Source organism: Ptychodera flava, chromosome 10, assembly GCF_041260155.1.
Source record: "Ptychodera flava strain L36383 chromosome 10, AS_Pfla_20210202, whole genome shotgun sequence".
NCBI lineage: Eukaryota > Metazoa > Hemichordata > Enteropneusta > Ptychoderidae > Ptychodera > Ptychodera flava.
The window spans coordinates 29842159-29986337 of record NC_091937.1 but is presented as its reverse complement, the minus strand read 5'-3'; the positions used below and the strand labels follow the sequence as shown (position 1 = coordinate 29986337).

Here is a 144179-nt window from a genome sequence, read left to right as displayed (position 1 = left end):
CTAGTTCAACGATGTTTCTCAATATTTGATTTCATGCTCTCCTCTGCTGTCTTGTAGTTAAACAAATATCTTACCTCTTATAGCCACTCTTGGTAATACAGTATCATAAAAATACTTGAAATCGATTACTTTGTAAATGGTAATATAGCTTAAATTCAGCCACAACGAGAATCAGAAGATTTATATGAAGTAAAAGAAACATACTCCACACACTTGCGGTAAAATACAATAAACTGACACCAGTGTTTGTAGTGTAGCATTAGCACTAAGACATGATACTATGACCATCATATTTTATAGGTGATAAAATGTATTAAAAATTAAAGATTTAAGATAACATTTAGAGACAAAACTTGTTTAGGTTGATTTTGTCGCTAACGATTTTCCTTCACAGTTATGTATCCATTAGAGATTTCACGCATCCTGTAGTCAGTTTGACTAAAATTTGAGGCCATTTGGGCTTCTGAAGGTGAAGTGGGAGTCCCCGTCACGATTGAATGAAAGTGGACTTGGTAAAGTGGCCGACCTGTCCTTTATTACTTAGATTACACAAATAGCGTAATGTTTGCATAGTTGTTTTATATCTCCTACAACACGTTTTGACTTTCATAATTAAAACGCAATCGTTGATAAAATATTGTCAAGACATAAAACACAGCTTGATCTCTTAAAGCTAGGCCGAGCCAAATTATCATGTTAAAAATAACAAGGATGTTTTCGTTTTAATGTATCTCTAGTCCTCCGCGGGTTTATGGTTATATTCAAATTTATTCAACCTGAGTGTATCTGGAATCATGTATTTTATGGATTTGAATGAGTTTTCTGTGACATTGCATAGACTTTTAGGTATGATGCAAGGGTCAAACTTTTTATTGAGATACTGGGCGTACATTTGCATACTTTATGAATTGCACCTAACTCCGAAGTGTGTTGTTAATAAACTACATACATCTAGAGCAGTACAAGTTACTTGTCATTAATTGTCACAAACTCACATCAAGTTAGCACGTATGACATCATAAAGTCGAACATGTATTAACTTGTTCACAGCAAGAAGTCATCAATAAAGGTTACGTTTGCTTTTCTGTTAATGCTGAAGATGCTGTCACTGTTGTCTCTTTAGTCACTGACGATAGTGTATGCTGTCACTGTCAGAGTGTGGTACTGAACCGCTGTTCATGTGTTGTGTTATGATCACCAGAGTGTCAAGCTAGTGTCTGGTCACAAAATTGCACAAATGGTACATCAGATAATTATCGCATTCTGAATATCGTTCTAATATTCTGCATTAGGTCGGATTTAGATCGTTTCATCTCGTTGAAAACATGTACAAGGGCTACAACGCAAGTTACCATGATTATCGCGCTCTATATATCGTTCTATATTTCTAAATTGGCTAGAGTTTAGATCGTTTCCTTGCAGGTCAAACCTTTAACATAGGTCATGTCAGATATTTATGACAAGAATAAATTTTAAAACCTGCTGAAGTTGAGATCGAATTACCTATGGGAAAAATTGCAATTTCGGATTAAACGATATTTTCGAGTCTCGGAATTCGGAGACACGTCAAAAGTTGGCATCCGTATAAAAGGGAATTTATTATTTTGGTTGGAGTAAGGGTTTCGAAACAAAACGTTTCTACCTTACAAATCTAAAGTTAAACGGAGGAATTAATTTTTGCAAAATAACGGTAGGTGGGTCTTTTTGGTTGATATTGAGAGGGCAGGAATTTTTGTTCAAACGCACTTGCGACTGCCATGACCAAGGTTTCGCATCAAAACGTGAACTGTTGACCTTTCTTGCAAGTAGAACTGAGATTATGTTTTGTTACACTGGTGACATTCATATGTGCAGCCGAGTGATTTTGACCACTGGCATCTTTGTCGGGTCAGTAGGGGCTTAGGATGCATTTGTGTGTGACCCTTTCATTTCTATTTTCCACTTTCGGCCGCCGCAGAAGTTTGAGGGCGGTAACAGCAATTTCGCCGGTTGGAATCAAGGGGAAATATTATGATTATTGGACATCACTCCTTTGCATATTATTAACGGACATCAAGTGGTAAACGTACACAGTTATATTTTGGCTAGACAAACACGGTAAAAACCTTTTCTGAGTCGTCAATAACATCGGTGTATGCGAGATCGGCGTACTCCGGCCGTATCAGATACATGCAGTATATCATTAATTGTATGCCTGTCATTAGAGCCGAATACATGAAAGGACACAGGTAATTAAAATCTTCTCTTTGCCCGGACTGAAAATTCAGCTCATTTCAGGTTGCCATGACGTCAACTTATCGGCAGCATATAATTTAGATTAAAATCAAAAGACTCTATTCAAGTTTTCCATCTGAGATAGTACATGCGAGACTACCCTAGGTCTGTTGCGACTGTACATGTGTAGTAGCCATATTTGCATATGGAAGCATCGGTTTAATTAGGTCAACGCTGGGTAGCCACATTCCTTCAATTTGAGTAGCCTAAGTAAGTAACCACACAGGATCCCCGACTTTTGAATTATTGGTCAAATAGATGGGAAAGTGTGGCAACGAACGTGACGACCAAGAGAGCGCACTCGACTCTCCAGCCCTCCTCCATCCATATGTCGAAACGAGATACTGAGAGAACGGAGTCATCACCAATGTGGCGAAACTCCCGTCGCATGAAGTAAAAGAATGGTACATTTTCACTGGACGCCGCTAAAAAAACGTACGAAAAAAGTCAAGCATATTTGATAAATCGAATACGTTTGTGTATAAGTTACATGCGTCTGTTCCCGTAGTGTGTACATATAAGTGTAAAATGACTGTGATGTCAACAATCATGCCGAGTAGACCCTTTCCTCAATCTCACCGGAAGTTTCCGTGCGCATGCGTAATTATATGCACGTCGCCGGTTTGACCTAGTTCCACTGCAGTCAAAGTCAACTCTCTGGAACGTTCGTCGACTCTCTACGTAGATTTCGAGTATGCAAAGTCTGCTCCTGTATTTCCGGGCTATTTTTGCCATTTCATGGAAAAAACCTCTGCGTGAAAATCATCACACTAATTTTGTAATTTTGCTGTGGTATTAGCTTGCAAAAATGTTTCTAATTTCTGACAAAGTCGAAGAGGTCGATCGTGTGACAGTTCGATAACCATATGACAGCCCTGATTTTGTGGAGGGACCGTGCCTGATGTTATACTTTGACGAGACCAAACGCTTTAAATTATGACAAAAACTCAGATATTACATTTACATATCACAAGTTTCAATTTGCTTGAAATTTTGTAATAAGTTAGGCTATCAAAAAGCGCGCAACAACAACCATTGGTCTGGCTGGAGCTGGCCCCTTGCCGGTAACACAATGACTCATTTACAGTTCCCAATGATATTTGACAGCTATTTTCTTTCCTTGTCATCAGTTAGTCTTTAATAAAAAATGTCCAACGTACAGAAGTTTTGGCTTAACTTTAACGGTCTGAACATGGTTCCTTTCTCAAGGATGTGCAGATCATGTTTTGAGTCTCAAGCCCCCGTAGCCAAAATATTTACTAACAGCCGGCCCGTCAGTGACTCGTTTAATAAGGGCTATAATATATGCCTTCTATCGCGTCATTTTCAAATATCGTGATGAAGAAGCCCTCTTTCTATTGACAATTATTTCGTTTTCCGATCCAAGGGTATTTATTAAAGGTCATAGTTGGTGTGTGATTTTCCGTACAGACTATTGTAGAGTTTGAATTCAGATGGCAAATCCATACCCACAAATATGCGAGGATGTAAAGGTCACACATGGCTCATGGAAGCGCATTAAATTACAAACTATTGCACAATGTATTCAATGTTAAAACGGGGTTCATACGCAACTTGCTTAACTGACAAGTACCCTGTCTTCCAGTTTTTAACACACAGAAACAAAAGTGAACAAATAGGGGGTACTTTGAAAACACAACAATTGCTCAACACTGGGACTGACATCGCTGAAATAAATATGAGGAAACAACTTTCAAGATTGCAAAAAAAAACCCGAAAATATCCCAATATGGAAAAAAGACCCCCTTTTCTCCTCACCTATCACAATCATCGCAAGTCATCAATTTACTTAACTGTGTAACTTTTGTCTAGTTTTTCAGTAAAATAGTGAATCTACTGTAATTTCTTGTTCTACTCCCTGAAGCGTGATGAAAAGTTTTAGCTTATAAACACAGCCATATGTGTAAAGTCAGCATTTTTATTGTTTAAAATTGAATTCAAGTCCGGACTAGAATTCATTTGTCATCAATAACAATGATTACAGTCTTTACACGTGTACAAAGTATTTTGCCAAACAGGCTATTCGTTATTCTTGCATGTTGTTGGGAGTAGAGCAAGAAACAACAACAGATTCACAAAACAATGTTGATACACAAAACAAACCGTAATGAAAAATTACCGAACAGGTACAATTAATGTCCCTTCCATACAATTATGTTTACAAACTTATAATGTGATCGCTGTTTTTCTGTTCCGAAATTGAAGCTTTCCTACAAAAGAAAATATTTCAAAACAGCGCCCTCCTTCCCTGGAAGACTAACACACACTTATTTGGGGGCGCATACATTAATTCACATATACATGTATACATGTATACATACATACATGACATACATACATACATACATACATACATACATACATACATACATACATACATACATACATACATACATACATACATACATACATACATACACAGACACACACACACACATACATACAGACGCCACCAACTTCAGCTTATACTATAACCTCACACTGGTATACCAAATGTGAGCTAATAAAACGACTATTTGCTGAAGCTTGAACCGTGATCCCGACGTACTCAACCAGCAAACGTAAAACTTCTGTGGCCAAGATGGCGGTCGGCAGTCTGAAAAGCCCAGATTATCGTGTATTACATTATTTGCCAATATGGTGTTGCGAGACTTCGTTTGGATTGGAACCAAAAAAGTAGAAAAATCAGATGCATTTCCAAACCTCGGATAGAAAATCTCGTAAATTTCTCAGACGTAGAAGCAGATCAGTACTCCATAGCGTCGTTATATCGTCATAATATCGATGGCACTTGCACACATGGGTACATCGTACCCTCTATTTTAGTGATTATAGAAGAAAGCAGCCAATCAGAACATACTTTTGCACACGAACAAAGCCTTAAGCCAATGACATACAATATTTTACTCATTATGTTTGCCGAATCTGTATATTAATATTAATACTTAATATCATCTGAATATTAATTCTGCCACGTTGGCAAAAACAACTGTCAGAAGAAGTGATAAATTTCTACACACTCTAAGACACAATCTGATTAAAATCAGATGTAGTATAGAGTACGACGACCGCTTTACTTACACGGTATTCTCTTGCTGTCGCCTTTCACAAGCTACCGGAATGCAGACAGGCATGTTATCGGATATGTCTACTGACCTCTTAAGGTAGAATGCGCCTCGGGGACAGATATTTGGACTCTCAAACTTTTTCAATTCTTTTCTGATCTACCACTTGTTGGGGTTCATTTTAAAGGTCTTGGTGTGAGAAAACTCTTTACCGCTTTGATTTTTATTTCTCCATAGAGATTACACAGGGATGGAGGCCATTTTGAATTTCAAATATCGGTAAATCTTGGGTTATTTGTTTCTCTAGTACTAAAATTTGCACGGTGACCCCCGATTTTTATTCTTGATTTTGAAAGAGAATGGTTGAAAGATTTCTTGAGGAAAGTATGAGCAAAAGTTTAAGTCGTTCACTTCCAAGGCGCGAACTACCTTAAGTGCATGTACCAAGGACGAGGACAGTACGCTACTCGCTACTATAATTATAACGTAAACACAACAATTAACAGACACTTAACTAATTTAGAAACCATAACAAAGACGATTACTCATCCAGAATCGTCACAATTGTATAATGTATATATAAAGGTCAGGTCTTGATTTGGTCACGTGAGGGACGCTTCGAGATAAAATATTTAAAAGGGAAGGCGTTAGAACAGCAATAAAAGCAGAAGTGGTTGCCATCCGTGAGTACGGCAGCTCTACATACTACACTCGACTTCATACAGCACGTCCGTTTTTTCCTTTAAGCAGATAAAGGTACGTACTTCTTTGAATGTGAAGATATCTGATTTACTTTAGTCGTAGTCAATGGAATCAAGGAACATAGTCGTGTGACTTCTATACCGTAATCATTGTAATCTTTGCTGTTCCATCGTTCAGAAGCTCTTACGCCATTCGTCAACTGCTTATCTTGCAGTGAAAACAGAGAGCCTATACCAAACTAGATGAACAGATTCTAATTTACTTTTGCCAGTTCTAATTTGGAAACTTTGAGTCACACAATAAGAGTGAGGTTTATTGTCAAATATTGGCACCTTCATTCCATACATCGCGATTCTATCGAATGTGTGTGATTAGTTGTCTGTGATCCGGAGTGTTTTATTTGCAATTGAGCGGCTATCACTAGTTCCGTGAAGTGGTTTTCTCGAGAAAAGAGAAGTGGAAATTTAGTGTCCCAACTCAACGGCGCACTGTGAAGCCTACACCAACACGAATGAAGCCTTTGTCGAGAAACAAGCGACGTTGGTGGGCTAAACGGGCCAGCGGATATCTGTGTAGCGTTCAGCGCCTGAATTTCTTTGGAATACACGCGCCTTTGGACGTCATGGATCTCATCCATAATCTTTCATCGGCGTTGATTTCTTGTGCGGTCAAGGGGTTCAAGTTTACGGTCTTTGTTCTTGACCTGCTTCAGATCATTCATAAACCGTACGTAGAACACAAGCACTTACGCGTAACAGTCGGGTCAAAGAGCTATAGTCGGTAGAATCTATGATCTCGGAGATACCGACATGAGTCGCTACAGGTCGATCACGCGTACTTTTATTAGCTTCTGGTGTGTTAATTTTATCAGCGACGTGTAACACCTGACTATCAAAGACTTCGCAAACTGACCAATCTCTCAAGTTTAGCCATTGTGTTCCATGCCAAATTTTAGAGGCGAGATCCCATCAAACTCCCATGAGTTCTGCGCGTGGGATTGTCAGTGGTGTGCCTGGAGTCACTCTACTCTTCGTAAGTAGCGGCGCAGTTTCACGCGTCCTGCAGATGAAGTATATAAACAGCTGCGCAGTAGCCTTCATGCTGCGTCAGAAAAAGTATGTAAACATGTGTAAGGCCAAAATATTGTTTCTGGTCCTTGACATTAAGCAAAAGTGATGCGGCGACGCGGTTTCTTTTCTTTTTTTCCTTCTTTTTTTCCTTCTTTTTTTCTTTTTTATTCCTAACAATGCTGGTTGGTACGGAAGCATATTCGTGCCATTTTTGTCGGGAAAAAACCTAAAAAATCTCGTATTACCAGTAAATCTCTTACTAACGTCTTTCAAAGACTATCAAAGACTTCGCAAACTGACCAATCTCTCAGTTTAGCCATTGTGTTCCCGCAATTACGAGTTTTTGATTCTCGTAAAATTACGAGTTTTGATTTTTTTTAACTACGGGTCTTGATTGTTTCAATTACGAGATTTCATCTTTAATAGTTACTATATTATTGTAGATCTTTATTGTTATTTATATATTATTCGTTCAACGGATCATACGTGCTTGCATGAATCTTAATTTGATGTGGTGTATTAATCAAATGCAGTATACTCGTATATGAATAATTGAATAAATGATCTTATGAATGTTACATGGCTACATTTGTACAGATATTTAAACATTTGTCATACCAAGCTTCACTTTGCTTTGAAAGATACATTTTGGTATGCCATTACTCAAATATGAATACCTTTAAATTTATTACTGTGTTTTCCGACAGGCTGTCAAGCCTATGAGATAATCTTTATATTACAGATACATAGAAATGTGATGTTAGATTTCACATTCAGCGTAGATTGGCAGTTTTCTCATAAGGGTTTTATTCAGAAGTTGTGAGATGAGCATTTAATATCTCTTGAAATACTTAAACTGTCTGTGTTTATTATTTCTATGTGCTTCTCCGACAGCCTCCTCCTGTATGAAAATCGTAGCTCACACAGATTCCCAACCTTCCCCAATTTTCCTACATTGCTTACAAGATAAACACTATAAAAGCTTGCATTGTATCGCGGCAGATTAAAGGTATACTGTCACCTGTTTTGCCACAGTTACCATGAGAAGAGAAAATCTACCCAATCACCGATTTTAAGCGGGTGGCCGCTTTTTAAAACAGCGCCCTCACAATGGCATTTTGAATACCAAAGTACGCCCCTTTGATCATATATGGGCATATTTAGATTACAGAGGACCGTATACCTTTAAGAGCACAATGTTCTCAAATAAATGTCCTTACAATGTTTAATTAATACCACTATACAATTGAACAATACGATGGAATTGAGCATGATCTTTTTGAATAATCTAATTGAGTACAGCCCCGTTCAAGAATTTCGGACAAGAATAAAATGGCAATACAAGGGAAATATTATGATTATAGTTATTTTTTGATAATTATTTATATCTTAGATATGATAAGCTAATAATAAAGGGGAAATCTCTAAGAGACAATTGGATGGAATGACAGGAATACGATTACATTTTTACATGACTATTTAAATATTGGCATTGATAGATCGTCATGTTGCACACGATCTGACTTTTATAAACAAAGTTCAGATTTAGAAATTAACGATAAGGTGACCCAAGTTTTTTGAATTATAAGTAGTCAAAAGCAAAAACAATGACATTTATTTCGAGTTTTAGATTCTCGTAATTACGAGTTTTTAAATCTCGTAATTTCGAGTTTTTGATTCTCGTAATTACAAGTTTGTATTCCTCGTAATCGCGACTTTTTTGATCCTCGTAATTACGAGTTTTATTTCTCTCCATCATCAGCCTGTCTTTCTGCAGCGACGTTCACAGCGACCGAAGGAAAATGGCGATGGTTACACAAATTATTGTTATGATTCTTGCTGCGTCCGTGTTTTGTTTAGTGATTGGACAAGTTGAATTCACGTGCAAGCCCAAGGTATGGAGCTATTATTCAGTATCCCCTCATTCTACTAGCCCGGCAGAGTTTCCAAATTTCCATGTCATAGTTCGTGACTGCCTTGTCAAGCCCATGTACCGATTGACAAGATATAACATTGTATATTGTTTATTGCTTGAGTCTCTCTCTCTCTCTCTCTCTCTCTCTCTCTCTCTCTCTCTCTCTCTCTCTCTCTCTCTCTCCTCTCTCTCTCTCTCTCTCTCTCTCTCTCTCTCTCTCTCTCTCCAAAAGAATAAGTACCTGAGGGTTAGGATGAAATGGGTAACTGCAATGATTAGTTACAAAATGAGTTTGTTAGTGTGTCAAATTTAGAACATATTTTTTCAAATGCTGGCTCACACATTTACTTCAAATATTTGTTTCTTCTTATTCAGGAGCGGACGTCAAGTGAACAATCTGAAAGTCAAGGTAACGTTGTACTGGAAAATAACATTGACGCAAAATATGTTTTACTATAAATCTCCCGTAGGGTTTTGCGAAACGTTTAAAGTAATACTTCATCGAAATGCATGCTTATGTGTGAATGAAACACCTTGAGAATTCATTGAACAGCGGTAAACTTAAATACAGGTAATATGAAGATAATATGAGGTCAACCAAAGTGGCAGAGGATGATCACGTGGATAATTATGGTTGTTCGCGCCTCAAATTTAAAAGACTTACAATTTTGCTCAAATTATCCTCGAGCAGACTCTAAACCATTCTCTTGCAAAATCAAATATATCGGGGCTCACCGTGCAACTTTTGGTACTAGAGAGACACGTGCCCCGATGTAACACGATATTTGAAATTCAAAATGGCCGCCATTCAAAGTGGCCGCCATTCAAATGGCCGCTATCCCTATGATATCTCTTTTGGGGAAAATATTGGGGAAAAAAATTTCACATAACTAAGCCGATGAAAATTTTATTAAGCTTGAAAATGAGCCCCCCCCCCCCCCCCTCAAGTGGTTAGCCAAAGTGATATCGTAAAAGTTCGAGAGTCCGAATATCTGTCCCCTAGGCGCAAGCTACCTTAGGGGTGAAGGAAACGTTTATGTGTAATCATGGCATTATTTGTCGCAGTTTACGTATGGCACTGTCATTGATAAGCGGCCACGCTTACTCTGAGGTATAAGCCCTGATATATTTCAGAATCAGCCAAAGACGAGTGGAAAGTGGTTTTCAAGGCCGTGAGTGGCATTGGTGGAAATTTGTATTCAATTTATACATCGAACAAACCAATGAACCAAGATAGATCCGAGGCGAGAGAGTTAAATGACAAGTTCAAGGGTCATTACAAGAGTTACCTGATGGACCACTGGGAAGCACTTGGTGTTTCAGAGGTATGGAAGAGCTTGATTTACACCCGTGTACCTTTTGTTATCACGAATACTTACTTTTTATCAGACTTGAGCTCGTGGCGAGGTCACCTGCATTCATAAATGGACGAAAACAATTTTTCATTTTCTATTCGTCTCATTTTTACACCTTACAAACAACAAAATATGTTATTTGCCAACACAAAATGATTTTCGAAATCTTGGAAAGTGAGAAAACAATTTCTTTATCAAGTTTGCCATATCCCTAGTGTATACGTTATTCTCGTTGCAGAGAGGGGGAGGGGGTTCTTTTAACTAGTTGCGAGAATCATTCTGGGCACATACGGCTTCCCCTAATTATCATTATCATAAACTTTTATTTTACTTTATTGATTGTACTTTTTTGATTTTATCTGCAGCATACTAATAATACGACTTTCCTATTGGTCGGCAATGTGCCTGTCTCCATACTGAAAAAGGCATACACCTGTCTAACGTCTATTTCTGAAATCCCATATAGGTGAAAATAGCAATGTTTAGCGAAGGGGTAGAGAAGGTGAGTATGGTCTTTAATGGCATAGGCTCCACAAAGATGGACTGGTTCACCAGAGAGCGACTGAAATCTTCTCCATGGCAAGATTTGATGGACTCTTTTCCGCAACAAGGCACCAATTACTTCTCCATATCGGGGTAGGCGCATTCAACCAATCATACCATTACTATTTAGTTGCTCTGATGTTTATTACTATTACTTACTGTCTCTTATATACTTTATCGATAATTTGTTTTTGCTCTCTGACTCACTCATTCACCGTTTATATATTTACCTAATTATCTGCTTACCAATTCTTGGTAACACAACTCCTACCTTCCTTAATTACTTACCCACTCACCCACTCACCCACTACTTACTTACTTACTTACTTACTTTACTTACTTACTTACTTACTTACTTACTTACTTACTTACTTACTTACTTACTTACTTACTTACTTACTACCTACCTAGACTACCTACCTACCTACCTACCTACCTACCTACCTACCTACCTAACTACCTACCTACCTACCTACTTACTTACTTACTTACTTACTTACTTACTTACTTGTTCACTCGCTGATCCCTTTACTCGCTAATGAACTCACTGAATTATTTTTTTTCGTTAGCATTAAATAATCCATATATAATTGGTAATTAATTGCGAACGATCTGTTTTCGATCACAAAAACAAATGGGTTAGACTTTTCTTGAGCATGGCATATGAAAAGTTGCTAACCATCATTTTCATATTTCAAAGATGCAAAATCCGATAACACGTTTATAGCATTTTTCCCTTTCAGCAGTTTTTTTACTTGTGACAATGCTATGCTAACTAAGTAAATTTGCAAAGACTTATGAACTGTATAGATTTTTCATACGGAATGTGACGTACTCGACAGCTTAAAAATTATTTTCATTTGTTTTTATTTCAAGCCATGCCAACCTCAATCGACGTTTTTTTGTCAACAATCATTATGGTGGTTGTCCCAAAGACTTTGGTTGGATGGTTGTTGTCGATGATGGTAACACTGCGTGCCCATGGAGTACTGTGTCTGAGAAGCCGTTTTTCTTGTACAGTCCTCATTCAAATAGGGTTAACTGGGATGAAGGTATGCTACTAAGTGTGTTATTGACATACCACACTTTCACATCCGGGACACTTGGGTAATCCACGAATATGAATACAGCGTTTGCCATGAGAAATTATCAGGAGGAAGGAAAATTACTTTATTTAGTAAACTGTGCACTTGATAACTGTTACGTGTATGTACCAGTTGTTTGTGCTTACCACTAAACATTCAGGTGAACACATTAGCAGGGGATAATGGAAGCGGCATTGTCTAAAGTCAGATAAACTCAGAAATGCATTTAAAGTTGCCGACTCATTTAATTAAGGGTTAGAAAAACAAGAAAGTCTTTCGGGCCTTGGGAAAGACGTATTACTAATATCACTAATTTCACTAATTTGTAAGAAAAACATACCATGGGGTTGTTGTCTTGGCAGTGACGGATCATTACGTGCCCGAACACAGGGTCCCAGTTTATGACCTCTTAAAGAGAAAAGCAATTGACTGCTGACACAGACAACATTGACCACTCACGCGCAAAACTAAAACCAATAATTAAAAGGGACGAAGTCGGCCATTTTTCATGAATTTTGTTTCATACGAAATATTACTTATAATGTTTGACTAGTTGAAAGATTCTGAATGAATGGATAACCGTGCATATGTTCGAACCCGGTTTTAGACACGATATATGAAACCATCGCAAAAATGAATTAATGATCATGACCATTAATTCAATTTTGCGATGATTTCATATATCGTGTCTAAAACCGGGGTCGAATATATGCTGATACAGAATGAGGCTTGGTTGGATTTTCGCAATTCTGAACTTTCGTTTATAGGGGGAGGCCAACGCAAATAGCCGCGTTTTAACCCCGTTCGTATGCTTTAATTATCCACGGCCCCTTTATAGTGGAGCGACTTTGCGAACCATGAAACAATCAAGGTCCACCGTTATACGCAAATGTCGAGGTGGGAAACGATGCACCAGAGAAACGTCTATATGGCGTAACTACCAAGCATCTAATGGTTAAAGCTCAAGAAGAGCGATTTTATAGATTTGTTGAAAGTGTAGATTTACAGAAATTCCAAATTTATGATCAGTGCACAATGATGTAGTCCTTCTCTTGCAGGAAAGATAGCGGATGTTATGGCTATCTTCGTCAAGCATAAATTTGGTGAGTTCGTTGGTTTCTTTTGTTTTTCTTGGTCATTCAAGTTTTAGTTCATGGATAATCCCTGAGATACCACTTTAAATCGACTGCAGTTTGTTCTGCTTCGTTTCACGCTCTAATTGATTGATGTCACCGTCAATTGTAAGTCATATGACTCTTTGGTCTGTATTGCTATTGCCTCAGTGGAAGCAAAACTGATAAGACAGATGCTGCTGTTTCTTTGATTTCAAGATCAATTAATTCTAAAGTTTTTTTCAAACAGCGAGCATAAACTGTCTTATGCATCGCCTGACAATGACAAAATTCCTCAAAATATTTATTGAAGGCAACAGTTTGCTAAAACTGTTTCAATATCATAAGATAAGCGTAGTGCCAGAATTTTTCTCTTCTTTCGTGTAGAGTACATCGAGCCTCAACCTATTGCAGAACTGGGTAAGTTTTAGTATAGCCTAGCTGTGGAAACGCCGCTATCTGTTGCGGGGTAGCGTGCGTCGCCATGCGGGTCTTCAAAGGTCAACCCTGCCGTGCGTCGCTATGCGCTCACGGGTCATCAAAGGTTAACCCCGCCCTGGCGGGGCTGACCTTTTGATGACGCGCATAGCGACGCACGCTACCCAGCCAACAGATAGCTGCGTTTCCACAGCTAAGTATAGCCCGACCATCCATTTTTCATGACTCACTCACATGCAATTGTTGCGGCACATGAAATTCTATGGACAATTTAAATGTTCACAAATATGTGAATATTTCTATTTCTCTTCGAGACATCCATGAAGTCGCTGTTTGTAGCCTACTGAGGTCTGTTGTTAAATTTAAGCAAATTATACAGTCGGGGACCACGAAGCCAAAGGCAAAGCCATAATGCTCACATACAGGACGACATTGAAAGTTGTGATTATGCGATGAGAGAAGAGAGAGCGAGAGAGAGAGAGAGAGAGAGGAGAGAGAGAGAGAGAGAGAGAGAGAGAGAGAGAGAGAGAGAGAGTCAGTCAGTCCGTCCGTCAGTCAGTTAGTCAGTCAGTCAAAAAAGACAGAGGCGGGCGGACAGACAGACAGAGAGTCAGTCGAAAAGACAGAGGCAGACAGACAGCGAGACAGAGAACCAGAGAGAGAGTGGAGTGATGACAGCTTCTATGTAATAACAAGCTGTTGTTAGAACAGCAGTAGACGTGTGTGGTTCGGCTTTCTTACAACGTCACTCAGAAATAAGTGATGGCAAAAACATTGTCAATAGACTATATATTCAGAGTCTGCATGGTCTAAGGTATTTGTCTGCGAGAAATATTTACGACAGTGTTTTAATGTTGTGAAAAAAAATGGAAAAGTATTGAACGAGAACATGTAATTACAGGCCAGTAAGATGAATACATTAATCAACATGATATTTTTACGACCTCAGGGTGGGAACTGGTCTTTAAAGCTGTGCCCGGCGTTGGTGGCAGTGTGTTTGATCTTTGGAACAACGATGGTGGGCGAAACCAAGACGATATCACAGTCGCTCGAGAGTTATTCAGCTCTGGGACTAGTCGCCCCATAGACGAGTATACAGAAGCGAGGTATTTCTCGCTTCTGTATACTCGTCTATGGGGCGACTAGTCCCAGAGCTGAATAACTCTCGAGCGACTGTGACGATATCCAAGCTAGACAATTGAATGCAAATTATAGAGATCACTACAAGAGCCCGAAAGTTGATTCATGGAGTACTCTTGGCGTCAGAGAGGTATGGGCTGGTGTATGAAGCCAATCATTATGCTTGCTGCTTAGAAAATTAGTCTGTTTACAGCTGTGGAGTGAAGTTTTCGAAAGCTTGTTCCGTTAGATATTCTGAAGAATTACGGCTAGATCAGAGCATTGAGTAAATTTCTGAAATTTCATTGAGGTCAAGCCATCGCAAAATGAAACGGGCTCTGTCAAAGCCACAGTTATGTTATTGGAGATATCTCGTCAAAAAGATTTGGATCGAAAGAGAAACTGCATAAGCGTCTAGCCGCGCCATTGTGTTAGGAGATCGTTTTCGTATCCAATTGCATAGTGTGACTCCTTATCCACAAATCACAGTTTTCAAGGAAATATTAACAAAGGATCCGGAGAAAAGTGCATATTACATCTCAGTTGCATTTCTTTGGCCTTTGTACCTCAATTTCAAAGTCTAAATCTGAAATAAAATCACACACGATAGTATAGTGTTCGTACTGCCCTCCCTATCTTTCCAGGTGAAATTGTCCGTTTACGAAGGAGGAGAAGAGAGTATGTACCTGATATTTGACGGTCGTGGTAGTAATAAAACTAACTGGCTGAGCAACGAGCGATTGATTTCGACACCCTATCATGACTACTGGATACTGATGTAGCAAAGAATTTCTTCTCTCTTAGAGGGTAAGTCTACATCCGTAACGTTATTTCACATTTTCGCGAGCCAGAGCATAATTTCCGCTCCGCTGACCTACACAAAAATCAAGTTAACGGTAGCGCTGAGCTGAAGACTATTTTATTTCAAGGAGATGAGTGCATTGACAAAATGACGAGTACTTACCTTAGATACTTTTACTTCATCGGCAGCATTATATATCTATTAGCCTTATATATATATATATATATATATATATATATATATATATATATATATATATATATATATATATATATATATTTGTAAAACATCCCATGATGAAGCAAGAAGTGCTTTTAAGCTGTGGGTTAGTTTTTCAAAACCAAGACAAGGCCACATTTTTCGTAAAATGCAAACTACTAGAGCTCATTTTAAGTATGCTTTGCGCTGGTGTAAAAATAATGAACGTACAGCTCAGGCAGACGCCCTTGCTGCTGACCTGATTAATAAGAATGATATTCAGTTTTGGAAGCATGTTGAACAACAGTCTTCTAGTCGTGTCTCACTTGCTAACACAGTAGGGGGAGCCACTGGTCATAAAGACATAGCGTACATGTGGCATGACCACTTTAAAGATTTGTCTCTTTCAGTCAGGACAGAGTGCAATAAAACATTTGTAGAAGACGCTTTATTGAATGTTAAGCCATCTAATTGTATGTTTACAGTTATGGATATCAAATGTGCTATTGAAAAGCTGGACAATGGTAAGGCATTTGGACTTGATGGTATCTCATCTGAGCATCTTGTATATGCTGGTGATAGACTTGCTGTACTTTTAACGATTATTTTCAATGCTTGTATGACACATGGGTACCTGCCTCCAAGTATGATTTCTACTGTCTTGGTGCCTATTATTAAAGATAAAGCTGGTGATGTGGCTGACAAGAGTAACTATAGACCTATCGCTCTATCCTCTGTTTTCTCAAAGGTTTTAGAACATGTTCTGTTAAAACATATTGAGTCTTACTTGTACACGTCAGATAATCAGTTTGGCTTTAAAGCTAAACATTCCACAGACCAGTGTATTTATCTTCTGAAGGAAGTAATCCAGTTTTATAAGTCTCATAAGAGTCCTATGTTTTTGTGTTTCATGGATGCTTCTAAAGCTTTTGATCGTGTTAACCATTGGACACTTTTTAAGAAACTTATTTTAAGAGGAATTCCACTTATCATTGTAAGGCTAATTGCCTTTTGGTACAGATATCAGCAAATTTGTATTAAATGGGGATCTGTTGTATCCCCTGTTTTTAATGTTTTAAACGGTGTTCGGCAAGGAGGCATTCTCTCGCCACTTTTGTTTAATGTATATATTGATGAGCTGAGCTCTCGTTTGTCGACTTGTATAATTGGTTGTTTATTTAGCGGTAGAATTTTAAATCATATTTGCTATGCTGATGATTTAATCATTTTTAGTCCCTCAAGCAAAGGCTTGCAGAAACTTATCTATGTCTGTGAGATCTATGCTAGTGAACACGATATTTTGTATAATCAGAAAAAACTGTCTGTATGATGATTATTCCGAGTGGGTTTAAACTTCTGAATGTGCCCGTTGTTCATCTTAATGGGTTGAATCTCACTTTTGTAAATTCATACAAGTATCTTGGTGTTTTTATTCTAAGTAGTTTTATGGATGACGATGACATAAGCAGACAAGTTCGTTTACTTTATATCCGTGGCAACTTTCTTTTCAGAAAATTTGCATATTGCTCTAGTCAAGTTAAAGTTAAGTTATTCAAGTCTTTCTGTTCAAATCTATATTGTTGTCATCTTTGGTCAAATTTTAAATTAAGTTCATACAACAAAATTCGTGTTGCATATAACAACTGTTTCAGACGGCTTTTTAATCTCTCTAGGCGATGTAGTGCTAGTACTATGTTTGTTACGTTCTCTGTGTTATCATTTGGCGAGTTAATGCGTAAGTGTGTTCATAATTTTATCAGTAGAATACAACAATGCACAAATTTTTACGTCAAGAATATTTATAATTGTACATATATAGATTCATATCAGTGCAGGCATTGGAGAAATATTTTATACTAGCTAGTATTTTTGTCGGTTTTGAATGTGAACAATTGTACTTTCTGTTACCATTTTTTTCCTTTTTTTATGTAACGTCTATGGGCCTTGAGCCTGATTTAATAAATAAATAAAAAAAATATATATATATATATATATAATATATATATATATATATATGATATAGAGTGAAGTAGTAACCATTAAAGGCATTAATAGTTCAGTAGGTACATATTTTTCAATATCGTCCGGTTTTAAGATTAATATATTCTTTAAAAAAATATAGATTTATAGTCAAATTCAGATAATATAATAAACTATCTTGTTCTATAAACAGGTTATATGGTTGTAGACCACTCTTGCCGTGCAGTAATGGTTCAGTCTATTGCCTTATATAATGATATCGCCAACTTTTATTGTATAGGGTGACATAGATGATAGGATTGGCACATACTTTCATCAGGTTTTCTGTTTGCTTTTCTTCTCTTTTTCTTCGATTGTGGTTCAAAATATGAGTAACATGAAGGTCGGTGATCTAGATGACATATCCCCGATAACCAAGCTTACAACGTGAATAATAGATCATTGTTCGCAACAAGTAAGTGACGAATGAGTAAATTTCGTAAATTCTCGATAGGATTCGCACTCACAATGTACGGCACCCGGTCACCTAGCGGAGACATCACAGTCAAAACCGCTCGGCTAAATCCCCTTCAGTTCATCTAACATTCACGATTTCCTTTTTCTAATTAATATTCCAGAGATGGACAGTATTCACGGCGCTTCTTCATCAATAGTGTATATGGCGGATGTCCAAATGATGTCGGTTGGTTTGTGGTCGTAGACGCAGGTCCCGTGGCTTGCAGTTGGAGTTCCACTGCAGCAAGACCATACTTCCTGTACAGTAAGACAGAACAAAGGACAAACTATAACTCAGGTAAAATTTTCTCTTTGTCTTTCATATCGTTATAGGGACATTGTATAATGTGACACTAGGAAGGAATTATTATCCCACCGCATTTTTGTGGTCAGGTATTATCTGGCAGACTATCACATTCACGCTTTGGTAAATCTGTTTTTTAGCTACTATAGACTAATATAGTCTATAGAAGCTATTGGGATGGGTATCCGTCCGGCGTCCGTCGTCAGTCTGTATGTATGTATGTATGTATGTATGTATGTATGTATGTATGTATGTATGTATGTATGTTATCTAATACAATAGATGACTACTTTATTACTAAGCTAATGATAGACAGTGAAGCATGGCACTTGAATGAGAGACCGTACATAGAGTCCAGTGACGTGAAGTGTCTCTGTTGAGGGTAGAAATGTCTCTGATGTTGGAAGGTGAGGTTTCCCAAAGATAAAGCACTTTTGGCGGGAAAAGTGTCTATGAGTCACGAGAAAGGAATGCTATCTGAGTATCTATGGTAAGACACTGTACCAATAATGACGTAATACAAGAATATATTTCCTAACATTCTCCGCGGCGGGAAATTTAGAAGTGTAGCGAATGATTGCATTTTTTAATCTCTTTCAAACGTAAAATACTAAGTAGTAAATTTGGTAGTGAAACGTGCAATAAGTGAGAGAAAGAATTTCGATTATATTCTGTGGAATAATATTGAGTAAATAAGTCCTGTATATGAGAGTATATAGTTCGATATAATCGAGTTCAGCAACAAGAGTTCTCAGGTCGTTTAAGTCTTGAATTCTGCAACGGGCGATGGAGGCTGCAGTCCTAGTTGGTGGCCTCTCATGCTGGTAGCCTGGTTACTTGTGTTTTCGTGATAGTTGGTTCTCTGTACCTTGTTGCGTTGTGTTGGCCTTGGTTTCCAGTGGGTAGATTTGTATGTCCATTAGCAAGCAGTCCTGATTCCTGCAGAACTGTAATAAATTTTATGTGTCATATAATCAGGTGCAGCCAACGACGCTATTCAACGAAAAAGCTATTTCGGGAGCAAATTTTGGAGGGCAGAGGAAATTTTAATTTTGCTTGGGCAGGGAACATATTTTCAGCTGGCAGGGAGCATATTTTATTTTCTTGTCGGGAAGGGCAGATATCAGTTGATTGGTCTGAGGACCGGGATTGGGAAAAAACGAGTAGAGGGGAAGTTACTTGCTTTTTCACAGGGCTTGGGAAAATCGACAGGTTTTTTATCACAAGGCAGGGGAGCTTCATGTCTGCAGGGAATGATGAAATTTTAAAGGGAACTTTTTTCCAAGGCAGGGGAAATCAACAAGTTTTTTCGCCACAGGGCAGGGGAGCTTCAACAATTCACAATGGGGGGGAACGGGCAAAAATATGTAGGGAGTGGGTAAAAATGAAGTTTGAGTGCGGGAGGGTAAGTCGAAAAGTGTTCAGTTGGAGGGAAAATTATTAGCAGCTTAAAATTAGTCAGTTCACATTACTTGTCTCGCACAATATATCTTATCATAATAAGGACCCCTTTAAAAGTGCACTGTTCGTTGGCTGCACCTGTATCATGTGCCAGCGCCCTCAACAACAATGACGCTCGTACATGTGTAAGTATGGGAAGTTGTTTCTACCATCGTCTTCGTGCTTATAAACACGAATCAAGTTTTTCGTCAGCTTCCTAACGATGTGCTCTAATGTTGTTTGCATAATCTAATATTCCAGATTCCGTTGCTCGTGCAGACTTCATGGCGATACACATCAAGACATACTAGCAAGATCAAGATCTCCTTGACCAGATAATACACGGTCGCGTTGACGCCCTTTTAAAATCAACTATGTTTTGACATTATAGGACCTCTATTGCTGGAAGAGGGAAATTTTAGTATTCATATATGCAAAGTGTATTAATGCGTCTATTTGTGCATGCATATTGTAATGATAATGACCCATAGTCAAAGTACATAATAATTCATTCAACTCTTATCTTACACTATAAATTGAAGGATATGATTAGCATTCATTTAATCAATACAGCATGACGGTAGAAACTTTTTACAAACATTTTAATGATTGTCTTGAATCTAAACGCCAGACGTAAGACATTCGAGACAATATTTGTACACTCGTCTACACTCCTGATGGTTTATAAACTTTCAAAAGCCAGAGATTTATTGTTATATTATCCTAATCAGAGAACTACAGAAATAAAAAGTATTATACCCTTGAAATTTCAATTTTAAGTGTAATAGAGTATGTCATCTAATTTTTTGTGCTTGCCGTGGTCTCTCTCTCTCTCTCTCTCTCTCTCTCTCTCTCTCTCTCTCTCTCTCTCTCTCTCTCTCTCTCTCTCTCTCTCTCTCTCTCTCCAAAATAAATACCCTACAATAATTATTTTACTACGACAGTATTGACCTAAGGCAAGGAAGAATAATTCATTTGTTCCTCGGAATTACCACTGATTTGCTAATTTGCAAAATTGTCTTGTGAAATTGCGGCAAATGTATACTTTTACATTGCAAGTTTTAGGGCATGTTTCATGTCTGTTTTGGAGAATATGGAAATGCTCAGAATTCACATCCCCTATCTTATATTTAATGCTTCTATTATTGCGGACAGTTTGTAAAATCTAGACTCCAAGTCATTAGGACCAATGTAACTAGTCGGAGATTTTGCTAGTTCGCAAAAACAGTAAAGCAAAAATCGCACGCTGTATGTGTGGCATTGCAAAAAACAAGTCCAAGGAATAATATTTTTCCTTTTGGCCTGACCAATATCTATCTTCATCGTACCTTTGCATGGTAAAGGAACCACAGATGAGATTGTCAAACATTATTTCAACTCCTAATCTCGCAAGGAAGGTTTACCGGTATTTCGATTGAGTTCGTGAACTTCGGTGGGTAGAACATTGAATCTTACTATGGAATTGACTTTTTTGTAACATCTTTTACCCATGTTTAATAACGCTGCTCTGTCTTTGACCTTGCACTTGACAGCGAATCTCGCGAAATCGATAAAAACTAATGACGTGCTCGGAGAAGATTGCATTTCGATAGTTTACTGAAATTTAGTTCCGAAGATCGAACGTTCGTCGTTAGACACGGTTCAAGTCTGTGATTTGTAAACGTGTGAGTTGGGCGAACGAGATGATTTGTGTTCTGTTTCCATGTGAAACGCGTGAGCTGAGTGACCGCGATTAGTGGGATGAACGCGAAAAGGGGCGTTTCACTTGGAATCACAGAAAGTAATTCACTTATGCGCAGACTCAAAGGTAAAGCGTCCGATCGCCAAGAAGACCTGACCTAGGTTGCCAAATTTCAAATAGGTTAGGGGATATTTTATTTTTGAAAAATCCACCGATTTGAATCAAGTCTAATCCGTCGTTCGCACTGTTGCAATCTGAGCAGGGGAGTACTGACGCGTTGTGAACATACTGGGCGTTAGGCATTTGTCGATGACGGTCTTTACACGTGTAGGCCTACAAAGTATCCGGGAGATGCGTCGGCGCCCCCGCCACGCTACGTTGCCCTGGCCGCTGGCGTTGGGGAGAGGCATGTCCAAACAGATCATTCGTTATTCTTGCATGCTGTTTTGAGTAGAAAAAGAAACTGCTGTAGATTCACAAAACAAAGTTGATACACAAAACAAAACGTAATGAGAAAATGGCTAACAGGTACATTAATGTCCCTTCCATACAATTAATTATGTTTACAAACCTTTTATGTGATCGCTGTTTTTTCTGTTTTAGAAGATGAAGTTTTCCCGTAAAGGAAAATAAGTCGAAACAGCGCCCTCCTTCCCTAGAAAGGGTAACACACACTTATTTCGGGGGGGGGGGGGCATTTGCACGAGTTTTCAGTTTGTTAGGGGAGGCATTTGAAAAAATCAGAGAACGGCATTGTGGTGAATCATTAATGTCTCTACAAAACCAACCGGTTTTACGCTATCACATTCCATACCGCCAAAAGTACAATCTAAATTTACATCCCCAAGTACCACCATGAGTCGTGTAAGGGTTGCAAATGGATACCACTCCCGGGATACCACTAAACCCCGCCATTGTGTGATGTACATTTCATTCTTCTCTCACCATATTAAAGTACTTCCTTTGAACCGATAGTACTCAGACACAGCAACAAGAGAAAGAAGGTATACGCAGGATTAACTAAGGCTGCGTTCACAAATAACGATTAGGGGGGCTGGAGGAATCTCGATTGAAATCTTATTTTTTTTCAGATCCCCCCCCCCTAAGTACCCTAAAAAATTTTCAAATGCCCCCCCCCTCTATATGGTCAAAATTTTTCAAGTCCCCCCCCCCAACTATCACAGGCCCGCATATTTGTAAAGGATGTGAGCGCAGAAAAAATAAACATGTATTGCGCCGTTCTGCTCACAGGTGTTCAACACTACCTGTATTAGCACTTTGTATAGTCATATTCCCAAGGCAAGTTCTTTAAATGCATCAGTGAATTTTTAGATTTATTGGTCTAAAAGCCAACTTGAGTTAATCCAACTCTGGCCAGGTCAATTGCTCCTGTTGAAGAGCACACAAAATGCAATCATGAGAGAGTAGGAAAATTGTGAATCATCTGGCTAATTGCGGTATTGCACAGTGACCTACCAAAAAATCGTTTCAAAACTACAAGACCTATATGAATTAGATGCTACTCAAAATTGACAATACTGGAAGGTTAAAATATTCCATCAAATAAATGTCTTAATCTCTGAAATTTTGGGTGTGATAATTGCAAATTTGGTTAAAAAATAAATAATTCCATTTGGTCACATATTTTTTCTTTTAGTCTTTAAGCTTACTATTCAAAGTTTTACTTCTGTATCATTTTATAATAAGAGTGTGAAAATTTAGAAAATCAAGCACAGTGACCCTATCTTTTTTCTTTAATATTTGATTATTCTCATATGCCAGAATTCAAACATTTCTATGTTTTCTTCCATGTGTTGCTCTCTGGCCTGATCTTGTGTACAAGTGAGTTTCACTGTCATGAGTGTCATTTGACCAAAACTCTTCTTCAACTACCATGTACATCAGAGTCAGAGCTGTCTCTGTCACTGTTCAGGTATGCAGTGACAGTGAGACTGTAGTAGCAGGGTAGTATCTGATAGTGACAATACCCGTAGGCAGTAGCTGTATTAGCTTTGATAATTTTGGCAATATTTTTGTTCAGTTTTACAACTGCGTTCTTGTTCTACTCCCTACAGCATGTTGAATTGTCTAGTATTCAGCTTGCTATCACAGCCTATGTACCAGTATGTGTACCATGCATTTGTATCACTGGCAACTGACTGTCAGTCTGGACTCCAATTAAATTATCACCAAATACATATTTATATTTATATATACAGGCTTTGTCAACACACTAAATATTGTGTGTTTGAGCATGCTGTAGGGAGATAGCAATAAACTGTAGTTGGTATATTGCATAGAAATATTGCAGAAATCATTAACAGTTGCAGCTTCTGTCCTGTTACGAGGCTCAAGTTTGTTTTTTACGACAAATCACACGTTTAGATTTTTTCGAGATAAAAGTCATGAAATGTGACAAAATGGTTCTAGATTTTGTTTAATTCTTACTAACATTACAACATTTTGATGACATAAAAAATGGTATTCATTTTTCATTGAATTACCTACAAAAACTTGGAATTGGAAAATGTAAAACTCAAAAGGGACCAAAAAATTTTCAAGTCCCCCCCTACAGGTAGAGCAAAACTTTCAAGTCCCCCCCTCCACTACCCCCAAAATTTTCGAATCCCCCTGAATTCCTCCAGCCCCCCCCCCACCGTTTTTTGTGAACGCAGCCTAATCAGAATATGTTAATTAGCCTTATCAGCATATGCTTATTAGCTATCTCAAAGTGTAGCCCACTCCCCCTAATAAAATTTGTTCAGTCATGACAAAAAAGTAATGAACACCTCAGATCACTCGGGTTCATCGAGCCTCTCAACCAACCAACCACCCACCCCCACACCCCTAATAACAGCCTCAGTTTATACATGAAATTTAGCGGTCTGCCAGTGTGACGTTGTTAGGATGTCCTTATTCTAGGCACTGGCTGGGTTCGAGATGTGTTACAAAGCGTTCTGTAGTATGGAGTTGAATTGAATAATCGTACATACATTAAGCTGTACTTGAATTTATATAGTGAATGCGCAAAGATTTCTGAAGACAGTACAGCCAAATCGATATTATCACCGTCGTTCTGTCATCGGCAATGGGAGACATCGGCAATGGGAGTCATCGGATATGGGAGACATCGACAATGGGAGACTTTAGGTTTCATGTAAAAAATTAAAAACTTATCGGCTCGTTCAATTCTTTCGTATATCTTTTAATTTTGGTTGCTTTGTGTATGGAGTTGATGTGGCAAGTAGGGACGAAGTGCGTGTTACATTCCTTGTGTATCCGGGGAGAGAGGGGGAGGAAAGGAGAGAGACAGATAAAGATACATGACAGAGAGAGACAGCGAGAGACAGACAGAGACAGACAGACAGAGACAGAGACATAGATACATAACAGAGAGACAGATAGAGACCGAGGCAGATAGACGGACAGACAGACAGACAGACGACAGCCAACTGACTGACTCTGACTAACTGAGTGATTGAGAGAGAGGCATCCAGATGGGGAAAGACAGACCGACCGACAGACAGGCAGAAAGAGAGACAGACCGACAGACCGACCAACAGACACTGAGACGGACGGGGCAGAAAGAGATCGAGATTGACAAATAGACTTTTCTGAGAGAGTATGATCTACAGAAGTGATATCTTCCTTTAGTTTTAAATTTTATAAAAGATCTATGCTGCAATGAATTAATAGAGAGACATAAAACAATCATTGTACACGAAGACCACTAAGCGATCGGTAATTGTGTTAACATGTTATATGCTTTAAACTCGTTGCAGTCATATAACGTGGGAGTTTAGTTCAAATATCGTCTGTGAGATTGGCCTATCTGCAAATTTCAAAGATCATTGTAAAGGGTATTACCATGACAACTATTAAGTGCGACAAACTCCACAGATGATCGCCTTTGTAGATGTTTGAGTTAATGGTATTAAGAGATAACATAAACCTACACACTCATAGTGTCGTTGTCATTTGCACGTAGAGAGCTCAAAAACCATGCGCCTATTGACGCTACGCTCATACCTTCAAGTTCAACGAGAAAACCCCGAGAGTACAAAGATTTACAACGGCGCATCAATTAAATGTATGTGTGCGGTATTTTCCGCACGAAACTTACGTACACTGCATATACTTATATGGATACACACACACCACAGACGCAGGCACATACATACATACATACATACATACATACATACATACATACATACATACATACATACATACATACATACATACATACATACATACATACGATATGGCCGCCATTCTATCAATATATCAAAGTTACGAGTGGTATATCTTGAGAGGGCCGCCCTCGACTCTACACGCCGTGTAGTAATTTGAATAATCGGTGACGTCACTACTTTTCAAGCGCGCAAATATATTTTATAGCGGATTAACTCCACGAAAGTTGACAAAGATCTTTTTACCCTTGTAGCCGACATACGAATCAAAAATCAACAGAAAACGAAAAAAAAAAACCATTTTTTTTTGAAATGTAAGAGCGACAAAGTAACGCTCAGTCACACGCATGGGTCCAAGAGAATGATAGAGATTCGGGTAATTTCAAAGGGAAACTCAAATTCCGTCCAGCCGTCCAATATTTTTCCTCTTTTGGTGTCCTACCCATTTCGTTTGATGCGTAATGAGAACTGGGAAGGGGAAATGATCCAATATTTAATGATTTATTTTTGATTAATTTGTCCCATTAAGTCTGCATTTCTATGAATTCAGGTGACCCTGGTGGACTTTTTTCCCCCACCAGGAAAGAAGAATGACACAGGTAATTGTAGACATTCAGTTTGCCATGTTGAAAAATAAGAAAACCCCAAACAAACGAAACAAACAACAGGAACGATACAAACAATTCAATGTGTGAAAGGCGCAATGATAAACATTACATGGCTGTGAGGTATATTCTAAATGGCAATAATATTAATCAGTGTAAAAATCAGAAACAGTATTCCTTCTTATTATTCTGTAAGAAAGCGGTTAAGGTGCAAAAGTTGATATCAAAATTGTAGGCGCGACTTACCGTTTCTTTCCTTTAAACAAAGGTAATCCGGTTCGTGTGAGCATCAAATATGAGTCGTTATTTTCCATGCTCTCTCAAATTTTCCCAAACGCTGCCTTATTTTAAGTTTTCGTTCTCGCTATCACAATTACAAAACTACCGTTCGGCACAAAGAGAAGTCTCGCGGCAAGGCCTAAAAGTCACCCGATGCGTGAAAAATGAAGGGGTATAGACGTCTTTTGTTTGAAAAGCAAACAGTCGCTGGATATAACGCCTATGTTTAACTTTTTTATGTTATTTATAGGCTTATTTGCCGCGTCTGCGACTGGTATAAAGCCAAGGTCTGGGCCCATCGCCGCGGGGCGCAGTATCCATGAAGCGTGGTGATGTTTGGTTGGGCTTGGATTAAGGGGAGAAACCTACCGTTTATATCAGACGGTTCATTGATATACCTTGACAATGGCAATTGTGGTTGTGAAAAGATACAAAGATGCGGCTCTACCACTTTTATACGGGGATGTATACTCATACTTAGCAGAAGATATAAATCACGTTGCACATCGTGATTCGCGTTGTTCTGGGGCGCCTCTGGTACAACTTTCCAAGCTGTTCAAATTGTCTCTTGTATCTACCGACCCAGGACCCTCCCTAAAATCTCCCCGGTGACGGTGATATCGCGACAACCTGGTTTTTGACAAAATTTCTGTTTTCGCATAAAAAAGAAAAAACACGGGAAACAAATTCACTTAAAACAATATCGTATTATATTTACCTATGACATACATTGTAATTCTGCGATATTAAAACAGTCTCAATTCTTTTAAAAAATCGCACGGACATAAAAATGAGAGATGACAATCAGGTAAATTACCATGTCTATGTAAAAGTGGTCTCAATAAACTGATTTGAAAGTTCATCGTCATTTCAGGTTTAAATGGTAAGTTCAACAATATTTAGGAGTAGATTTGGTCATATATATATATATATATATATATATATATATATATATATATATATATATATATATATATATATAATTGTATGTATGCCAATTATTAAACAAATATTGATATTTCAGTTTGATAAACGGCGCTCGACTATTGAAAGGGTATACAACTTAGCGGTAATTCTTTCAACTGTTGGCAGTGTACAATTATAATAGCACCAGAACGTTTGTCTTTCAAATATATCAGTTGATTTGCCAGTATGGAAGACAATCCATAGTGAGTAAGGTTAGATGAAGTTCAGATTATGGATACATCACATCTTTCCTGATAGTTACTTTTGGATGACATACTCTTAAATATGATTACATAGAGGCATGTGAAATGTGAAAAGAGTAATCTTCAAGGTTCTGATGTAAAATGCACCTTGAAGTCTATAACATTTAAGGCTAAAGGGCCTTCGTTTTTGACTAATTTCACAGGAATAGTTCAAGGTTTTCAACAACCATTGGCAGTTAAAAAAATAAAACGACATGTCATAGTAAAACTACCTGAGCATCAAGGTACAGTTTTGTTTTCGTAAAATACCAACTTCTGAAATATACATATAAATGCAATCATTTGTCAAAAAAGTTATATAGCGTTCTCGTATTTACACTTATGTGGAAAAGTTCATTTTCAGTTCAAATTTTATGGGGGGAAATCTCTCCCCTACTTTCCGTACCTCGCCATGTTTGTGTAGGGCACACGCATCGTTTCCGCTGCGCACTGTGTGCACGTGCACGGCACGGGCCATCGATTATAAGCGTGAACGTCGTGTGTGTGCGGGGATGATACATCCTTGAGCGGGTTGCTTACGGCGTTAACTGCCGCGGCGGTGGCGATTACTTCCCGGTGTACGGCAGTCGACATGACAGGCACTCGAGTTCTGTTGGCACCGAAGCCCGGGTGGTGCAGACCAGCCCCGGCGCTTCCTCCTTGGTAAATGTCACTGACAAGTCTCTTCATCTCTTCCAGACTGCTCGAGAGCATCAGGATGTAGTTTTTAGCCAGGAGCAGCGTCGCGATCTTTGAGAGTTTGCGTACGGAGGGTCCGTGTGCATAAGGCATCACCTCTCGCAGGCCGTCCAAAGCTGAGTTCAGATCATGCATTCGTTTCCTCTCTCGGCTGTTAATTTTTAATCGTAGGTCCTGTTGCTCCACTTCCGACAGTGTCTTTAAACCTTTCGTCGGCTTTCGCTTCATCTTTCCGGCCCGGCCCCGCGTGTCTTCGCAGAACTCTGTAGAACTTGTCGACCTGGCCTCGCCATGGTCGCTCACGTCCGAACTGCACTCGCTCGCTGTGTCGTTCATGGCGGCATCGGAATTATTAGCCAGGGACATCTCGCTTCCGCTCGGTGAGATCGCCTCGGGAAAGTTTGTCGCCATCGTCAGTCAGAGCTGGTGGGAAAAGAAAAACGCAGACAGGGATGGTTACGTCGTCGGTCGATCGTAAGATACTTATCTTCGGAGCGAAAGTTCAGTAATGCGAACAGTTGTCCGAGTGGGCAGCCTTAAAAAAGCGGCCCGTGAATGGAAAACAATAGCGACGTTGAAAGTGACAATAGTGAGCTCTCAACTGTGAGAGTCCAATCACTGAATGATTGGCTGAAAGCCATGCTGCCGACGTGTACCCAATCAAAAGCGGCCCCTTTCACGCAAACGACCGGCTATTGCGGTATTGTTGTACTCCAGCGGTACACATATGGCGCAGAAATCCACAAAATATGTAGACACTGTCATCTCATATGTAGGCCCGTTTGTCATGATTGATAGGCACGCGTATCTCGCGTGTCTTACAAGTGGCCGTTGCCAAGACACTGAAAAAGCTGTGTGGCGAAGAATGTGCCAGTGCAGTCCGCTTGAGTTTCTTGCTCCTTTCTGTCTCTCCGGTCATCAACTGAGACGCGCGAAGGTGCAAGACGGCATTTTTGTGTCACAAGAAAAGAGTTGTCACCCTCCGTAACTTCACTATTGTACCAAGGTAGTGTGACATCATGGTCGTATAAGTTCTCCAAAGCAAAATTGCGCCAGGAAAAGCGAAAAAGAGTGACAATAAAAAGATGGGCACGTTAAGGGGAGAAAACACGAAGTGAACAACTACATTCTGCCTCAATCCGGAAATGTCATTATTGCTATTTTGCTGTTAAAACCCTATTGTCGTTCATTCATTGATTGCAATTTTTGCGTTGAATCTTCAAGACTCGGTCTCCCTACCGATTTGAACCCACGCGCCTAACATTTGCGTAGTGAACACCTACTACTTCATAATTACTTGTTTGAAAGTGTCGAAAATTTTCGCCACATGACCCAAGAAATATCTCCCAAACATTTCAATGAATTTAAAGGAGGAAACGATAACAGCGGGCACTGATTCGATGGATCCCATAATCGAGAAAGTTCCAACTTTCCGCCCCAGTCTCTCCGAGTGTCCGTCCTGTAACGTTTTTTTTTTTTCCCCCTGGTAACTGCTGTTCTGCACAATATTCTGCAATGTTACCTATACCATGAGTTTTAACCCGTGAATATGGTTTATTGTCCTCTTAGGGAGACTATGATGAGAAAGAAAAGTGTGTCTAATTATTTTATTGATCATTGGACGTTGTTGGCACACTTTTTCCCCGTCAATTCTCGTTGTATGCCGGCTAAGCTCTCACACACAGTTTGCACCAACTGTCTCACTTTGCGTAATGCGGGAGTTCTTCTCATTACGCATGCGCAACTTTCTTTTTTGTCCAGTCACCGTAGTAAACATAAATCCCATTGGTTGAAATAGAACTGAGTTAACTGCACGTTAAACAGAATAACTCCGTGAGTTTGCGAAAATAAAGAAGCGCTCCCAAGTATTTGATTGATATTTACTATTAAAATTTTCGTGGCCTTCATTCGTATCAATGAATCTCAACCCTATGCTCACTTTGATATCATTCTGGTGGCTGTTAAATCGACCAATCAGATCCTCCCTTACATTTGCTTGAGGCACTGACTAATCTGGCGAAGAAGACAACATGCCCGTTAGGTGTGCGATATGCGGAGGGAAAGCCATCCTGAAAAGGCCGAAAACGGTAATTACGTTTATACAGTTTTGTTGTTTTAAGCTTTACGTGGTCCAGAAGATTCTAAAGAGAGAGAATTTTAACATTCGCCCAAATTTCTCGCCGTACTAGCGTGTCGTGCGCTCCCTACACCGCGCAGACTACAATATTACAAATCCACAGACTACAGTACACAGACTACAGTGTAGAAGTACATACTTGTGCAGTATATCCTGTAGCAGTGTTAACCTTCACAGTTGCCGGTCATGGATAATATATTACCTGAAAACTGTGTCGGCACAACGGGTAACACACAGCATCTACTAGATTCGGTCGACGCCAGTTTGGAAGCACCGAATAGAGACTGGCACTGTGCACTTCCGGTATATTTGTTTATATTTTGTAGGTCGCCAACACGTGCTCAGTCCGTATACATGTATAGTCGACGCTCTTCTTCTATATCTATGCCAAGTCGTACCTGCCAGAATACACACAGGCGCATGTGTTTTAATATTTGTGTGCCACTCACAAACGCAACGACAAACTCATTGCTTAAAATTAGATGGTATTGAGGGTTTTCTCTCGACGGCGCGATTGCGCAAATTGCGCATTTCGAGCCATTTTCTGCCCTATGAAAGTTACTGACAGCGCGAAAATCGCGCACAAAACACAGCAAACAAATACGTCCTTATGATGGTGACCCAAGCGCACAGTGTAGTGACCTGTGAATTTGCTGTTCCCCCGGAAAAGACAAAATATCGCCTGTCATTCAATTTTGGTGACGTGCATAATGTGGAGTGGACGCATCGAAAAGAAAACACAGTAAAGGACATACATGTAGTTGTGCTTCAGTCTCCCTAGATACCAGTGTCATTTTATGTTCATGTTTTGATAGGATATGTTGTTTAATGTCATTGGTAAGCATTAAAAAATACTGCCCACTCAAATGTCAAGTTTGCCCCCTAATTTTGATGAATTGGGCAGAAATTGCCCACTTCAGTGAAAATGCAGAGAAAACACTGGGTATTACATGTACGGGCTGATGTGAAAAAAAATGTGACAGCTGAGCTATATCGTTATACCTACCAACACCTACTATATCTATCTGTCTATCTATCTATCTATCTATCCACACATAAATACACATACACACATCTACACATAGGTTTTATTACTAACGGGGCTGTTCATAATTGGCGTCATTCTCTCATTAATGTGCAAAATTAAACATTTGTCCGCATTTTTAGATCATGCTTTTGAAATGTTATGCATGCAAGAATGATGAAAATACATCTTGGTAGGCGACTGCTAGTGTAACAATGAATACTAAACGACATATTTACGACTCAGAGTACAAGCTACAACAACAGCCACACATGCAAGATTGATAAAATTTGTCTGCATTTCAAGCAGCAGTGTCCGATGCCGCACACATGCAGCTGTGTTTAGTAATAGCTCTGTAACCGTGAACAGTGCTATTACATCACGCTGTGATCATTTATGCACAAACCAATACTTGTCAGAAGTTGTGGACCAGGCATCAGTGAAACCACAAGTTCCAGGAGTACAGGGTGAAATTGGTACTCGGTTGCACCAATGTTGATTCAAACAGTTGAAATCACAGATGATGGTGTCAGACAGAGAGGAACAGGATTTTAACAGGAATATGACTGTCATTTACGATTTAGAAGTAAAACTTCGGATTACAGTCAGTGCTATTGGAAAGTTTCACACTTACATATGCTGTTTGTCACTGTTCATTGGTGATAATGAAGCACGACAATTTGATGTAAAAATACAGTTCCATCAAATAATCTCTGATGAACTGGAGAGACTAACCAAATCTCAGTAGCCAAAATACAGCAGAAGATGGAAACATTTCTCTCCAATTAATTGATCAATCGATTGATTGATTGATTGATTGATTCATCGTGTCATGTTTTTTACGAATTTCCATTGTTCTTAATATAATATTTTTGTCTCTGTATCAACTATATAACTCTTGATTCAGGTGAATAAATAAACTTACAATATATAAAATGTAAGAAAAATTGTGATAGGTATACATGGTCATGCAAGAGATGGTAAAAAAGTATGTTTGGCTTAAAGTAAAAAAACACGTAATTATGCAAATAATACCGTGTTGAGTGGGAGAATGATTTCACACGATAGAATTTCACATCAATGAGATAAGGGAAAAAAATGGTAAGTGAGATATGAAGCAGGGAGCTAGAATTACTTATTCTTGTAAGGCAAACCTGCTGCTGGCCACACTTTGGATTGCCTACAGAGCATCACAGTAAGAGAGGGATAGAGAGAAAGTGTGTGTATTGTGTTCCATGTACAGGTATCAACATAAATTTTAAGGTCCAGTTGTCAATTTTTAATGTCCAGAACACAATTTATTAATAATGCAATTATTTTTCACTCGTCCGCTGGACCAGTAAAGTGTCATTGGTCAGGGCAAAATGTGTGTAGACCTGGGCAGCCATCAATGCTCACTGCTGTATATATGTGGTGTATTGTACCTTTTTAGCTATTTAGTCTCTGTTATGTCTGCAAATGTTACAGAAGAGACTCAATAGACCATCAGTGCAATTATTCAAGATGCACCTGCAATTAATGTTCAAGATCATATGCAACATCAAGAATTTATATCAGAGAACCTATCCTTTATGCTGACTTTGCTCTTGAAAATATACTTGAAACCCAAGCCACGTATTGTTTATGATCAAACATCAGTCCAAAGTAGAAAACATCTTTTGTACAGTTATAGATGTTCAGAGGAAAGAGAATGCTTTGAATCTTTCCATGTTTTGATATACTTCAGCCTTTTTAAACACTTTAAAGACCAATAAGAAACCAGTACGTACTTTCCATAGTTTATTACCCACAGCTTTTGACCATTTTGCATAATGGCTCGTATTTTGGTTTTTGAATAGAATAATTTGAAAAGTTCACCCCTTAAAAGTGTTAGTGGAAGTAACAGATTTCTGTATTCCGAGGTGTGTCTGTGGACAAACGGGTGTTGAATTTCATTCACTTTGGTGTGTTGTTGTTCACAATGGTCAGACCCTGCCACGGCGTGCATACTGAAACATAACAGCTTGAGCGTTATTGGAAAAGTAAACGCAAATTAAGTATTTGCTGATAATTGAATTAAATTGTGATAATTTCCTGTGTTGGCTGTCAAACATTGGGAATGGCACACTGGAGAAAATCGCTCCTCGTGCAAGTAACTTGATTTTCATGCTAATTATTTCTCTATTGGTTAATTAAATTTGGTTTAATTAAGGCACAACTAAAGAGAGTTGGTAGCAGGTGATATGTACATAGACACAGTAATTGGTACATTGTAAATTCAACCAATTCAATGGTGGTTTTGTAGTCTCTTTTCTTACAGTAATCAGCCAGCACTTTCTTTCTCTCTAGCCACGTGGAAGCAATCTTTAAGTTGCAACAGAGACAAAAAAACAAGTCAACGTACAGGTGCTTGATGCCAGGAATTTATACCAAGTACCGGTTAACTTTGTTCCTTGAATGTCATTTGCATGTGTCCAAGTTCAGAAAAGCTTTTAATCTGTTGATCAAGAAACTCTCATTTCTGGAGTCAAGACAAAATCTTAATAGTTGTGCAATTAAAGTGTAAATAAATTTTGTGAAGTTTTGCATGTAAACTGTGTAAGTTCTATATGAAATTTTCATCTTTTGAGCATTCTCAGAACTTTGCATTTCCAAGTTTGTGTATCCCTTTACATCATTACATTCTGGTTTGATCCTTTGTTTCCTACAGTTTTATCAGACCTTTGTACTACACATTGGGTATTTCAGGGTTAAAACGATTCTAGTGCTGAACACATATTGACGATTTCATCTTGATAATTTGTACGCCCCTTTAGCAGTCTGACAGACTCCACAGCCAGAAGATAATCACGTGAAAAATTAGCTATATAAGGCAAGTTAGCATAAGGCAAGTAAAAAATTTCAAGCAGGTGCACTGTTGGGTACCATGCTATGATGTATTCTTGCGTTGAAGTTTGTTTGAGTGAACACCAGTGTCTGCTTGTTTAACAGCATTGACAGTCTGTTCACAGATTAAGAGGTATTGTTGACATTACTGTCAGTACATTGAGAGTGTACCCCCTAATCAGGAAGACACTTCATTTTTTACTGGAGAAGCAACTTGAAATATGTGATATACTTTTAAGGTAGAGCGCGCCCAGGGGACAGATATTCAGGCTTTCAAATTTTATCAGGTCTATTCTGATCTACCACTTGTGGGTGCTCACTTTAAAGCTCTTGGTGTAAGAAAACTTTTCACCGTCTTAGTTTTCCGAAAACAGAAATATTATTTTTCTCCGAAGAGTTAAAATAGGGATGGTGGCCATTTTCAATTTCAAATATCACAAATTTGGGTGACTTGTTTCCCCAATTACAAACTTTCCATAGTGACCCCTGATTTTAATGTTGATTTTATAAGAGAACGGTTGAAAGTTTTATTTAGGAAAGTTTAAGCAAAAGTTTAAGTCTTTCACCTTCGAGACACATACTACCTAACAGACGAAAATCCCTTTATGACTCTTTGGAGAAGAATTTACATAGCTTTAGTGCTAATTTATGCTTATGCTCATCAAGCTAATTGACTTATCAGTTTTTTTAAAAACTATACAATCAACACACGTGCCTGTTCCTTGCCATGAAGAAGTCCTAGGTTTGGCTCTGAACCCCTGCTAGGTTGTACTACTTGTCATCTCGTTGACACTTGTATTCTTCTGACAGTCTGTCGCTTTGATAGGCCAGATTTTAACCAGTCTGAAGTGAAAGTTTCTGTGTTGATTTTGACAGTTTTCCATGTCCTTTGTTGTACTTACTTGTTTGCAAGCGTTGTTTAGAAAACTGAAGTATTTCATCATTCTCATGGTAACTTGGCCAAACTGGTCAAGCTATTATCACACAGAAAGTAGGGCTATGAAACTATGCAAGAATAATGTGTACAAAAGTTCCAAATGCTGTCCTGCTCCTCACTTAGTGTTGTGTTTGGGTTGTTTTATAAGTCTGTAAAGATGACTTGAGAGTAATGAAAATGATGGTGTGGTAGACTTTTGTGGAAACAAAAATGGACCAAAAGTTTTGAAATCTTTTTGAAGAGCAGCAGTTCTTCCAGACAGCTAGATCTTTGTTACGGCAGTGATGTATCCAATGTATTGTTGTGTGGACTTCCAGTTGTGAAAATTCCTCTCGCATAATAGCGGCAGCTTTTTAAAGTAATGACATCAGTAGCACCCAGCAGGAGCAAATCATGCAGTCGGAGATTTTCTGGGCGACAATATTAAGCTGCTTTCAGAAGGTGCCCTACTGTGGCCTATTGACGGGACAAGTGCCCCAGGCTATGTATACCCTCATTACCCTACACTGACACACCCACTAAGTCTTATTGTCACAATCTGTCAACATGTAGAAAAAAACAAAAGCAAAAGAGAAAACCCTCCACTGTATTTCCTGTTGCATGTGCCACAAAAGAGAGACTCATTAACTGCCATAGTTTCTTCCATTTTGCTCTTGTTTCTACCCAGTGCGTTGGAAAAATATTCAGCCTCTTGATACGCACAAGTATTTCTGTGAAGATGTTAAGCATTGTGAGCACGTTCAGCCAGTTTTGAACCAGACAGTTGCAGTGACTGGTGACCTAGAGGCTAAGCTTATGATTGTTTATACCTGTCTGTGTTGATCAAATGTGTTGATGTAGCCTGCGCAAGTGCGTGGTAGCATCAAAAAGTTACTCAGACATTGTGAAATTACACAACAAAAATTGTTAGTAGCAAAGGGGTATGTGAAAGTACACATGACAAAAACTACATGTAACATGCCAAAAATATTGCGACATTTTTCCTTCACCAAATAAACAAAGAGGCAAAGTAAAAGGATTAAACCGTGGGACCTCCATGGCTGCTTTTCTTCTTCAGCTCACGTAATTAGCCCAAGAGTGAAAAAATTGATCTATATAGTTAGAGATGGTATTATCATCTCATAATCCATTAACAAACTGTACTTTTTTGATGAAAAGAAGTTTCGTCCTGATTTATGGACTAAAGTCAGAAAGAGACTGTTTGAAAACTAGCTCATAAACAAAAAAGATTTAGTAAGATTTTATTTAATGCAAGTTTCAAAGCCAAAGTGAAATTATTTCCAAATTACAGAAGATTTTTGGCGAAGAGCAACCAAAAGTGCATGGTTTTGTAACTCTTTTTGAGGATGTAAGCAGGATTGTGAACACATACATGTACAGGTTTCCAATTTTTCTGTTTCAAGTATGCAGTTATCTAGACCAGATGCTTATATCACAGTTTGCTCCCCTTGACAAAGAGCAATAGGTAGACCCCCTGCAAGACAGCTCCATTCTCAAAGAAGAAGCCTCCGTACCTGGATAAATACTCGTTAATTGCGATGTTTTCCAGAGACCACTTTTTTGTCATTGTCATACTTTAGATATAGCTCTGATAATAGAATAGTATCTTCCTAATTGGCTGACATTTTGGACTGCATGGTGGGACAGTTTCAGTGATACACGCATTGGCTGTTTCTGTTCAAGGTAGTGTTGTTTGTGAAAGTTTCGTAATTACGATATAGTAACGGTAACTTCTCTCATCTTGTTGGTACAATCTGCCTGTTTGTGAAAGTTCAGGTAACTTTATTACTGTGTAGTAAGGTCATGACAAATACTGTATGCTTGAAGATCATGAAAGTAGCTGTTGTTTCTGCTGCAGCTTGATTTTTGTGTAGGTTTGTGATCAGAAAAAAACAGTATGGCTTACAAGAATGCTTGTCCTTGTGTACATGATGATGAAGACCTGCCTTGACATTCTGTATCACTTTTACCTGTTTCCAAACCTGAAGACTTGTGAATTAAAACATGGTTGGACATACAATCTTAGTTAAGCTAGCTTAACGTATTTCAGTAAACCTAATGTACCATGTCAAGTGAATAATTCTTATAAAGCTTTGAAACTAGCCCTAAAGCTGCCTCGAGTCTTTGTTTACTGCAAACAGCAGTTTGAATTGATATAAAGGTAAACTTTAAGTTGCAATATTTACATGGTCCAGTCTGGTGTGGAACGTTAATTGTCTCTGTTGATTTTGATTATTCTTCTATGCTTCTGTCTTATCAGTGTAACAAAGACAATGTTCTACGAACTCATCTCCAATAGTCATCAAAATCTAACGTAAGAAATTTGTATATTTGTGCAAGGAGAAGCAGAAACTTTTATGCTGCATGAATATTGTTGAAGTTGTCAAATGAGAGTTTTCAGTAATTTCATTTATTTTAAAATTCAAGCACAGTTTTGATACATTTGCATGTAATCGTTAATTTAAGATACTGCTGCCTCACAAGAGTAGTAGTTTTTGTGTTGATTTAGATATCTGCTTTCATACACAATGGACTCACCCAAGCACATCTAACTTTTTATGTACAGGGTCAGTTTTCATCCAAATCTGGCTTTATGGTACCATTTTAGCCCACGTGGCAAGTGCATGGAAGCATGGCATGACTAAGCAAAGACAAAGCATGATAATTATTGAGTCTCCGAGGCGAAAAAAGGCCCCTTGATGGTTGACTTAGTGCTGGAGGGCTTCAGGCACGGTCAACAAAAGCCAGCTAAAATGGTATCCCTATTGAAACCATGTCAACAGGATCACACTTTGGACAGGATGCAATCATGCAAAAATGAATTCCAACTGCCTCTTTGCAGGATTTGTAAATTGATTTGCTGCCTTTTATGGCTCTGAGCAGAAGCTAGGATTAACTCTAACACTGGTAATGTGCTTTTAACTAGTGCAAGGTGAGAAAAATTCAAAAGTCACGTACAGGAGTTGGAGATTAAATTACCATGAGTCTTCAAAGTCTCAGCTGGCAAAGTTGGGTCTCCCTGTCATCTATTGCAGACAGTCCCTTTCTACTACTAACATGACTGATAAAGCTGCTCATTTATTTATCCTCATTCAACTCCTGTGATCGTAACTTCTCATATATGTATTCTTCAAATCCAAAAGAGGAAACACTTCATTAAAGAAGTAGAAAAAGATACTGCATCGTCATATCTCAATGTTAAGGTAGTGTGCGCCTCAAAAGTGAAAGACTTAAACTTTTTCTCAAACTTTCCGAAATGAAACTTTCAACCGTTCTCTTGCCAAATCAACAATAAAAATCAGGGCTCACGATGCAAAGTTTGGAACTAGCAAAACAAATGACCAAACATTTTGTGATATTTGAAATTCAATATGGCCGCCATTCATATGTTAACTCTATGGGGGAAAATTAAGGTTTAGATTTTCAAAAAACTAAGATGGTGAAAAGTTTAGATTCTTTCTCCAAGAGCTTTACAATGAGAATGATAGCTTGCCCCACTTCTTGGGCTCATTGTAAAGCTCTTGGAGAAACTTCTTTAAAAACAGTGATTTTAAGTCCAAAAAGTTAGATGTGCTTTGGTGAGTTCATAGCTTGCTCAGAAGTGGTACCAGTAGATCAGAAAAGAATTGTAGAAATTTGAGAGTGTGAATATCTGTCCCTGAGGCTTGGGATAAAAGCCGTAACCTTTGATAATATTTCATCTTTTCATCATTTTTCATCTTTTCATCATTTGTATTGGCGAATGGAGACTTCCCCAGGTTGAACCATCCATTGGTTATGCCAAAAAGGGCAGGCTACATTTACTGCAGAGGGACAAAGTTACATATAGTTGATTATTGTTTCAATTCAATATCATTTGATAGGCTGGCTGTATTGGTCAGAAGCTTAAAACATGATGAAAGAGTATAACAGATACAGATTGAGGAAACAAGGAAGCGAAGACATTATGGTATCAATGAGATTTTATTTGGCAAACATCAGAAAAATTAATGTTATTGTTCTGGCACAATATAAAGTACGAACTGCAAAATGGCAAGACTGTTCCTTAATTCTAGAAGTTAATTTTAATACAAAAAAGAAATGAGAATATAAAGCTGTTTTAAGCACAGTGCAACTTTGATAAATAGTTGGTAAGTTTACATAGTTTGTACACTAGTAGTAGCAAAGTGTAGTCAAAGTCGTTTTCCTTTAGCCAAAATTTACATAGTTAGTGCACAAGTAGTTGCAAAGTGTAGTCAAAGTTTACATAGTTTGTGCACAACTAGTTGCAAAGTGTAATCAGTATTTATGTAGTTTGTGCACAAGTAGTTGCAAACTGTTGTCAAAGTTTATGTAGTTTGTGTGCAAATAGTTGCAAACTGTAGTCAAAGTTTATGTACATTGTGCATGAGTAGTTACAAACTGTTGTCAGTCTGTGAAGAAATTGCAGCTTACTTCAAGCTATATTTGTTCATATGGTTACAAACTTTTGAACATTCTATTGCAAGGAGTAATAATCTTATAGTACATATAAATTTGTATACAAAATGCATCACTACTAACTCATTTGTGTTCAAATAGCTGCAGTTATACTGTATGAATTGTTCTGATGTTTTCTTTGTGTGTTCAGTTCTATTATTGGAGGCCTGAAAGTACAACTGAGATGAATGTATCACAAAACATGCATGCCTACACAGAAAAAGATTATGCAGTTTTGTTGCAAATAGTATAATCCTAGAGCTTTTGGAATTAAGATTACTCAAACACTGTGAAACTTCTCAACACTGTGCATTGCTAAAGCATGCTGTGTCTTTCGGGATGTGCTTTTGAGTCAGTGTCCATAGATGACTGTCATAACTGTTTTGTCATCATGACAATCCTAATTAATGGCTAGTCTGAAAAGGGCACTGTTTGGCTCCAGTTTATGTGCTGAAGCTGGCGAAAACTGCAGAATAACATACCAATTACACTGTGAGACGGGAAATTTACCCAATAATGCTCTAATTGTGAAAGTCGACAGGTGATCAGGTGCAGTACGCTATAAACTTACCAACAAATGGACGGAGATAAAAACCAAACAAGCCTCATGCTGGCAGGAAGAAAAGATATGAGAATAGGCATTTTACCTTTCATGGAAAAAAAATCACAGTTGGCCTTGGGTTGTAATTTAAAGATACAGGCCAATTGAGAGTAGCATGCACAGTGATGGCATGATTAGCTTAGTAACCTGAATTGCTTACAAGAAGTATATAGAAAATAACAAAGACTTGATAAAGTAGTTGTTTGTGAATGAATGGCCCACTGAATCAGCAAACTAATTATGTCAAACTTAATTACATTTCTATTGTCTTAATTAATCAGTGTGTATTGATGATACTGGCTCATGGTGTGAATTGATGGGTATTGTAGTATAAAGTGTTGACTCTTTTGTGTTTGTTCAGCAAGGCACTTCCTTTGTGAAAGTTAATTCCTCTGGGATGTAAGCCTTGTCAAAATGTTTCTCTTTTTTGAAAGAATTCCTCTCATGTCAAGTAGCTGCACGGTTGTTTCAGTGAAGTACCCTCCTTTGTCAACCATTGAACCTAAAAAGTAACAGTTTCCCCAATTGAAGCTTCTGTGTTCTGTAACTGTTGTCTCAGTATTTGCGGAGATGTTTCACATTCTGTTGACTTTTCTGTTGAAACAATTTAACAGTGTTGAATGACACCATTGCACGCTTTGCTTTTTACCAGGTGTTTACATTAATTGTGACAAAGAAAGATACAATTGTTTTTAAAGAGTAGTGATACCAAGAGAGAAAACAAATATAAGTAGTCTAAGTACTGTGATATTGATTGGTGCAGTTTACATAGGTTTTAGTAGTGCATTTTGACTTGCTCCCAGTTACCTGACTTTTCTTGGCAACAGTTACTGGCTGGCCACCTAGTGCAGCAGTCTTCTGAAGTTCATTCCTTCAATTTGTTCTGTTTTGATATTAATATGCTTGCACTACTTGAAGCAAGTCTATAGTGCATTCATAATTTTCAATGTTTCAAGATGATATTACCAGCAAAAATTACAGGAATGTGATATCATGAATAACCAAGCAGTGTTTCTAGTTTGTTACAGTATTTAAAAAAGAAATCAAAAAAGGCAATATTCATAACTTTCATATGTCGTCAATTTGTTTTCAATTTGCATTAGATGTGTACAATTCATTTCCTAGATGTGACTCGTTTGCAAGACTTCTAGATGGTGAATTTTAAACTGAAGGTAAATAATTAGGGAACTATCTTTCAACATACATGTAATTTCCAAATTACATTGTATTTTGCAACACTTTGCAACAATGTACATTTTATACTGCTACAAAGTTGCAATAAGAATTCATATGATGAACCACAAAAGTAGAAATACATGCATTTGTACATGCTACAAATTTGCAAAAATATGCTAACTACAAAATTACAAAAACATTTCAATAATATTGCAACAAAATTACAAAATAGACATTATAGTCTACTACAAAATTGCAAAAATCCATACATTTTATACTTGATGTTGCAATAGAAAGCAAATGCAGGCATTTCATGGAAATTTCAAAAATACACTCTGTATATTGCAATGCATTTAGAACACTTCAAAGTCTTACCACATTGGCATACGCTAGACTCTCTTTTCACAATATCCTCATTTATTATCCAAAACACATGCAAAATAGCTTTTTCTCAAGTTGTAACCAGACTGTATAATTGTGAAGGGATCACCTGACAGACGCAACGATTGAAAATTAAATACCTGTTAATGAGGTGTTAACGTTGAGTGGTGCACCAACCCTGGGTAGGAAATTTGGATGCTAATAACTCCAACACACAATCGGTACAATGCTCTGCGGAAAGTGACATTTGTTCTTTTCTCTTCCGGTAATTCCATTCTGTTGTTACCCCCAAACTGACACTTCCCCAGGAGACTCAGTGATGTATTCCCAACCAAATGGGATATTTCCTAACGGAAGGTATAGTGGGTTGAAGGAAAACTTGATAGGGTGAATATCAATACATGTTTGCGACTTTATCAGTAGTAAATACTGAACAAAGTTTAAATTTGAAGCTTTCACCAGTACTGATAATGCTTAAAGTGAATTGTTCTGTTGTACACAATGATAACTTGATTGCGACTTCAGTGTCAAAGTATTCGTATGACCTGAATATGAAGAGACTGCTCTCTCTTAATAAAAAAGTGTCATTTACAGCTCCTGATCAATTTTCTCGTATATTCTTAATGTTCCATGCCTATTTTCCTGCATATATGTCCATTCAAACTCTGGAGAACAAATTGGATCTCACCAAAGTTAGGTGGTGAAACGGTGAAAGGACTAATAGGTTTTGAAAGTTGTCTTATACTGAGATTTTTTGCTCAGAACGTTAATATATTAATTTTCACGTCACTTTTTTAGAACTTTAAAATTTTCTATTAGCTAAGGGGAAAAGTGACCTTTGCACCCATGTGTAGTATTTTCACCATTTTTCAATGTGTAATCACCCTGGTTTATTGCTGTTACTTCAAAAAGTGACTTAGGATTGTATGCATTTCAAACCTGAAACTTTTTATCAAAATGTCCTAAATGAAATTTTCAACCATACACTTACCAAATAAAGAACAAAATCGGGTCACTGTGCAAAATTTGGTTCTAGGAGGCAAATTACCTAACATTTACCAATTCAAAATGACCACCATCCCTCTGTTAACTTCACAAAACTAAGACAGGGAAAGCTCTACTTATTCCAAGAGCTTCAAAATGAGCCCTCACAAGAGATGGAACAGAAAAATGTGTTTTTAAAATTTTTGAGTTTGAATATCTGTCCCCTAGGCACATTCTACCTGATGAAGTTTAAAATGTGAGCCGCTATTCATGCAACTGACTTCACAAAAGAGCCTGTACTGAACATTTGATTGTGCAATTCAAACTCCTTTGTCAATTCTCTTTTGCAGTCTTTTTTGTCATTTATCAGTAATGTGATCTGCTTAAGTTCATGTCCACTATTGATTGAATAATTTTCAAATGTTACAGTACACCCTTATGTAAAGTTTACATTCTCATCAGAGCTTTGAAAATTTCAACTTTTCTTATGAGAGAATGAGTGAATATTTGGTGTCTGTCACAATCTGCCAGTTATGACTAATAGTAGAAGAAAATACTGTTTTCTAAAACTTGCGTTTTCTAGAACCCAACTTTTAACTGAAGAGATACACTCCAGTCCCCGGTACATGCCCACTTGTGTCTAAAAATTGCAAGCAGGAAGCAAAAACGTCAACCCTCAACTGTCAAAGGCACACTTCCCAAAAAACCATGCTTTAGAAAGAGGATTTGAACAAGATGTATATTCCTCCTGTCTTTGAATGTCAATCTTTTTCCACTCTACTAATTCCCAAGGAGATATGTTTCATTGTTGGAGACAAGAAGATAAAAGAGACATTGAGTTGACTTCCTGTTTGATTCTGGTGCATTGAATTGGTAGAAGACTAAGACAATACAAATTAACAAGACTTATTCTTTCTCAAATAAATCATATAGCCCACGTAAAATCTTCCTCGCAGAAGAGCAAATTAATGAAGTCATTTATAAACTACATTTTAAAATGAAACTGCATTTCATCTGTCTCCTACAATAAAAAAGCCACAAATCACAATATCTGGCAGTTTGAAAATACAACATTAATTACAAAATTAATGTAGAAGGTATGATAGTATAACTATCACACAGAAATATTTGATGTTTAAATTTTGTAGCTCCGCTTGTCAACGAGCGGAGCTATCAAATAGTTTTGATTTCCGTCGTCGTCCGTCGTCGTCCGTCGTCCGTCAACAATTGCCTTCTCCTCTGAAACCGCAAGTCCGATTGCTTTGAAATATTATATGCAGTTCACTTGGGTGACCTCACTTACGTTTGTTCAAATCGTGGTGAAATTTGCATATTTGTATTTTTGGGGCATTTTTTGGTGTTTTTGGTAAAAAAATCTTCTTCTCTCAAACCGCTTGTCCGATTGCTTTGAAATTTGATATGCAGTTTACTTAGGATGACTTCAGTCAGATTTGTTCAAATCATGGTGAAATTTGCATATTTGTATTTTTAAGGCAATTTTTGTCATTTTTGGTAAAAAAATTTTAAAAATCTTCTTCTTCAAAAGTACCAGTCAGATAGCTTTGATATTTGGTACATATGTCCCTAGGGATGATCTATTTCAGATTTGTTCAAATTGTGCAGAAATATGCAAATTTGCATTTTTAAGGCAATTTTTGCCATTTTTGGTCAAAAAATGTTTTTTTCAAAAAGTACTACTCTGATAGTTTTGAAATTTGGTATACAGGTTGCTATAGATGAACTTAGTAATATATATTGAATTTCTGATGAAATCTGTAATTTTGTATTTTTGGGGCAATTTTTGCCATTTTTGGTCAAAAAATGTGTATTTCCAAAACTACTCATCTGATAGCTTTGAATTTGGTATACAGGTTCCTACAGATGAACTAAATGATATTTATTGAAATTATGATGAAATCTGCAATTTTGTATTTTTGGGGCAATTTTTTCCATTTTTGGTCAAAAAATGTGTATTTCCAAAACTACCCATCTGATAGCTTTGCAATTTGGTATACAGGTTCCTACAATCACCTTAATGATATTTATTGAAATTATGATGAAATCTGCAATTTTGTAATTTTGGGGCAATTTTGCCATTTTTGGTCAAAAAGTTGTTTTCTCAAAAAGTACTGGTCTGATAGCTTTGAAATTTGGTATACAGGTTTCTACAGATGAGCTAAGTAATATATATTGAATTTCTGATGAAATCTGTAATTTTGTATTTTTGGGGCAATTTTTGCCATTTTTGGTCAAAAAATGTTTTTTTCAAAAGTACTACTCTGATAGTTTTGAAATTTGGTATACAGGTTTCTATAGATGAAGTAAATGATATTTATTGAAATAATGATGAAATCTGCAATTTTGAATTTTTAGGGCAATTTTTCCCATTTTTGGTCAAAAAATGTGTTTTTCAAAAAGTACTGGTCTAACAGCTTTGAAATTTGGTATACAGGTTTCTATAGATGAACTAAATTTGATTGTTTGAAATTATGATGAAATCTGCAATTTTTATTTTTGGGGGCAATGTTGTCAATTGTGGTCAGAAAATTTCATTCTCAAACAACTACTCATCGGATAGCTTTTGTTTAAATGTTCTTAGGGATGATCCAATGTGATATATTCAAAGTATGATGAAATTGTGTATTTTTGCAGCTTATTTTAGCCACTTTTTTCTGGCCATTGCATTGAGCTATCAAAGATTTCCACCTTCTTCATCAACATGTGTCAAAAATAGTTATTCTCTACATAAACACAGCGGAGCTATATCGGCCGCTAGGTCGCTTGTTTATTGCAAGTTTTAACCCTCTGCAAAGTCGATTTTTGCCACCTTTAATATACACCTGTCAATTTTTTGCTGATTTTTGCAGAAATTTTGATAAAAATCTGTAGCCAATGAAATATGATAGCCATTTGGTCCAAAATAATGAACAAAATTACGGAAAATTTCATGAAATTGGTAAAATATTGCACTAAAATTTTGGCGGGAAAAATTACAGCGCTCGAAGAGTTGAATTGCTTTCCTGCAGATGAATTAACATCAAGACACAACAAGTTAATCACCACCTTTGTGTATGGAAGATATTACTGAACTTGTAAGTCAAGGAGGAATTTTTTCAAGTATGATAGTTTTTGATCCATATTTTTTAAATATGATGTTTTCGGCGAACACAAATCTGGTTTAAAAAGTTCACCTTAAATTTTTTCCAAAGAAAAGTTACAACACGCATGAATGGTTTTCTTTCCAATTGTGTCTTTCCATAACAGCTGATTGAAACTATTTCAGCATGATCGGGTTAGAGCCCTTGGACAACACACACAAAAAAAGTTCAAATGGAAACGAAATTTGCAAATTTGATCAGTTAGAGAAAGGCAGGCAGGGAGACAATGGGGTGGGTGTGTATGGTGGTTTTTTGTATTTCTTTACTCTGTGTCAACGATGCTGAGTAAAAATGGGAGGTTCAGGTCTTATGGGCACCTGCCTTGTAAATTCTGTGCCATCTGTCATCTTAGCTAAGGTGTGATGGCAATTTTCTGCCACCAGTTCTTGGCATCAGTCCAATGTGGGCAAAAGCTTTCCCTTAAAAAAAAAATTACACAGTAAGAAATTTTTGATTCCGGAAAATTTCATCAAAATTTCTGGATAAAAATTGTAAATACAGGAATTTGACTGAGTGCGAAATATTTGATATTTTGTGGCATAATTTGATTTGAGTGTTGGTGAGCACGGTTTGTATTGCTTGTTGTGTTAAACTAATATTTTCTGAGTCAATATTTTCCTTTTTACCCCCATTGAAAGATCTTTCAAGAGAGAAATGAACTGAGAATTATAAAGCGATGAAAATGCAATAATGGTAATTTGTGGTTGAGTCAGGCGTCAGAGTGAAATTTCTGGCAGTCATTTTACCGGTGGTCAGCCTGGCAAAGTTCTAGTCTACAAGGTAACCTGTGCACCCCAATTTTCTCTAAATAGGTCCAAAATTGCCATTGATAACCACAGGTTTGGGCCAGACCATTATGGTGAAAGGGTTAGATTGTAAAGAGTTGGCATGAATTTTCGAACTCCTAAATATTGCAGCCTATTTTACAGAATTCACATCAATTACATGATCTACTCCAGTCCTCTTGAAAAAATAGAGTAGTTTTCATTGAACCTGACATAAAGGGAATGAGCAGTTTTTGAGCTGAACAGGGCACTTTAGAGACAGCCCTCCCTTGGGTTTCTCACCATTTGTTTTCAGGTTTCCACAGAAAGTTTGATTTTTACAGCCTGTAGATGGCCTTTGTTGTCAAAAGAAATCGAGCAGAAAGGTCAGACCATGGGCTATTTGTTTCCAATTTTTTCTAATTTATATCCAATTTTTGGCCCACCAGTGTTCTCTGTAGTTGGTTGTAGCAGAGGGGGCTTTTAATATAGTTGTAAATCACCAAGGCCAGTTTTAAGTAGTGACTGCTCAGAAGAGCAATGTATAATCAATCTCACTACCCCCCCCCCCCTCCAATATTATTCATACCGGAAATTTCAAAAGCAATTCAGGAAATACAGTGTGATTACAATCACATACATGTAGTTTGGGAGGAAAAATGTCAGCATGTTTGAGTTGATTCATATCAGTGAAGAAACACTGAAAATTAAGTCCAAACACTGAAGAAATTACGTGAATTGACATTTTGATAAACTGGCAAAAATAATTGTGATGGTAGATGTTTCAAAAATCAGACAAAGATACCAGTAGTTTCGCCAGCCGATGTATTTTAATAAAAAAAATTCACTCTTTGCTCCGTCATTTGGTTCCATGAAAAGGCAGCTGTAACTATAGCAATGATATTAATCTAGTTGACTGTTGAAGTTACTGCTGTCGGAAATAATTGGTGGAGTAGATCTTGAAAATTAAAAGGAAAAGCGCATCCTCACCGTTTCATCCCATACGTTTGGTCTTATCTCTTTATTCAAAATGGCTGGTCCTCCAAGAGATAGAGCAGGATTTGTTCAGTAAAGCCAAAACAATTGTAGGTTTTCGTTTCTCATCCTAGTACACTCACAAGTTTGATGCAGTAATGTTTTCATTTTTGTCTCTTTTGTTTTGTTGTTTTGAGCATACAATAACCAACAACCTATTTATATTTCAAAATGAACGAATAAAGAATGTACATACCGGTGTGCAGTGGTAATTCTGATATATGTCAAGATGAGAACAATCAGTTCATTGTGCAGAACTGCACATATGATTCTTCAGATGTTAATGCTGCAGCTAGCACACTGCCATTCCTCATGTGTACATTTTGACTAACTAAAACAACGACTGACTCAGTCAGTTAAGATTGAAGCATGCACGGGCAACAAACAATCTTTTTCTCCGAGTATTTCAGCAAACTCTTTTCCACGCCAAACTTACATTTATGGGACAGACGACAAATGAAAGAATAGTGAACTCAGTGGCATATTACTCAGAGAAGAGTAGCTTGGCAGACCAAGCTAATATGAGAATTAGAGGGAAGACCCATCAGGAAACCAATTAGTATGTTAGCTTCAATGGGTCCACCTTTCAGCATATCTACCAAGCATGCCACTATGCTTAAGTCAGTGTACATAGTAAAGCTCTCCAAAGCTTCCTGTTTAACCCTTTGGGTGCTGTAATTTTCCCACCAAAATTCCATTGTGACATTTTACCAATTTTCATGAATTTTTCTGTAATTTTTTCATAGGTGTAGACCAAATAGATATAAGTTTTCATTGGCTACAGTTTTTGTCCAAAATGTTTTGTAAAATCTAAAAAAAATTGTCTATTTCTGAAAAATTTGTTGATATTATATTCTGTACAGGCAACAAAAATTGACTTTAATACTCAAAGGGTTAAACAGAATTACATTATTTCTGATATCTACATTTTCAATATATCGTTCAATTACTTTGGTAAGTCATAATAGCAGCTAAATTGGTAAGTGGTCGGGCCGGGAACAATCCACCAAGGCACAAGTCATAAAACTGGTGATATCAAATCCCATTGGCCTGCTGATGGCAAAGTTATCCTTATTTTAGAACATCTCAGTACATGTACCTTGCCTGAAAATGCTTTAAAAGTATACAGTCACCTGTAATCTAAATATGCCCATATATGGTAAGGGGGCGTTCCTTGTATTCAAAATGCCCATTTGAGGGCGCTGTTTTTAAAAAGCGGCCACCCGCTTAAAAGTCTGTGATTGGTTAGATTTTCTCTTTCCATGGTAACTGTGGCAAAATTGGAACAGGTGACAGAATACCTTTAAAATGAATACATACAGTAAAAAAATTTGATATCTATTGCATTGATGGTCTCATATGCAATTTGTCAAGGAACAAAACCAGAAAATCACATAATATCGTGTCAAAGTTAGTAGGAAAAAAAACATCATCTTGATCACTTTACTCTTGCCAAGGACCTGAAACAGATCTTTTTGCGGCATAAGATTTACATAAGTCATCCAACACTGATATCTGGTCATAATCAATCAATCAATCAATCAATTAATCAATTAATCAATCCATAAGGCAAGAAAGAAAGGTGAGAAATGGAAAGGAAAGGAGTGAGACAGATGAATTGCATGACCAACAATTGAGAGGCAAAATCATCTGTTTTACTCATTAAAACTTAGTGTTGATTTCATTGTTGTAGAAAAGTAAACTTTTTTCCGGGAGAGAGACTGTCCTGGAAACACATACATTTCAACTGTTTCAGTCACTGGGCACCAGCATACCGTACATCAACCTGTATATGTAAATTTTCAAACACTTCATTTTGCAAATATGCAATGAGTTTATTTATACCTGCAAAAAATTTTTTAAAAAGGACAAAAAAACCCCAAATTTTCATCACAAAACTCCTTTCTTATATTCAGCAAGATTAATAAACTTTTAAAGTCGTTATGTATGTTTGTCTTTTTTTCCTCCCAGTTGTCATGAAATCTCAAATGGGGAAATTTGTTCTGAGAGGTTCTGTGCCATTTTTATGCATCACAACCCTTAGTTTGAATGGCCTGACTTAAAACCCCGGAAAAGAGGATTATCCAGCATGAAGAGTGCCATTGCCTTTTCTGTTTGCCCATATTTCCAGTATGTGCATGTGCCTGAAGTGTGCCGGAACAGACAGAGTGTTTACCACCCTGACAGTTTAGTCTTTGTAAATATAATTTTCAAATTATTAAATGATTGATCTAATTAAGTCAGAGAGGGGGGAGCCAACAGAGTGTGGGGTTGTTGACTGTCCTAGCCGAGGGCATTCGGAGTCCCACTCAGATACACACTTGCTCAATAGGAGAGTCGGTTGGGCTCCATGGGTAGACAGATTGTATGGTAATTAGACTTAGTGTGACATATAAGTATTAGGCATAGTAAAAAAAAAGAAGAAAAAAAAGAGCTGGGCGGTTGTTTCACCCATTAAAATGCTATTAAGGCAAGATCAGTTTGTGATTGTATTATGCAGGCTGTAATGGGCATTTGCCTCTAAGTGAAGACTCCCCTTGCAAGCGTGCGCGCTGACTGCAGCGTTGATCAACAAGAGATAGGAAACTGGGAGCCAGAAGGTGTGCATGTGTACCTCGCAAAGTTGACATCTGCCTACTTGTCAAAAAAAAAAAGAAAGAAAAGACTGAAAGAAAGAGAGAGAGAGAGAGCCATAGACCATTTTAGCAGCAGAATGCCCCGAGGATAGGGGATAAAACCTAGGTGCAGAGTGTGTCTCTCCCCTTTTCTACGAAATAGAATTTCAGCGTTATGCATATCTGGGCTGCCACCTTAAGTAAAAGCAAGCCCAAAGCTTACATCTGGGCTTTGGAGATTTCTCTAACCTTCGCCTGGTAACGGAGCAATCTTTTTTTAAGTGTGCCTTGGAGTGCTAGTGTAAAAGCACATAATCAAATTTCCCAATACTCATCTTGCCTTTGTGTGGGGGATGCGTTTGATATCATCTGCGCGTGTTTAAGTACGGATACGTGTAAAGAAAGAAAAAGAGCGTCAGTTGCTTCCGAGTCTTTGTTAGTGTCATCTGCTGGTGGGATGCTGGTTTCCTAATGGCTTGATTCTGGTTGTGTTTGTATGGTTGACAGATATTTTCAAAAGGGAACTGTAAAAATGCTGACTGTCTCTCAAACAGAACATAAAACATTGATTAATATAAAAATTTCTAGCCCTCTGTGATAAAAGACCGTTTCCTTGCCTGCCCTATTGACTTACATGTATATCAGTGACTTTATTTCAGTAGATTGTTAGTCTTTTTATTGCGCTGAATATTCAGTATTAACAGTAAATCTTCATAAATTTCTCAAAGTAGAGTTACTAGTATTATACTTAGTATGTAAATGGAAAATGTATTTTTGATATTTCAATGTATAATACGGATACCAACCAATAAATTAACCCTTCTGCCACTGTTTCCCGGTGTACAGGTACAACTCTGCCATGGAAACAATAGAGTTGTACCAGATTTGGCAGTGATAGGGTGAATGCAGATTTGTTTATTTCAAATTACAGGTAAGCAGTGAACAAGTGCTTCAACGGAAAACTTTATGATGATTTCCATCACAGTGAACATAGCAGGCTGATTTAAAAAAGAACCCCTTTGTGGTAGGGCACTCCTGCTGATGAAATTTAGCAGCACTTTTTTACTAAGTTAGAACTTATTTTGGACTTTTTAAATTACAAAATATGGTGTGACATATGACAATACTGTTACACTAAGTTTTAATATTTTTCTTTTCGAATTACCAGAAGGAAATGAACTTTTTGTTTTAGTTTCAGTGTAGCTCACTTAAACCCCTCCCTCTACAGTTACACTTTGTTCTAGCCCCATTGTTTCTATAATAATTAGGTTGGACCTCCACATTGCAAAATTGGAGTTGTGATATCTGTATTTGCAAAACATATTCTCAATTCAGGTAGACTGTTATAACTTTGAATTGTTTGTTTGTACCATCTTTTCTATACATCACATATCAGAGTAAGACCTAGTATTATGAAAAGTGTGTAGAAGTAATTCAACCTTACCGGTATTGGTGATGTCAGAAACCCTCAAATGCTTCACTACTTTGCTCATGTTGCTATTATTGATTTTTGACAAATCAGATCAGCTTTTATACAGCCAAAATTTTCCATACATTTCATAAGCAGCATTTTATCATAGTGTGTTCTGACTGCTGTCCTGACTTTTTCTAATTTAACCCTTTGAGCACTGAAGTCTATTTTTGTCCCCTTTATAAAGTAAACCACAGTCAATTTTTCTCAGATTTCTGCCAAAATTTGAGAAAAAAACTGTAGCAAATGAAATGTGATGTCCATTTGGTCCAAATTTTTTTTAAAAAGTACAGAAAAACTCATAAAAATTGGTAAAATGTTGCACTAAAATTATGGCGGGAAAAAAATTACAGCACTCAAAGGGTTGATATTAGTGGTGGTCATGTATGAGAGTACGACAGGGTCACATCTACAATTGAAATCTCCCTGTGTAGTGGATGCCCTCTATTATTTGGATATTCTTAACAGTGCGAATGTTGTACAGGCTTTGCGTATGTACTTGATGTTGTGTACATAACGAAAACCACCCTCTCAAAGACCAACAGTTGTTACCGAGTAACATGTCACTGGTTAACTTGCATTTTCCATGCTAATAAAATATGAAAATAATTGGCTAACAGATGGAGTTCTCCTTGTGTATCAAAAATATATTGCTGTATTAACCCTTTGAGCGCTACAATTTTGCCCACCAAAATTATAGTGTGCAACATTTCACCAATTTTGTGAATTTTTCTGTAATTTTTTTGACAATTTTGGACCAAAAGAACATCACATTTTATTGGCTGCAGATTTTTAGCAAAATTTAGAAAAAAGTTGACTGGTGTATATTTTGATATAGGCAAAGACTTTGGCGCTCAAAGGGTTAAAACCTGTTCCAGACTCTTACTTTTTCCTGGAAATGTCAGATTACTGAATTAAACATACAATGGTATCTGAATAATACATGCAGTTATTCAAAATTCTCAATCACCTTTGAGCATGTAATGCATACCTTGCTCTATGGAATAAAAAACATTTTACAAAACTGTAAACCTTAGGCATTAGGTATTTACAATGTTGCTTATGTTTTTCACCAGTTGTCTCATTTTATGTCATGACCAGTAGATCAGGTATGTTTACGAGGAATCTTGCAACTAGTATGACTGTTTTCTACATCTGTTTTAATCCTTTAATTCTGACATTTTCTGTAAATAAAGAGAAAAAGAATGACAAATCTTTTGCTGTGAAAAGCTTTTCTTCTCAAGGAAATATGTTTTTCTTCTCGGTATTGCTGTGTACATGACAAATTTCCATTTTTTGTCTAAGTATGTACGTCAAGTAATGTCGGTTGCATTTCATCTTGTTATTCAAAGAAATAATGTATACAGTTGTACATGTACTTCCCTCCACTTAGTGTGATTCTGTCGTACCGTTTAGTTGGGGAAATCTGTGAAAAGATAAGAAAGTTCTTCTGGTCTGTCATCTTCACGGACACAAGGTCATAAACAAATTAAAGAAATTGTTGACAGTAAATACTGATTTCATGATGACGCTGGCTTAAGTTTGAATGTTAGTCGATCTCAATAATGCAGTTTAATTTATGTGAACATCCTATTTCTTTATACATGTAATTTCCAAGAACGGTAACTAATCCAAGCATTGCCATGTAATGAATGTACATGTACCGGTACAGCAACCTTGCGACAGATACTTGATGATATTTCATTGAACTCCCATTAACCCTTTGAGCGCCAAAGTCAATTTTTGTCAGGTTTTTGCCAAAATTTTGATAAAAAACTGTGGCTGTTGAAATATTGTGCTCATTTGGTCCAAAATTATCAGAAAAATAAAGGAAAAGTTCATAAAAATTGGTAAAATGTTGCACTAAAATTTTGGCGGGAAAAAATAAAGCACTCAAAGGGTTAAAGAAATTGTGATCAGATATGACTGTATTCCATCCTGTACAAAAATTGTACATTGTGAGAAGAAATTGTAAGAAATGGCCCAAAACTAGCATGAAGAGACTACATGTATATAAATATTTCCCTGTTTTTCCCATTATTTGAAATTTTTTTTATATGTTATAGTCATCCATTTACAGCTAGCTGTTTTTAAGCATTCTGATTTGAGATCTGTACACTTGCCCTACTTGTCAAGAAACGCTTGAAAAAAATACACTTTCTTATCATGATGCCAAGGATTTTGAGTTCAAAGTACGTACATTGATCATTGGTATACTCCAGCATATATATATACAACAATATGCTATCACTGTGTTACAGTAAGGAATAGAGTGCAAACCCACGTAAATGACTTTTTGTCTTCAACAAAAACAACAATATAATATCCTAGATATTGACTTAACAAAGCAGAGCCTTTCAACTTGCGCATTTGTCTACAGCCAAGTCTTCTTGTGTTCTCTTTTGATTTACATCACTTCTTTTTTTTGAGAGTTATTTATGAGCGTAGTGTCGTGAGATTGTGGATGAACAGAGCGCTATGCTAACTTGCTCACGAAATGCAGAAACTTCAGTCACAAATTTATCTGTCATTAAGGAGGTTGGTAACCACAAAGTAACAGCAGTATGTTGTACCATAGTGTTTTCTATGTTCGTCACTCAGCTGTAGATAACCTCTCAAAATGCAACAGAAATAAAACCAAAATAATGTGCCAAACAAGGGTCACTTTTCTCTCATCAACAGGCAGAATAGCTGATCAATATCACAAGTGTAAAGATTGAAATCTAATAACTAGCCACAATTGAAAACCCGGAAGGTACACAATGGAAAACCCGGAATGTAGACAATCGGAAACCGGGAAGGTGGACAAAAGAGGGCACACAATGTGAACAGTTGTTCACAGTTTTAAGGAAAAAACCCATCTGAACAACAAACAAAGGTCAGTGGAGGCGCTGTTGCCAGGGGAAACCAATTGACCAAATGAAAGCATTTTCTGGAGCTTGCCGGGGCTTTGATTGAAGAGGTGATGCTTGCCGATATGGGGTGCGCTACGTCTGGATACAGTGGCTGTGGTCTCTAATGTGCTCACATTCTATGGTTGAATCGGTTTGCAAATTGTCATGTGGCACCTACATATGCCGCTCATTGAGATCACCGTCCAGGATTTTCCACTCTGTTGTGCTTGTATACCCTCTCATGGAACTGCACTCCAAATTTGCATTTTTCCCCTATGCTTGCCTGGTGACAGCACTTACATAAATTTGCAATGCTCCATTGCCTTTTTCTATTGCCGTGAACTACAAGAATCATCACTGTAAATACTTCACACCTCACACAGCAAGTGAAGAAAATACTAGTTATGATAACTAGCAGCAACTACTATCTCTCCTGACCAAGATAGGGCTATTTAGTTCAATATTATCTGCAAAAATCTGTGATTATCAACTGATAGACAAAATACATCTAAGATAAACATTCTAGTATTACAATAAGTGATGTGTGTAAATAATTGAACCCATGGAGATGGGGCCAACTGTCTACAATTAGATTCTTATAAATTTTCAATATTTTAAAACTTTTTTGAAAAGTTAGAAATTCCTGGGACAAAGCTTTAGATGATTATCTTGGTAATTTAATTAATGATGCGTCTCGCCAGAGATTTGAAAGATGCAGTGAAATCAAATACTCTGCAGTTCCTATCTTTGTTCATCTGTTGATAGATTGTTTTACTTTTGTGTCTCCCTACCAAATGTTTGATTGGGTTAAGAGTTTCTTATAAGTGGGACTTGAAGTTTGATATACTCATGAACTTGACTTTGGTGAGTTTTAGTGATGAGGTGATGCATTTTGTGAAACAAATTTACCAGAAACTCATGCTTAAGAGAAAAGCAACACAACCCTGGGCTTGCTTTCCTAATTTTTTTCAGCAACATTGAAAAATTATGTCATTGTCATAAAAACAAGGTTTTATACTGGAAAGAACTGACAGTACTTGTATTTTCATGTATTTAATGAATTCCACTATCACATGATTTTGAAACTATCTCCTTTGACTTAGTTATGTGTTTTATTGGACACAGCAAATTTGTAGCCTTGGCATAGGGGCATTTCTTTCTATGCAGTCATGGCTGGTGCTGAGAATTTGAGCATATGCAGAAAAGCTGTAGGTGAGTTTGAACCATCACTTCTGAAAATAGCCCATGGACAGAGTTGAGATCTGCTGAATGGCCAAGGGCAACCATTTGGGCATACATACATGGAAAGATGATGGCAACTACTGAGACACACCGGGACAACACTGGGCTCCATCTTCCTTATGGTACAAATAATCGCTTGTCTGGGGGTGCCTTTAGTGGTGAACCAATACAACCATACCCCCTAAGATAATGTTAAATTGTACCACAGCTGAGCACATACATGTACTCAACCCAGTATTCTCCTGTTTTGCTGATTGAGTGTAGCAGAATCTGAGCTTGTGGTTGTATGTGCAACATTTGACAAGTTACAAGTTCTCAGAGCGTGTGCACATGTGCAGGATGACCAGTGGCAAGACCTGCAGAGATGAAGGAATGAATGATTGTTGGTGGCACAAATGTCTGAATATGGATCTCAAAAAGACCTTTTTCAACCCTTGGTTGCCAAGGTGCACGACTGGTACAGATCTAGAATGATTGGTGACAAATTTACCTGAAGTTGCTCAAAATGACATCCGTGGACAATGAATTTTGATTTTCCAGAATTCGGTAAGAGTTTGAGTATGAGTGATCTGTTTGGGCAAAAGTCTTTAATAGAATGCTCATGTACATGTTGAACCTTTGAGCGCCAAAGTCAATTTTTGTCACCTTTAGAAAATATACTCCAGTCAAATTTTTTCAGGTCTTCATCAAATTTTGGCAATAAACTGTAGCCAATGAAATGTGATGTTCATTTGGTCTAAAATTATAAAAAAATTACAGAAAAGTTCATAAAAATTGGTAAAAATGTTGCACATAAAATTTTGGTGGGAAATATTACAGCTAGCATTCAAAGGGTTAAGAAGTCTGAGCATGTGCAGAATGTATGTGAAAAATATAAAGTGTATACAAGACATTCTCTATCTCAGTAGAATTTTTAGCTTTCAGATTGATTCTCAAAGAAAAAGTTTTCAAAAGCAGTTCTAGAACTGTCAATGAAAAATGTTACTATCATTCAAAAGGAAGGAATTATACCATTAACCCTTTGAGCACCAAGGTCAATTTTTTCGTCACCTTTACAGAATATACCTCAGTCAAATTTTTTCAGATTTTTGCCAAAATTTTGATAGAGAACTGTAGCCAAGGAAATGTGATTTCCATTTGGTCTAAAATGATCAAAAAAATTACAGAAAAATTCATAAAAATTTGGTAAAATGTTGCACTAAAGTTTTGGGGGAAAAATTACATCGCTCAGTGGGTTAAAGGAAGGAATTTCAAAGATATTTTATTTATTTTAGAAACATTTTCTAAACCGTAAATAGGCATCTAGCAGACTTAGCAGTATAGAAGGCAACTTGAAGCCCAGGGATAATTTGTATAATTAATAAATTGCGCTAGAAATTTGATTCATTTTATTCTTGTATTCAGTGACAAGTTCTTTTTAGGTTTTGAAAGACTCGTTGTTTGACATTCTGCGGTGCATGTGTCCCAGTTGAACTGAAGTAAAGAAAAAAGGACGGCACCAACTGTTATGTATTACCGTACAGTTGGATGTGTTCAAACAATAGATAGAGTTTCACCATCCTCCAATAACATCTGCCAGATAAAGCCTGATAATCGTTCGCAAAACTAGGTCAGAATTGATCATGAAATTTTTTTTTTCTTGAGGAAGAATAATGTGGCAATGTCTTTCCATGTAGCATCTTTTCTGTACTAGTGTGCTTTTTATTGGCGTCCTTCAACGTCCATAAATAACAATGTGCGTGTCAGAAGCAATGTAGCGTGCATGGCTTGGCAGGCCTTCAGTTGGGATTATACAATTGTACTTAATTCACTATTAAAACACGTTTTGTGTTCTGACAAAATACCACAAGTTGTCAGAACATGTGTTGGGCCCCGTAGCTCCAAGCTGACCGGTCTGTGAAAAGCATAACCCCCCTCCCATAATACCAGGTTTGTTTTGCGTCCATGCAAATTACTTGGAGGGTGGGGGGGAGGAGGGTTGGTCACTCACAATGATCGTGTCCTTGGCATCAATTGCAGCGTTAATCCCTAGGACAAAAGCCGGCTGAAAATGCTCAAATTGCCATTTAAGATATTCTGTGGTCAGAAGTTGCAAAGATTGCTAATGAAATTTCATGGAAATTTAGGCCTTATGTGATACATGTGGGGAGGTACATAGTCACTTGTGGTTTAATACACAGCAAAGGTCACTGCAGAAAGGTAGGAAGTTTTGAAACAAGATGGTGTGATACAAGGTTTTCTCTCGACTGCGCAATTGCGCAAATTGCGCATTTCGAGCCATTTTCTGCCCTTTAAAAGTTACTGACTGCGCGAAAATCGCGCAAAAACACAGCACGCAAATACGTCCTTATGATGGTGACCCAATCGCACAGTGTAGTGACCTGTAAATTTGCTGTTATTTTTAATCAGAATATTCCCCCGGAAAAGACAAAATATCGCCTGTCATTCAATTTTGGTGATGTGCATAACGTGGAGTGTACGCATCAAAAAGAAAACACAGTAAAGGACATAGTTGTGCTTCAGTCTTCATGGATACCAGTGCCATTTTATGTTCATGTTTTGATAGGATATGTTGTGTTATGTCATTAGTAAGCATTAAAAAATACTGCCCCCTCAAATGTCAAGTTGCCCCCTAATTTTGATGAATGGAGCAGAAAGTGCCCCATCAGTGAACATGCAGAGAAAACACTGGTGATACACATATATCACTGAGTTCGGAGATGGATCTCATTACAAAAAGGCACAACAGTTTATTCAATAAACCAGCATCAATGACTTCTTCTTCATTTATAAATTCATACCTGCCATCCTTTGCATCAAAATCGATCTGTGCATTTTTTGGTATGATTTCTATCAACAGTTCCTGTACAATCATTAGCTCAATTAACATACCTGAATTTGTATGTTTCAGCAGATCCCGCACTGACATAGCCAATCATCGTACTGCTGTTTTCAAATGTACGCCAACCAAACTGTTGTTAGAAAGTAGTCGATTCATGTTTACAGGGTTGATCCTCTTAGAAATCATACCCCAAAATGCAGAAAAGATCGATTTTGATGCAAAGGGGATAACAGCTATGAACTTTTACCAACAGTATGCTGGTTAGCAGCAAAAGTGTAAACTTTGTAAAAATCTCAGTACCTGGAGGTTAGAATTTTACACGTTGGTGATAATTTGTACAGAAACATAACCCAAAGACCTTTAAGCCAATAACGAGTTTTGTTAAATATTACTGCTTGATGAATTACCAAATATTGTTTACATGAATTCCATGCAATACAATATGACATGAGGACATCTGTACTTTTGTATGGAAGATTGTATCACTAATTTTGATGTAATAGGCTGCATGTTGCTCTATGTGTATGTCCATCGCAAAAGTTCTTCGCCATGGTATTTGATGAATGATGCATCAAAATCTGTTCAAATGCACATGGCATTATTAATATTACAAGCAAAGGCCTATAGAAGCTATTAAATATCATACGTATACTAACTGCATGAAAACGCAATAATACAGATAAATTCACATTAATGAGTTGCCTGTATTATAGAATAATACACGTGAATTCACATGAATCCACAGGAATACAGGCTTGCTGAATACAAGCAATGGATTCTTGACTGTATTCATCTGTATATGGACTATTCAGCTAAAATACAGGCAATAATCCATGCTAATACAGTAAGTATTATTGCGTTTTTATGCACTTACTCAGGCCTGCCACATCTAACCAAATACGAGCAAAGTATCATTGAAGCTGTTTGTTGTGAAGCCTTGTTTGGAAAGGGTTTTATATATCTCTGCATTTACTGTTGCCAAGGTAGTCAACTGTTACCCCAAACCTGGTCAGATTTCCTGTCCATCCATAATAGTGAATGATTTTGGTCAGTATTAACAACCTATTCACCCCTGTTTCCTTGAGTAGCCATCCTACTCTGCATAGAAAATGATGGGTTTGGGCCAAACCATGGCATTGAAAGGGTGAAAGCAGTTTCTGATTTCATTAGTGTTGTCACAGTAATGAAACTGAAACAAAGACTAAAAGAATAACAGTTGACGAGGACAAACTTTCCAAAATTATCGTGAATTTTCCATTAAAAAATTGAACGATCGAGTTAACAAAATCAAGGAGATTCAATGACAGTACAACTTAAAATTTTCTACTTATTGCTAGCATTTCATACTATGTACTGTATGTATGTATGTGTGTGTGTGTGTGTGTATGTATGTATGTATGTATGTATGTATGTACTAGACGAAAATAGAAAAAAGGATATTTAGTTATGTTGCCAAAATAAGAGAAATATCAAATTCACATCATATAACTAAAGGGTAGTTTGCTTCGTTGTATGGAGTGCTTCAATATTTCAGAATATCTACTGCCGTTTGATTCAAAATTATACCATCCTATCACTTATCAAACATACAAACCCCCTCCCTTCCCCCTTGCCCCCGACCCAAAATAATGAAGTAGTTTTTTGCGTGAGAGCTGTAGCTCACCCGGTCTTTACAGTAATTCATAGAGTGTAATTTGACTCCAGCATGGAATATATATTAGCGAGGAAATTTAAAACACATGAAATCTGATCAATAAGCATTTAAATATTTTGAGGGGATAGTTTGGTGCAAGATAAAATCTTAACATCTGTCATGCTGGTGTGACAACAAGCTCCCGGTCAAAGGGATGCAGATAAAATGCTAAGAACCAGACAGCCTCTTTTAAAATATTGTCCATTCATACTTTGAAAACATTTTTTTTTGTCGTCACTAAGCTGCTAAACTCTTTCCTTGTTGGTTTTTTAAGCAAAATATTTATTACATGTTGCACGTTTGTGCTGATAAATGACAAATATCTGAAGTCATATTTACATTCTACTTATTACTAAAATGCTGTTATAAAATTTCTAAAAATAGTAAGTAGGTTAAAATCAGATTCTCGACATTTCTCTCTTGATATAAAGTTGACTATGGTTTTTATCCTAACTCTAACCCTCAAGTTTACAGATTGGCATCTGTTTGTCCTCATCAAAAAAAGCATATAATTTTGTATGCAAAGTGTTAAAGTGCACCTGGTGAGAGATTCTATATATATCTAGCTGAGCAGGAAATTTGAAAAATTACATTTTTAATTTTAATCCGGTTACACACCAGGATTTACCCTTTGATGTGTATAATCCCATTGGATGAGTTACGTGTGCTCAGTCCGCACACTATGGGAAGGGATTCCCCTCGCAATGAGTGCAAACAAAAGCTTAACTCTGAATATTTTCAAGTGGCTTGCTTCCTTAATAGGATTTTGATGTTTCATATAATGTAACACCAGGGGAGAGTAAAGTAAAGATAGATCCAAAAGATGGCAGCCAGTGTGGTTAAAATGATGGAAGCCAGAGACAGGAAGAGATTTTCGAAAATCTAATTCTCTGTAGTTAAGATATGCATTTATCTCTGGCTGTATCGGTAGTCTAAGTTAAGTCTCATTGTGTCATACATAGACAGACCAGTGAGTTAACAATTTAAACTTAATGTTTTAAATGATTGCACAGGTTTTGCTCATTTCAAGCCCCCCACCATCATCATTGACATTTGAGGAATGGCGTCTCTGTCATTAAAGTTAAACCAGTGATTTTATCCCAGATCTTGCCTCGCAGGTCCACAGATGTCACCATTTCATATACTTTTAATATACCACCAGAAGTTCATACTTCGTTCTCTCCTTTTTTCAGCCAGTTTTCTCCACTGCTTTCTGTCTCCTAAGCAAGTCCTATATAAATATTTTGGCAATGTCCAACATTGCTCAAAGACCAGTTCTCCCCAGTTCTTTTGTAGTTATTGTCTTGCTCACGAGTAAGCATTTATGACTAACAGCCAATACATTGTACTGGCTATTGCCATCCAGCCTTGTCTATGCGCTTCCTTTGTTGGTAAGCTCTTGTGCATCCCAGTACAATGCCTTAATAATGGTTATTATAGCAAGCCACTTTTCTTTACAAAGCCGGCATTCATTGTGTTAAAATAGGGTTTTAATGTAGTATGCGCTTTTAACTGCAGTTGGGTTTCATTGCTAGCTGGTGTCAGCCCATCCCAATCTGTTAGTTTGTGTCCTCTGAGGGGCAGTGGCCAGTGCGTACATCACTCAGTTGAAAATTTCCAAAAAAGTGCCCGCTAGGATTCATAACACATGAACTTGCTTTGACAGTGCAGTGAATGGATATGCCGTGAGTAGTAAACTACCTTCTGTCGCATTGTCAATCGATTTTCCAGAAAATTGTGAAATTTTGAGACTATCCTCAGTTTCACCTACCACCTACCTGAGTCTGGTATGCTTGGGGCTTTTATTGAAGGGGCGGTCCCGTTTTTATTAATCGTATTTATATCATTTGTTATGCAGAATGGGCCAAGGAGATCGAGAGGCACATGGTAGGGAGAGCGCAGCATTTTTTACAAAGTCGTGTGCAGCTCGCCGGGTGACAATAGCCACCAGTAAAGTGGGGCTCACTGCAAAGACTCGATTGCCATGCATGTTACTGACTTGATCCCGGTAAAGTTTTGCCAACAGATGGGTAGCTTACGTTACCCTCCCCCATGCAGCTGGCATCCAACACCTCAATCCATGCCTCAATTCTTTGCAGCACATGTGCAGCAGATATATTAAGACCCCTTGCACAAGTCCGTCCCATTTGCTCTGGCAGTCCTTTTCGTCACCCGATCTTTAGCTCTTCATTGACGTCCATGTGTGCAGTATTCCCTGTGTGCGTACTGTGCACTCAAAATAAAGGAAAGAATGAGGGCTGTGAACAATAAAAGAGAAATTAATTTGTTTTCCATGACTGAACAATCGTTTCTGGATGAAAATGGCAACCAGTTAGGTTGTGACACCTCTTAATAAAGTAAAGCTCCCTAACAGCAAATTGCTTGGAGGAGTAACCAATACACTGTCCACTACATCTATTCCAGAACAAAGACTTGTTTTTTCTTTATTATACCTCATTGCTTTACATCTGTGTCATAGATTTTGGTCGTTGTGCTGTTAATTTTATAAGCTCTGCTTAAATGGCAGAGGAAGCAGCAAATTTTCTAGATAAAGAAAGATATACTCAATAACTTTTCCTTTTAAAAGGAACTTTGGCGAGACTGAAAATTACTGGGTCCATACTTCACTGAACAGTTTTACAAATTAACACACTCCTAAGGGGTCAAGATGCTTCACATTGTTATTTGAGGCCCCTTAAGGAAACAAGATTGTTTTCACAATGGAGAAATGGGTCCAGTGTATTTCAGGCATGTCAGAACTTTAGAGACCCATGGTTCTGTTGTAATCAAATAATGATATAGTAGAGCTTGACGCAGATCTATTTCACAACGTGTCTTTCTGTATGCTTATTAAATCAAGTCTTTTATCCCTTAACTCGTTTTGTTGGAGACATTGTGGTTCTACCTGAGCTCGCAAAAAAACTCTGAAGTGGTACCTGTAGAAAATCACTATGATCAGCAAAGTTTTACATGTAACTCTATGGGGAAATGTTTAATCTTTGATTTTCCCATAAAGGAGATGATGAAAGGTTGTTCAGTCAACAAGCTTCAAAGTGAATCTTCACAAGCACCTTACAAGCAAAGCATTGTGAAAATGGGAGAGTCAGATCAACCGTCCCAGAGGGAAATTGTACGTTAAGTTGGACCAAACTAAGTAGAAAAAGGGGTCAAAGGCTCAGCTTAGCTCAGATCAGCAACAGGACATGACAAAATGTAAGTGCCTTACGTACATTTAATAGCGGCTCTCTTGTTAGGAAACGTCTCACCTTCAGGTTTGTTCTTCTCATCCCTCTCAACTTTTAATATCATCATAGAGACATTAATCTGATATTCAGGTAGAAAGTGACTTGGGAGAGATATTTTGGGTCTAAAAGATTTACAATGCGCTGCTGGTCAGGCAATTATATGGAATCATTTTGTTGCTAAAATTGTGAGCTTTCTCTGTCTTGTTTTCGTAAAAATCCAAAGTTTGATTTTGACATCTAGTAGTGGCCATTTTGAAAATTGAATATTGGTAAATTTTGATCATTATGCTTCCCTTTTTCCCACATGTATTGACCTTCACTGACAGCATATTTTGGTAGAACAAGATTGTTTCCTTAGTAAAGAGATAAAGCTATCCACTATCAGGTTCTCTTTGTAGACTGCCGTCATTTTCAATAAGAGAACAGATCAAATGGGGTGAAATACCCTTTCACCCGCATGGTTTAGCCCAAACCCATCGTTCTCGATAGTGAGTGTAGACCTGTTTACCGAACAAGTGAATTGTTGGAGGGGGGGGGGACGGGGAGAGAGAAGTGAAGTTAGTGAGGAGTTCAGCATTAATTCACTGAAAGCTACATGTACATGTCAAGATTTTTCCATTAAGGGAAGTTTTCACTTGGTTTGATTGTCATTGTTTATTATTCAGTGAAGCTGAAAAATTGTTTACGTTTTCTCATTGTCAAGGAATGTAATCAGTGAAATCGCTGTAATTAAAATCAAGAGAAAGAACTCATACATGTACCTGCAATTAATATACACTGGAATTCTGCTGTTTATGTTTCATCATCAGATCAGTCCTTGCATCACAGTCCCCTGTGATCTATTCCGCTCTCGGACTATGCACCCAATAGACGTGTGTACATATGCTTGACAAAAACCAAGTCAGCAAATGAAATGGCTATTTCGTATAGGGATTGTGCCACCATGTCATCATCGACGTTCAATTTTATCGTGCAAAAGTAGCAAGTTCATCTATCATGTAACCGTCAACCGTTCCCTATCATTCTCAAAATTCATACCTGGTACTTAATTTGCTTCACAAACGCTCGTTTCGTGTGATTTTCGGCCGAATTCCACGGACACATCCCTAAAACATAAGCATGAGCAACATTCCGGTCACCTCACAGTGGACGTTGGGCACCTCCACTTTACTGACGTTAGCGCTGCGTACCCATGAGGGGTGGACTGGAAGGTTGTTCATGCCTTATGTTTTGGCGAGGTGTCTTCTGAACTCGGCCGAAAATCACACGAAAATTCATACCTGATACTTCATCAGCTTACAAAATGCTCATTTCGTGTGATTTCCGGCCGAGTTCGAGAGACACCTCGCAAAAACATAAGCGTGAGCAACATTCCAGTCATCCCTCATGGGTAGTCGGCGCCAACGTCAGTAAAGTGGAGGTACCCTAGAGGTGCCCGGAATGTTGCTCACACTTATGTTTCGACGATGTGTCCGTCAAATTCGGCCGAAAATCACACAAAACACGCGTTTTTGAAGCAAATTAAGTACCAGGTATGAATTTTAAGAATGATAGGGAACGATCGACGGTTACATGATAGATGAACTTGCTAATTTTCACAGTGAAATCGGACACAGAATGTGACATGGCGTGGTTTTTATAGCCATTTTGTTTCCTGACTTGGGTTATTTCTCGCTTATGTACACACGTCTATGGGGCGAATAGTACAAGAGCTGAATAGCTCACGAGTGACTGTGCTTGCATTCAAATTTTCAACACAGTGCACATGGTTCCTAATGTCCGATGTTATCTTTCAAAACTGAATCTTAGTTTATCAGCAGTAAATTTTTCAATGATAAAAACGCAGATGGATTATATTGACAAACCTAATATTTTGTATGATCAAAACTTTATTACGGAGTAGAATAAGAAAATGTAATTCTTTACAGAACAAAAAGTAAAGAAAATACATCAAAACTTACAGCTGTCACTTCGGAAATTTGAATAATTCCTGCACAGTAATCTAATTAGTTTAGGTCAATGTGTGCCAAGACAGGGTTGTTTTGATATCAGGTTATTGTGACTCCCTCCCATGGGGGCTTCTGCCCTTCCTTGAGACAAAAAGTACCTCCCAAAAATGCATCTTGGTTGAAATGAACTCCAAAGGGAAATTTGGACGGCTGTATGTAACATGTATTCATTTTGTGTGTCTGGTGTCGATCAGCTGGATGTGGAAGTGGAGATGGCCTTGTTTTGTTTTGTTTCATTACAAATCTTAGAGACCCCCCTCATGATATTCAAATTCTAATGAATGCCAAAGTTGTTATCTTACCACATGGATGTCTTGGACTAGTAATTTCCTTTGTTCAGAGTCAATCAGCTCCATTTTGCACTTCATGAACAACGCCAAAATCAAAGAGGAACTCTGCCCAGTCAAAATTGTGTCTGGAATGTAAATTTGTTTCAAAAAGATTCTTAAATAATGCAAGAGCTTCCTTGTAGTGAACAAAAGAAAAGACGAGGCAGGAGTGTTTCTATCTCAACCACTGTAACAAAGATGTCCCCATTTCAAAGTCCGTGTCCAGTTTGTGCCTTGCCTTCGCATGGAAACAGATGTTGAAATACCACTTTACACATGTATTAATTCTTCAAAGGAAGAGTCACCAAGCAGTCTTTCAGTTCATTAGGCAGTCGTCAAACTGGTATTAAATGTGTCATTGAACGGAACTTATTCAGATTGTATTCACAAAGCCAAATGAATAAAGATGAAAAAGATTAGAATCAGCGAAGTGTAGTTTAGGGAGCAGTCATCATTTAAGGCTAGGGGGTCAGAGGAATGTGAGTTGGGTCACTCAAAAAACTGAAAGCTACAAGGGGGTTGCTCAAAATGTGGAGAGACAGAAGGGGAGTTACTCAGTTTTTGGTACGAAATAAATTGAAGCACCTCTCAGATTGCGCATTTGCACACATCAATTTCTCAAAATATTTGCTGCAAGAGGGGGTACCCCCATGTGCTTTCCACCCTTTGGGTTTCTAACAGTTTTACTTAGTGAAACACGCATATCAAAAACACCTTTCAGATTGCACCAGACTGCACCATTGCACACATCAATTTCTCAAAAGTTCCCGTACAAGATAGGGGCACTCCCCTTTGACACTTTCCCCGTCAGCCTCTCACGTGTTCTCTCCCCCCCCCCCCCCGAGTCCTTTCAAATTCTGCCTAGTCAGATATCCTAGTGAAAACGCTGTCACGATACCCATCCAAATGAAACAATACTAGTATAAGGTTAGATACTGCTTATTGCGTTAGCTTACATGATTATCTATATTTTGTTGTGACTTTGAATTTCATTTCGTTGGTTTCATCCTTTGTCAACCGTCATTAGATAACGGATGATAATCTAGGAAGGTACACCAGGATTTGAAAGGTCTTTATTATTGCTGCATTTTTGTAAATTTTACAAATAACTGTATCGATATTTAACTTTTTTAAGTACTTTGTGTGTTAGAGGGGGAGGGTGCTCAAATTCAACATGGTGATCAGGGGTTGCTCAAAATTTTTGAGTTTCACATGAAGTTCTTCCGACCCCCCCCCCCCCCCCCCCCCCCCGTACCTTAAGTAATAATGGCTCCCTTATACATATTCATGTAAGAAATGAGCAGAACAATTGTTCAGAGATCAAGAGCCTGATTTTTTTGCCCAGACCATTGCATATGATATTTTCCAATGGTCCAACCGTCTAAATGTTAATGCATGTATGGAGCTGAGACTGGCCACCTTGAAGAAATCTAGGCTCAATTTTCATGATGAATATTGGAGATTCAGTAGGTTTGGAGAGGAGTATCTCCCACAGCTTTTATGAAGCCACTGGACCCTTTAGTGTTATGTTAATATGTGAAATTGTCTTGTGTGGGCAGTGCCTTCTTACATGTAGGTCTTGCCTGGAGGTTATAGGCAGGGCTACCAGATTGGACTGCTTGATCACTGAACTTCAATTGAAACTGGTCCTTGTCCACCAACTTCCAAATTGACTGACTTGTCAGAACCTCCTTTTCAAAAATGTACATTGTCGCATGAAAACTGAAAACTGCTTGCAGAAAATTTTCAGTGACTTGTTCATTCAAGTCAAGTTCTTAAATCTCACATCACCATGGCACATTCAATAACAGTGCGGCAGAAGATTGTAATCTTTGTACACTGTCCAGACTGAAATTCACCATAACAGCAAGATTTCTAGCTTTTATGGAAAAAAATCAAGGGTTTAATTTTGAGATAAGTCACACTTAGAGGTTAGATGTAAAATTTTGAACCGTGGACAATTACCTAATATTTGTCTTTCAATCTGGTATGCATAATTTCAAAGTGTCAGTACAAAGCAAGAAAGTTATCCCTACGCTGCAGCAAGCCACTTGATCTCCTTGCCTCAATTGCTACAGGACTATTCACGTACAATGGCAGATGTTATTGCAGCACAGAGAAAATTATGGCGTGTCTATCATTGTGTGTCAACAGGACTTGATCCAACAAACCAAGAACTAAAGTCCTCTGCAATAAACCCGGGCTGAAATTTTCAAGGACAGTGCTAATGACAACATAAATGCCATCATGGCAAATAGGAAAAATTATTTTCCAATGCGCGGGTAATGAGAACTTGAGTAAATATGCCAGTGCTCAGCCGGTGATGTTAATATTTATGAACTGCCTAAGTAAACAGACAGAGTATTTTATTTCAATTACTGCTACGATATTATTTTTTTCCCCCGACTTCATTCGCTCATCTTGATGGGTTAATTTTTGATAGATAGTTCATTGATAGTCATAGGAATGGCTTTGCTAATTGTCACTTGACGTGCTCATGGTGTATCAGCTTTCATATGCAATACATACGTGATACAGCTAATTGCCGTTCAATATGCAACAGGGTTTGATATTTCACATCATTTGGAGAGAGAAAATTTAAGTTATTGAAAAGTGGTCTTTTGACGTGATGTATAGAGCCAGTATTGTAACGCTAGTTCTGATGCACATGGCTATCAGATACACCGTGAACTGACTTAGGGTGCTGCTGTTTTACTGTAATAATTAAAAAGGAATGTGGTGTGAGATATTTTATAATATGTGGATTTTAAGAATCATTTGACACTAATAGACTGAAAAGAAAATTAATTACATTTGTGAATATGCATCTTTAGATAGTAATACTAGAGGCAGGGTTACAGATACATACATGTATGGCATATGTGGTGCTAAGAAACAGAATGTTATACTCAGTAGAAACATGGAGTGTGAATAACTTGTTCAAGTGATTTACATGTAGAGTTGGAAGTGGAAAACTTGACCCACTTTAAGGAGCTTTTTTGCATTCCTCCCCTTTTCCCCTCAACAACCAATTTATTAGTCTAATTCAAAATAAAAGGGTTGTATTTGAAAAGATAAAAGGCCCTTTTAATGTACTAGGCCTTAATCAGTCCGGGTTATGTCCATAGAGAGGATATTACGATTGGCCAATCAGCGAACGTGCCGCCGCCAACGTCATGAATAATTAACCATGCAAACCTTGGCTCGTACATTGCAACGAGTTTGGAACTTTTCGGCTTGATTTCGCCTTTTATTTTTAGCACTGGGTAGTTTTTAGATGTAGACGTTACGCACAATGTTCAGTGCGGCCGAGATGGTGACCGACACAAGTGGTTAGTACATTGAAAATTACTTATTTGGATGAATTTCCTGGCCGGGTACGGCTCCTAGAAATCAGCATTTGACCCTTGTAAATCTACAGTAAGTTATTTGTCGCCAAATATCGCCTATTTTTGGTCAAATTTCAATTTAACCTTGCCATCTGCAGTATGGAGAATGTTTCAAGCTTTGCAAAGATGGGTCAACTGTTTTAGTCGGTCATCGGAGCACGATGGAGCACGATTTTTTCGATCACCATGCATTGCCCGGTACGATTGACCCTTCGCTCAGAAAAACGCGCGCCGGATCAATCGCCGAGAAGTCAACCAAAAGCTGGAAAAGAGAACGAAAAACGTCCAATAACTCTTTGTCGAATATGGTCAAGGGTAAAGAAACTCAGAAAACTATTCCTGAAGAAATCTTACAATTTTTAACACGGTAGAACGTCGCCAATCGATTGGAGCTAAGATACTTCCGGGTAGCCAACAGTCTCACTGGATCGGTGGATCTGTCAGGTCATATCACGATCTGAACAAAGTGAACCAACGTAACCTTTGACCCTTATTACATATACAGTACGTGATTGGTTCTTGCCTTAATTTCATTACATATACGGTACGCCATTGGCTCTTCCCTACTATCCTCTATATGGACATAACCCGGACTGGTAAAGTACTGTCCATTATTGGAGTGAGTTTTCTCCAGCAACTTACTGTGAAAATTCTGAATCAGAATCAGGTGTTGATTAAGGTACTACGCACCTCGAAAGTGAAAGACTTCAACTTTTGCTCAAACTTTCCTCAATGAAACTTTCAACTATTCTCTTACCAAATCAACAATAAAAATCAGGGATCACTGCACAAAGTTTAGGACTAGCGAAACAAATTACCCAACATTTTGCGATATTTGACATTCAAAATGGTTGCCATTCCTGTGTGAACACTATGGGGGAAAATTAAATTTGGTTTTCGAAAAAACTAAGATGGTGAGAGTTTTTTTTTCTCCATTAAGGTTCCAAGACAAGAAATTGACCTTTTTAAGCTAACAATTCTCCCTAGTGGTTAATAAGCTCAGAACCCCCGTAAATTATATATTTTCGGAAAGCCTAGATATAGGGAAACATTATGGTTACCATAGTGTCACCATTATTGACATAACTATCACGTGACAAGTAATTTACATAACCTTTCAAAAATCGGTTTTCCCTATGTTTTGTCTCAATACTTTCAGATATGTGGCTGAAATTTGTATGAGTGCAAGCTGTTCCAAGGATCTTCCAATTGGTGTCTCAGAATTTTTTTAAACTTTCTTAAACAATTTTTATGCCAGAAAACCTGCCAGAGAGGTAACTTTAACCCTAGTTGATTTCTTTAAAATTCTGCTCAAATAAAAACTAAGCAAGATATAAAAAATCTGAGACAAACTTTTGAAGAGTATTGTAACAGCTTGCATTTCAGCAAGTTTCAGTCAGATATTTTGAAGTATTGAGACAAAACATAGGGAAAACCGAATTTTGAAAGGTTATGCAAATTACCTGTCACGTGATAGTTATGTAAATAACGGTGACACACTGGTTACCAAAATGTTCCCCTATATCTAGGCTTTCAGCAAATGCATAATTTACCGGGGTTCTGAGCTTATTAAACACCAGAGAATTGTTAGTTTAAAGAAGTCAAATTTGTCTTGGAACCTTAAGAGCTTTAAAATGAGTACCCATGACTGGTAGATCAGAAAAGAATTGTATAAATTGAGTCCGACTATCTGTCCCTTAGGCGTGTTCTACCTTAAACAGCTAACATTATGTGACTTTCAGAATAAAGAGCTCAAAAGGACTTGACTTTCAAATCTTTGAAAACTTTTGAAAGTACATCATGTCTATGATGCACCCTCTCAGACTTTCTACAGATTGAACAATAATAATGAATTTAATATGTTTTGACTTCGATGTACAAAAGTTTTCATTACTGATTTACATATAGGTTTACAATAAATTGAAATTTCAGATTCAGATTCATAATTCATAATGACAAATATAAAATTACTTTGACAGTGACTTCAAGTGACCATTTCCAAGTCTGATTTAGATTGAGGTTTAATAGCCATGTGAGATTCAATATACTCTCAGTGACTACATGTGTGCCGGGGGTTTGAAGTAGCTCTAATCGTCACCAGGAGTGGCCTGCAAGAGCCGTAAAGACTATTAAACGCAAGAGTAATGTGTCAGAAAAATGACATATGTGCTGGTAATAGTTGTTCAGTAACAAATCATGCAGTGTTTAGCAAATACAGAGCAGCTGAGTATCCTGGATGATGGAAAGGTGGATTGAACGCCCAATCTGGTGTGTTCTGATCAGTACTTGTACCAAACAGCCGAAACTTAAAGTTACCAGTACTTTAAAGTAGATGAAATAACTCCTCATGGAGGACTTCACTTTTCCATATCAGGAGTGAATATATCGAGGAAATTTATTTTTTATTACTGAAAGTTTTAAAACAAATGATTATTTTTATGGATCAATGATTTATCATGTGCAGTACATTTAAAGGGAGATTAAGTCAGAAGATTTATTGTGTTTGAATGTACCCTGACACGGATTGACATTGCGTGGAGCAATTGGAAAGTTTTTGGTGGCAAATTACCGCAATGCAGTAGCAATGTATTATAGCGGTATATTGGTGATGTGGTAAACTGAATGTTGACTGTGCAGTCATTAGTTGAATGGGATTGTTGATTATTTGGAAGTTACTCATCAAAGTACATATACAGAAGTGGTCTATGGGTCAGTAATCTGATTGAGTCAGTCAACTAGCTCTGAGCTGTATGTTTTACAAATCACTCGGTTCTAGTGGCCCATTAATATTGTGTATAGGACAGGCAGCAATTGCAAGTTTACTAGCTTTATCTCAATCCTAAAAGGTATAATGACTGACTTTTTAATGTTTTCATTGTTTTTTTGTCCAAGAAAAGAATTACATTTTCTCATGTGTCTTTCTTTGTTGAGCAATTTGAAATACAGAGTGTTTATCCTTTCAAATGTATCAAACTATGTACAATGTGAAATGCAATATTTGCCTTGAAGTAAAGACTTAAACTTTTGCTCAAATTTTCCTCAAGGAATCTTTCAACCGTTCACTTTCAAAATCAAGAATAGAAATTGGGGGTCACCATGCAAATTTTGGTACTAGAGAAACAAATAACTCTGGATTTATTGATATTTGAAATTCAAAAGGGCTGCTATCCCTGTGTTAACTCTGTGGAGAAAAACAAATTTTCGATTTCCAAAAAACTAAGATGGTAAAAGTTTTTCTCATTCAAAGGGCTTCAAAATGAGCCACCACATGTGGTAGATCAGAAAAGAATCGGAAAAGTTTGAGGGTCAAAATATCTGTCCCTGAGGTGCGTTCTACCTTAAAAGGATACAGTTGGAACTGCGCTCAAAGGTCATATGGGACCCATGCAACCAATGTAAATACTATATCCAAGGTATGATGGTGATTGATGAAAGATAAAACATGTCTGTCATAATTGACATCGTGTAATTTAAATGTTGCAGCTATGATGATGAGGTGAATCTAGATATCGTGCACAAAATATACATTGTTTGTTAACATTGTTTGTGAACAAGAAACTCACTCAGGTACAGTTAAAATGACCGTTTCCCTTTAACACATAATTTCTTGTATAGATTAAACTTCTGTTGTCACTGGTGTCATTGGACATCGCATGCATTACAGGCTGTGTATGTTGAACACCAGGCATTTACTGCATGATTTGAAGAGTTGAATCAATAGACCGCAGAAAAGACAGAAAAGCTGGAAAATGCGTCAAGGTTCAGATATTATTGACAATGTCAGTCTGAGTGATGATAATGATAAACAGCCATCTTGGTAAAGCTCAAATATTAATTTTTATTATTATGGTACAGCTGAAATATGAATAGTTTCTGTCTGATGATCGCCTAAATACTTGAAACTCAAGTCACACATATTCTGGCTTCTTGAAGTTTTTTACATTCGCATTTGTTGAGAGCTTTAATGTCATCAATATTTTGTACCATAATGATCCTGTTGTCTGTTTTAATAAAGTAAACCACTTTTGCCTCAGGAATGTTATTATTCTCAGGTTGTTTTCTGTTTTTGATTTATCATATGAGACTATGAGCAGCTAATAGTATTAGTAGACCTAAAACATTTGTCACCCAAATCAGAAGTTAACCCTTCGAGTGCCGTAATTTTCCACCAAAAGCTTAGTACAACATTTTACCAGTTTTTGGAAATTTTTCTGTAATTTTTTGGATAATTTCGTACCAAGTGGACAACATATTTTATTTGCTACAGTTTTTAAACAAAATTTTGACAGAAATCTGAAAAAAATTTACAAGAGGGCCGGTATATATTATAAGGTGACAAAAATTGACTTTGGTGCTCACAGAGATAAAGCATGAAATTTAGAACTCCTTTTCCAAGCCGGGACTGGTAATTAAATTTTAGGTACCAAGTAAGTGCAACAGTATAGGAAATATAACTGGTTCTTCTTGAGCATAAAACCATGTACTAGTCGCGTTAGTTTTACTGATTAATTCTCTGCAATCCCTAAGGGCTTTCTCCTAACAGTGTCCAGGTTTAATTTGCTTCAGAGTAAACTCAGTAATCAATCAAGTTCAAACTATGACAGTGTTTTCATTTGAAGCTGGCTGCCTGTGAAAATGGGAAGGCTGTAACTGCATTTTCACCGGCTGGAATTTAGGAAAATTAGTCTGAAATAATGGGAAAATGATAATGACTTCGCAAATTATCGTAACAGTTATCAAGTAGTAAATAGCTGATGTTTGGGCTGGACAGAAGACAGCAATCTTTTGATTAGATTTTAGACACCGTCACTCCATTTAAGTTCAGTGCAGAGCTCGAGCCATGTGAATCATATCAGTGTCTGAAAGTAAGCTTGTCTTCTGTTTGTAACATGCATGTCACAATTGATGGAGACCAAAAAAGACGGCAGATGATCAGTGATTGCTCTTTGATGTTGGGATGCACCAAGTTCAGTCATCCTCAAGAAGCTAATGATTTTTGTCCGAGCAAGGTATTGTGAATGGAGTTTGTTCGCAAGTGTTGTTACAGGGTTTGAGATTGATTGTCTCTTAGTTGAAGTTCTACACGCAGGGATGCCTGACTAATGTTTTTCAAGTGGTCAGAACAGTAACTACGAAATACAGGGGTTTGAAGAAATACAGTGACGACTTCTTTTTCACTGGGGTTATGATATTCAGGAAAAATAATGTTCAAACTATTGGACTCAATGTTGTTTCCTGGTTTGACATTGACCTAAAACATTGGTTTGTTTGGACATATCAGAGTCACAACTCACTCCACTGGAACTTTTGAGGTTTTTCCCTAATATTTTTGTTTTTAATGTCATTTACTGTTTATTGTTCTGCTCCCTAAAGCATGTTGAGGTACACTTTCTCCCTCAATGTTCTGTTGTTTTAAGTAAAATTCCTACAAATTGTGTAGGTATATGTATGTAGAAAGATATACACAAAACTTTGAAATTACTATCGGAAATATTGTCTATTAGTATTGCCATGAAAGTGCTTCTAATTTCACAAATACTGAACTACATGTATATCAGTAAATTTGACCATCACCATGGTAAAATTATTCAAAAAATATTTCCTACACTTAGTTACACACTCAGAAGCTAGCATTGAATTGATTAAAGTAATAGTGAATCTAGCCACATTGTTTTGCAGCAATTTTCAAAGATGTGGTTTATAAATTATAATGAATTATCAACAGGTCTGTGCCAGCTAATAGTGAAGGACAATCAGGTCAAATTAATTCTTTCAAATTTAATCTCAAAGATCAAATAAAGTTATCTGTTTGTCATGTAGTTATTACAAATATCTTGTCCTATCACCATTATCTTTGAATCCAATAAATAATAGATGAACTAGAAGACGCCAAGTTGAAATATTATCTGTAATGAGTAGCAAATGATTTCCCCAATATCAGACTGCCATTCCGTTTCCTAGCAAGGCAACATTTGAACATGGTCAGGTACAAGTTATGAATTAATATTTCCTCAGATCAAGTGCATTATTGGTTTTCTCCAAAAAAAAAATTTGTTTCTAAAAATATCTCTCCTCGATCGATTACAGCAAATCAGAGTGTTAAACGTTAGCTGACAGATGTTTAAAGACTGGAGTGTACGGGTGCATTGAAAAGCAGCGAGGTAATCATTTACTTGTGGAGTGTGATTTCATGGCTGTCTAGTGTTTGCTTCCATGTCTTGACTCTCCTCCTTTGCATTCACTGTTACCTAGGCGACCGGGCAGATAGATGAGATATGCATCGGTATCTTTGAGCCCTTGTGTATGCCGCCAATATTTAGTTAAAATGTTGTTAAAGATACTGCTACTTATTGTCGGGCCACGTGCGGTGTGAACGATATGATAGGTTAATCAGAACTGAAATGACTTGAAATCGCACATGATTCAATAAATACAAATTGAATTTGGAACAGATTAAAGAATTGTATAGGACCTCTGCCACAAGTGCCGGGTAAATTTTCCCAGAAAAAGGAATGGTATTTTTTTTCAAGCTTGCACAAATAAACCCAGACATTCAATCCATAAATGGTTTGGGTATCTAGGATACTGTCAGCCTTTTCTGGAATCAACTGGTCCAATTGTGGAAATGTCGAGAGAAATACATAAGAGAACATATCATTTGTTGGTCATATACTCTTCATTTTGTGTACCGGGCCCAGTAGCATTCTACCAATTTTTTTGTTTGAATGAAAATTAGTCCTGGTATGTTGTACAGTTGCTAAAGCTCTATCGAATAATATGGTAGAATATTTCTAAATTACATCAAACCTACATCCTTCTCTCCCCATTTGAAAATGGACACTTCTGAACAGTCCATTAAAAACAAATGGAGGGTTTGTGTTCTGCAGCATGCTGGTGAAAGAGTTTAATAGGTAAGAAGTTTCCTTTTGTGGGTATAGCATAAAATCAGCTCTGCTGTGGAGTTTATGTCAGTATGCAATGGTTAAAACCTCTCTGGTGACAACAGTAGACACTCATGATGAAAGAATGGCTGTTTAATTTGAATCGTAACAACACAGCCCTCATTAGGTGGCTTTTGTTCGGTGGAGGGGTGGTTGTACATGTCGTTGATCCAGCCGACAGATTGGCTGCGTGGGCATGCCAGCGTAGTTACTTGAACAGAAGACCAGTATGCGATACAGCCATGTGCATCAGTCGCAAAAAAAGACCGGACTCTATGGACGGACTTCGGTGACAGATGTGTGAAAATTTACAAGTATTTGCTTTGAGTAATGACATTACATTTCACACTGTTTACATTAGGGGGACAAAAAATTTCTAGAAGCACAATGAGTTTTAAATGATGGATAGTTGCCCCGGAGCTGACCACGCTATAGAGCCTATTCTATTTTAATTACGTCCATGTTGGTTGGTGGTTCTGGTACATGCATTCTGTTCGCTGCTTATTGCTGCAACAGGGCAACATGTGTTGAATTCAAAACTTACGAAGCCGCATGTTCAGTTAACAGGTCGATGATAACTCTTGTTAGCTTGCACTTTGCGTTTTCTCAGTGTTACTTTCAAATCAGTACATTACAGCCCATCCTTGCAAACATCTGTGTGAAGAAGCTCATTTTGAAGAAAGATATTCATAATTTCAAATGCCTTTGCCTTGACTTGTCTGTGTGGTTATATAATCATAGTTTGAATTTAGAATGAAGAATTATATACGTGTTTACACAAACTTAATGCTGAACATATACAGGATTTTCATGAACATCCCTAGCTACATGTCACTCTTTGCATTATGACATGTCGTACTATGGAATGACTGTATGCAAAATGCAGTGAGCAAGCGCAATGAATGTTTATCAAGTTATTTTTTTTACATTTCACAAGCAGCTCAATGACTAAGATTTTCTCTGTTAGATGGCCTTGACAGCAACAAATTGAGTCAAAACACTAGTAGATGTATGGTAATTATGGCAAGTGAAAGCAATTACAGAATCAAATGATATGACTAAAAATTTAAAGATAGGTAAAATATTTGAAGATTGATTTTGTCAAGTCCTTGTGAATTGAGTTTTATTCACTCAGTTTTATTTTTTGTCTCAACAAATGCAGAGCCATTGATAAGGCATATTGATTTATGAACTTATAAAACCTGTTAGTGCAAGATGCCAGGTTGATTAATATTCATATATGCAAATTACACTAATGATCATTCTTTTGGTTTAAAATTTCATGCAAATAATTCTTTATCAGAGTGAAATATTCATGTACTTATCATCTGGCATCGAATATTTAGAAATGGTAACCATTGTTCTCTGAGTACAATCGAAAAACATATACCCCGGTAGTATGAGATACTCTATCAGTGCTTCCTGTATTTCATTCCTTCACGAAATGTATAACTTTTTACTCTGAAAGTGTATATTTTCCATCAAGACATGACTGTGTAGTTGATTTGATAAATGGTTCTGGTAGCTTTATATGTAAATCCCGGATGTTCAAAAGTTCCCAAATAGTTCATTGTATTGTCAATGATAGATGGAAAGAGAAAGGAGGAACTGGTGGAAAATGTATGGTGGCTCAAATTAGGAAACAGCCCATCAATTCAGTGTTTGGTAAAAATGAATGCCCTGTGTTTCCTCTAAATTGTTGTTCTCATTAAGGTAGAATGCACCTTTTGGACAGTTATTTAGACTCTCAAATTTTCACGATGCAGTTTTGATTTATCACTTGTTGTGGCTCATTTTACAGCTCTTGGAGTGAGAAAAATTTTCACCATCTCAGTTTTTTGAAAATCGAATTTTTTCCCCCATATAGTTAACACAGAGATGGTGGCCATTTTGAATTTCATGTATTGGTAAATGTTAGATGATTTGCTTCTGTAGTTCATGAGGTCACCCTTCATGTTTATCTGTAATTTGGTAAGAGGATAGTTGAAAGTTTCATTGAGGAAAGTTTGATAAAAAGTTTAAGTCTTTCACTTTTGAGGTGCATACTGCCGTAAACTTCAAGTGTCAGTGATCACAGGGGTTCTATAACTCAAGAACATTGTGATTTTTGCATGATCTGTTAGTTGGTATAGGGCCAACTGACCTTGGTTCCTAAAAGTCCCAAACTGACTCCAGGAGTTCAGAAATTTTTATTACTTTAAGGGGGCAGTGCACCTGATTTGCACACGCACACACAATCATTTAAAATTTCTAGTTTCAGATATTTTTTCAAAGAAGCAATGGTGTAAAGACATCATCCATCATGTTAAGGAAGACATTAATCTCACAGAAAATCATTATTACTTGTGCTAATAAGTAGCAGTGCATCCTCACTTAAAGTTTCCAAGTTACACAATCACTGAATCCCGTAAGTCAATTTGAGAATTTTAGGAATCCATTTGATTCCTCTGTATACTTAAGTACCGGTAATACATGCACAAGCTACAGGCTTATCAAGTTAGAGAGAACAATCGTAATCAAAATTATTTTTTCCCCAAGATGTGCGTGAATTGTAAAACTATCAATGTGCATTCTTTTGTCAACAACTGACTTCCTATCCAAATTCAAGAGCATCTGTGTGGAGCTCTCAAATTGTGAGGAGTGTTTTGTCATGTTGTACGCCCTCTCTGGTCACTTAATTATCCTTTTGTTTTTATTCACATTGCAGGGGGATGCTCTGTGCAGGGAATGTTTTTACTACGCCTTTGAGATTGAAATCCATCAGACTATCACTGATGCTGAGCTGTTCACCAGAGGAGAGACTGTGGCCGTAGGTGCATCTGGAGGCAAAGGTAGGAGCAAAGTCACAAAAATGACACCAGTGATAGCAGATTAGATTCCCACTTCTATTTACTTATACCTGGAATGTCAAATATTGGATCATTTCATGTAGTTATCAACAAAATGTGTTTTATTTTCACCTTCATAGATTCCACTGTCTTAGCATACGTCTTGAAGACACTGAATGAACGCTATGATTACGGAATTCAACTCATACTCCTGTCTGTTGATGAGGGAATAACTGGATACCGAGATGACTCTCTGGAGGTAAGATCAAAATAAGAAAAGTGAAATGTGGATGAAAAAAGTCTTACATTCTCTGTCTCCTCAAATGTGATGGTTCACAGAAACGCCACGAGTTTACTTTCTTTTAGGCCAATGAGAGGGCTCTACATGCTCTAAATTCCCTTATCCTAAATACCATGAGATTGCTTGGCAAACATATCATTGGTGACTGCTGAGACATTTAAACTCTGACACTCCAATTTATCAGTTAAATGCTTGAGCCATTCTTCAGAAGCAATTAATTAAGTAAAAAACGTGTGTAACACACATCTACACAAAGTAATTATACATGTGGCACATACCGGTACATGTAAGCAGTGTCTTGTGACTGTAAACTTTTTATGTAATATTATTACCCTGCACAACATTTCTCCCATAAGGTGTATCTCTCTTCTATTCCATTAGTTTTTCCCCATTTCTTGTGAATGTTCTTTATTTCCATTTTTTGGGAAGTGCCATTAAAAGTTACATCCCCCTTGGGAACAGAAACTTTTAAACTGTTCACCCCCAATTCCCTGTAAACAGGTCCACAATCACCATTGATAATAATGGATTCAGGCCATGGTGATGAAATGGTTAAACTTCAAAATCAGGGGTCACCATTGGAGTAGAGAGACAAATTACCTAAATTTTACCATACTTTGAATTCAAGATAACCTTATGCCCTTAGTTGTATTGGGAAAGATCCAATTTTCAGCCTTGACAAAAACAAGAGTGACTACTTGATTTGCTCGACAAGCTTCAGAATGACTCCGCAGTCAGCAGCAGATCAACAAAGTATAGTAAAAATTTGAGAGTCCTAATATCTTTTTCCCCAAGGCACATTTTCACTCAAGTTTCAGTACATGTATTGGGTTTCACCACTGTGTTCTTTTCCAATATTCCAGACGGTCAAAAGAAATCAACAACAGTATGATTTACCTCTCAAGATTGTATCCTATGAGGTAAGCAAGCAAGAAAATTTCCTCAACGATAACAACAGAATATAATAATAATAATAATAATAATAATAATAATAATAATAATAATAATTTATTTATAAAGCGTCAATATCCACAACAAAGTGATCAAGGACGCTGTGAGAAAATTTACATATCACAAAAAGCAATTAAAACAGTAATAAAAAAAAACTACAATAAAACCATCTAAAACCAAAGTCTAAAAAGCAAATTTAAAAAGGAAAGTTTTAACATTAGTTTTAAAAATTGACAGGCTAGGAGAACGCCGAATATCTAATGGAAGACTGTTCCAGAGTATGGGAGCTGCCACACTAAACGAACGATCTCCATACTTCTTTGTGCGCGATCGAACCGGACGAAGTCTGAACTGGTCAGCTGACCTCAAGTTACGACATGGAACATAGAGTGATATCATATTTGAAAGATAACTGGGAACAAGCCCGTGAATACACTTAAAAGTCAGGACTAACATCTTAAATACAATGCACTGTGTCACCGGTAACCAATGCAACTGGTACAGAACAGGGGTGATATGAAGAGAGATTTTGATCGAGTTACAATTCTTGCAGCCATGTTTTGAACACGTTGAATCTGAATGATTAAATTTTTCGGAAGTCCATACAACAGAGAGTTACAGAAATCAATACGAGATGTGATAAAAGCATGGACAAGTTGTTCTGTGGCAGACCTTGATAAATATTTACGAATACGAGCAATGCGTCGTAGATGAAAGGTTGCCGTACGGCAGATCTCTGAAACATGAGGTCTCAGTGTGAGATGAGAATCAAGGATGACACCTAGGCTTTTGGCCTGATAGCAAACAGGAATTTTAGCATCTCCAACACAAATTTCTGTGATATTTCTATCAGATGGACAATCCAGGAGAAAATTACAAATTCTGTTTTATCATCGTTTAAAGTGAGAAATTTGTAGACATCCAGAGTCTGACATCTGAAATGCAATTTTCAAGATTTGAAATCATTCTAATGGCATTATCCCTGGTGAAAGACATATACAATGTTGAATCATCAGCATAAAAACTATAAAGACATCCATGACTAGCAACTAATTTACCGAGCGGAGAGGTATAAACATTGAAAAGAATTGGACCTAACACTGATCCCTGAGGTACCCCGGTATCAAGTGGATGAAATGATGATTGAGTGGAATTTATAAGAACACACTGACTTCGATTTGAAAGATATGACTCAAACCACTTAAGTGCATAACCAGAAAGACCAAATTGGTCTCTTAAACGATCTAATAGAATAGTGTGGTTGACAGTATCAAATGCAGCAGAAAGGTCAAGTAAGACCAAGAATACATCACACTTATCATCGGGGCAAGCAAAATATCATTTGTTACCTTTAAAAGAGCTGTTTCAGTACTATGTCCTGGCTTGTAGGCAGATTGCATTGGTTCATCTAATGAATGGCTGACAATATAGGTATTTAATCTGTCAGCAACAATACGTTCAAGAATCTTCAAGAATATGCACCTCATTATTGATGCGAGAGATTCTATCTTTGGACAGCGACTGACATTATTCAAAAAACAACGCTGATAGCAGTATTGCTGTCATCATCAAGAATATTTATGTGTGAAATGATATTCAGTGAGCATAATATGGAAAAGCGATACCAGTATGAGAGTTTGAGTTTTGACAAATCTGGCGCCCTCTACAGATGATGTTGAAGAAATTACTATGCCCTATCACAGTTTTTCCTGCAATGAGAGATTCAAGTTATGTCTCTTGTCCAACTGAGATGTATTCTTTGACCTCCAGGAGCTTTATGGTTGGACCATGGATGCAATTGTTAAACAAATAGGACTGAAAAATAATTGTGAGTACCCATGCTGTCGAATGGAGCCATAAAAACACCCAGAAACACAATGTTTACTTGCTGGGCACGATCAGAGTTTGCTACTCAGAAGGAGTATTGAATTCAAACCATATCTAAATAAATCTATACATCTATGTATGGCTGTCTTTTGGTATTCATGTTTTCTGTGCCAGAACGGATATTCAACATGAAGTTACATCTTGTTTACATGCACTCAACAGGATTTGAACTAATTTGGGATAATTGGATGGTGAAGTAATGTCAATTTAATCTACAGATGTAATCTCATCAGCTTTTCTTTTTACATTACACATTTGTTTTTATGAGTAATTTGTAATATTGCAACATTTAGTTATACGGCACCAAACACTTTTGAGAAATCTGAAAAACATAAAAATCCAATTTATCCCAAATTAGTTCCAATCATATTTAAGCAATAAATCACACCCAGTGACAGTATACCACGAGATTTTGACCAGTTCACGACACATATACACGAGCGATAGCGAGTGCATATGTGTCGTGAACTGGTCAAAACTGAATGGTATACCGTCGCTGGATGTGATTTATTGCCATTATATCATAACAGTATATTGAAATTCTGGCATGGAATGTCATAAAAGGACTTTTCCTCAAGCCGAGAGCTAGTGCGCATGCCAGGCATGGTATATCGCCAAAATACCACGGTTCTTTTCGCGTCTTGACCAATCAGATCGCTGTATTTGCACCATCAATATACTGGTATGATATAATACTCATTAAAATTCTGTTTCTCTAGTAAATATTTGTAGATTATTCAATATCCAATGCAAAACCTGATACAGATTTTCCATTGACAAGAAGTCAATGGAAGTTTTGCATAGCAAAAAATATTCCTTACATTAGTTTAATGCAGTCAACTTTTTCCATTAAGGTACTTTCTGTGGCGTGTTCAGACGGCAGGCCTTGGATCGTGGTGCAATTCTCGTGAAAGCTGATAAAATAGTAACAGGTCACAACGCAGATGATATTGCAGAAACAGTTCTTATGAATGGTAACTATCAATCATAGTGTTCCATAGAATCTTGTATCCAACAGGGTATCCTCGATCAAAAATTCGGAAATTTTGCATTTGTTTTCCCATTTCTTGCCAAAATATAGTACTGAAGTAATTGTAATCAGAAAAAATGAAAAAAGGTGTAAAGGTCTTTACCGTAATCCAGAATCAGTTGATAGTCAGAACTTGTCTTGTACAAACTCTAAAATTGTGCATTGCTGGTGAGACTCAATGAATTACCACAATGATGTCCCCTTTCCTGATTTAATTATTTGATGCAGAGTGATGTAGGGGCAATGAAATTTGAAGTAGTGATCAAAGCGTGATGCTGCTTAAACGCATGGCATGTGTACATATATTAAAGGGACATAAGCTGTAACTTGTGGCAAGTTTTCAGTAGTCTGCTTCTGTATATCAACTACCGTGTCTGTCCCTAATCAGTTTGCCATGCTGAAATTTCGAGTATTCTTTTTGTCAACACAGCTTGTATGTGTGTAGTATTCATTGTTTATCATTTACAAATGAATTCTAGTCTGGACTTGAATACAGTTATCAACAATAACAATGGAGAATATACTCATAATAGGTTGTGTTGATATGATAAATGCTTGGCATTAAATTACAGTTTAGGGATTCCAAAAATGGCCAAAAGATACAGCTTATGGAGCTTTAAACAGTGTGATTTGACGAACCTTTTGGAAGACAGATTATCCGCAAAACACTTCAAGTTTATTCCAACTTTTATTTACAGTTCTCAGGGGAGATATTGCAAGACTTCGGAGATGCACCGCCATTACCACTGTAAGTATGCAAGAAGCATACCCAGAAAGTTGTAAACAAAGAAATTGTCATATTTGTTATATTGAGGACGCCATGCTGCAGAAAACCTTTCACCCAGCATTAGTGAAAAGGAGAACAGATTTACATGAATTTTGTACTAGCCAATTATGTCAGGTTTACTTGCGACAGGCAGGTAAGACTAAGGTTACCCATTAATGTCAATATTTGTTCCTACTAAAAGTTATATGTATCATTGTAAAATTTACAAAATAATATATGACTCCTCATTCACAGTTACATTTGAGCAGTGTACATCTCTAGCTTTAGTATCTTTGACAAGAACGTTGTGCAAATTTTTCCTCCTGGAGGAGATATTTGTCAACTTTCACATGCCAGAGACTGAGATTATTTCAACAAGTGTTGGAAATACTTGAACTTTTGTTGCCTGAAAATTAAATTATTGATAACATTTCTGTTTGAAATTCTCCAGGGGAATGAAGGCTACTTACCCCGCTGCAAGCCATTCAAGTACACCTATGAAAAAGAAATTGTTATGTAAGTCCACTCTGCCTTTTATCTGTGTCAACTCTAGTTAGATTTTATCATCCTCACTTCTATCATACCATTTGCATCTGACAAATCGAGTTAGCCCTATGCACCCTGACCCCCTGGTGACCTATGACATCATATGGACATTTTTGTCCTAGCCAGCTGGGTTCAAAGGGTTAAGGTATATAGCTTGTGACTCTGTGCATTGATTTTACATTCTCCTGGATACCATGCATGACCATTGGATGAAATAATTGAGTTCAACAACTTTGACTCTCAGTGCAAAAGGGTAGTAGAATGGATTTTAAGTTTGGTCAATTTTTAAAAAAAATTCTTGAATATTGTTTCATCAGTATGTTACTTTTTCGATGGAGCATTTTGAAACTTGGGGTAGTTGAAAATAACTCTTTCAAGTTCATGTTCCAGTGCAGCCTGCCTATGAGCCACCTTAGAGGAAAACGAGTTGCATTATAATGCTTGATATTATCGCAATAGAATATCCAAGAGTGGCTGATCTGTAATGTTATCATAGCAAAGTAAACTCTAAACAGTTTAATCCTTTCACCACAATAGTTTGGCCCAAATCCATTGTTATAAATAATGCTTGTGGAGCTGCTTATGTGGAGCTGGGGATTGACAGTTTAAAGGCACTGTTCGCGATCCCTGGGATAGCCTTTTGTTTTCCATTGAAATTGTAATCTGGTGGGTAAATTTTCTGATGAGACAATCTGGTGCCAACACATGCCTTTAATCAAGCCATGGTGGTGAAAGACTTAGAGGGGCAGGCATTATCTAAAAGTAAATATGACCAACCAACTTGATAAAAAATTTCAATGGAAAACAAAGGGCTAACACCATGTGAATACCAAATGTCAATAAGGACTAATGCGAGAACCAGGGATTGAGGACTGTCCCTTTAACATGGACAAGAACATCACATTTATTTATCTTCTCCTTCACATAACATTGTATGCTCAACTAAATTTTTGTTTGGACTGTTGACAGGTATGCTTATTTCAAAAAACTGGATTATTTTTCCACGGAGTGTATCTACTCACCAAATGCATACAGAGGTCATGCCAGGACATTCCTGAAAGACTTAGAGGCTGTCCGACCAAGTGCAATCATTGGTGAGTCAACCCAAGTGTCAACAAACTTTACAAAGTTCAGACCTGTTTGTTCACCTTTGACCCTCATGAATGGTCACTGCATCCACAGTCTTGGCCACTACACACAGCAACACTTACATGTTTCCCATAGCTATCCAAACAAATCAGCCCTTGCTAAAAACATGACAGTACCCTAGACAAATCTAAATATTTTCTCTACATAATTTTTGGGGGCGGGTGGGGTATAACAAAGAGCAAGATGGCAGCAATGCTCATTATTTAAGAGTCCTCTGACCAAGCAAAATGGAGTCAGAGCTCCAGAAAATGAAGCTTTTGGAGGTCGATGAAAAAGTTATAAAAACCAATGTTGTTGTCATTGCTCAATTTCAATGTCAATGCTCAATTGACATTGAGCATTGACACCGTTTTTGTACACAGCAATAAAGCAAACATAACATTTAAACTGACCCATGTTTGATCAGGTGATTGTACTTAGCTAGTGTGTTTATCAAGTCAAGATTGGATCAAAAGAATCAAAACCTGTGGATATCTTTCAAAGCCTTTGTATTGCCCAGCAAGTGAAAGTTAGATGCTACTGAATAATTATCACATTAAATTTCTTTCATATGCGAGTCACTCGGTTAGTTAGTATATTGTGGTATGTTTAAATGAGCAAACTGGTAGCTCAAAACGTCAAAGAGGCAGGTTATCTATCAGCTTTATCTCTAAAAACATTCATCAACTTGACACAACTGTCACCAGAGAACGCAGGAATGTATCATGCATGTAAATAGTCGATATCAACAAGCACCAATGAGGAACAAGGGAGTGAGGACTGATGCTTTTTAAAACAAGTGCATTTGTCTTTTCTAATCATCTCAGATATCATCCATTCGGGAGAAAGCTTGTCCATCAAGAGAGATGTTAAGATGCCAACACAGATGACATGTGCACAGTGTGGGTACATCTCCAGCAATACAACCTGTAAAGCCTGCGTCTTACTGGAAGGTCTCAATAAAGGCTTACCAAAGTTAGTATTGTACTTCTCATTCTGTATTCCAAAATAATGAACACAAGTAATGTCATGAGACATATCTCAGCAATATTATTTTCAAATACTCACCATGGGAAATTCTCAAGTAGAAGCTCTTTTACTACAAAATTTATCACGATTCACCATTTAGATGGTGGTACTGTTATTAAAATTTACTCGACATTGTTGAAATTTCAAGTAAACTTTCAGGTAAACTGATAGATCCATCGCTTGAGGGCGCTCTTGACACTCCCCTCTCTTACATAGGGAATGTCCTCGAGTGATGGAACTTTCTAACTTTTAGGAGGTGCAAGTAAATTTTAAACATTCTTGCAATAAATTCTGTGGTACAGTCATAACTCATTGTATTGCCGTGCTCGTTGTTAACAACAGTGCCATTTGTGTGAGAGAGAATGTCATCAATTAAAATGACCTATTTTCATCAAGATGAGTGACGTGAATATTGGAAGTGAAAAACGGAATTGTGATGTCATGGAGACAGACACATTAGTGTCAAATATATTTAACTTGGTTGTGTTAAACTTTATTGCCACATTTCAAATATATCGCTATACCGTACTTTTCTCTGACACAAAATCATGATGTACGTTCTCTTGGTTAATTTGAAGTTGCTAGGCTTTCAGAAATCATAATTTCCCTAAAATTCATTTCTACTCAGGTTGGGCATTGGGAAGACAAATAAAGTCAGGAGAAAGGTATGTAGTCATGAATTAATGGTTCAGTTCATGCGTCTTTCCCAATCTCTTTTCTCATGTATATATCCTATAAATTTACAAATGCTTGTCACTGTGAAGCAGCATCTTACCCCTCATGGGTAAAGGATTCTTTCACCCCCTGTTCTCGGTGATGGATTCCGCATGGGTCAAGTGAAAGAATTGGAATAGACTGAACCATTGAAAAAAAATGGGTAGGATGGATATTTCCATCACATTTCCATGACATTCATTACATCTTTTACGGGCCTGGATGATAAAATCCTCTGATAATTTACTGAGACTTTGCTAGTCTAATGTCTTTCAATTTCATCTGATCGATCATCTTTATATTGAGATGATAATAAAAATCTATGAATGCATGTTTCAGTCATGAGTCTATTCTGTGCAAAGGTTCTTGACCTGCTCAGTAAAGAGTGTTGATTTATACTGAGTTCAGATTTCAAAAATGCTGTCTTAGCAGAGGTTTGAAAGATAGGTACGTGAAATGATTTTGAAGTATTGTGATATTTTCTGTGCCTTCATCATGGCAGAATTTGTATACAAAGGGGGGATTCTTGGGAAATACTGCAGAACCCCAGCAAAATTCATGAGTTTATAACCTTGAAGGGACAAAAGCTGTAACTTTTGACAATATTTTCACCATTTTTTGTTTTTTGAATGTGAACTGCAGTTTCTTTTTCTACTCTCCAAAGCATGTTGAGATACACCGTATTCAGCTTGTCAACTCAGCCTGTACATGTGTAAACTGTATTGTTATTGTTGGCAAATTAATACTGGTCCTGGACAAATGAATCCTGCATTGTACATGCTTTGGGGACAAGAACAAGAACTTGCAGGTGTCATACAATGTACAAACAATATCATTAAGTTAAAGCTACTGTACCTTTAAACCAAACCGCAATCTTGTTTCCTTTTCAGATGGCAGCACTATCTACTACTACAGCTGAGTGTGATGAAGACACAAAAGTAGGCAGCAAAAATGGAGTCCAGAGTACGGAAGACCAACCCAGCACTGATTCCAAGAAGTTACAATTCTAGTCAATGTTTATGAAAAGCGATTCTTACCAAAACATTGTGTGTGGAAAATACACTTCATAATGGGGAAGTACTCAACGGGGGGGAATGTTTTTTTATCAGTATTATCTCTGAGCAAATTGACTAACTGTGCAAAACTTTCATAGGAGAACAAAGGACTAAAATCACATAAACAGTCAGAGTCAACAACCTCTAATGTGACAACCAGGGATTGAGAACTGTCCTAACAGCAAGGTCACATGGCAGAAGCCCCTAGCCGTATAACATCTTGATATCATAGGCTGACAAAAATATGTGTCAGACCTATTTTTTTATTGTAATTGTTTTGTGCACACTTTAATATCTCACAAAATAATGTTTTTCACATTTCACAGGAAAATTGAGAAAAATGTGATTTAGCCACCACGTGTCATGTGGTACAGAAACCTGAAGCAGCTGTACCTGCATCTTCTTCTGGATTGACAACAAATTTTTCTATCGTAGATTTATTTGTTCACAACATCAAACACCGACAGTGAGTGATTAGCAGCAAGTCAGGATCTGTTCATAGTTTGTGAATAATCAATTTCTCAAGGCATTTAGGGTCAAGGAACAATGTAGAAAAGTGCGCTCCATTGCATTTTCCATGGTGCTTGTTGAGATGTGAGATGATGATGAATAAACGACTCAGGGAATGTGCAACTTAGATACATTTAATTACTCTATTAAAGAAAGGACAAGGTGCCATCACTCTTGAAACGATCAAAGATTTGCTCTGACACAGCTGATGAGAGTGTACAAAAATGTCACCTCAGATGTTTAACACAAATCTTTATCGCCTTAAACAATGGTGACTATCAAAGATGTCCAGAGCACTCGTACATGCAAATCATATAATTTATGTACGGAATGAATATATCATTTATACTAGGTGTTGCTATAGCAACTTAAACTTTTTCCAGAGCTCTGCATATTACCAGTTTCTTTTTTTTAACGAATATCACACTACTTGCTTGCAGAAAATCAGGTTTGTATTAACCCTTTGAGCGCCAAAGTCAATTTTTGTCACCTTTAGAAAATATGCTCTAGTCAATTTTTTTCAGATTTTTGTCAAAATTTTGATAATAAACTGTAGCCAATGAAATGTGATGTTCATTTTGTCCAAAATTATCAAAAAATTACAGAAAAATTCATAAAAATTGGTAAAAATGTTTCACCAAAATTTTGCTGGGAATAATAACAGCACTCAAAGGGTTAAATCCATCTGTCAGGCAACACCTTAAAGAATGGTGAAATTTAACCACACTTAAGAAATGCATTAAGAGCACTGACAAGTATTGATTTGTACAAGGGTAATGGACCAGTTCATTGCACAGTATTAATGCACCGTAACCCTGCCAGAACCTGTTGCAGTGTTCCACCTGATAATAACGCTCACCAGTAGGAACTATCTGCCAATCAAAATTAATGGTGTTTTATTTTATTGATACCAGCAGTACAGATCTGTCACACTAAAAGGGTTTCTTTATCCTTCATCATTAAATGTGTCTAAAACAAACTATTTATTTTCCACATGCTCACTTCTAATGGAACATCTGTATTTGACTCAAGATGTCTTTCATTTGGCCACATCACAAGTGTATTGAACTTTTTGCAGCACCTTTCTGCTGTGACAGAAATCCACAAGTTTACCTATGAAAACTTCTCTGTATGGCATATACAAATAAAACATGCCAACTCCTACTTAACTGTGTAGCATTTTGCTGCTGCAATAGAAATCCACAGGTATATGTATGCAATTTATTAAAACTTGCTTAGCCCTTGTCAATTATAAAATACTGGCTGAAAATATTTATATTGAAATAAGTCATGCCAAAATAATGATTATATATGATCACAGTGATAATGATGTCGATTGGTAAACTGAACAATGCACACCTTTTTCTGTGTTAGATTAGAATTCGATTTTATTTCCATAAATTACGGAAAGCAACAGATTACATTCCAAAACTGAACACCAAAGAGCAGGCTCCATTCGGATTAAAGGTATACAGTCACCTGTAATCTAAATATGTCCATATTTGGTCAAAGGGGCATTCCTTTGTATTCGAAATGCCCATGTGAAGGCGCTGTTTTTAAAAAGCGACCACCCGCTTAAAATCTGTGATTGGTTAGATTTTCTCTTTCCACAGTAACTGTGGCAAACTTGGAACAGTTGACAGTATACCTTTAAAGATATGAAATTTACATGAGTGTTTCATAAAACAATCTTTCAGTAAATAAAATAGCCTATGTAGAGTGATGGTACCGTGAAATTCACATCATGCTATTGCTATCAATTACATGAAATGCTTCATGTAAATGATTAAAGCACAAATTTGTTCATGTAAATGAGATGAGTTCAGCTGCTTTTTGAGTTCCATTCCTGGACAGCCATTAGCAAATTACAGTTCATTGTACTCTAATGCTAGTGCCAGAAGAATATTATTAATTTGATTTTCTTCCAATTCAGTTCAGTAAAAAAGAAAAAGCATTCAAATCTCGATTTTCACTGCGCTTTTTAGTGGCTTTTATTATATATTAATGGTTATTACACTAAAGTGGTCATCAAATAAATGAAAATTAATGCATAACTGTTATTTTATCCCGATTTCGATGCCTTTTCAACTGCAAAGCCTGGGTGTCCTTTTGAAACTGTCAATTTTATTTCGTCCGCTCAACGCAGAGTCTTCTCAAAGCAATTTCGTCGCCACAAAGACGACAGGGGGCCCGTCTTCTGCAGAGGTCAAAAGGTCACCGAATGTTCACAACGCCGTTGCCATGGCGTCGTCTGCGTAGGAAACAATACTTCCACTTGAGTAATCTGGCGTGTTATTCCACGAGAGTTGCGATATTGAAGTTGAGTCGCTGATTGTCGGCCTAAAGCTAGAGTAATGGAAGTCTCATAGGAAAGACTGGGGCTGTGTTCAAGACGGAAAGAAAGAAAGCGAGACAGGACAAAGACGAGTCTAATGCAGTATATATTAACTCATTCTGCAGACTATACTCTGTCCTTCGTTTTAGATTGGCATGTGGGCGTTTGGAGACTTGATATTAGAAATCACTGCACGAGCGGAAGTTTCGTTGACTATCCTTTCGACACGGAAACCCGTAGTCCTTTAAAAGAAGTTTGCTTTTTGTTCGTTGGTTTCTCGAATTCCGTTTGGTAAACTAAGTTTTTGTTCTGTTGATCAAGCTTAATTCTGTTCAATCTCTGGTGCTTGTATGTGTGTATGTGTGTATGTTGATATATTTCGCTTCTGATTAAAAAAAAAACGCGTAATAACGAACCATGGCCACTAAAAATACAATTGGCCTATATGCTTTATGATCGGGTTATAAACTCCATCAAGACGTGAACTATTCAACCCACACCCAGCGACGGTATATACCACGAAATTTTCATTGGTTCACAATGCATGTGCAAATGCATAACAGATGTCTGTGCATATGGAGTGAACTGTTCAAAATCGAGTGGTGTACTGGTTGTTTCTAGATGGTTTATTGCTATGAAATCATAATATTAAATCGCCATTCTGCTGTTGGGTTGTTATCTTTAGCTGAGACCTCGTACCTGTTCCAACAGTGTTATATTGCGAATATAGCACGGTTATTTTCACGTCTCGACCAATCATATTGCAGTATTTGCGCCGTCAATATTCTGGTATGACATAATTTATAGAAAATATTATCAAGCATGACATTGTGGCGATTGCAAAAGTACCGAACTGTGACCGACAGGGCGTCGCAAGTATTCCAGCTGATAAACCAAGCTTTCGCGGAACTGGTAAAATTGCGCATGCGAACGATTCCTGGGTTAATTTCGCAAACAGCGTACAAAATTGTTAATTTCCGTCCGTTGGCAAATTGCAAAGTACTCGTGTTTTCCGTCTCGTTAAAGTGTTCAAAATGTTGAATTTCTCCCGGGGAGTCGTAAAAATCGCTCGCAGCATACAAATTTTATGTGATGACGTCAACTTTAAAATACTGTAAATCACCAATTTCAGCCAAGTCGCCTGTATCGTATATGTTATCGAACAGTTCACAGCTGCCCAGCGCCGGCGCGCCGTTGTCGTAATTGAAGCTATAACATGCAGTGTGTTCTACACAGGAATGCGCACACTGGATTATTCCACTGGTCTGGATGTTGGCAAGCGGTGGGTGACCAACCAGAGCCCCTCCTGGTATCAAATGGAAAAGACCCGACCGTCGATGGTTGCCTCTGAATATGGTGGATTGAGTCCCTGTGAATAAACAAGGCATGATTTGGTATTTCGTGTTTGAGTTTTATCAACACACGAGTTTAACAGAGCTCACAGAAAGGACGAGGTAGAATAGAAAAATGTTTTCCCAGTTATCCAGTATATCCTTGCTCAAACCAGCCAGCACGAACTTTCATCTTCTTTTACAAGCAAATCAAGCAAGATTTTTTAAGAAAGTAACATTTTAAATAAGAATCTATAACACACTTATCAACTTTTTTTTACTTTCCATTTTCCTCTACTTTCCTCTTGATCATCAGGACGATAATCATCAGAAGATATACCGACAGAAGAGAAAGTTCCGAAAATAATAGTTGTTCGTGGGAAAGACATTATCATTACCACCGTTACTATCAGCATTATATGTAACATCATCAATATTATCATCATCATCATCATCATCGTCGTCGTCGTCGTCGTCGTCATCATCAACAACAACAATAACATCAACATCACTATCTCCAAACTCGTTATCATTACCATCCTCATTCTAATAATTATCATTTATCACCGTTATCGCCACTGTCGTTCTAACCGCCTATATATATATCAATACAAAAAATGCCAATGGTTACAGAAATGCTCCTTACCTTCTGTGCAGTCGCGAGTTGCAGCGTTAAACCCATACCAAGACTGTGAACAGTCGCAGGTCCCGCTTGAACACACTCCATGAACGCAGGCCTGGTCGTTCGTGCACTCTAATAAAAAACATAACACGTTTAATGTACTAAACATCTTGGAATTGAAAGACTTAAACTGTCGCTGAAACTTGCCCTCAAAGGTAACTTAAAACCGCTGTCTTTCAAATAGAGAATTAAAAAAGAGGTCACCGTGCCAATTTTGGTACTGCAGAAACTAATCACCGATATTTGAAAATCAAAATATCCGATATCCCTATGTTTACATTTAGGGGGAAATTAAATTTTCGATTTTCACAATTGTAAAAGTTTGAGAGTCCGAATATCTATCTTAGTCGCATTCTACATTTAAAATGGCACCTTTGCGTATGTACGGATAGATATTCCCGTACCCATCCTAGTCCGTCACCAGAGTATTTTTACCTTCGGAGATATTTGGCCTTCGCCCAAACATAGGCCAAAAACCTCCGAAGGCAAAAATACTCTAGTTCATTACTGTTAGGCCTGTGTATTAACTCAGTTAATGAGCAAATCTATATACAATTTGTACTATACCTGTAAAATGTAAAATGTTTACTTATTTACGTAAATCATAATCGTGTTTTTTTATTTTTTCTTGATGAAAGAAAGTCACTCGAAATGAAACATCGAGAATAAACCTAATTTGAGAAATAATTTCGGAGTGAAAATTGGAACCGTGTTTAAAGTTGACTGTCTAGAGAATAGCAAATTTCCGATGAAAATTGCAATACAATTATCTCTGTAACGCCATGTTCTCTAAGATGCATGCCTAAAAATTTTTTGGCTGCTCATGAAGTATTAGGTCCATAATCGACACTACAAGTACACACGATTCCTATTGATCTCACTGGTGCCTAGCTCAAATTTTAATAAAACTACCAAAATGGCCCCTAGATGGCCGTATTATGTCGCATCGCAAAACCAAAATTGACATGCATATGCAAGCCATAGATTACTACTATAGTGTCAGCAGCAACGTCAGTTCATTGTATCTGTGTTTTCACAAAAGATCTGATAGAATGACGGCTTCTCTCACCTGTACACTTTCCATCAACATCGTACGTCCAGTTCGTATCGCAGGAACATGCCCCGACATTACAAGTACCGTGTACGCAGTCGGCAGAACCAAGGCACGTCGTCGGCTGTTCCGTCGCTGTTCCTACGTTCACTGCACGGAGACAAAAGATAGGGGTTGTTGTATATATGACTCTCCATGGGAAATGGGTTTGCTCAATTACTATGATTAACAAACAAATATCGAACGATTATAAAATGCAAATAATTATATAAATGGAGTGTACATATCTTAAACAAAGAAAAGTATTCCTTTTGTTCAGTGATATATATATATATATATATATATATATATATATATATATATATATATATATATATATATATATATATATACACAAAATGTATACAATGTGCCCTCCCGGTTATCACCATAATGGCTTTATGGCAACCTCTGAATATAAATTATATATTTGTTACAAGGCAAGAATTATGTAGTCAATATATTCATATTTATTTACTCTTATGTATCGAATGATTACGGACTTTTATTAGTCATTGTTATAGTTCAATCACCTCGCACTTTAACGGACTTCAATATGAGCAGAGTTCAAGGAGTATCAGTGATTCAGCAAACCTTTTATCTTGTTGGAGATATCTCACTTTAAATAGAAAGTATATCTTAAGGAACAATCAAGGACTGTTGCAAAACCGGCTTTAATTAAGTGCGAACCAATCACTCGATGTAAATTTCAGACCTTAACATTGTAAGGAAATATATTTCAATCTGTGCCCAATGGACGACCATTTTAGTAAATCACTACGATTAGATTGTAATTTCTCTATATTAAGGGAGAATTTCATGAGAAAGAGTAGAACACGATCCTGCTGGGCACGTTATTGTATGGTGAACTCAAGCAAATAAACCCTCCTCATACCAGTCTAATTCCTTGTGAGCTTGGCACATTTCAATAGGATCCAAAGAAAGATACTTGTATAATTCCCTTTGGTAGTGAAAGTTGTAATATTGGGGTTATATCAAATATTGCGTCTTAGCTACCTGAACACTTGTAGTCAGTCTCGGAAATCTGCCAATTTTCGTTGCAGGAGCACACGCTGGCTTGACACGTGCCCTGTCCGCACTGAGAGTCATTGGTGCACCACACTGCTCGCAGAAAAAAAAATGAAGAGAAAAAGAAATTGCACTGGAGCATGAATTCTCAGTTGTTAGACATTATTCTTTCCATTGCACCATATGAGAAATTAGTCCCGTCGTTTGGTACAATGACACATGCCGAAAGAATGGCCGACAAAATATCTGACACCTTGCTTACAGACAAAGCATACGAGGGGAGCTGTTTCAGAATATCTGGTATACTGCATGAAACCCCAACAATACTTATTGTATTTGCATGGATTATTGCCTGTATTTTAGCTGAAGAGTGCATTTATAATCGATTGCTTGTATTCAGCAAGCCTGTATTCATGTGGATTCATGTGAATTCACGTGTATTATTCCATAATACAGTCGATTCATTAATGTGAATTTATCTGTATTATTGCGTTTTCATGCAGTGAATAGGCAAGACGTAGTATGAACAAACTCAAAATATCTGCGTTTAGTACATCAATATTTTTAAAATTTATTCGACACCTGTTGATAATGTCGAGTCCGTTGTTGATCTCAGAAAAATTCTCTTCTTTTAGTCATTTTTCTCGACATGAAAATTTAATGCAGCAAAGGTAGCAATTTCCTCCTCTTCAGCAAACTTCAGGCGTTGTACAAAATAGTGTAGGAAAAATGGGGTTTTGAGGACACAATTTTACAAAAATTTGTCTGCCAGACTACTCAAGACCACACCTTATTAAACGCAAGTTATGGTACCAACTATTCGGTATTGTATCTAATGATTCAGTATTGAATTTAATGAGAAGTCATAATCCGTGTAAAAGATATAACAGGACTATTGCATCGCCAAGAAGCATTTTTTATGATGTAAATAAAGCTTATAACCAGAAGAGTTTAAAGGTTAGGGTACTTGGGTGTGATTACGTCAATATTTCAGCTCGGGTACAAACTTCCAGTCTGAGATCATTCCGAGTGTGATAAATTTGACAATATTTATTACAATTTAAAGTTGACATCGAGTTTATAAGCCTGTACACCTTATCACCCTCGACAGAGGTCTTAACTGCTTTCGACCTGCCTTAACGGTATAAAGTCAACTCTGTAATCTAAATATGCCCATATATGGTCAAAGGGGCGTTCCTTGGTATTCAAAATGCCCATGTGAGGGCGCTGTTTTTAAAATGTGGCCACTCGAAGCAATTTAGGACAAACTTCTATCAAATTTGTTGGTACTGTAGTATGGAACAGCATTCCAGAGGATCTTAAAAACATCACTTCCAGATTTAGATTCAAACGAGAGCTTAAAAATTATTTACTGGAGTTGTAGTTTTGTTGATTTTGTGACTCAGACCGTTTTCTCTCACAGATACTTTTCGGTTTTTTGCTGAACTTTTGTGTTTTATGTATTTTTCCAAGGCTTCTTGCCTAATTCATTAATTTTCTGTAATATCTGTCAATTTGATATTTCGGAACAGTCGCCATTTTTAAAAACTGTACATTAATCTTTCTTGAGTTTGGGGCTGAACTCGATTAGTGCCTAGGGCAACTTTTTTCAGTCCTTATCTCATTGTAACGCTTCGATGTGTACCAAATTATTGTCTTTTTTTAAAAAGAGAATATTAGAAATAAATTATTATTATTATTATTATTATAATTATTAAATATGTGATCGGTTAGATTTTCTTTTTCCATAGTAACTGTGGCAAAATTGGAACAGGTTACAGTATACCTTCAACTGCTCTCGGCCGTGACAATGGTGCGTCCTATACCTGATGATTGCCTTTACTGCTGTTACATAGTGTTGGCCTTACCTGTCATGCAAGTTGACGTTGAGGGATCAATTACCCAGGGTGAATTACAGGAGCAAGCACCGCTCACGCAAGTTCCATGTTCGCATACTTCGTCAGTTGTACACACTTGGGAAGTGCGGGAGGTTGAAGTTGAGGATGAGTGAGGTTGAGGTTGAGAGAGAGAGAGAGAGAGAGAGAGAGAGAGAGAGAGAGAGAGAGAGAGAGAGAGAGAGACAGACAGACAGACAGACAGACAGACAGACAGACAGAGAGGGGGGTGTTAAGTGTCGTAAATGAGTTGCCTGAAGACCCGTTAAAGCTCGCCACAAAAGCAAATGTAACACAAAGTATTCCATTAGCAAATGAAAATTTTAAAATTTCGAGGATTATTACTAAGACTGACGACATAATACAAAGATGAAGCGCCGATACAGTGGCTCTAATGCAAACGAGAAACTGGAGAAAATTGTCGTTGCGACTGCCACTAGTTTTAGAAGGTGCATCATATTTCTATTTGGTTCGTTATGGGGACAATAATGGTTGTAATTTATGACAATATTTTCATATTTTTTTGTACAAGAAAATTGCTTTCCTTCTTCTATACCTTAAAGGCTGTTACAATACAATGTAATAGCATAGCAAACACCGCGCTTTCTGTATGACATGCAATATTGTGTTGCGTGGCAAATGAATGCGTGTCCGGATGAAATTCAAGTATCAATGCCATTGAATATTACAGGCTGTCTCGACATGTTGAACTTTAGCATTTTACATGATTTCAGGAGTTGAACATAAACGACAGCTTTTGAGTAAGTTGAGAAGGTAACATTAAGTCGGGTGTCTTTCTAGTCTTGAAAAGACACGACTGTTTTACGTTACCTCGTTCCTGTATTTTTCTCACCTGTGCATTTCGTGTCTGCTGAGGCCGCGGACCACCCATCACCACATATGCACGCTCCATCTCGACAAACTCCATGGACACAGAAAGTGTCATCAGAGCATGTGTCTGTAGCGTAAAGTTAATAATAATGATAACCTTTTAATTGATAAGCTTGCATTGATTTGAATATTGATGATTTTGAATAAGATAATGTTTCAAAGCACATATTGCCCTATCTATATCTATCGTCTATTATACCTATATATCAACCTACCTACCTACCTGCTTATTTATCTATCTATCTATCTATCTATCTATCTATCTATCTATCTATCTATCTATCTATCTATCTATCTATCTATCTATCTATCTATCTATCTATCTATCTATCTATCTATCTATCTATCTATCTATCTACATTTCCATCTATCAATCTATCTATCTATCGACCTACCTACCTACCTACCTATCTATCTATCTATCTATCTATCTATCTATCTATCTATCTATCTATTATCTATCTATCTCCCTATCTATCTGCTGTCTGTCTGTCTATGTACGTATGTATGTATGCGTCTGTCTGTCTGTCTGTCTGTCTGTCTGTCTATGTACGTATGTATGTATGCGTCTGTCTGCCTGTCTGTCTGTCTGTCTGTATGTATGTATGTATGTATGTATGTATGTATGTATGTATGTATGTATGTATGTATGTATGTATGTATGTATGTATGTATGTATGTATGTATGTATGTATGTTCGCATGTATGATGTATGTACGTAATATGTATGTGTATGTATGCATGTATCTATGTATCTATCTATGTATCTATCTGTGTATCTATCTATGTGTCGGCATATCTACTGTCATGTTGGCGTCTGCATAGGTCTATCTCCCTCCTCACTTGCTGTCATTCTGTCTATCCACAGTCCTTGCTTGCTATTTTTTTAACCTATAGTATCTTCTAGTCTCTTTTATAGTGTGGGTTGATAGTATACCTGGTGGATTGATTCTACAAGCTACTGGCATGTTATTCAAATTGCAGTCCTGGTCTTGCCACGCGCCAAAGGCAGACAGAAAGAGTCCGAAACAACCAGTCTCCTCGTCCGGCTCACCGGCCAACCAGTTTGAATATGATGTTTGACTCGTGTCCAACCAAGCACCAGCGTATCTGCATGAAAAATACGTCAAAGATAAAAAATGATGCGTCAGAAATTTTGACAAGTTAGGCCTAGGGGATCTTTATCGACGATTTGAAAGCTGAGAAAAGTTTATTTTAAAATGATAAGATCTTTATATTTAGGCTCTCATCAGAAAAGTGATTTTTTGCGAATTCACGTGTATGAATTAGCCAAATAACACAGATGGCTTGTTAAAATCTATTCCCTAAAGTAATAACACAGTGCACTATTTACAATGTTCAATGGTATAACTGACAAATGAATTCTTGTCCACTAAAATTCTAATGCCAATATCGGACATCGCAAAAAACAGGCCGTGTCAAACTCGAACTCTAGATATTTTGACCTAACTTAACTTCAGGGGTGAAAGAAAGAAAGTGTATTCTTCCAACAGACCAAAATTACTGGACGGTTCATCAAGAGATATCGGTAATCAATCAATTAATCTATCAATCAAACATTTCAAAACGCGCCAAAATCAATAAGCAATCTTGTTCTTAGGGGCGCGGTTGAGTCAGTGTACATTGTATGCCTTGGCATTAAAATGAGTCTTTAATTTATACTTGAAGCTTTTCATAGAGGATGCTTGTCGATTAATGTCACATGGTAAAGGGCGTGAAGACAAAGATCTTCCCTCATGTTTTTCAGTCTGTACTGAGGTAGGAACAACCGACTTTTCGATTCGGATTGCAATACACGACCGCCTTTGAAGGGTTTCAATGCATTCTTAAGAAGAAGAGGGGACAAGATTATACGATCACCTACGCTGCAAAATTGTTCACGATTTTCGCCGTCAGGAATTTGTTTTCTTCTTCGTTCACAATTCCAATCACAACACCGTTAAAACTTGGACAGTAGAGAGAGTTAAGAGAAGCGGTTACACCGGAGCTGAGAAATCCGTAACAGTATCCAGACGGTGGATAAAACACAGCGTAAGGACTGGAATCCCACGGACAAGCTTGCCGCATTGATGGAGAGATGCATCAGAGAGAGAGAGAGAGAGAGAGAGAGAGAGAGAGAGAGAGAGAGAGAGAGAGGTAAAATTGAAATGTTGCAGCTATGTTGACATGATGAATTTAGATATCATGCATGAAATGCATTGCTTGTGAACAAGAAAGTCGCACATGCACAGTTTCGACGACTCCCTCCCTTTAAGAATATGACCAATTTACGGCGAAATAGCAATGCTACGTGTAAGCAATGATATGGGCTGACATTGTACTTCGAAGGGTAGTTTGTATAGGAATTACAATTAGCTCAGAAACAATTGTAAAATATAAAGAAAAACAGCTCAAATGCACAATGGTCAACAGTGCTAGCACAACACGCCTTGCGAGAAGTTCACATTGGATATATTAAAACAAAGGAACATACTAGTTTCTGCAGCAATAATGTAATCAGTCGCTCTCGATAACCTTGTGGTGTCAGCTTGCAAGAAACCTTCCCTGCATATAAAACCTGTCTGCGTACTGCAGGGTACAGTCAACCATTCCCCGTTGTTGTCTTCAACGACGCATGATACACTGGTGTCACTCGGCTCCCCTACTGCCCAGTAGGTCGGACTGGCCGCACTGCCATCAAACCACTGGGGGTTATCCCAGTTTACGCCAGCTATCACTACTCCGATCCATGCCGGGGACTCTTTCCCTGTAGTTGGCATGCGGAAACAGAAATTTAAAGATAATATTTCTCTATGTTAATTCTAACCTTTTTGCCTTAAAACAACATACGTCTTGGTTCGGTTTTATGACCGAAAGTCATGGTTAACACGATTTGAACTAATTTGGGATAATTGGATGGTGAAGTAATGTCTTTAAAATCTGCAAATGTAAGCTTTTCTTTTTACGTTACACACATTGTAATATTGAGACATTCAGCTATAGGGCACCTAAGATTTTTTAGAAATTTGAAAAATGTGAAGATCCAATTATCCTAAAATAGTTCTAATCGTGTTTGGTATCATTTTTTTCAAGTTCACCGTTGTGATTCTGTCATTTTATGAGATTTACTTTGTCCGTTGTGCTTTGATCTTTGAAATTGTCCGTTAATGGTCGGTGTCTGTGGATATTGAATATGTAAATATATGATTAGACTGAGGTTTAAGATTTCGGGTCGCTAACCGACCAATTGTTTTCTCATAAGTGCACCTGCAAGCTAACCAACTTTGCTTGTAACTAAACCATGAATGTTTTGGTTCGCGACCAAAGGATAACGACTATATATGAATGACCGTATGATTGCTTGCAGTTACACAGTGTCCTGCAAAGTTGTCTGTTACGCACTTTCTATATTTCTTCATATCGGTTGTAACTGAAGTAGACGTGTGCACATTCTAAAACGTCTTGTGAGGAGTTGGTGAGGCTATGAACAAAAAGTAACGTGACGATTCTCTTCAAAGTTCACACTATGGATATTTCAGTCAAGAATAAGCTCTGAACGTCCTAATCGGTGAACAGCTTAGCGGGAAAAATTACTCACCGGTGAAAATGCCTCTTTGCGATGGGTCATCATACTTGGCAACGTTCCCTCCCTCTTGTATACAGTGAAGCTGGGCGCTCAACCAGTCTTTCTCAACGCTGAAATATTTGAAGCAACCGCCCGCCTGTGATGTCCATCCAGTCGCACATCCTAAAACTTAGATGTGATAGGATGTAGTGACGTTAGAAGAAATATTTCCTCCGTCTGTAGGATGCGGAGCTCGGGACAGAGTCGGTGATTTGTCCCAAATTACTTGTTTGATGAATCACGCACAAATGGAGAATGTACACGCACCACGAAAACGGAAATCGAATTTTTTACTCTCAATAGAATTACAAAGACACTTGCGGCATAGCAAACACGATGTAGGTGTAGTCAAACAATTCGGATTTGCGCACATCTGAGTCAAATTCAAAAGAAGTTTAAGTTGATTAAATGATCTCACAATTTGAAAGCGTTATTGATCCCGAATATAACTTTAAAAGAGAAACTTCATAAATGCACATTTGGCTTAAGATGCATGTTTGAATTATTGAAAATGTTCCATTTTTTCCGTTTCATTGTAAAATGGATTTTAATAACACCAGGGCACCGTATACTGTTTGCGACTCCCTTTCCCTACGATTTGTTTCGATTGAAAATACACTCCTCTGATCCTTTTTTTTCACATCAAAGGTCAAATTCCCTGTCCGAGCTACGAGATCTTGCCCTAGCTTCCGCATAGCCAAAAAACTAATCCCACTGCCTACCAACTAGACGGGTTTTTTTTTTAAATTTGCAAGTCAAGCAAGGGGATAAGATTTCTCCGCCTGTCTAAGACAAAAATTTATGGTTCGTCCATTGCCCATTCACTCATATAAGAGTTTGTTTTCCATTGTAATTTTGTTAGTCTCTTCGATGCCAAGTAACGTTTTAGGGCATCATAAAAAATACATATCATCATTATTCTAGAGACTCACGTGAACTGACGTTTCTGATTTTGTAAAATGGAAGTGATAAACATCAGTGTAAGTCTACGTCACTGTCACGGGAATGCCCCTGATACTATACCCTTTGAGCGCCAAAATCTATTTTTGTCCCCTTTATAAAATAAACCCCAGTCAATTTTTCTCAGATTTTTGCCCAAATTTTGAGAAAAAACTGTAGCAAATTTGGTCCAAAATTATCGAAAAATTACAGAAAAATTCATAAAAATTGGTTAAAATTTTGCACTAAATTTTGGCAGGGGAAAATTACAGCGCTCAAAGGGTTAACATGTTGCAACGACCACGTCCGATTCTTTAACCCAAACCTCAATGACTCCCTAAGATTAGCGAAAACATCCTTTGCGATATACAGCTAAGCATTCTTCTTTTACCCAAACCTGACCGACCCCCCTAAGATTAGCGAAAACAAACTTGTCGATATAGAGCTAAGCATTCTTCTTTTACCCAAACCTGAACGACCCCCTAAGATTAGCGAAAATGAAATTTTCAATATAGAGCTAAGCATTCTTCTTTTACCCAAACCTGAACGACCCCCTAAGATAAGCGAAAATGAAATTTTCGATATGGAGCTAAGTATTCTTCGTTAACCTAAACCTGCGCTCTCTAAGTTACTAGCGATTATTGCTGAACGCTGTCAGTGCCCTGTCACTCGAGTCCGCCTTGGAGTACGCTTCAATTTTGAACGCAAAACTATAGGACAGTCACTCCCTTCAAAGTGCACTGACCTAAAACACCTTGGACGATATAGTAGCGTGATGTACTTGAATCTAGCCAATTTATCACGCCCGATGCACTTGATTTAAACAGATCGCCCACTATAGAAGACGTTTAATCAATTAGTGATGACAGGGAACACAGAAGTCACATTAACCAATACAGCCTAATGACCATGGGTGCGTATGAACAAGAACATGTTGAAACGCTTATGAAATGCCAGCAGAGAGTGTTGAAAGCTGTACAAACAATATATGATAAAAAGTAAAGTGAAATGAATAATAAAAAGTGTTTTGAGCAAAATAGCATTCACTATTTTGAGAACGTGCTTGGCCAATCTTATCGATTCCTGGACATGAATAACAAGACCCACCATATATGAGAAGTACACGCGCTGCGCATGCCTTCTCGAGCTCGATATTCATAAATATTCTATCTGTCCCTTTTTGTGGATACTAAGTTTTCTGTTTAAAGTAGACACTTTGCCTTACTTCTGTATTGAAATGTGTTTCTGAGCGTCTACCGGATTAATGCACCGACGAACAGTCCGTTGTCGACGGCTGTAATTTGTAATGATTTTAACAGAGAGTGTCTGTCCAATTGGAGAATGACGTCATCTATACTTGCGGTCGTGTTTTTGGCTTGTCTCGTCTACAGCGGCTTCAGATGCAGCATTAAGTGTGAAGTGGTTTTTCTCTCACTGTCATTTATCATGGAGCGCAGAAATCACTTAGGCTCGCCAGCGTATTGACTCCTGTGTACCTGTTCAATCATGATACATCGATATGCGCGCAAGAAGGCATTACAAATCTTGACTTCCTTCAAAATCAATTCCGTCGTTGGCGTTCCATCCATTTTAAAAGGGAAGCTGTACTTTGCGTCTTTGTGTGATTCCGATGTATGTCAAGTTTATTTCCAATTTCTAATGACGGTTAAATCATAAAAAAATTTGAAAGGGGGAGAAAAATAGCCCCCTACCCACTTAGTGCCACAAGAAGCAATGTGAACACGTTCAGAATGGCCCTCAAAAGCTGTAGCTACTCGAATATTTGCCGATTCAGCTTTAAGTGCATTCATTAACGCATGTGAAGTGACCTATTATCAGCAGATATACTGTAAGTGGTACATGCGTCGAAACTCGAAATTTTACACTTTTGCTCAAGCTTTCCCGAGGAAAAGTTTTAACTTTTCTAGTACATAATCAAGAATTGCCGTCAGGGGTCACCATGCAAATTTTGGGATTATAGAAACAAATATATAAACTTTACCGATATTTTAAAATTCCAAGTGGATACTCTATACCTGCGTTAATTCATATGGAAGGTTAAATTTCAAAATCAGGACTAGGAAAGTTATTTATTCAACAGGCTCCAGGCAGATTGGCAAAGTATTGTAAAAAATTTGACAGAGACGGAATTTTTCTTTTGGAGATATATGCTACTTGAAAGTTGAAATAAGTACATGTCTGTCAAGCGAAGAAATTAGGACGTGTGATTTTTTCTCTGTCAGTATATGTTTGACTTTAACACTATGGTGTTAAAGTGCATTTCTACCTATGAGCATAGTTGCAAACCAATCTTTTATCGCAAATTCGACTGTTGTTACCATAAGATATATGCGTCATCAAAGGTAGATAGCACCTCGGGGATATATATTTGGACTCTCAAATTGTTAATATATTATTCTGATCTACCACTTGGTAGGGCTCATTTTGAAGCTCTTGAAGTAAATAAAGTTTTCATCGTATTAGTTTTGCAGAAATCGAAAATTCGATTTTTTCCCATACAGTTAACACAGGGATGGCGGCCATTTTGAATTTCAAATATCGGTAAATTTAAGCAATTTGTTTCTCCGGTACAAAATTAGCAGGGTGACCTCTGATATTTATTCGTGATTTTGAAAAAGAACGGCTGACAGATGCTCTGAGAAAAGTTTGAGAAAAAATTTGTCTTTCAATTTCGAGGAGCCAACTTCCTTAACCACCCCGACATGATGTCCCGTCAGGATATTTAACCTGTCCACCCAAAGTCTCTCGATACAGGTCCGCCATCGCCAGTGAGAACATAGGGTTTGGGCCAAACCACTGTGACATTAAGGGTTATCTTCGACGACTGAGACTTTATGAAACGTTTCCAGAGTGCCTGCAGTGCTCATAACGACTAGATTACTAACACCGCACTGAGTCTCAGCAACACTGCCGTGGATTAGAAATGTGCCAGTGGGAGATACTTGTAACGCAGAGAAGTAAAAACTCATTGAAAATTCCACTGACTGTTCATTCCGATTTTGTATCACATTGATGGAAGAGCACAACAAATACGACAGACGAGAAAGAAAGCTTCTAGATATAGTTTTTGTAACAAACTTCAAGATGTAGGATGTTCATTAGAAGATCGCCCGATCATACTGCGCCTGCTAATTCAGTCAAAATTTATTTATAACTTCTCTTTTTGTTGTGTTGTATATGAAACAAATGACATTGTTACACATTATGCATTATTTCTTTATCTCTATGATATACTAGCGTACTTAGAAATTTACAGAATAACTTTGATCAATCCTTTATTCGTCATGAGTACGGTGTTGTACACTCGTCCAATAATAAACAAATTAGCAATAAATAAGCCCGTGGGTCAAATAGTTGCATATCTCTTGAATTGAAAATACAAAAAATGATTTGATTGGTTAATCAATTAACCAATGGAAGAAGTATGCAACTAACTCAATCACTTATTGGTTGTTAATATTCAGTAAATAATTAGAGAATAAAGTCGTTTCATATCATTATCTTTCTTATCATTGAATTTTACAAAGATTCTGTAAGTACACTTGACAATTTCCATAAATTTATGAAATATTTTGATAAAAAAATGTATGGAGCCAAGGTATGCGGAAAATAAGTGTGCTTGTTATTGAAGGATATAATTATTCCCTGACGGCCAAACACTAATTACCTCCACCTTGGGAATCTAACTCCAAAATCAATTTCAGTATTCTTTTCATTTCACCGAAAATGGAAAACACATTTTCCATTCAAACACAGGCTTATTAACTCGTTCCTACTGGTTAGAAAATTATCGTCAAAATGTGGTTTCAATTTGTTATTTCCTTGTGCAACACTGGGCGTCGAACTCTTTGAAAAGAGGTGCTCACGACCAAATGACAATATTTACTCCAATTTACGTCTGTTTTTCCAATGCTACACGCGCATTCCTGGTTCCAACGAAAAAACGTTTCATTGGCAGATTGCCAAGTTTTTATTGCAAACCATTTTCTTGCTTTTAAATTATTAAAAGTTATGATCGTTCTTTTTCTACCGCGACTAGGAGATTTCTAAACAAGTAATTTGTATCTACACCATAATAAAATCTTCAAATGTAACATTTCCTCGCTCGATCGTAGCTTGCGTATGCAAACTTCAGTTTAACCAGTAACAATAATGCATTTATATCGCCATAAAAGGATCACAATTGATATAAATATAGGATATAGGAAATGATTTTCTGATACAAATACTTCGCCCTTATTTAGGCAGAATCACACGCTTTAATTAGAATGAAAAATAACGGTAAGCTTTTATCCGCTTATCTGTTTAATTTCACACCACATACCGTAGGAATTTCGCTAAAGGTTTTTTTTTTCAAACCAATAAATAATAGGAAAGGTATGCACCTCGAAAGTGAAAGACTTAAACCTTTGCTCAAACTTTCCTCTGTGAAGCTTTCAACCATTCTCTTACCTAATCAAGAATAAAAATCTGGTGTTACTGTGCAAAAGTTTGGTCTTAGAGAAACAAGTTACCTATAACATTTACCGATATTTGAAATTCTAAATGGCCACTAGTCCATGTCAACTCCGGGGGGGGGGGGGGGATTTCGAATTTTCGAAAAAATTAAGTTGGTAAAATTTGTTCTTACTCCTAGAGTTTTAAAATGAGCCCCTACAAATAGTTGATCGGAAAAGAATTGTAAAATTTTGAGAGTCCACGTATCTGTCCCCGAGGCGCATTTTACCTAGACTGACTCTTTTGAGCTGTCTTATTTCGTTCCGTGACCGATAAAATACATCCTTGAACTGGAACTCAGTAGACTTAAGCAGGTAGTACATTCAAATCAAAGAAAACCAATTAATTTATTGGCAAAATATACTGAATTCTATAGACGACAAGAAGCTAATGGGGTTCGTTTATTATTGCTCCAAGGCTGCCATTTCTTTCTTTTTGAGGACTGACGAGTACTGCCGAATACTGAGTTGTTTAGAACAGTATAAAGTAATTTTATAAGTAGTTTGGCGATAACTATTCGACTGGACAGAAGAGCTATAGACACAGCAACAGCTCTCGGATTGGCAATTTTGTATAGCCGCCACACGACCCCGCATCCATGCTTTACTTTCCTTGGTATAAATCAACTAGTTTGACAGAGAACAACCTTCCTGTCGACCCGATTCGCCGAATTCTGTTCTCGATTACCTCTGTATTGTGTTTAGCGGATAGCTTGCTTTTATTTTCGCGGAAAAAATGTTATTTTTTTACTGCTTGAAACCAGCAAAAGCACATTGGTGCTAAGTCCTGTACGGGTCATGAGACTAATTTAATTTTTGTGAGAATAAATTTAGAATTGCGGAGAGGGCGTTAGATTGTGTAGAGTTTTAATCGTTATTTATTTCCTAAATCAAAACCAAAATCTACGAGGAATTAATGTGTTTGTTATGTCTGAATGTTGCGATCGTGTTAAAATGCATTAAATAAAAATGTAGTTTTGGGGTGATGTACTATTTCAAACATATCGATATACTATGTATTAGCCTTCCATGATAAGACATTGTCAGAGATAATATCAAAGCTGATTTATTTCTTTGAAGCCAGCGCAGCAAGTTTTATGCTTCAACAATTTTCGATTATTTTTAATCGTCGACACTTGTTTTGGTTACTTGTCTTGTTCGTTTGTTGTTGTTTTATTTCTCCCTTCAAAATAGTAATCGAGGAATGCAACTCACGGCTGATTATAAATTCATGATCAGCTTCCAACTTGAAGGTCGTTTGATTACTGCGATGTGACGTTAACAGTTCTTAACAGATATACCTTAACGGAGATTTCGCCTCGGAGACAGATATCGGGACTCTCAAACTTTTACAAAATTTGAAATCTACCGCTCGTGTGGGCTTACTTTGAGGCTGTTGGAATAAATACACTTTCATCACCTTGTTTTTGTGGAAATCTAAAATTTGATTTTTTTTCCCCAACGGAGTTAACGCAGGATGGCAGTGACCCTCGAATTCTTTTCTTGATCTTCAAAGAAAACGCCTGAATTTTCATTTTTGAGGAAAGTTTAGGCAAATGTTGAAGTCTTTGAATTTCGAGTCGCATACTACCTTAATAGCCAATGACATGCCCTTGGTGATGACTTAAAATCAAAACAAAACCGGAACAATCATTATACTGATTATTTTCAATTTAGTCTTTTGACTATTAAAGCTATTACCATGCCGTTATTTGGCTCAATTTGAGAGATCGGTGCAATTTTAGCGATATTGGGCACTCTTTCATTTTGCTGTCATTTCAGGGATGTAGGGACTGAGCAGCGCGTTCATTCAAGAGCACAGATATCGAGCGCGACTGCATCGACAATTGTTTGGCTAGCCGAAGAAACACGGCGTTTACTTCTTATCAAGGAGTAATACGATATCACAGATTAAATCGACCGATCTTAATCGAATGGCGGCAAAGACTCGATGATACAGTCGTCAAAACATTTTAATTTCCTATCACGTTTACGTTCAATACGAAAGCATTGAGAGCGTGAGCGATTGATTGTCTTGCCCTCGCGCCCACGAACTTCACATCTCGGAGACCGTGAAACTTTTTCGCTTTTTCATCATCGATTTCAAATGTAGGCATTGGGGATCATGGAGCGTGTGTTGCGAGTGGTTTTCTCACATTTTTTCGACATCACTACCTGTTCTAGGTAATTAAAAGGGGGTTGTTATTCAGTTGCATGACTAATCAGTTTTCTAGTCAATGGAAGGCACGGTAATATATATGCGTAACGATATAAGACGTAATATCGTCACATGAAAATTTCACACTGTTTCAATGGTGTGAAATTTCACACCATGAAATTAATAAATGTATCGAAACAAAAACGAGAAGTTTGAAGTATTTCCAGGAAAAAAAAACATGGCAAGAAGATCTTCGGGATTCCGACAGAATCCGAAGTCTTGGCTTTCACCTTTTTCATGTACGTATGCTTGTCTAAATGCATGAGTATGGCAGTTTGTCTTTAAAATGTCTGGCACTGGTTTTGGCAGATTTCGCCTTGGAGCTCTATTAGCTACATATAGCTTTTAGTGTCTTTTACATTTTGTTTGTGTGTTCTGCTAGTAGAATACAAATAATTATTGTTCTTCTCCCAGTATCTTATCGAAATGTCATGTGTTCAACTCGTCAACACAGCTCGTATTTGCGCAATGTACCATGTTACCATCGACAATGAAACTGTACTCCAGAATCCATTTATCAAACATGACACTGCATATTGGACTATTACTTTGCGTCTTCATGGCTGCATTCCAAAATACTTTACTTTGGAGGCAAGAATACGAACATGCACTCGTTTAGGAACAAAAATGATAAAAATATTGTCAAATCTAATAGCTATTGTCCATTCAAATATTGTTCAATAACTATATAATTTTTTTGTCCATAGGTTAAATTATGTAAAGGGTTAGAGGACCCCGGTAAAGGACACGTTTTCTTCAGTGACTCGTACAATTGAAAGCTACGTACTGGGGATATAACACACAAAGTTGCATCCACATTGTGAAAGTCTATATCAATGGAAATCGATGCATAATCTGTTTTAATCCTCTTCGAAAACGACAGCTATCCAGGGTCGTACTCAAAGTACGAAGCATTTTATGTATCGCCATACAGATAGTATTGACAACCTGAATTTATCGTTGTGCTAAAAACAGACATTCTTTGTACGTGGTAGATTGTCTCCGTTGCTGGAACGTCGTAAATCTTACGAAACGTTGAGATATCTTGATTCTGAGAGAGATAGTGTGATTTGAAAAGTGTGAGAGATGTCTGGAAGGAATGAGTGTAAAGCAACAGCTTTCCAACAGCTTTCCAACAAGCCCCCGTTCTAATCCATCAAATATCGCACGGAATAAGACACAAACTAAATGTGTGCGTTTTATCAAAGTTTTCACGAAGGGTCACAATTTTTGTATATTTCAAGAGAAAAACGTTGTTAATTACAGTTAAAGTCAACGTTTGATCATAAACGTCTTGACTCACCTAAATTTCCATTCTCAAGAGTGCTGATGAAAACAGTGCAGTATAAAACCACGACGGCAGCTCCACTGGCAGTCATCTCGAGTCACGCTCATTCCATTTGGACTTTTCCAGTAGACTAATGCGAAAGCTTACAAAATGTTTGCTTTGTGTCCTGAAGTAGATGAGGCTCCCCCGCCGGTCACGTTTGTGCTCAGAAAATGATAATAAGTCTAAATGTTGATCGTAATTGTACAGAACGCGATCCAATTCATCGGGCGCAGCCCATTGGGCAACGTTTGCTTTGTAATTGTAGTCGGCGGAAATGTGTATGCGAGGAAAATGGCTTTTAATCTAATCAAGGCATGCAGCGCCGCTAGCGCAACTTTATCCCCCGGTATATTGGATGAATTCTCTTTGGCTAGGTGTTTTGGAAGAATGTAGGTTACCGGCTGCATAGCAACAAGTGCGTGCGTATCGGATCGTAACTGCGAAATCGTATGTATGTATGTATGTATGTATGTATGTATGTATGTATGTATGTATGTATGTATGTATGTATGTATGTATGTATGTATGTATGTATGTATGTATGTATGTATGTATGTATGTATGTATGTATGTATGTATGTATGTATGTATGTATGTGTGTGTGTATGTGTGTATGTGTGTGTGTGTGTGTGTGTGTGTGTGTGTATGTGTGTATGGATGGATGGATGGATGGATGGATGGATGTATGGATGATGGTGGATGTATGGATGCCATATGATGTATGGATGTATGGATGTATGGATGTATGTAATTTGTGTATTACACAGACAGACAGACATACAGACATACAGAGAGACAGACAGACAGACAGACAGACAGACAGACAGACAGACAGACAGACAGAATTTCTGGTCAAAGCCAAAACCATAAACCGTGGTGTTGATTTTTGAATTCTATCGTGGGGACCATGGAGTTTTCTGCCAAGATTACTTGCATTACTCTAAAAATCCCCAAACATACAAATTAATGAGGTAACGACACCAGGTTGCTACGTCATAATTTCAATTATTATATCAGTGAGTGAAAAGAGATTTACGATATTGAGCATAATAATTATGGATCCGAATGGTGTCCATTGTCAAATACCAAGATTACCTCTTCCGAGACAAAATCACCATTGTGTCATCGAAAGGCCAGAATCCATGCAGGGTTAACACCCTGAAATTACCATGGTTACCGCGAGCGTTAGAATGCTATCTCGCTCACAAAAAAGTTATTACCATGTAACTAGGCTACTGCGTTATGCCTTTCCGATGTAATTGCGATGATAGCATTGTGACAAAGCGTTGTACTAAAATACATACTCCGCATATTATGAGAACTTCAGTGGTAATATAATTGCTTATCTTGCTTCGTCATTTCCGCTAATTTCCAATCTTAAAATTTTACTCTTTATCACAATGCTCATCAGAGGCGTTCGAGCTTGATCTCGTTTGAAACGAGTTTGGCAGCACCTGGGTCTATCATCTAATCTCATCTGTGATCGTGATCCAGCAGACCAGTCGAAGCATGCACCCGTTATAACAGGGGGCGCGTGACAAAGGGTGATATGGCATTTCTGTTGAAGTCAACGATTCTATTTCTTCGCGGTTCACTCACCAGGCCGTCGTACCGCTGTGACGGTGTGGCGCCCTCTATAGAGGCCACAGCCAGTGGAGTTCTGGGGTTTCAATGTGTAATGAGTACACCCTCTGAGAGGAGATTGTCTTACTATGGAAAGGTGAAGTTTAAAAATACATTGCTTTGTTGATCTGTAAGCTGCTGACCTTTTACGTTCGACCAGTTGAAGAAAATTAAGATTGTTGAGATGGAGGAAGGCAAGTGTAAAGAAGCTGACTCCGAAATCTACCATTTCTTCCTCTCACGAACCCCCAAACCCCATCCCCCCTCAAAAAACGACCAGCTACTCAAGTGACGTTATTAACATGATTGTCTCAGATTGAGCACAGTCCCCTGTGGTCTATTCCGCTCTGCGTCTATAAATGCGCCCCATAGACGTGTGTACATATGCCTGAGAAGAAGACAACGGGTGACTATGGATTGAGTCACTATATCGTCGACGGTTTAATGAGCTTGTACTCGAACATAGACCCCGCGAGGGTCTATGACTCGAAGTGGACTTTTGTAAGATCCGTCGCTCGAGGGCGCTCTCTACGCCCTCCAGCGACGGATCAGTCTTGAATTCGCAGTTGCCGAAATCAACCAGACCTAAATGTAAAACAGTTGAATAAAGCGTCAGTTGCGATTGTCTACAGAGATGAACTTTAAAACATTATTAGATTGATAACTTTATTGCTTATTGACACTCTCTGGAGAGTGGTAAGGCAAACATTGCACAGCTAGCGAAATCAACAAACAATTTGTTGAAACTGTTTCGGAAAAAAAGTGAAGCACTAGAAATTTATTTCACAAGTGGTAGTTTATCCTTCAGAAAAAAGGCACAAATGAACTTCTCTCTTTAACTCAGACCAAAAAATGCGCTGCCGGCACAAACACATTGATAAAAACAAATTTTGTCAGAAACAAACTTTCTCCGATGTTTTTTTCATGACACTTTTGTCCATAACATGATTGGAACTAATTTGGGATAATTGGAGCTTCATATTTTTCAAATTTCTCAATTGTGTAAGGTCTCCTATAGCTTAATGTTGCAATATTATTTTATTCATAATAAAAACAAGTGTATACCTTAAAAAGAAAAGCAGATGAGCTTACATTTGCAGATTAAACCGACATTACTTCAACATCCAATTATCCCAATTAGTTCCAATCGTGTTACATGAGAAAAAAGTGAGACACATACGGTTACTTTTCCTCAAGAACATGAAAATATAGCATGGAGGTTCACATCGCCTCCCGTGTTGTTATGGTTTTAACGTATGCTTCATAATTTGTGCACACCAAGCAGTACTGTATGTATCGAGTCTGGTGTAGAAAGATCGGTTTGTTGAAGAAAATTTACGTTTGAGATGCAATTACTTGCAAAATGCACAACATCCCATCGATGTAGCGAGCTGCGAAGGGTCCTTGACGTCACAACTTCAAAGATTGCGCATGTCTCTTGGCTTGCCTTTCTAATTCCAGACGTGACGTCCACGGGTCAAGGGTCAACATCATCAACCCAGCGAAGGTGGAGATTGCGCCGTAGTAGTAGAAAGAGTTATTGTAGTTTCCCGTGGCATCGTACAGTAAACCTACAGGTACAAACAAAACGACAGGTATCCAAGGGTATCTGTCTGTGTATGAAAACTTAGACACATACAGCTGGTGTTCATGGCAACCATGGGAACTATGAAGAGAACGAGACTTGAACGAGACTACACAACATAATATATACGAAGTCACGAGAACATCTTACCAAAGTGAACAGTTGAATGGTTGAATGTGCACGTCTGACAATATCTGACAGGACCCATGAAGTGTATGGTGATATGTGCGTTGAAAGGAGTATATCTACACGTATATCTGCGCTAACTAAGTCTTATGGCTCTTGAGCAGAGAAACGATACACTCCAATATTTAGCTGTCGCCATTTTTGAAAGACCTGTCACGGAGAACGAGACCAGTCGACTTGCATTTACAAGTCATGTTCCAATAATGGTAACTTTTAGTAGTTTTTTTTAGTATTTTGATTCGGTTCGTGACAATATTTTCTCAGTACACTAGCTATACTGCTTGAAAATCCATTAAATACCACATGGCCAGGTAAAAAAGTGGATATATATGTGAGGCGAAGTTAACATTATCAAGTAAATTTTAAATCCGGACAGAAATTCATTGTCCAACAAGCATGTATAAAGATGCGTTGTCATACAGCTGCCATGGCTTGAACAATATAGGTTAAGGTTTATATGCGCCTCGAACCTGAAATATTAGAACTTTTGCTCAAACTTTTAAGAGGAAACTTTCAAACCATTCTCTTTTACAAATCAGGGATCGCCGTGCAAAGTTTTGTACAAGAGAAAGAAATTACCCAACATTTACCAGTATTTGAAATTCAAAATGGCCACATCCCTGTGTTAACTCTATGGGAAAAAATACAATTTTCAAATATGGAAAAACTAAGACGGTAATTTTTTTCTTACTCCAAGAGTTTTAAAATGTGCCCAAACAAGTGGTAGATCAGAAAAGAATTGTGAAAGTCTGAGAGTCGGAATATCTGTCCCCGAGGCGCATTCTATACTGTCAGCTGTTCCAATTTTACCACAGTTACCATGGAAAGAGAAAATCTAACCAATCACAGATTTTAAGCGGGTAGCCGCTTTTTAAAAACAGCGCCCTCACATGGGCATTTTGAATACCAAGGAACGCACCTTTGACCATGTATGGGCATATTTAGATTACAGGTGACTGTATACCTTTAAGAGCGTGCATCCCTCGAACCGAACGTCGAACGCACACTTACCTGCAAGCACGGGCGACAGCAAGGTAGCGATGCCAGTGAAAAAAGCACTGAACGCTGCCGCGCTGACAAGTCGTTCGCTTCCGACAATCTCCTTCATAACGTACGTTACCAAATTAAAGGTAGATCCAGTAAAGAAACCGAACAGACACGCGTATACAGCATAACCTGTGTAGGTCACCGCTAGAACGCCGATGAGTGTCGACAGGCCCCCACAGAGAATGGCTCCTCCAAACATCCTCGACGCAGTGAATAGTGAGCTCTCTCGAAGTAAGATTGGTGTTGGAGCAAACCTACCGATGATGCTGCTTGCACCCAACATTGAGAGAAACCAAGAGCGGGAGGTGGCGTCTCCTATTCCTGTCATTTCGGCTCGGGCAATCAAGTGCGAAGGCAGCCCCATGAACCCCATTCCGATGCCCACGACGGATACAAACAGAAACAAAATCGATTTCGGGTGGTCAACGAAAAGTTGAAAATCCAAAGCATCGATAATTGATGCCCTCGTCAAGTTGCCATGCCGACGATTGGAAATCGTTTCCTTTGGCGTGTATTTGCGAAGTCCTACCTTTGCAGGGGCGCGGTAGAGAGCGGCGCACACACATGTCTGCGCATTCAAACCGGAAAAAAATATCAGAGCTCCTCTCCATCCGTAATGTTTCACTAGAACTCGGAAAAGGGGCGCAAAAATGAATGTTCCGATTCCCCCGCCGGCCGTAGAAATTGCGTTTGCCAGGGCATATTTCTTCTTAACGTAAAACGGTACTATTCCGAAGGACGGAAATAAAATAAGTGCGTATCCAGTACCTGAAGAAATTGAACAGAAATACAGATATAGAAAGTTACCTTTCATGTGTCATCATTTTCTCTCGAGTTTGTGATTATAGATGTACTGTCCTTACTTTTACGATCGCGCATGCGCCTTCTAAACGCAACTTCTGTTTTCTATTGACTTTCAACTGTTTTGTTTTGTTCAAATTTTTCAGTATTTTATGTAGGGATCTTTCAGTTATTATCTTGGGGGGCCGGGTTGGCCGGGAGAAATCAGGCCCTGTCCATCCTCTAAAATATTACTCTCCCCAATACCTCTATCTAAAATGTGACTCTCTTCACTTTCCAATTTGTAAACATGATCCCTTTCCCCTGTTCCAAATTGAAAAATTGAAATGTATATATGACCTTACCAGGATTGCTTCAACCCACGGAGCTCCATGCTTACCCGAAGATCACTCCGCTTCGTTTGTACCACTGTAATTTGGTTATTCTTTGGAATTCCACCCTGTTTATATTGCTTTTACTCTTATAATTGACCCATATATGGCACACGCCACCTGCTTGTATATGTGTTGGACTCGTATGTGTAGTGTATGAGTAATTTAGGATGAAATTCCAATCTCGGATTTGCGGATATGCACTTTTGATCTGCCTAGTTTGATCGAGTACATCCATATCAAATTTCAGAACGCACATAAATGCACAGATAGAGGTAGCCAGGTACAGGGGAGAATATTATTAATAGTCTACCCCCACTGACTTCGATTTATAGTGAAATAACATTTTGAGTAAAATTCAAATAATATTTTGTCGTACAGATATGCACTTGTAGCCACCCTACTCAAGGAAAGTACGTTCATATCAATAATCAAACGTATTTAAATGCATAGATATAGCTAGTTTTGCATTGAAAATAATGCTATTGGTCCATCGTAGACACGCGTGTGTACTGAACTGATATTGTTTGATGAAATTCAAATACGACATATGTTGAACTCAAATGCACTTCTAACTACCCTACTCTCGTCAACTATATTCATATCGATCGTTAAAGGTATACAGTCACCTGTAATCTAAATATGCCCATATATGGTCAAAGGGGCGTTCCTTGATATTCAAAATGCCCATGTGAGGGCGCTGTTTTTAAAAAGCGGCCACCCGCTTAAAATCTGTGATTGGTTAAATTTTCTCTTTCCATGGTAACTGTGGCAAAATTCGAACAGGTGACAGTATACCTTTATAGCATAATATTATATGAGTGTATACGTTTGGTAGTTTTGTAAGGGAGAAATCGGCATTTGTGCATAAAATTTAATATTTCTTGCACACATTTGCACTTTTAATCATTTTTCTCTAGTCAAGTACATTTATATTTGAAATAAGCTATGTATTGCGTCTAACCCTATATGTGTGCATATAGGCTTTATTAGCTCCAACTTGGCGTATGTTAGTGTGTATAGATATATATATCATATGTCACATTTCATATATCATATATCACACGGATAGCTAGATAGATGGATGGATTTGCACACACCGTGACAGTTTGCCCTGTGCCATCCATATAGAGAAGACATTTACGTAATCGGAACGTAAAGTATGTAAAGTGGGAAGCTGTTACTATTTCTTTCATTGCACTATTGTGAAAAGTGTTTAAATTCTATGAACAACACGTGTGGCCTTCTCCAAGGTGAACTTTGTAAAAAATGTCACCTTCCCCGAGGGAAAGTTTCTAAAAAAATTACGCCCTCCCTCAATACCCCGGCCACCCCTCTCATAATAACTGACAGCTACCGTAGATTGCGGTACGTATGTGGCAAATTTTATTGGAGGGAAGCTTGTCCGGTATGTAGTGTACCGGGAATTCGAATTCGCGTGCCTGCAAACCCTGACGGTTATCAACGGCCATATCCCCGCCTGCTCAATTCCCTATTGGGTATATACTGTCAACAGACCGAAAAGGGATAAAACAAACAAACAAATAAATAAATAAATAAATAAACAATATGTCCACGCAATTCATGAAACTCACCTACAAGTACTCCTATACCGAGATAAAGAATCTCGATGTTATGAGCGAACGAGCTGATGAAATAGCCCATGGAAGATAGTACGCCTCCCGCCATCGTTGTCGTGCGGTAACCTAGTTTCTTCGTCAGCACGCCAGCAATCGGTCCTGTAATAGAAAGAATGAACTGCCTTAAAAGAGATATTTAGATTTTTAAGATCACTCGAGATTCAAATGGACCAGACAGGTGAGATGGGAGCAAGGGAAAGCGGGAATTCGGTGGTCATCAAGATGGAACGTCGAAGGCCAAAAAAAATCGTTTCTGGTCATGTGCACCGCGCGCGTCATTTCAAAACCTGCGCGGCATGTCTTTTTGTTTACCCATCAGTATAACTTATCCTTGATATCCATGTTTGCATGTCCAAAATGCTAAAAAGAAAACGGAAATATTATGCAGCCAGTGATAAAAAGACAATAACTGCTGCATCAATAGTGCCAAACTAGTATTGTTAGGAATAAAAAAGAAAGGAAAAAAAGAAAAAACGCGTCGTCGCATCACTTTTGCTGAATGTCAAGGACCAGAAACATTTTTTTGCCTTAAAACACGTTGTTCCAAATTGATGCCAGCCTTGAAAAGGAGATTGCTTATGATCAGTCCTCCAAAATATGAAATCGGTTCGATGACACTTTAAATCAATAGATACCAGAGATAAGTGCCGATCACTCTATCGGTCGGATCTACAACAGGGACATTCAATATAGTCAGAGGCAGGACAGTAAATATATTCAAGGCCACATGATCGAAGGTCATGTTGCATTTAGCAAAACGAGTGCATAATATTTACTTTTAGAAAGCACTGTCTGTACGTATTCTATTGCGATTGTAATGGCTTGTCTGGTCTCAGGGTACTGACATTGAACATATTGTTAAAATCTCAAAAACTACCTTGTTGGGTGGACATCGATTCAATAGCTTTTACTTACATGATGATTTTGATAGAGTCTGTCAGTGGTGCAATGCAAACAAATTAACAATTAACGTTGAGAAAACTAACTATATGATAATTAAAACCCCTCAGAGACTTATTACTGTTGGTGGCAGAGTGGGTGTGGGAAACACACCTATAGAGAGCGTGTCTTCTGTCACCTATCTCGGGGTAACTATTGACCCGTCGCTGACTTGGAAATCACACATAGATAAAGTATGTAAAAAGATCAGTCCACTGGTTGGCATTATCTCACGGTTACGCCACTGTGTGCCGAAATGTGTTCTTCTTCTGCTTACTCATTAATTCTCCCACATTTGATCTACTGCATTGAAATCTGGGAAAACACTTACCACACTATTCTAGAACCCCTTCTTCGTTTACGAAAGGAAATAGTCCGATTTATCACTTTTTCCGCTTACAATGCCTCTTCAGCCCCCCCCCCCCCCCCCCCCCCCCACACACTCTTCAAGCATCTCAACATCTTGGACATACACATACTCTGTAAATTTCAGACTTGCATGTTTTTGTACGATCTTAAGAATAACCGCTTTGCACGTACTCTCAACGATTATACTGAAGACCATGTACCCCGTAGCCATTATACTCGCTCTGAGATAAATAAAAAAATTCCGAATTCCCAAAGTGAAGCTTACAGTCAGTTAACATAATATTAAGTATGCAGCAACCAAATTCTGGAATTCTCTTCCATGCTACATGAAAAACTTAACAAATCGTCACTTTTTAAAGACGAAATTGAAAAAAATATTTACTTGACATGAATTGACAGCGACATTGTCTCAGTCTTCCCTTTGCTGGCATCGCTGACTTGTATTATTTATTTATTTATTTATCTATTTATCTATTTGGAAAAAACTTAAATTTTAAACAATGTTTTATGTTTCACTTCAATTCCATGTATTTTTCTCCTTATTTCCACTGCTTTGTCACCTGAAAGTCATGTTGAATCATGATCTTTACTAGTTTAGGGCCGTGGACTTGATTAGTGTGAATGAACTATTTCCATGGTCCTCACCAGAGCCGTTTATTAAGTGTAATCATAAGCACTGCTATATCATTGCTTCCACTATTACTTCACTGTGTTGTGTAATCTTTCCCCTGGTGAAATAAAATGAAAACGTCTATAGCTAGACCAAACAACAAGTCCAAACATTATTTTTTTATCCAAAGGTTCACTTTGAACACTCTCATAAGAGCTGAAAGGTCCTTCGTGTCAATGTTACTGATGAAGCTACTGAAAGAAAAGTGAGAAGTTCACTTACGAAGACCGGAGGTAGATTCAACCACAATCATTTTAGTTATGAAGGATGCTGACTTTCTTTCTCGAAATTCGTCCGTTGGAGGCGTTGTTTCAATTTTAAAATAAATGGGAATAAGACAAAGCAATTTTCATTGCGTGTTATTTAAAGGGATTAACCCTATGAATAGAGTTACGGTTACAGTTCAGGTGCACCGGATCTTAACTACTAGTGTAACCATGACGACTATTATCATAGTTTCAGTCAGAAGGAAATGAAAGAAGAATTTTAAGTACACACCCAGGATATGTAGAAAGCAAATGTGAGTGCCTATAATCCAGGCTGTACGGGCGGAAGAAACGTCGAAATAGTGTTGTAGTACCACGAAGAGATTGCCAAATACCTGATACAGGCCGAACACGAACATGAGGCAAACATGGGAACACAGGACGACGAGCCACGCGTAAAATCCACCGTCGACTCCCAGTCCTTTGAGATGCTCGTCTCGTTGTGCAGAATAGTCGACATGCCGATCTTCACGAAGACCTATTTTGGCGTTTTCATCGTAATCCGAACCGCCCGCACGGGCCTTGACGTCTGAATCCATGACTTAATCCTCCAGAATCAGTGCGTTATGTGAAAAGTATATCATTGTTTGTACAGCGTCTGCGTGTTCTATCAAAAAACTGGACAGGCCCTGCTTACGCGAGTCCGATATTATATAATTTCAAGTTTAGGCTGCATTCATAAACACCTCTAGAGGGGGCAGGAGAAGTGACAGGGAGGATTTGAAAATATCAAATGTATGTTGGGGGCGCTTGAAATGATTTGGGGACTTAAAGGGGGACTCGAAACAAAACTATCTCTAATTGATATGAAATATGTGTTGGTTGTCAATTTAAGCTGTAATTTTTGGCTAATTTTCGGGTGGTTTTGTTTTGTTTATTCACTGCAGTTTCTTGTTCTACTCCCTGAAGCGTGATGAAAAGTACAGCACAGCCATGTGTGTACAGTCAGCATTGTTATTCTTTAAAATGGAATTCAAGACCTGACTAGAATTCATTTGTCACCAATAACAATGATTATGGTCTTTACACTTGCATATACAGAGTATTTGCCGATCAGAATGTTGTTGTTCTAGCATGCTGTGGGAATAGAACAAGCTACAGTCGATACACAGAACAAAACATACTTGATTGGCCAAAATGTACGCTTAATGTTCCTTTTATACAAATATGTTAATTGTGTCCAGTTTTCCTGACAGGTGAGGGAAATCATATATATATATATATATATATATATATATATATATATATATATATATATATATATATATATATATATATTACAGATATATCAAGTTTTGTCAGGGAAAATATCGAATACTTTACATGTAGACTATACAATGAGAAGTAAAATAATAATTTTGGAAATTCCAATATCATATTTGTTTGTCCACATCTGATTTTTAAACACCCTATTTGAATTAAGTACACTTGTATCAATTGCCAAACATTTATAAAAGCACAGATTTTGTAGTTTAGTATATTAGTATTAGTATTGTAAAAAACTTATTCATAGTTTTCTCATAGACTTCAAAGTACAGTGAATCAACATTTTCGGTTAAACTCCAAAATCAAATTTCTTGTACACATATGCACTTGTAATCACCCTATTCTAATCAAGCACAGTTATGTCAATTATCCAACGTCTAAATATGCACAAATATTGCAAGTTTTATATTGCGAAAAAGGTATTCATAGTTTTCTCATAGACTCCCATATTTAGTGCATCAACATTTTTGGTCAAATTCCAAAATCAAATATTTTGTACATATGTGCACTTTGTAACAATCGTATGCGAACAAGTACATTTATGTCAATTATCAAATATCAGTCCGGGTCAGCTCCAAAATTGGAGACGCTATACCATAATATTTCCCCTCTCATTAGCCAATCAGCGGCCAGCGCGCCATCAGTAAAAATTGTATTTCCTGGCAACCTCCAAATGCGTCCTTCGTTACGTACGCCATACTGTGTAGAACTCCCGCGCCGTATTCTGTCATGATGTCGAACAGTTGTGTGGCCACTCTGTCAAAACACAATTTCAAAATCGCGTACCAGTTTTATTCTGGCTAAGACAACCAAACCCCATATATCGCTGTGATTCCTAGACTCTGGCTTGAAGTCCTGCGAAATATAAATCGTGTACCTACACAGATCGTTCAGAATACCCCATTTGTATCGGAGATGGCAGCGATACAAATTCTACCGTATGGGGAACAGTTGTGTGGCCACTCTGTCAACACATTTTCAAAATCGCGTACCATTTTTAGTCTGCGTTTGACAACTACAAAACAGGTATCGCTTTAAAGCTCTGACATTGCTCTTCTTTCTTGCAAAATGTCATACGCGTACCTACACAAATAACCTTTATAACAGTATTTCTAATAGAGATGACGAACATCCACAAAATGATTCTCGGTACTTGAGCGAAATCGATAAACTGGGGGTAGAAATGAATCGTCAATATTTCGAATATTTGTTCACTAATCGGACTCCTTGTTGGACATGACCTTCTGCAGAACACGTGGATTATGTTGACTGTCGAAATTCGTCGAAATTCACAAGACAGGGGCTTAATAAGCGGCCCAAAACTGCCGATCACACTTGGTGGGTAATTTGTGACCCAGCGTGACCTGTACTTTATTAATGATGTAATCTGGTCGATGATTGGCTGAATGCCGGAATACATTATCATAATGAGTCTCCAATTTTGGAGCTGACCCGGACTGAATATCTATAAACGCACAGATATTGCTAGTTTTATTTTGGAAAAAATTGTTCATAGTTTTCTCATAGACTACCATATACAGTGAATCAACATTATCGATGAAATCCAAACCTCAATTTCTTGTAGACACATGCACTTTTTACCTGCCACTTAAAGCAAAGTACATTTACATGAATTATTAAACACATGTAAAAGTAGAGATATAGCTTGTTTTAATGGAATAATGTTGATAGTTAATAATAATAATTATCTTTATTTACACCTTAGGCCACCGGCCCTTTGTGTCATAATGGTAACAAGCATATACATTTAGATCAAATGTACAGGAGTTACAGATAAAAAAATATTACAACTGCATAATGTTGATAGTTTGCCCAATATAGACTCCCATGTATTATGATTTGATATTTTTGGACAAAGCACTATTACGGCCACATTTTACCTTTCTTCGAGGGGGCTTCAAAATTATAGCATGTCAGAAGGGGGACTTAAACGCATTGTGAGTTTGTAAGGGGGTTAAAAAAGGCTGCGAACTTTTTAGAATCTCGCGCCCCTCACCTACAGAGGTGTTTGTGAATGCAGCCTTAAAGACTGTGGCGACATTCGTTCCTTTCTCCTTCAATAAAACCCGATTACCCCCCCCCCCCCAAGGCTCTTACCCTCCTCTTGAGCAAACCCCTGGAGTTTAAGATAACCGAAAGGCACTCCCTACTCCCACAGTTGTATTAATTTGAAGTTGTCCGCGGAGCAAAGAATTTTCCCGGTCGCTACGTAGGAAAAATTGCCCACCCGCCTGTTCCGTTGATGAGAGAAGATATTGCTCCTTCGCCCGTCGAGAAATCGTTTGCGAACACACTTTTTTCAGCTTCCGTCACGGATGGCTGCCCTTGCTCAGTTTCTTTTCTGTGCGTTCATTAAGCCTAATTTCTCCCGACCAAAAAAAAAACCCAAAGAAAACAGAAACGCTGGTCAGCAGCGGCGAAGCTTCCGGGGGCTACAATGTCCTTGAATTGAGAAGTTCATGCACACATCATTAGTGCAAGCCGGTTCCTGTGAGTATGTTAGATAACGAGATACTACATCTCACAGTGACATCAGGGAGTGTTCAGTTACTGTTGCCGGGGTGGTAGGCCTACAAATTTTTTCTAGTGCCTGTGTCAAAATGAGTTACCTCCCTACCTACCCACTTAAAATCAACATCCAGCGTTTTTAGTGCTTATATTTCAAACGGTGAAAATATGATTCCCCATTTTCGACGAGTGCATTTTCCTCCTGCGCTGGCAAAAGAGCTTGATTGATTGATTGATTGATTGATTGATTGATTGATTGATTGATTGATTGATTGATTGATTGATTGATTGATTGATTGATTGATTGATTGATTGATTGATTGATTGATTGACAGACAGAACTGGAAACCACGACATTGTTAGGCCCAGATCACTTCACAGCGCTATCATTCAGTTTGTTCGATTTAAGGTAGTATGCGCCTCGAAAGTGAAAGACTTAAACTATTGCTCAGTCTTTCCTTGAGGAATCTTTTAACCATTCTCTTTCAAAATCAAGAAAAAAATCGGGGGTCACCGTGCAAATTTTGGTACTAGAGAAGAAAATAACCCATGATTTACCGATATTTAAGATTCAAAATGGCCGCCTTCTCTGTGTTAACTCTATGGAGAAAAATGAAATTTCGAATTTCGAAAAACTAAGCCGGTAAAAAATTTTCTTACACCAAGAGCTTTAAAATGAACCCCAACAAGTGTATATCAGAAAAGAATTGTAAAAGTTTGAGAGTGCGTATATCAGAAAAGAATTGTAAAAGTTTGAGAGTCCGAATATCTGTCCCCGAGGTGCGTTCTACCTAAATGCATAGATGTGAACCCCCAACAAAGCTAGCCCTTAACAAAGTATTAATCGCACATTCCCGCGCTAAGGTAGGAGAGGGTATTTGTTAACGAACAAAGTTGGGTTCTCTTATACTTTTTCAAGTTGTCATAAAACGATTATGAACTTCGACATATCAATAACATACCTGTGTGAAAACATATACTGTCAATAAAAGTTCTAAGGGCTGATTGTATATTAGAGTTTCGTAACATGTTGCACTTTGTACTTATACATAAGTTAATTACACGTCTTGAATCATACATATATGACCATAAAAACTGTTCACACTGGCTCTCTGTCTGTCTTCATGTCTCTGTCTGCCTATCTGTCTGTTTCTCTCTCTCTCTCTCTCTCTCTCTCTCTCTCTCTCTCTCTTTTTCTCTCTCTCTCTCTCTCTCTCTCTCTCTCTCTCTCTCTCTCTCTCTCTCTCTCTCTCTCTCTCTCTCTCTCTCTCTCTCTCTCTCTCTCTCTCTCTGCTTATCGGTACCACATATTTTTTTAAATGTCGGATCTTGTCACATATGCAGTTGCTGCGTTAGGGGGCAGTTGTGAAGTTTCAACCATACACGAACGAAAAGTTACATATAATTTAAGATCTTGATCAACACTTTATTAAAGACGCGCGTGCGCACACCAGCCGCGAGAGCGCACATCACGTGCATCAGCTGCCATTTTGCCTGCTATAAGGTATTACAGTGACGTTTACTGCGACAGCCCTCTTGTAAAATATTTCAAAAGCATGGTAATGTTACAATTGTATCTCAATCTTGAACACAGGGTGCCCATCGTAAACTCTTATTTACAATCCCAGATAGAGCTTGTTTTGCCTTTGTACAAACAGAATTTTGTCTGCATCAAGTGGGCTTAATCAAAAGTAAAGTGGCCACGGGTGTAAGAACCTTTATGAGCGGGACCAGCTACAGTTACAACAAGCGAAAGAGCCGTAAATTAGGAAGCGATGAACAGGTGTGTATTTGTGTGGTTGTGTTTATTAGCAACGGCGGAACTCGGAGCATTTTAGGGGCGTTTTATTACCCTTAAAGAGAAAACGTGTACACACGATGATTCAGCTGCTACAACTAGGGAGAGGACGCGACAAGATGTAAAGTTGAGAAATAAACAGAAAAAGTAATGAAAATGGTCAAAAACTACCGTTGTAATATATTCAGTCAATATTGTTATTATGTTATTGTTGTTCAAAAACACTAAATAAAGGTCCGCTTCATGAGATTCTGACTTCCATTTTTCCAACCTTATTCTTGACATAGGCCTAAACCCATAAAAATTGTGACCCTTGAATGAGAATTGCATGACCACATTGTGACCCTTACCTTGTTGTGGATCAATCGATTGGATATTTATGCAATTAGACACACCCAGGTTTGACCAGTTCATGACATATATGCACGAGCGATAGCGAAGCATATATGAACTGAACTGGTCAAAACAGAGAAGTATACCATCGCTGGGTGTGATTTATTGCTATTATATCATAACAGTATATTGAAATTCTGGCACGGAACGTCAAAAAGGATTTTGGGTCAAGCTGAGAACTCGCGCGTGTGCAAGCCGTGGTATATCGTGAATATACCACGGTTCTTATCACGTCTTGACCAATCAGATCGCTGCATTTGCACCATCAATATACTGGTATGATATAATGCCAGTTTATAAATGTAGATGGATCCTAGACCCTCGAGAAAATTCGAGGGTCTATGATGGGATCAATTGCTCATGGGTATACCAGGTCTTGCCATAGAGGGCGTCGTTTAAGGAGGCAAATTTCGCATGGTAGCTTTTTTGTAAATGCTTCAGTATAATAATTTATCCTTTGGAGCGAATTGACCATAAGAAAATAGGGGTGAAACTTGTAATGGTATGCAGAACGAAGTAAGACAGGGCACATAGGACAAGGTTTTTCATTCTTTTTTCAGTTCAATGGGCTTCAGTGAAACGAGTACACAAAGGCGCCCATTGGTTCCATGTGAATTTTTTGCTTCCACAATGCAGAAGTTTGGCTGCCTGAGTGAACCTTGAGGATCAAAGGCCTTGCCAGGGTTCGGCGAACTGTGGCAGCGTGACTTGTCTCACGCCGTCCGCGCAATTGGTTCACCCCAGTAAATGATTGACAATCATTTGACGTAATGGTCGATAAACTCAATGGTCGCGGAATAATTGATTTTTCACGGCGCGTTATCAATCAGCGTAATAGCACCGTACCGTGACCCCCGTGGCAACTCCTGCGCGTTGGGCTTATTCTAAGGTTAGTTCACTGGACATTGCTTCACTCAGACGTCACAGAATATGTAAATATCTGTTTACAATTCATTCTTTTAATGTTCAGAACTTTAAGGCGCTAGTCCTTACGCTGGTTTCCTGGTACTCCGCATCGCTGAGAGGGCATCTTCTCCATTCGAGTGCGTGTGGAATAACAGTGGCTATTGGGAAAATTGTCTACATTTTGGAACTGGGCGCGAAAAAATGGCCATAATACATCATCCGCCATCGTGCACATGCCCATTAGGGCCCTCACGTACTGTCTTCACAGAGCAGAAGCCGCCAACACTGCCAAATCAGACACCGACGGGGCTACCCGAGTTCAGACCGCCGCAGGAAACTACAGTCATCCGACAGCATCACGTTGCACCCGTTCGGAAAAACTATTCACGGAAAAACGCCTGGGGAAACTTATCGTACGCTGATTTGATCACCAAAGCCATCGAGGGTGCCCCGGACAAACGCTTGACCCTATCGCAAATATACGAGTGGATGGTCAAAAATGTCCCCTATTTCAAGGATAAAGGCGACAGCAACAGTTCGTCCGGCTGGAAAGTAAGTAACGCATTCTAGGGTCTCGCTTTCAAGACGAACAGTAGGTGCATCTTTCAAAAATGCACAGGATTTGAGAAGTAGGCGCCAAGCTTTTATGACTCTGCGGATTAAGTTACGTGGCATTTCATAATTTATGATGGCGTGCCAAAAAGCAAGCGAAAACGATCCGCCATTGTGACCTCAGCCTGGTTGAGGTCAGGCAAACGTGAAGTTTCTGTCATGGGTTTTCTCTGCGGACCCTCTAGGTATACTGTTTCGGCTATAAATCAGAACCGTAAGTTTTTTAGCGCCAATGCAGATCTGAATACATGGAGGCCGCGCGCCTGCGTTTTTATGATTACCGCAGTACTTACCGAGCTCACCTGGAGAACTTTTTACTACAACCTCCGTAAGGTAGACTAGTCTTCCCGGACAAATACATAATTTCAGGTACAACTTCCTCTTGAATGAATTTGTCCCAACAGAGTGTAAATTCGGACAGAGTGTGGTTGCTGTTCTTGCTTCTCATATTACATTTTACGTTTTATTTGTCGCTTCATTCAAGCAAACACACATATTCATGTTTTAGCTATATTGCTATTTACTCTATATTTGTAAACAAACAAACAAATAAACAAAAACAACGACGAGAAAACATCGAAGGACTGAGCTCCTTATGGTCTGAGAGAGTATTATTGCCCACCGTCTCCCTTCTCGGAATAGCTAGCAAGGAGGACGTCGGAATACAGAAACAGAGTAGTGGTTCAAAGTCTTCATAGATAACGCCGTTTATTTCTTAAACATGGTTGTGTTACATACTGCCAGGAGTTATCCCTTCTTCCCTCTAGCTCCTACCTTGTGTGCTTAAAGGGATATAGTCGTCGGAACTGCGCCTGTGCGAGTTTCTTGTTTACGAACTATGTATTTCGTGCACAATATCAAGAGGCGCCTCATCATCATAGCTGCAACATTTAAATTATACGATGATAGATTATGACAGACATGTTTTAACTGTCATCAATAACCATTGTGCCTTGGATACATTGTTGCCATGGGCCGTATGGGTCCCATACGACCTTTGAGCGCAGTTCCGACGACTATATCCCTTTAAGTATGTGAAAACACTTCCTACATACAATCTGTACAGTGGTTATTTACATACAATCAACTCATCATATCCTCTGTGCATAGCGCGTGATTTAACCCCCTCACATTGCTACGTCAATATCATTATCATTTTATGGTTTTCTTTATCATTTTTTGACTTATTGGTCACTAGGCGAAAGGTAACGAGTCTAGGTATTACTTAAATAGCAAAGTTGACGTCAAAGTGAATGACCTCTGTAACATTCCCCTCTTCTGGATGAATGCGTCGGCATGAATATTCATATCGAAATATACCGTGAAATCATTTTGATTCGTCATCATTCTGTGTAACTGAAGTTGTAGCGCGATAATATAGTGTTTAAAGGTATACTGTCACCTGTTCCAATTTTGCCACAAACACGATTGGAACTAATTTAGGATAATTGGATGGTGAAGTAATGCCGATTTAATTTACAAATGTAATCTCATCTGCTTTTCTTTTTACATTACACACTTGTTTTTATGAGTAATTTGTATTATTGCAACATTCAACTATTTGGCACTTAACACTTTTGAGAAATTTAAAAAATATGAAAATCCAATTATCCCAAATTAGTTTCAATCGTGTTCACAGTTAACATGGAAAGAAAATCTAACCAATCACAGATTTTAAGAGGGTGGCCACTTTTTAAAAACAGCGCCCTCACATGGGCATTTTGAATAACAAGGAACGCCCCTTTGACTATATATGGGCATGTTTAGGTGACTGTATACCGTTAATCAGAAGTCGTGAATGATGAGTGAATATATACCTACAGGTAAACATATTAATTAAAAAATCATGTATATTCGCACTATAGCCTAACGTAGGCCAGTAGCGTTCGCTTTTGTCACAGGGGCGATTTAAAAGTATAACATTCCCCAACAAAACGATTACTCTCCTCATTTCAATACCCATATATTGCGGACGTCCGAGATGTGTCGATGACCCAAAATTCAAGTAAATTCCACCTTAGGTAGTACGTATGCATCCCGAAATTTAAAGACTATGACTTTTGCTCAACCTAAGGACACTTCCAACCACTCACTTTCAAGATCAAGTGTAACAATCGGAGATCACCGTGGAAATTGTTGTGCTAGAGGGACAACGTATATAGTACCCACATTGACATATGATTTCCAATCCAAATTGGCCGCTATCCCTGTCCTAACTCAATGGGAAAAATAAATTGACAAAAATTGAAAACGTCATGAAACATCATTTATACCTCACTGCATCAAAATGAGCCCACAAGAGTAGTATTAAATGTTGTAAAGACGTTCATCCGATATATCTGTCCTCGGCCCCGATGCGCGTTCTGTGTGATAATTGAAACTGTTCTCAGAATGAGGGATTTCGAAACGCCGACAGCCATTAACAACGCACCACCACTTCTTAACCGCTTCTCAATTATCTGCATAGTGTCGGCTTTATTTGTTTACATTTTTGTATGATTATTTTTTCAGAATTCCATACGGCACACCCTAACTCTACACGGACGGTTTGAACGTATACAGAACGAAGGCTCAGGCAGAAGTTCGTGGTGGGTACTCAACCCTAATGCCCCAAGGAACGGCAAATCGTTGCGACGTCGTACCGGGTTGTCAACGAAACATGGAACAGCGAAACGCCCTACAATCATACAGATCACTTAGGTTATTTTCAACGAATTTGATATTAAAGGGAGGGGGTCGTCCGTTTGCGGCTGCGCGACTTTCTTGTTGAGTAACTTTACCTCTGCCGAGGAATTGGCGATGGATGTCAAGCAAATATGAAGCAAATTTTGTATTTGCTGCAAGTTCATAGAGAGACAGTTTTCTAGCTTTTCAATCACTGCAAGACTTTGCCAAATAAATTTTGGTTGTCTCCCGTCGTTTATATGAAGCTGCTGTGGCTACCGGTTTCGGTGTAAAATGTTGGGAATGCACAAGGGATGTTGGGATACGTTTTGCAAATAACAGACCCGTTGTATGGGTCCCATTCGCACAGCCGCATACGCGACGATCCCTCGCCTTTAATTTTGAAAAGTTTTCAAACTTTGACTGGGTAAACTATGACCAAACGAGGGAAACGGTAATTTTTAAAGGACCAAAGGACTATATGACCAAATTAGTTGAAGAAGCATTTTTCTCCTTTGTACTTGAATTAACAACTTTTACACACGTGGCAATCGATATATATTATGTACACGTGCGATATACCAAACTTTTAGCCTCGCTCAAGCCAGCATCCCTGTTGGTTTAAATAAATGAGAGTGGGCAATAATTGCAATTTTTTATGATTTTGTTCATTTTGCGACTATTTTGTATGAACTTAGAAGCGAAGAAATTTTGCAATTCAACAGGATGCAATTACTGTAAGAGTAGAATATAAGACACTGCGGTAGATACACTAAATGTATAGGCATTGGACAATAATTACATATGTATACTATATGAGTACTTATAACATTTTATTTCAATTTATAAATTAACAATACTTGCACACATTCCTATGTACATATATATATGTTATGTTTTTATTATACATACATACATAGATATTATATATATATATATATATATATATATATATATATATATATATATATATATATATAATATATGCATACATACATTATATATATATATATATAGATATATATATATATATTATATATATATATATATATATATATATATATATATATATATATATAATAAGACATGACATGTATGTGTGGCGTGTGTGTATACATTTTTATACATATGTAAACACATAGACATATGTATGTTATGTGCATAACCAACACTGTTCCTTTACTTTTTTCATGCTATATATCCATTGCGATCAGATGAGGAGTGGGATGTACGTACGTGAGTCGTGCATTACAAGTATTGTAAATTTCGTTTGATGCTCGGTATAGCAATAGCGTACAAATTTTAGTTATGAACTGTCTTGATTTCATCTTCAAACGATTAACCCTTTGAGCGCCAAAGTCAATTTTTGTCGCCTTTATAAAATGCACTCCAGTCAATTTTTTTCAGATTTTTGCCAAACTTTTGGAAAAAAATTTTAATCAATGAAATTTTATGTTCATTTGGTCCAAAATTGTCAAAAACATTACAAAAAACTTCAAAGAAATTGGTAAAATGTTGCACTCAAATTTTAGTGGGCAAACATTACAGCACTCAAAGGGTTAATGTTTACATCGATCAGCGTCTTTGCGTTATAGATGACTGTTCTTCCTCCAGAAGACTTCTTATGCACGTTAATTGTCAAATCAGTATTCTCCTCAAGACATAAACCAATAGAACAGCGAATGAATTATTACCGGTGTAATGAAATGACGTCATCGATTTGTGTATGCTTCTATGCTATGAGTAGTTTCATTGCCCTTACTACCACCATTTATGGTGTAAAACAAGCAGAACCTTTCACTTAAAAATAAATCAAACATCATCAAGATGGTTTTTCCTATTTGAATTTGAGTTTCTTATTCATCGCTAGACTAAGTAAAAGTCTGTTAATATAACATTTTTGAATGCTATGTTGCAGAATTATCGCGGTGTAGTTGAGTTATGGCGGGATTCCGGTGTCCATGCGAAGATCACCACGCTTTCTACACGACAAAATTTGCATAAAACCTTGTCAGCCATGTTTTGTTTGTTTGTTTGTTTGTTTCTTTGTTTTGGGTTTTTTTTCATGAAACGTCAATAGAGCTATGTTGGCGGCGCACTGTATTTCGTGGCGATTACCAGGAAAATGAGTGATGATTGGCTGAGATGACTGAGTGAAGTTCTCAAAACGATGATATTTTATGATATTTTTTAACTTTTCATAGTGTACGTCAGTCGCAAGTTCTTGTTTTACGCCGTGAGTCATGTTTAAACACGCACTTTTTAGCTTGTCCACACGTCAGTGTCTACACGTGCAAAATGCACTGTTATTATTGAAAGCTGAATTCTAGTCCGGACCAGCGCTCACTTGTGAACAATAACGATGCACTTTACATAACGTACAGTGCTGAACTGACAAGCTAAATACCGTGTATTGCAACATGCTTTGGGGTCTGGAGTAGCATAAGAGACTGTACAGTCGACAGGAAAAACAAAAGCCGTGAAAACGAATCATAAAAATTAACAGCTACTGTTCTTTGAAGTAGTGACTAAAACACTGCTAAACTTGTCCCAGTACTTTGAGTATTAAATTCTACCACGGCTTTTTCGTTTCCAAATCCCCTGCTCGTTTTCTTTTCATAAAAAAGCACTATGTACGTAACATCAAGTAAAACAAAAATGCAACAACCTGAAAGAAAAATTATTATGGTGTGTAAGGTAAGGAGATAATATGAGTCAATTGTACAGTGCATTCTGCAATACTACGTACACAAAACATTATCATATTATACGTGTCACGTACATCGATTCGGCAGATTTACAAGTACAAAGGCAAAAGTCGTCGGAACTGCGCCTGTGCGACTTTCTTGTTTACAAACAGTGTATTCCATATCTCGATGCATCATGGTTGCACGATTTATATTATATATGATTTAGATTATGAGAAACATGTTTCGACTTTCATCAGTCGCCCATGTACCTTGGATACAGTGTTCACATCGGTCGTATGGGTCTCATACGACCTTTGAGCACAGTTTCGACGACCCCTCCCTTTTAAGGTTGTCACGGTAAGCCGAGTAAGGCCGAACAGCTTTGCTGTAGGCGGCTCGTTAAATAAGTCTCTTTGTTAGGCAGTTCTAAACCATCACTCACTATTATGGCCGTTGAGTACTTTATTTACCTGTTAGGACTATAAAGTACATACGATTCAACAGAAATTACACCATAGAGCCGTAAATTACATTTCAAGATGTGTGTGTATTTGCAAAGCCAGATTTTGAAAATAGCCATACCAAAGGAAAGTTACTCAAGGATATTATAAGAACTCTTGGAAATCTCTTGGAAAGATGTTTTATCATAAAGTTGTCTTGCTAATCGAGGTTGAGGAGCTTCGTTCGTATATAGGATAGTAACGTAGAATCCATTGGTGATTGGGTTTTTAAGAGAGAGGTCTGTTACGAAATATTTATTGATACTTGAGGTGATATACACTGAGCTCTCGGTGACTTAACCATTAAGAGCGCAAGGAAACCTACATTTCTGGAGAGAACTGGCTTTTTAGTGAAGGTTTAGGACACTGGTGAACAGCGAAAACGAGAAATTTTGGTTCGAAATAAAGCTTTAATAGGGAGGTACATTTGGGGAGGTGAGAGGCGAGACACTGGCGGCAATGCAACTGGCTCGTGAACTATGAACTCTGAAAATGACGACAAACGGATAGAAGTTACAGAGCGATCTATATTATCCCTATGGATACATTGAACTGAAAAGCAAATACTTCAACAGCACAGCTTGTTACTGTCGACACGCCTTTACTAGTTGACAGGTCCCCTTGCACACGTGCAATTTAGAAACGTGAATTACAGACAAGGGAAAAAGTGCTTGAATAGACACTCTGACCTTTTGAAAGACATGTTAATTCTTAAATTTGTAATCCCAAGTTTTCGCAAATTTATAACCTTTCTCGTTTCAATAAGCACGATTCAAGCCTTTACATTTCTTTCGGTTTGCAATCACTTATGATTGAATGATTCCGTCTGTGGACGAAACCCGTTAATGAGCTATGAGAAAGAGACAGAGAGAGAGACAGAGAGAGACAGAGAGAGACAGAGACAGAGACAGAGAGAGACGGAGGCAGACAGACAGGACAGACAGACAGGCAGACAGACAGACAGACAGACAGAGACAGACAGACAGACAGACAGACACAGACAGACAGACACAGACAGACTGATAGATAGAGATAGACATACAGATGGTAGGCAGACAGAGAGACATAGACAGGCAGACAGAGATATTAGACAAACAGATAAATTCACTCCACTCTGACAAGGGCAAATTTTGTGAAAATTTCACATTTCATTCTCAAAATATAATGCAATAAAACGAGCATTTTGTTTGGAAGTGAAGTTCTTATATTTGGAATAAGAATCATTTCAATTTAGGCTATTGTGATTTTAATCACTATTTTTGAAATGTCGTCTTTCAATTTCTGCCATTTAATTAGGAAAATAGATAATGCAAACAAAAAGGTTGTTTTTTTCTACAATAACTCCGGCTTAAAATGAAACATTAAATTTTATAAAGCATCTCTATTGATTAAATTCATTTTTATCATTAATACCATATTGAGGTGTTTTACTCCATCCTTTCAGCCTTCGAGTAAAATATTGCTAGCATATAAAACTTTTGATTCTCTGCTTTGTGAAAATATTTAGTATAAGAGGGTTTATATGTCATCTTTGACAACGAATTTGCTATGAAAAACAAGTCTGCCGGTTAATGTAACGCCAGCTTAATTGTCTTACAATAAAATAATCAGGCTTTCCTGTGTTTGCGAGTGTACAGTAATTAATAGCGCCCCCAAAGTTGATATTCACCCTCGAAAGGCCTGAGGGGAAACGAAGTAAATGAATGAAGGCGAGCACAAACTTCGGCTTGCGCCACCAACGCCCGATTTAAGTAAATTTGAAGTTTCCTGTGGAAACGAATGCCTCTAAAATTGAAATTTTGTAAGTTAATACCATCTGACCCTTTCAGCCATTAAACCTCTCCACCAAAAGCTAGAATTTGCTAAAAAATCTAGATAATGGGGAAGGAAATTAAGTATATCTATACTCATTTACTTTATTAGAAAATCCTATGTTTTTGCTGTCATTGATAAATTCTGAAATATATGTTAAAGGGCCAAACAAAAATATGTTTCCAGTCAGCCAACCTACCCTACTTGAAACCCGACGACCCAGAGCTTATTTCGCGTTTTTAAAAATCACGCACGATTTTGCCAGGCGTTGCTGTTTTTACTGGGTCGCATCCAATTTAACTAAAAAGTGAAAAGGGTTTCCAAGCTATCTACTCTATTTCCTAAAGGCATGTTAAATGGAACGGCAACGCGTATTGTTGGCCTCAATTGACGAATACTTTACATGGGAAACAGAAATTCCACGGTGTGAGTTACTTCCAATACTCATCGATGAGATAACAAAAACAAGGAAACATAATGTTTGCGCTGATTTATAGACTCTTTAAATCATAAAAAATCAGAGTTTTCATGTAAGTGCTAAGTTTGGTCCTCTGTTTTCGACGACAACGTTTTTCCAATCGCTCGTGCGAATCACTCTTTTTCCGTCCATTTGAGATTTAAGGTGCACAGAAAGAAGAAAATACAGACAAAAAATCATGGTCAGTTTTGTGAAGGAACCTGACTGCTACCACGCAACCATTCAGCGATACCGTTCACGACACACAGACACACACAAACACACACACAGACACACACACACACAGACACACACACACACACACACACACACACACACACACACACACACACACATATATATATATATATATATATATATATATATATATATATATATATATATATATATATATATATATTGGCGTAGGGCGGGGGTCACTTGTCTTTGATCAAGAAAGAAAGGGGTCAGCATATTTGTACAAACAATCAGGGGAAGGTAAGTATTTTCATGCAGTTAGGTTTGAGAAGCACTACCACCCCCTCCTGGCCTTTAAAAAGTTCATGCCAGCTATATGATGCAATCACAACCGGGTCGGTATGACTTATGATTTTAAATGTCGACGTCGATTCTCAAAGGATGGGATGCTTAACGTGCGCCCTTTTCCTTGTCGAAAATGGACCACATGAATCTCAAGTTATAACAAATATAACACTATGTCGTGGGAGGAAAATCTTTATAGGCTCGGAAATTAGACCCTCCAGTCGCGTCTACGAAATGTCATGCCTAATCTAACTATCGTTGGCGTAGACTCCCGAGAGTTGCAACCGACAGTGGTGAAGATTTCGTGGTAAGAACAGTGCTGTCCGACTAATCCCGAATGGCTGCGGATTTGTCTTGGTGGAGAATCCGGTGTACTAACCTCAACGGATTTTTACCACGTATTACCGGACACCCATGGCCGGCTGATGGGCGCAGTCACAGCCGCTAAGTCGGGAAAAAATTGTATGATGCCGAAGTCACGCGGAGAAAGCGTGCCTTCTTCCCGCGTGTCTTTCGGCATATAAAACACATCGTTTTAGTTAATGTAAATGTTGATATTTCGAGACAAAAACCTCGGCGACATTTAAAGAGATTGGCTCCTAAATCCCTGGATGTGTCCTTTGGCAAAATAGAATATGTTGTATTACGTATTGCAGAAGCTAGGTCTCTTAACGAAGGTAGCAAAAAAGTGAAAGGAAAAGGAACTATTCGTCGGTGTCCTTACATACTTGCGTTTTAGTTCAGTCTAAATCACACTGCGCTTCAGGGAACAGGTTTTCACAAAACATGTTCTACGGACGACTATTGGGGTGCCTGAAAATGTTTCACGGTTGCCCGAAGCCTTGGCAAAATGTACGCATTGAAAGCACAGGTCTATTTTTCGTGCAACAGATAGATATTGTTCCGGGAGGCTGTTAAGAGACGATGATATGGTAGGGAGTTTTTAAAACCAGCTTGGAATTCGCAAAAATATATTACAGGGTTTTTAACTCCCGGCTGATATGAAATGAGCCAGCACGTACAGCGTGTGGGGTCTTTATCCAAGTACGGTGACATGGAAACTTAAAGTTCTGCACGTTGACTCAATCTGCCATGTCCTTCAAATTTGTTCCCGCGCTCTAAAGTGAAAAGAAAAACAACACCGAACTCCACCCTAGAATTGGTTAAATCCCCGTGAAATTTCTCTGTGTTGAACGTCATCGAATACGGGTGTTTTTCGCGGGGCAGTATAACTTCAAAGTTATGCGATTCCGCGAAAAAAAAACACGAGAGCGGGCATTTTTTCCCCCCGTACTCTGGAAGTTGCCATGTCACAGTTGAAATTCAAAATGGTCGCTAACTCTGCGTTAACTCTGTCGCGGAGATCACATTTGTGATTTTCATAAAAGTAAGCCGGTGAAAACATTAGTTACTACATCAGCTTCAAAATGGATCCCGACAAGTTCTAGACCCAAAAACGTATTGTAAAAGTTTGAGAGTTGAGTCTGATCCGAATATCTGTGCAATCATAAAAAGAGCGTTTAAAAGCATATAAAGCTGGCAAAGTGCACGTTGGAGTCCTATCCTATTTTCCATTATCCTAGAGGGGCCAGGTGTTAAACAGTTATACCGTTCATTCTCCTGACCCCAAATTGAAATTAAAATGACTACAGAAAATTACTGCAGAAAAGATCGAAGACTTGTCGCCGTACCCGGTGAATAACTAACTGTTCCATATTTCTTTCGAATTTGCTTAAAGCGTTAGGTAGTTTTGGCGAAAATTTGACTGAATGTATGTATGATCGTGGGAGTGACATCGGGTGAGATGACATCGTACGATTAAACAACAGACGACCTTGTCAAAGTTTCTGAAAGATAACGACTGAACGTGCGAATGAAAGGAAATGAATTCTTGATAGATTAATCTCAGACATGTATTGCTTTCAGCATTCATAGATAAGACTGCGGGAATTACTGCTGTAGCGTTTCACAAAATTAAATTTTGAGCTTCACCTCAGCGTGAACGATGAAGTTTGATAGTTATTCATGAAATTGTCCGGCCTTCTGATCTCTTGTATTTCTTCTGAAATGAGCCCGAAAAGTGTGACAAGAGTAACAAATACCGATCGACGGGCGACGTCACGTTGTGCGGTGCTGTACAGAATGGTGTACGCTACATTTTATCATACCAGTATATTGATAGCGCAAATACAGCGATCATATTGGTCGAGACGCGAAACAAACTGTGGTATATTCGCGATAAACCACAGCTGGCACACGCGCGAGCTCTCGACAAGAGCAAAAAATCTTTTTTTTTAAATTTCAATATACTGTTATGATATAATAGTAACAAATCACACCCAGCGACGGTATATCACTCTGTTTCTGTTCGCTTATATGCACTCACTATCGCTCGTGCATATATGTCGTGAACTGGTCAAAATCTTATGGTATACCATTGCTGGGTGTGCTTTGTTTCTTAATTATGACATAATATGGTGTTTTGTGGTACACGAGATATGCTTGCTACATTCAAAGAAAGAATATGACATCTGACAAGGTTGAAAACAAAATGTCAATGTGTGTGGTTCCAGACTCCTATATTGATATTTGGTGTCCTTCTTTGTGACGGTAAAAATGAAAATCAACATTTCTCTCGTAGATTTGAATTTCTTCGTGCTGTCAAATTATCCTATCGTGTTTTAAACCTTAGTATGTTTATAATTGATATCACTTGCTTCAACAACTGCCTACAAATTACCTGCCATAGGCCTCCCTTTCAAATGTCACACGGTGTTTTGTAAAAGGAATGCTTACTGTTATTTAATTAGTTTGACACAGTCAGCCCAGCGGGATTAGACAGATAATCATAAACCCCTTGGGCTATTCCTTAACATGTGACATTTATACGGTAGACAGAGCGCCGTTCAAAATGTGTCAAAGTATAAAACAGTAATAGTACTCTTCTTTCAACTTGTAAATACTTTCCTGTTCAGTTCATGACATCAATTGCGAGCGTATTCTGTCGTAGTCTACCATTATGATATGTTTGTGTTCCGATTTGCTTCAGATTTGGTCGTTGAAATTGCATGTATGTATGTATGTATGTATGTATGTATGTATGTATGTATGTATGTATGTATGTATGTATGTATGTATGTATGTATGTATGTATGCATGCAGGTACGTACGTACGGAACTGTATACGATGCTACTGCTGGTGATTTTAATGATGATGATGTTGATGATGATGATGATGATGATGATGATGATGATAATAATAATTTACCTATCATTTCAATAATTTGATACTGTTAATCAATGTCTTTAAGCGAATCCTTTCTTCTGTGTTCATGAGGTGCCTTCAGTAAGGATCAGATTAATTCAATTCATTTTCCCGTGTAATCGGAGAAGCAGTACAAAATTAGGTGACATAATTCCAGAATTCCCAAAGGGCATCTACTGTAGCATATATTGAAGGTCGGTAGCTTTTCTTGTCACAAGTGTGATCACGTGAGATTTATATGCTGGTTAGCATTTTCAAGCCGTAGTACTGGAAGTGACCTATTTTCAGTCGTGTTTCAAAGACACTTTATACTCCCTGCTCAGTCGGTAAGTTCGCCGAGTGTGTCTTGAGAGTCAACCGAATACCTCCTATTAGGTGGTAATGGATTTCTTGTTGAAAGGCTCTCCTGTGGTAGGGGGGTTTCCTCCGCTGCGATTGGTCTAACCTGAAAACGTGAATAGAATTTTCGTGTAGAAGCTCGTTGTCGAGTGGGGACCCTGGCAATAGTGAGAATAAACTATGGGGAAGGTAATGTGCTTGAATATTGACCGTTGAATTTATACGAAAAATTGCAAGTTTGAATGCAAATCGGTGAATACATGCGGCATTATGCAAGGTTCGCGGGGATGACGGCCGTGATCGTCAGTGCCCTAGTACAAGCAAAGAAAGCAAAGAATGTAAAATCACAAATAAAACCAACAAAAAACATACATTATTCTTAAAATACAGTAGTTAAAATCAAATTGAAGGAAAAAATATATTTAGCATCTGAAACCGAAATAGACAATGCAAGATATTCATGACCTACTTTGAGGTAGACATGGCCCAGATAAGATTTGTTCCCAAAGTAACGTCACCATTGACCAAAAAACAAAGCACCGATATTACTGAATTAACGCGTCGGTACTCTTTATCACTCAATTTTAAGGAATCCACAAGCATTGTACTCAGTTTGAAAAAAACAAATAAACGACAGAAAATGGGGGATCTGCCATAACATTTATATCACCACATTTTCGACCTGAAAATGTGCTCAAATACTGAAGAATGGCCGAGGCATCTTGTATGTGTTCTCAAGTGTCCTTTGCATTTGCTTCTGAGGATGGTACTTCTAAATATGCATTCAATGACGTTATTTCTTACGTTGTCACGGTGACTGTTGCCAGGGCGACCTAACCACCCCTCGCCCGCTCACTTTGCTTGTCTTTATCATGATCGTAAGTTCCATTAACATGTCTGGCATTTGTAAGGGTTCTGTTTATTTTATACGTACAGACTCTATTACAAGACAGACTTTGCATTATAGAAAACCAAGCTGGTGATCTTGCTTAATTATTGAATGTTTAATCAACAAGTGTAATTTCTTAAGATTCGACTTTGTATGAAATTTATGTTTGCATCTGCTGAACTGAAGTTTTAAACGTACTTTAAAATTTTAGATTCTTTGAAATTAGCAAGCATATTGTTAATAGACACGGATGGATGGATGGATGGATGGATGGATGGACGGATGGATGGATGGATGGGTGGATGGGTCGGTGGTGGATGGATGGATGGATGGATGGATGGACGGACGGACGGACGGATGGATGGATGGACGGATGGAGGGATGGATGGATGGATGGATGGACGGATGGATGGATGTATATACAGTTATATAACAGATGGAGATAGATGATTAGTGGATTGATAAAAACCACATAAAAGGATCCAGGACCGGACGAGTCAGATAAAATACTGAGAAATATTTGGAAAATGTACAACGACTTACATTTTCAAAATCTCCAGCAACAGTGTACAAATGTAAATGTTTCAGGCAAAATATCACAGTGTTAGTCGAACACTACGATTGTAGTATGTTTGCCGTTCTCGTTTGCATTGGGTTTATTTTAGGTCATATATTTGTATTACCTTATGGGCTGTTTTTATGGCTACTTGCTGATTTTAAGTCTGTATATTATCTGCGCTGCGCTTGCCCAGTGGCGACGGCAAAGCGCCTTTAATTTTCCCCGCCATGTGCTTTTAGATGCAGTTCTCTAACTGGAGGACATTCATAAAGGTGCATAACTCTTAGTGAATCTTCTGTAAGATATCAGCCGTAGCCTAAAAAAATAAATTTACGAACAAGGTCTTTTGAGAGAAATAATCGTTCTTGTGCGGGCATGTTGCCCAAATGTAAAAAACTGCTTACTTTAGCTCGTGATTGTTTGAGTCTAAGTCATATACCTGCGTTAGAATTTCGCTTCTGGACACGAAAAATTTGCTTTCTACAGGCGACATGAAAACTTCAAAGAGGTCACCGAAAAATAGAGTCAGAAGCATTTATTCTGAATTCTCTTTGTATGCAGATAAACTGTGCAAGAATATCTTAAATTTAGAAGAGTTTTCAACTTGGGTAAAAGCAATTCAAAATTCAACCGCAGTTGTTGCTCCTGTGCTTCAACGCAATCAGCCCCGAAGGGCGCCATCTTGGTTCAGTGCCGTGCAGCATCTTCAAGGCAATCTTGAGGTAAGCATTTTAACAGAAATCTGATTTCCTTCATTTTGATAAAAATAAGTGATTTCATGAATCCGCTTTGGCCAAAAGAAGAACACGAGTATTTCTTATATCGTGTTTCTGAAATTTACGGAAGCGTGTGTCGGAAACTTTCTTATTTTTGCATCCTTTCAAGCAAAGACTACGCAAAAGAAAGATTGAGGTCGGGGCCGGCCAGACACCGGAAACATGTAAATAATCTCTTCCTAAGTCGACCTTATCTTTACCAATCACTTTCCTGTCATCATACTTAACATATTCCATTCGCATTAATAATTGCGACGCTTCTTTTATACCCATTCTCCTGATAAACGTCTTTTTATTTGCCCTGAGATATTTATCCCTGGACAAAACCTGTTAAAAATTACTGCCACGCATAGAATGAGTGAAAGTAGGAACCACATTTCTAAGTAACTCACTTTATGCGTCGTATATAATTCTAAATGGGAGTCGGAGGTCGAACGGTTTATTTTGTCACGCAGTGATTAATTTTCGGAAATCCCCTCTGTACGATACATTAAATAAATGAAATTCAAATGTGCCAGGAAACACGTATTTACCTTTAGAATGTCACCGATAATGGCTCGACGCAGCCTACATCAATCGTTTAACATTTAACTGTATGTTAAATTCCCAATTGATCAGCATATTTTGCTGTCAAATTAGGTCAGCATGAGTGTTATATGACAGATCAGATGTATGAAGCAGAGAGCTTTCTATGCAATGTCTCATTTTAATCGACGGTAACAGAAAAGTGAATGCGCGGGTTTTAAAATTTACACCAATGGCTCCGCACTGACGTGTCGAACAGCGCCCCCGTAAGAGCTCCGTGACATTAAGTTGGGAACAGTGTTCGCCCTTCCCGAGGTCAAGTTTCCGAAACTAGTGCTGGCTGGGGACAATGCCCGACAAGTCCATGATCGAAACTTTCCTACTGTAACGGTAACAGCCGAAAGAAAACTCTTTTGCATCGAGCGACAGCATTCGATTTTTCAGCATATTAATAGATAGATATCGATATTTGTTGTTTTGGTTCGCATAGTTCCTTGTCTCGATCAATTCCCGTGGAATTTTCCTTCTGGTCTTGGCATTCGAAAGGATGAAGACTTAAACATAAACGAGGATCTAGCAATCTATACTATTCATACTATTCTGATGGTTGCATGAACAACAATGTACCCACCTCCCTTCTCCCCTCTCTCTCTCTCTCTCTCTCTCTCTCTCTCTCTCTCTCTCTCAGACTCGTATGCATCTTTCAAGGTGAGTTCAGTGATCGATGCAGTGCAGTATAAATATGAAAATACGTCAAAT

The 144179-nt window shown here is 37.8% G+C and overlaps 5 protein-coding genes and 2 long non-coding RNA genes across 8 annotated transcripts in view; 4 read left to right on the top strand and 3 right to left on the bottom strand.

Annotated features, from left to right (window-relative positions):
- LOC139142461 (transient receptor potential cation channel subfamily A member 1 homolog) overlaps nucleotides 1-965 on the top strand; it is a 66981-nt gene extending 66016 nt beyond the window's left edge. The window contains exon 14 of the mRNA XM_070712399.1: nucleotides 1-965. This exon is cut by the window's left edge and continues 301 nt beyond it. The gene's annotated coding sequence lies outside the window, so the exon portion shown is untranslated.
- A 13751-nt stretch (nucleotides 966-14716) lies between these two features.
- LOC139141467 (uncharacterized) lies at nucleotides 14717-20691 on the top strand. The gene is made up of 4 exons (XR_011554187.1): nucleotides 14717-14850; nucleotides 15344-15506; nucleotides 18297-18472; nucleotides 20180-20691. It is a non-coding gene; the product is annotated as an uncharacterized lncRNA (long non-coding RNA).
- Nucleotides 20692-27361: 6670 nt separating this feature from the next.
- LOC139142458 (oligodendrocyte transcription factor 2-like) lies at nucleotides 27362-29166 on the bottom strand. Its single transcript, XM_070712397.1, has one exon. It carries the CDS (start codon nucleotides 28992-28994, stop codon nucleotides 28278-28280), a length of 717 nt encoding a protein of 238 aa, XP_070568498.1. The 5' UTR covers nucleotides 28995-29166; the 3' UTR covers nucleotides 27362-28277.
- Nucleotides 29167-30516: 1350 nt separating this feature from the next.
- On the top strand, nucleotides 30517-91572 carry LOC139142475 (cytoplasmic tRNA 2-thiolation protein 1-like). Of its 2 annotated transcripts, none has more exons than XM_070712415.1 (12): nucleotides 30517-30670; nucleotides 79481-79604; nucleotides 79742-79860; nucleotides 80766-80822; nucleotides 82624-82681; nucleotides 83595-83714; nucleotides 84469-84518; nucleotides 84988-85052; nucleotides 86052-86176; nucleotides 87038-87185; nucleotides 87868-87904; nucleotides 88844-91572. In XM_070712415.1, exons 1-12 carry the CDS (start codon nucleotides 30614-30616, stop codon nucleotides 88961-88963), a joined length of 1080 nt encoding a protein of 359 aa, XP_070568516.1. In that variant the 5' UTR covers nucleotides 30517-30613; the 3' UTR covers nucleotides 88964-91572. The 2 variants fall into 2 exon arrangements, with proteins under 2 accessions (XP_070568516.1, XP_070568517.1); XM_070712416.1 differs by lacking the exon at nucleotides 30517-30670 and adding an exon at nucleotides 41742-41777.
- LOC139142474 (neurogenic locus notch homolog protein-like) lies at nucleotides 90884-111572 on the bottom strand. Its single transcript, XM_070712414.1, has 11 exons — nucleotides 111374-111572; nucleotides 102370-102525; nucleotides 101266-101538; nucleotides 100657-100849; nucleotides 99709-99881; nucleotides 98734-98838; nucleotides 97854-97958; nucleotides 95974-96078; nucleotides 94936-95067; nucleotides 93831-93938; nucleotides 90884-93222 (listed from the first exon to the last, which is right to left on the bottom strand). The coding sequence occupies exons 1-11, from the start codon at nucleotides 111447-111449 to the stop codon at nucleotides 92939-92941; spliced, it is 1710 nt and encodes a 569-aa protein (XP_070568515.1). The 5' UTR covers nucleotides 111450-111572; the 3' UTR covers nucleotides 90884-92938.
- A 2094-nt stretch (nucleotides 111573-113666) lies between these two features.
- On the bottom strand, nucleotides 113667-121510 carry LOC139142457 (monocarboxylate transporter 13-like). The gene is made up of 4 exons (XM_070712396.1): nucleotides 121130-121510; nucleotides 118609-118752; nucleotides 115806-116609; nucleotides 113667-114594 (listed from the first exon to the last, which is right to left on the bottom strand). Exons 1-4 carry the CDS (start codon nucleotides 121434-121436, stop codon nucleotides 114434-114436), a joined length of 1416 nt encoding a protein of 471 aa, XP_070568497.1. The 5' UTR covers nucleotides 121437-121510; the 3' UTR covers nucleotides 113667-114433.
- Nucleotides 121511-127817: 6307 nt separating this feature from the next.
- LOC139142456 (uncharacterized) lies at nucleotides 127818-131944 on the top strand. The gene is made up of 2 exons (XR_011554400.1): nucleotides 127818-128341; nucleotides 130913-131944. It is a non-coding gene; the product is annotated as an uncharacterized lncRNA (long non-coding RNA).
- The last annotated feature ends 12235 nt before the right edge of the window (nucleotides 131945-144179 follow it).

Coding starts and splice junctions, on each gene's coding strand:
- LOC139142458 (XM_070712397.1), bottom strand. CDS start 28,994: ATGGCGACAAACTTTCCCGAGGCGATCTCACCGAGCGGAAGCGAGATG.
- LOC139142475 (XM_070712415.1), top strand. CDS start 30,614: ATGCCCGTTAGGTGTGCGATATGCGGAGGGAAAGCCATCCTGAAAAGG. Junction 79,605..79,741: donor AGGTGCATCTGGAGGCAAAG/GTAGGAGCAAAG, acceptor TCACCTTCATAG/ATTCCACTGTCTTAGCATAC. Junction 87,905..88,843: donor CAAATAAAGTCAGGAGAAAG/GTATGTAGTCAT, acceptor TTTCCTTTTCAG/ATGGCAGCACTATCTACTAC.
- LOC139142474 (XM_070712414.1), bottom strand. CDS start 111,449: ATGACTGCCAGTGGAGCTGCCGTCGTGGTTTTATACTGCACTGTTTTC. Junction 99,882..100,656: donor ATCGTGAACAATTTTGCAGC/GTAGGTGATCGT, acceptor TTTTTCATGCAG/ATACGCTGGTGCTTGGTTGG. Junction 95,068..95,973: donor GACTGACTACAAGTGTTCAG/GTAGCTAAGACG, acceptor GTCTCCGTGCAG/TGAACGTAGGAACAGCGACG.
- LOC139142457 (XM_070712396.1), bottom strand. CDS start 121,436: ATGGATTCAGACGTCAAGGCCCGTGCGGGCGGTTCGGATTACGATGAA. Junction 116,610..118,608: donor CGGTATAGGAGTACTTGTAG/GTGAGTTTCATG, acceptor CAATTTCTTCAG/GTACTGGATACGCACTTATT. Junction 114,595..115,805: donor GCTGTCGCCCGTGCTTGCAG/GTAAGTGTGCGT, acceptor TTGTACCTGTAG/GTTTACTGTACGATGCCACG.